Source organism: Mesoplodon mirus (assembly GCF_964341445.2).
Source record: "Mesoplodon mirus genome assembly, chromosome: 18".
NCBI lineage: Eukaryota > Metazoa > Chordata > Mammalia > Artiodactyla > Ziphiidae > Mesoplodon > Mesoplodon mirus.
This window is the reverse complement of record NC_138994.1, coordinates 50,896,365-51,012,209: the sequence shown is the minus strand read 5'-3', so window position 1 is coordinate 51,012,209 and position 115,845 is coordinate 50,896,365. Positions and strand designations below refer to the sequence as shown.

Here is a 115,845-nt window from a genome sequence, read left to right as displayed (position 1 = left end):
CAGGATGAGCAGGAGATCCGTGGGGCTGGAGTGGAGGGGGTGAGGGGGGAGATGTAGGAAGGAATCAGAGAGGAGCTGAGGACAGACCGCTGAGGGATTTAGGGCCACTGTAAAGACTGTTGTTATCTTAGGAGAGGTAAGAGACTACTGGAAAGTTAAATCAGCAAGCCCACCAGCTTAATTTTACCTCCTGAGTTTTTCTCAGCTCTCTCTTCCTCTCCATTTGGGCTCTAGCCACGGTTTGGATCTCGTCATCACTCCCAAGGGTCACGGCTGTCACCTCCCGGGTTCTCCGTGCTGCTGGTCTGGCTGCCTTAACTGCATCCTCTGTCCTGTAAAATACTAGTCAAGTGCTTTCTGTGTGCCCAGCAGCTCCCCAGGCTCTGGGGCTGCAGCAATGAAAAAGACAACAAGACCTCTAACCCCCAGAGCCTAAATCTGGTGGTAGAATGGTCTAGACAATAAACAAGTTAAAATTTGGGGTTGAAGTATAGTATGCCAAGTACACAAGTCATAAATGTACCTAAGCATAATGAATTTGTTTCATGAACAAAGTGAAACCAGTACTCAGATCAACAAACAGTACTCACTCTCCTGGCTTCTGATAACAGACTAGTTTTCTCTGGTTTTGAACTTTATGTAAAGGAATCGTGCAGTCTGTTCTCCTTGGTGCCTGGCTTCTTTCATTCAACCTCCTGTTTGTGAGATTCATCCGTGTCGTTGGGGATGGCAATTATTCATTCACTGTGGAAGGCTTTTTTTTTTTTTAATTTATTTGTTTGGTTGCACGGGATCTTAGTCGTGGCAGGTGGACTCCTTAGTTGCGGCAGATGGACTCCTTATTTGCAGCAGGTGAACTCTTAGTTGCGGCATGCATGTGGGGTCTAGTTCCCTGACCAGGGATCAAACCCTGGCCCCCTGCATTGGGAGCATGAAGTCTTTACCACTGTGCCACCAGGGAAGTCCCTGTGGAAGGCTTTAACTGAGGGGCACCATGGTCTGAGGTAAGCTCTGGAAGGCTCATTTGGCTTCTGTGAGGAGAACAGACTTAGAGGCACAAATGCAGGAGGAGGGAGGCTGGTTAGCCGGCAAGAGACATGGGTGGCTTGGCCCAGGCTGCTGGCTCTGGAAATGCAGGAAAATGGTCAGACTTCAGGTATATTTTGCAGGTAGACGTTATAGAATTTGTGCATAGACTGTATGGCAGATGAGGGAGAGGAAAGAGTCAAGGATGGTGGGGCTCATCATTCAAATTCCCGGATTTTTGTGTTGAGAAAAATGGGTTTTACTGAGATGGGAATCAGAGTGAGGGACAGATTTTAGGATTGCAGATTTTAGGATTGCAGATTGTTTGATTGGAGATTTCCATTTTGAACATGACTGAAATGCCACACTAATATAGGGTGACCATATGTCCCAGTCTTCCCTGGGATGGTTTGAGTTATGTCTGTGGTTCCAGCTTAATTCACAGCACCCGCTTTTGTGCTTAGAAGTGTTTGGATGATGAATTGTATGTTCCTCTTACATGCTGGGCATCCATGTGGCTATGTCAAATTGGGCTGGAAGTATATATTTGGGAGCTCACAGATGCATTGAAAGTTATGGAACTGGCAGAAATCACCTAAGAGGAGATGTAGATGGAGAGAGAAGAAAAGGTGTCCCAGAATCAAGCCAGCAAGGAAGATGGAGAAGATGGGGCTTTTGAGGTGCGAGAAAAATGAGAGGGTGTGGAGAGTCAGGGTTTCAAGGAGGGACAGTTTGCCGCCTGCTGGCGAGGGCAGAGATGTCCATTTGGTGGTCAACACAGACGTCACCCGTGAACTTGGCGACAGCAATTTCAAAGGAGAACTGGGCACAGAAGCAAGTTGGAGAGTGAGGAAGGAAAGGCGCTAAGAGTAAATAGCTCTTTCCCGCATGTCTGGGAGGGAGGAAGGCGAAATGGATGGTAGCTTTAGGGGATGCGGCAATAAAGGAAGAGTCTTTGAAGAAGGGAGTAGCACATGCTGTTTAAAGGCTGTGGAATGGTCCTTCAGAGAAGGATTACATTGATTAGGCAGGAGAGGGGCTGCCTGCAGGAGCCTAGTCCTTGAAAAGCACCAGTGCAGGCCCTCTCCTTTGGCAGGCGTGGGACACACTGCTTTCACGCTACTCGGAAGAAAGAGAAATCTTCTTTCTTTATAAGTAATTATAAATAATTAGGACATACAAAGGGTATAATAAATCATATAAGGCCACTGTCGAGCTTAAAAAATATTCTCAGTATAGTGATAGTCCTACATTCCCTTCCTCAACCCTTCCCCTGCCCCCAAAACCATCATCCTGAATTAGTTTTTTATTATCTTCATGCATTTCTTTTACATTCACCACATGAGTTTTAATCCCTGAGTGGTATATATTAATAGTATCATTCTGTGTGTCTTTAAACCTTCCACAAATGTATCATCCTGCAACTTGGCATCACTTCATATTGTGAGATGAATCTGTGTTAAGTGGCTTCCCTTTAGTATTTCTCATTGCTGTAGGCTTTTTTTTTTTTTTCCACCCCTTATCTAATCTCCCGTTGCTGGACATTGAGGGAGCTTTCTTTTTTTTTTTTTTTTTTTTTGCCATTACACAGTGCTGCTGTAACATTCTTGCTACATCCTTGTGCAGAGTCTTTTCGGCTCACATTTAGGAGTGGAATTGCTGAGCTGTGGGTTTGGGTTTTCCATCTTTCACTGCCAGGGCTGCCACATAAGGTTATGCACAACCTTGCCATTGGTTGCCAGATTGTTCTTCAAAGGGGTTGTATCAATTTATGTTCTCATAAGGAGGGCCTAAGAGATCCTGGCCGTCCACATGCTCACCAATACTTGGTATTGTCAGGTGTTTCAATTTCGCCCATCTGATGAGTGTGAAATACACTTATCAAAGTATTTAATCTGCATTCCCCTGATTACGGGTGAAAAACATCTTTTCGTAAATTTAGTGGCCACTCAGGAGTCTTCATCTGTGAATTACCTGGGCCTATTTTTCTGCTGCATTGTTTTCTTCTTTCTTTTTTTTTAAAATTGATTTGTAGTTCTTTCTGTATTATAGTTAGTAATCTTTTTTTGTCAGTTATCTGTGTTACAAATATTTTCTCTTAGTGTGAGGCTTGTCTTTTCATTTTGTTTTATGGTATCTGTTCATGAAAACAAGTTTTTGATTTTAGTGCCAAATTTATCAATCTTTTATAATTTGTGCTTTCTTTGGTGTCTTGTCTAAAAAAACTTTCCTACTGAGAGATCACAGAGAAATCCATCTATACATTTTTCTAAAATATTTACATTTTTTCCTGTTGTGTATCTGTGTTTACCTTTGTTTTTTAAGCAATTAAAATGATCTCTGAAAGGATACATATGAAAGAGATTAACATCAGCTGTCTCCAGGGAGTGGAATCAGGTGACTGGAGATCAGAGTGAAAAGGAGTCATTCACTGTATATCTTTAGTTGCTTTTGAGTTTTGAACCATATTTAAAAAATACCTATTCAAAAATAAGTGAATAATTTAAATAAAAAGTCATTAAAGGGGCTTCCCTGGTGGTGCAGTGGTTGAGAGTCCGCCTGCCGATGCAGGGGATGCGGGTTCGTGCCCCGGTCCGGGAAGATCCCACTTGCCGCGGAGCAGCTGGGCCCGTGAGCCATGGCCGCTGAGCCTGTGCGTCCGGAGCCTGTGCTCCACAACGGGAGAGGCCACAACAGTGAGAGGCCCGCGTACCGCAAAAAAAAAAAAGTCATTAAAAAGGTTCTGCAGGGAACCTACACTGTTGGTGGGAATGTAAACTGGTACAGCTACTATGGAGAACAGTATGGAGGTTCCTTAAAAAACTAAAAATAGAGCTACTGTATGATCCAGCAACCCCACTCCTGGGCATATATCCAGAGAAAACCATAATTCGAACAGAACTATTATTATAATAATTATTATTATATATAGAATAATTATTATTCCAATATTCATTGCAGCACTATTTACCATAGCCAGGACACGGAAGCAACCTAAATGTCTATCGACAGAGGAATGGATAAAGAAGGTGTGGTACATATATACAATGGAATATTACTCAGCCATAAAAAAAGAATGAAATAATGCCATTTGCAGCAACATGGATGGACCTAGAGATTGTCATACTGAGTGAAGTAAGTCAGACAAAGACAAATATCATATGATATCGCTTATATGTGGAATCTAAAAAAGTGGTACAAATGAACTTATTTACAAAACAGAAATAGAGTCACAGATGTAGAAAACAATCTTATGGTTACCAGGGGGGAAAGGGGGTGAGGGATAAATTGGGAGATTGGGATTGACATATATACACTACCATATATAAAATAGATAACAAATAAGGACCTACTGTATAGCACAGGGAACTCTATTCAGTACTCTGTAATGACCTATATGGGAAAAGAATCTAAAAAAAGTGGATGTATGTATATGTATAACTGATGTACTTTGCTGTACAGCAGAAACTAACACAACATTGTAAATCAACTATACTTGAATAAAAAAAATTAAAAAATTAAAATGTTAAAAAAAAGGTTCTGCAAAAACAGAAGTTGTTTTTCAGAAACATTTAAACCTCGAATGCACCTACAGTTAAACTTTGTGCATGGTGTGAGAAAGGGATCCAGTTTTAAATTGTCCACAGGATAGTCATGCCTTCCCACCTTTCTATGCTTAGCTCATTCTTATTCAAGACTCAGCTTAGATTCATATATTCCAGCTGTGCTGCCATGATACCCTATAGAGCAGTGCTGTTCAGTAGAAATACAATGCAAACTGCATATGTAATTTAAGATTTCCTAGCAGCCACATTAAAAAAGAAATAGGTGAAATTAATTTTAACAATATATTTATTTAACCTAATATATGTAATCAGGGTCAAAATTATTGAGATAGTTCACATTCTTTTTCATACTAAATATTCAAAATCTAGTGTGTACTTTATACTTATAGCAGACCACAACTCAGACTGGCCACATTTCAACTGCTCCATGGCCACATGTGGTTAGTGGCTATCATATTGGATGGCATGGCTGTAGAGACTGCTATCACAGAATGTGCCGAATTATACGATCTGTCCTCACATCATCCTCTGTTATTAGCTAGTGAGCTTCTGAAGGGTGGGCACTGAGTCTTAGTCATCTATGTACTCCTTCTCTGTGTACCTAGTGAGTGCTTTGAGTAGAGGTCCTCAATTTTTGGTTGAATGGATTGAACTCTGGAGACTTCCCAGGTGGTCCAGTGGCTAAGACTCCGAGCTCCCAATGTAGGGGGCCTGGGTTCAATCCCTGGTCAGGGAACTAGATCCCACATACCGCAACTAAGAGCCTGCATGCTGTAACTAAAGATCCCGCAGGCAGCAAGTAAGATCCCTCATGTCACAACTAAATTAATTAATTAATTAATTTTAAAAAAGAAATGATTGAACTCTTTTTTTGGCTGTACCACGCAGCCTGTGGGATCCTAGTTTCCTGACCAGGGGTCGAACCCAGACCCCGTGCAGTGGAAACGTAGAGTTCTAATCACTGGACCGCCAGGGATGAACTCTAGACTGTTGATACACTCTTCCTTATATAAAGCTGAATCTGGTTCACTGGAAATTTCCAGGGGCCCTAGCTCTGCACCCTGAAGCCTCACAGGAGGTGAAGTTCCCCTAAATTTTCTCTTCCTCTAAATATCCCAGAGGCTCTCCCTTCCTTTTCTTTTTTTTTTCTTTTTTTTTTTTGCGGTACGCGGGCCTCTCACTGTTGTGGCCTCTCCCGTTGCGGAGCACAGGCTCCGGATGTGCAGTGGCCACGGCACACGAGCCCAGCCGCTCTGCAGCACGTGGGATCTTCAGCCGCTCTGCAGCACGTGGGATCTTCAGCCGCTCTGCAGCACGTGGGATCTTCCCGGACCGGGGCACGAACCCGTGTCTCCTGTATCGGCAGGGGGACTCTCAACCACTGTGACACCAGGGAAGCCCCTCTCCCTTCCTTTTCTGATCCCTCCTTGTCTGAATGACCACTGGGCTTCTGACCAGGATCCACACATGCCTAGAAAACGTTTTGGTACATTCTCCAATTACTTCCCATGTCAGTGTTTTAGTTTCACAACTGCATTGCAAGTTCCTAAACGCCCCAAGGTGAGCAAGGCCTCAGTGGTCTCCTCCCAGGTGATCTCCGCGGTGCCCAGGTGGGTGGCAGGCATACACGCTCAGCTTCCTCTCAGGACTAATGTTTACAGTTCATCTCATTCTTCCTCTGCTCAGATATGTCCCCACTGCCTTTTCTGATCTTCAGAAATCAGAGCATTTCAGGGCTAAAAAAGCACACAGACATCCCTGTACCAACCCCTCGTTTTCCAGCTGAGGAAAGGTAGGAGCCATGAGTGATGTCTTGCCCCACATCCGAGTGCCAGAACCAAGGACCAGGAAAAACCCAGAGTCCCAGTTCTGGGCCCCTGTTTCCTCTATTCTGGCCTTCTCCTGGGCCTCCTCTTGCGAGACTCTTCCTCAGTCCTGGCTCCCACCCAGGCGGGCCAGGCTGCCCGGTCGGGTGGGAAGGCCAGGACCCCAAAGAAGGTCTGATGGAGCAGTAGGGTGTGTGAATGTGTCTGTCTGGGGGTGTGTGGTGGAAGGGCACCAGCGGGTTAAAGTGAGCACCGGACAATGATGCAATCACAGACTCCAAATTGAGTGCAGGTCGCTTTAAGAAAGGAGTAGCTGTAATCTGAAGCCTGCTGGACGCTGGATTAGGAGGCAGCAGAAGAAGCTCTGGGGCTTAACAGCAGCCCCTCAGTGTGCAGACCTAGGCTGGGGCGCGGAGCTGCGGCGCACTCACAGGTAAAGAGCTCCCTGTCTGGTCTGCATGTGTGTCTGGGGAAGATGGGAGGCTCCTCTGGGCTGGGGGGACGGGGGTGAAGCAGGGTACTTCAGGGAGCAGAAAAGAGGGGTGTAAGGGAGAGGAGGTGGGGAGACATTAGTTCCTGCAGCTTGGGCACCAGGGTGAGTAGGTTAGAGAGGGCAGAGGGAGTTGGGGGCCAGAGCCCACTTATCCCCCAACCCTACTGCACCACTAGGAGAAGAGGCCGGAAAGACTCCTGAATGAAATGGGTGGGAAACAATGGGGGGGGGTGGCGGGGAAGAAGCAGAGAGCTTGGCTGCTGGGTCAGGTCTGAGCATCACTTCAGGGGGCTCTGCAGCCTTGGGGGAAGGAGGCTGTCGGGGAGCTGTACCTCCACTGGGGCAGTCAGGGAAGCAGCCCATCCTGCAGCCCGGCCATGGCTTGGGCTCAGCTCCCCGCTGCCTTTTCAAAGTCAACTGGTGCTGATTTCAAAGGTAACTTCCCGACACTGCCAAGCAGCTGGCCTGTGGGGAGGCTTCCGGGCAGGCCTGGGATGGAGGACAGCTGGGTCCTTCTATCCAGTGCCCACCCTTTTTCTTTGGCCAAATCAGCTGCCAGTAAAAGCTGGGCGACCAGTGGGGGTTTGGCCTCTCCCCAACAATGACCGCTATTTAGCCCAGCCGGTGTATGGGATTTGGGGGCTCAGCGGCCGGAGCTGGAGAGGAGGGCTGCCCGCACCCTTGGTGCTCCCTGGGACAAGCCACAGCAAGGAGCGGGTCTGGGCCAGAGAAAAACTTCAGGCTTCCCAGAAACCCCATCATTGTCTGGCCCAGGCGGGTCCACCAAGAGTTCAGCCCTCAGGCAGCGGGCCAGGCAATTCTGTCCCTAAGGCTGGTCCTTCTGGGGTGTGGGGAGGTGACACTCATGGGCGCCCTGGCCCCGCTCATTCAGGCTCCAAAACTTCAGAAAAAAAGTCGCCTGCGCACTGATGGGGTCACCACGGTGGGGTGGGCCTGGAGGGACCCCTCAGAATCTCCCTCCCAGAGCCAGGGCAGAGGGTGGTGCCCTTCCATGAACTGCCCATGAGGTCCACTGCCATGTAGCTTGGAGGCTGTGCGGTCCTGGGAGGAGGAGGAGGGATGGTGTTCGTCTCACAGCTGGGTTTAATCTGAAACACATGTACTGGCTCAAATTTATCCTCCCAGCTTGAAGGCAAGATCACAAAATCAGTTCCTTGTGTTTCTTGATTTGGGCAATGTGGCCGGAAGGCAGGCCTGAGCTTGGCCCAACTGGGAGGATATCTACCTCCTCTCCCTGCCCTCCCCCGCCTGGTAGGACAGGAATCTGGCTTGGACACTGCCCCTTGGACAGGATGGCACCATTGTCCCTGTGCCCCTGGCCAGGCGATGGAGGCCTGGACAAGCCCACGGAACAGTCATCTTGGACAGGGCACCGAGTGTGCTCAGAGGGGCCCCCGTGCAGACCCTTACTCTCTACCCTCTCACTGCCCTTGCAGGGGGTTTTCGATCATCTCTCTGCTTCCCTCATCCCCAGGGCTTCAGGTGGAGGATTCAAAGAGGGGCCATAAACACTATGCGTCCTGGAGACTGGCTCTGGGCCAGCTGTGGACCCAGGTGCCTTTCCCTGCCAGGGTGGCTCACCTCATCTTTAGTCCTCAGCCCACTCACGTGGTGACAAGTGATCACATGACCTGAGGTTTGGGCTCACACTCTGTAGGGACTCCTACAGAGAAGATCCATCTTCAAGTGCATTTGAACTTGGTTTCCTTAAACACCACGCCAGGATGACATCTCCCACCTCCTCCCTCCTATCTCAGTTCCCTACCCTGGCCCAGGAACTAGAGCTAACAGCTTTCCCTCTAGCCCTGCATCTCACTGAATTTCCAGTCTCCGCTAAGCCAGTCTGCTGAGGCTCAGGCAGGGAAGGCCCCTGCCAGCTCTGGGTGGGGCTGGCCGGGTGGAGAGAGCAGCTGTGAGCCTGGATGGCCTTAAGGGCTCTATCTTGCACTGCAGAAAGCTTTTCCCGTTGTCTCAATGGAAGATTTCTCCCTGAGTGGCAGGGGCAGCCGTGGGGAAGAGCAGCTGGCTGAGAACACAAGGGTCTGTGGAACTCACTGAGAGACATGTGCTTGAGATCAGGGTTTAGAGAGAAAGCCGGGCTGGGGCCCACAGGCCGTCCGGCCGTAAGCCGAGCAAACTCAGAGGCCATCTTTTCTTTTGCGTCCTTTCATGCTCTACAATGTTGTCCAGTGGCTTATTAGACTTAATTTTAAGGACTTTGACCAAAAATCACACACTGCATTCTTAATTTTCCTATTTGTTCTGAGAAGTCAGGAAAGCATGTGTGTGTGTGTGTGTGTGTGTGTGTGTGTGTGTGTGTGTGTGTGTGTGTGTGTGTGTGTGTGTGTGTGTGTGTTATGGGTATATGAAAGGAAGAAAGAGCTTGAGACCCTTGGCCTGTGTGTGTTTGTGCACACAAGGGTGTATTTGTGCTGCAGGGGAGGGGAGGGGCAGGGGAGACAGGTGATAAGTTCTTCTTTTTTTAAAATAAATTTGTTTGTTTATTTATTTATTTTTGGCTGCGTTGGGTCTTTGTTGATGCGCGGGCTTTCTCTAGTTGCGGCGAGCCGGAGCTACTCTTCGCTGCAGTGTGTGGGCTTCCCATTGCAGTGGCTTCTCTTGTTGCAGAGCATGGGCTCTAGGCACACGGGCTTCAGTAGTTGTGGCTTGTGGGCTCTAGAGCACAGGCTCAGTAGTTGTGGCACACAGGCTTAGTTGCTCCGCGGCATGTGGGATCTTCCTGGACCAGGGCTCGAACCTGTGTCCCCTGCATTGGCAGACGGATTCTCAACCACTGCGCCACCAGGGAAGCCCAGGTGATAAGTTCTTGACATGGCAGTATGGATGGAGGGAGAGCAGAGGTCCTGGTTGCTGAGACCTTGTCCCACTTTCTAACCAGAAGGCCTCTCAGAAGATCTTGTTTATGAACACCCCCAGCTGCCTTCATCCCCTCCCACCTCCGCATCCTGATTCCAGGGGTGAGCTCATAGAGGCAATGAGTGTAGGAGGGCAAGGAATGCGGGAGCCCTAGACCCAGAGTTCCCTTTTCCCTTGTGGTCCAGGGGTCAGACCAGAGTCCTGTCCAAAGAGGCTACTGCTCAGGAGGTAAAGGGACTTGGGTGGTCTTACTAAGAAGTGGGGTTACTTAACCTGAAGGAAAGAATTCTTGGAGGTTTCAGAGCTAGATCCGAGCTAGTGGGGGGAAGAGGACATGGCTACCTCCAGGGAGAAGGGGGGTCCTGGGGTTCCAGGAGTAGGGAGACACATTTTGACTCAGGGATCATTGGAGAACTCACCTGTCTCTGGTGTCACTCACTAAGTGCTATGAAGGCATCATCTAATTTAATTCTCATCACAATAGGTAAGTACTATTTGATTTCCATTTTACAAGAGAAGACACTGGGATTTAGAGAGGTATTAAGACACAGAATTGAGGGGAATTCCCTGGCGGTCCAGTGGTTAGGACTCCGCACTTTCACTGCTGGAGCCCGGGTTCGATCCCTTGTCGGGGAACTAAGATCCCGCAAGCCGCACAAAGAAGATACAGAATTGAGATTTAAACCCAGGCTGTCTGACACTAGACCCAGCACTCCTAACCATGAGAGTAAGAGCTTTTTTTTTTTTTTTTTTTTTTTTCGGTACATGGGCCTCTCACTGTTGTGGCCTCTCCAGTTGCGGAGCACAGGCTCTGGACGCGCAGGCTCAGCGGCCATGGCTCACGGGCCCAGCCGCTCTGCGGCATGTGGGATCCTCCCGAACCGGGGCACAAACCCACATCCCCTGCATCAGCAGGTGGAGTCCCAACCACTGCGCCACCAGGGAAGCCCCGAGAGTAAGAGCTTTTGACACAGAGCTGTCCAAGAAGGGAACAAGTTGCTTATGAGGCCACAGGTTCCAGGGCAGAGGAATTCAAGGAGAGACTTTGAGAACTTGGGGGTAGCAGGGGCTGGACCAGATGCCCCCATTCTCTATATTCTGTGATTCTACATCTGAGACCTAGGTTCTGCCCCCACGCTTTTACTAGACATTGACCCAAATCCTGTATCAAGAGCTGGTCAGTGTGCCCGCAGGGAAAAGCCCATGTCCACACAGAGGAGCCCACTGCTGGGTCTTCACTACCCTGGAAGTTTAGGCTCAAAGGTGGGTCTCCTGGCACAGACAATGGATGAAAGCACAAGCTCGCCATAGGACCGTGGGCTGTGAGGCAGGGGGAGGGCTGGGGAGGTGCTGAGAGGGAGGGAACAGCAAGCTGAGGGTCCACTTCCAGCCCGGGGAGGCTGGAGGGAAGGTGCCTAGCCCTGCCAAGACCCTGCTACCTGCCCAGGGTGGCCGGGTGTTGCAGGGTGGTGGGTGAGGGAAGCAGCCTGCCACCTCTTTTGCTTTCTTGCAGGCCCCAGGATGCAGGCCTTTGTGCTACTTCTCTGGACTGGAGCCCTCCTCGGGTACAGCAGCTGCCAGAACCCCGGCCTGGAGGAGGTCAGAGGCGGGGTGTGTGTGGTGGGGGCCTGGCGGGGCATCAGCAATTCCAGCCCCTCCTCAGTAGGCAGCATGGGAGACAGGACAACACCCAGGTTGCAAGCCAGGCTCTGGCCTTTCTGTCTAGACAGGGCCTTGGTTTTTCCATCAGCAAAACATAGTGTCTCACCCTGCCTTTCACAGAACAGAGTGGGGACAAGCGTAAGATCCAACAAGGTGAAAGGCAAAAACGCTCTAACAAGTCCAGGGCTGTCCCTTCAGTGAAGACCTTTTCTCATTACCTTGCATTACTTGTGGGTCTCACTGAGTGGGTGGTGGCCTTGGATATTTGTTCCAGTCCTGACCAGGGTGCAGCAGAGGTGTAAGAGTGTGGAAAGGCCTCTTTCCTGTCCAGAGAGAGCACAGTCGGGTTGCAAAGGCAGATGCTGAGAAGCCTATGCTATGTGACAGTGGGGGTGGGGGAGTGACTGTCACATAAGGGACCAGGGCACTTCTGGACCAGTCCCTTGTCTTTTAAATAATTAATTAATTAATTTTTGGTTGTCTTGGGTTTTCACTGCTGCATGCAGGCTTTCTCTAGTTGGGGCGAGCGGGGGCTACTCTTTGCTGTGGCGCGCGGGCTTCTCATTCGGTGGCTTCTCTTGTTGTGGAGCACAGGCTCTAGGCACGCGGGCTTCAGTAGTCGTGGCATGTGGGCTCAGTAGTTGTGGTTCGTGGGCTCTACAGAGCAGGCTCAGTAGCTGTGGTGCACGTGCTTAGTTGCTCCGCGGCATGTGGGATCTTCCCGGACCAGGACTCAAACCTGTGTCCCCTGCACTGGCAGGCGGATTCTCAACCACTGCGCCACCAGGGAAGTCCCTGGACTTTGTCTTGAGTTCCAAGTTTGAATTCTGGTTCACCCTCTCATTAGCTTTACCATCTTGGACAAGTCACTGTTACTTGAGTCTGTTTTCTCATCTATAAAATGGGATTAAAAATATCCTTACAGGGCCATCACAGACAGTCACTTATTTTTTATCTACTGAACACCTACTCTGTAGGTGTGCTGGGGATGGGTGGAAATATGAAAGACTCAGTTCTGGCCTTCAAGGAACTCAGTGTTTTGAAATAGTAATCTTTGGTGGTATCATCTACATTGACTAGTGTGAAATGAAGTAAGTCAAATAAAAAGAACTAGCACAGAGGCAGGCACGTGGTAGGCAGTTAATACAGAAGTGGTAGTTGACTCTGAACAAATGGTCAGAAAACCAAAAGGTGCCTTCTGGTTGGGGCCATCAGGGAAAGTCTGTGGTGGAGGGGGTGATATCCAATCAGCTCCATGAAAGACAGGAAGGGTTTGATAGGAGGGTCCAGGTGGAGACCTGCGAGCAGTGAGCAAGGGTAAGCAGACAGGGAGCCTGTCTGGCCTGAGAACAGAATTTCTTGGGAAGGGGAACTCCTCTCCTTTTATTTATTTATTTTTAATGTGTTACAGGCCTGAGGCTCACAGGTCACTGGCGCTTAAAGCTGGCCAGCTAACTCCTCCCCAGCAGAGCGCCCCTACAGGAGCAGGGGCACAGACTCATTCCAACGTTAGGCTAAGCGTACCATCCTCAGGCAGGACAGCCCTCAGGGACCAGAAGGACAGTCCCACACAAAGCGATGAGACCAGTCATCCCGTGCTCATTTGCACTGGTCCTTGTGCTCAAATGCAGGGCTCCCTGGCCCCTGAGACCACGGGGCTGCCAGTGGAGGAGGAGGATCCCTTCTTCAAGGTCCCTGTGAACAAGCTGGCGGCCGCCGTCTCCAACTTTGGCTACGACTTGTACCGCGTGAGATCCAGGGAGAGCCCCGCTGCTAACGTGCTCCTGTCTCCGCTCAGCGTGGCCACGGCGCTCTCTGCCCTTTCGCTGGGTGAGTTCCTGGATGCAGAAAGCCCTGCATCCTAGAGCTGCCCTCCGGCCTCTGCACATATCTGACTCTAAGCCCTGGAGACACTTCGTTCAGGGAGGGTGAAGAGTGCCGAGAGGCTGGGCCTGGGGGTCCCGGCGTGTGCAGAGTGGGAGCTCGGGGGGCAGGGCACTGCTGACACAGGTGTGTGGCCTCGGGACCACTTACTGACATTCCTTACGCGAGCTTCTCCTACGTGCCAGCCTCGTCGGTGTGGCTAGGCTCTGGGGACATAACTGCACACAAACAGGCACGGTCTGTGCCCTCGCTTGGGTCACACAGCTGAGCTCTCGGGGGAAACAAATAAACAGGAAACTGCAGAACAGTCTGGTAAGTGTTGTGATGGGAGAAGCACAGGGACTTGAACCCTCACTCCCACCCTTCTATCTCCCTAGGCCTGATGCCTTTAGCCTACCTCCAGGAAAATCTATTTTTCCTCCATTGCCTTCAGATTCCTTTCCACCTAGAACGTCCCCAGTACCAGCAGACGAGAAGACTTAGGGTGCGGTGTCCCTGCCCCGTTCCAGGAGCTGGCCCGACTTGGGCCCCAGTGGGCAGTTACAGAGGTTTACACGCCCATCCCTCTGGCAGGAGCGGAGCAGCGGACAGAATCCAGCATTCACCGGGCTCTCTACTATGACCTGATCAGCAAGCCAGACATTCACAATACCTATAAGGAACTCCTTGCCTCCGTCACCGCCCCGGAGAAGAACCTCAAGAGCGCTTCCCGTATCGTCTTTGAGAGGAGTGAGTCACCCGGGATGCCTGAGGCGCGTGGGGCTCTGTGCTGCACATGGGGGTTTCCTTCTAACCACCAGAGCACGTCTGCTCTGGCCAGGCCTGGCCCTGGGGGGCAGGAAGGGGCCCTGTGAGCCCAGAGAGGATCGGAAAGAGGAAATGGGCTGAGGGAGGCAGCGGGAGGGTCGGGCGAGGGCAGTAGTGTGAAGAGAAACAGTAATGGGTGAGGTCTGTTGTTCCCCGTCCAGTGCCAGGGGAAGCCGGCACAGAGTCCTGGCGTGTCCCGGGAAGATGCCAGGCAGGAAGTCGGGGCCTGCTGAGGGTCAACCAGAACCTCTCAGAGAGGATGCTGGGTTAGCTCTCAGCGCACACTAACCTCTGCCCCGTCTCTTCGCAGAGCTGCGGATAAAAGCCAGCTTTGTCGCACCCCTGGAAAAGTCGTATGGGACCAGGCCCAGAATCTTGACCGGCAACACTCACTTGGACCTTCAGGAGATTAACAACTGGGTGCAGGCCCGGATGAAAGGGAAAATCGCTAGGTCCACGAGGCAAATGCCCAGTGGAATCAGCATTCTCCTTCTTGGTGTGGCTTACTTCAAGGGTGAGGGCTTCTCCACTTGGCTTTTGGCCAAGGGCGGACAATGAGTGTCAGATGGGGCCAGGAAAGAGGGGAAGTCAAAGAAGGCAGAGGAGGACCCAGGAAAGGCACCTGCCTGAGGGCTGCCTGCTTGTCGTCAAACCCAAGGCAAACATTGGATAAGTGCCTACAAAGTGTACGGGCCGTAGAGAAAGACTAGCAGAGATAAGGGGGCACTCCCACTCTTGCACCTGTTTGGGGCAGGCACTGGTAGATTTCTGGCTGGAGCCAGGTGAGGGTCCAGGCCCAGCTCTGCCTGTACTGGCTGGAGAGCCCTGCACAAGCTTCATAGCCTTTTTGGGCCTGTTTTCTCATCTCTCACTTGGGGACGATACACTGACTTCAGGGACACTCTGTCTGTGTCGTCTCCCATCATTTTTTTTTTTAACATCTTTATTGGAGTATAATTGCTTCACAATGGTGTGTTAGTCTCTGCCTTACAACAAAGTGAATCAGCCATACATATACATATAGCCCCAATATCTCCTCCCTCTTGCGTCTCCCTCCCTCCCACCCTCCCTATCCTACACCTCTAGGTGGTCACAAAGCACAGAGCTGATGTACCTGTGCTATGCAGCTGCTTCCCACTAGCTATTTTACATTTGGTAGTGTATATATGTCCATGCCACTCTCTCACTTCATCCCAGCTTCCCCTTCCCCCATCTCCCATCTTCACATGGACCCTAGCATCATGCCCGGGGCACACAGCAGGTCGCTGATAAACCGTTGTTAGTTTTCTAACAACATTCTTTTAGGCTGTGTTGATGTGCCCAAGTCTATTCCACGGGCCCAGTGTGAGGCCAGCCCTATTCATATGAGCCTTGGGTTAGATATGTCTCCCCTTAAAGTGTCTTATCAGGCAGAGTGGACCCCTAAACTCCTAGAGAAAAGTCCTCCCTGAAGCACTGAGCTCCAGGACATGAAAGAAGCTGTCACAGACCAGCACGTTAAAGGCCACGTTAAACTATCGGCTTGCTGTGTGAGCGCTGGCAATTACTTCACCTCTCTGGGGTTCTGGGCTTTTTCAGCTATGAGAGGGTTGATGACATGATGTCGAGGTCCCTTCCAGCTCTAGCCTCCCTGGATTGTCTTCCGGACACAACACTGTAAAAGTGTACACCAGTTTACCTTTCTCCTAGGCTATCACAGAACTTGAATAAACCCCGACAATCAACCTATTTCCTCCTGAGTTTACGTATGGAAGGTATTCAGGACCCTAGAAATTTTGTGGTCCAGACTGCACATTCTGAGATAGAGCTATTCCCTGATGTATCAGGGCCTCTGACGACTAAGATTCCAGGCAATTTTCAGCAATATGCTTTGGCCTCAGCACGGTCCCAATGCCTTTCTGGTCTCCTGGGGCTCAGGGCACTCCATTTGTTTCATTCCAGGGCAGTGGGTAACAAAGTTTGACTCCAGAAAGACTTCCCTAAATGATTTCCACTTGGATGAGGAGAGGACCGTGAAAGTCCCCACGATGTCAGACCCTAAGGCCATTTTACGCTACGGCTTCGATTCTGATCTCAACTGCAAGGTCTGTAGGGGTAGAGTGGGTAGTGGGTGTGGGGACAGGCAGGATGGTGTAGTGGGAATAGAAGGACTTTTCTGTGTGTGTGTGTGGTACGCGGGCTTCTCACTGTTGTGGCCTCTCCTGTTGCGGAGCACAGGCTCCAGATGCGCAGGCTCAGCGGCCATGGCTCATGGGCCCAGCCGCTCCGCGGCATGTGGGATCCTCCCGGACCAGGGCACGAACCCATATCCCCTGCATCGGCAGGCGGACTCTCAACCACTGCGCCACCAGGGAAGCCCTAGAATGATTTTTGAGATGACAGCTGTCTAAATTTTACTTGCTGTGTGACTTTCAGTAAGTTAATAGTTTCTCTGAGGCTTTTTTCCTCAAAATAAAGGGGCATAGTTATCTAAACTTCTCCTCTCACTCAGGGTTTCCTGTAAGGGTTGATAAGGTAATGTGAAATGGGCCCTCAAGATACTTCCCTGCTGGTCCAGCGGTTAAGACTCTGCGCTTCCAATGCAGGGGATGTGGGTTTAGGGAACTAAGATCCCACATGCTGTGCAGCCCAAAAAAAAGTATGCAGGGGAGTGTCATGATCAACGTATACTATACGTCTGAATAAATCTGAAAAAATGTTAATAAGCATGAAATTAAAAAAAAGATTGGGCACTCAAATGCTGGTGTTAATTCTTGTCTTTTCTTTCCTTCTTTTTCTCTTTTTTTGGGGGGAGAACTTGTATTTCTAGAAGTCAAAGTTAAACTTTCAAAAATTGTCACAAACTCCAAACTGCTGGCATACCTGTCTTTCATACCTGACTTTTGAACATTCGAAGTCAGTAGTTCCTCTTTCTTTGGAAATCAGACAAAACACCTGAAGCACTGGAGAGAAATGCCATGTATGCATTTCTGTAGATGATTTCAGGGGCTCTTGGGACCTCTGATGCCATCTGTCCTGTGGACCTGAGGTTAAGGACCGCTGCTCAAAGGACCATTGTATTGCTGCTTCTGTGTGCTCTGCCTGGAGTCCCTATTTCTAGTCCAGGGCTCTGTACATAACAGATGATCAGTAACTGTTGGCAGACAAACCTTGGGAGAAAACACAGACCTGGAATTCAATTCTAGCTCTTTACAGCCACAGGAGAAAATTCTTTCAGCAGATAACTTCAGTTGGTATTAGGCCCAGGTAAGAAAAGACAATGGCCTACTTTTTGAAGAAACATCAGTAGACATCTTGCTGTCGGAAAGCAATAGCTTCGAGGGACAACTGTTACATAGATGAGGGGCTGGGAAAGCGTGGCAGGGCCTGGTTACAGGAGAGGAGAAGGCGGCTTGGGGGTGTGTGCCTATCTCTAGGCTCCTGGGCTCCAAAGGACTAACGCCTGTGCTTCCTCCCTGTTGTTTCAGATTGCCCAGCTGCCCTTGACCGGGAGCATGAGTATCATTTTCTTCCTGCCTCTGAAAGTGACCCAGAACTTGACCATTATAGAAGAGAGCCTCACCTCTGAGTTCATTCACGACATAGACCGAGAACTGAAGACTGTTCAAGCGGTCCTGACCATCCCCAAGCTGAAGCTGAGTTATGAAGGCGAACTCACAAAGTCCGTGCAGGAGATGAGTATGTTTCTGCAAGACCTCTTTGCTCCTGGGGTGGGTGGGGTAGAGTCTTTGAGCCTTCCACCTTGCTAAGCGGAACGCAAAGGCTCCACGGCATTGTACCGAGGCCAGGGATGATTCCTTAATTCTAATAGTGCTGGAGAGGAAGACTGAACTGCCTTCCTTATCAGACTCACTCCTCAGCCCCAAGAGCATACGTCTTGTAACAGCAACTCAGAACACTGCCTCTCAAGATAGGTCTCTTGACCTGGTTTCTAATCTTAACCTCACTTGCTGTGTGCTCCTGGGCAAGTCACTTAACCCTTAACCAGCCCAGAGCTCTACATACCTCACAGAAGGTCAAAAGTGGTGTTCCACTCCCAGCCTGCTTGCCTTCTTGAGAATCAGAATTTAAGAATCAGGACTGTACTCTTCCTTGGGGTGTTGATGAGGTAAGGTTTTAACGGAAATCTCTCTCAATCTTTGCAGAGTTGCAGTCCTTGTTTGATTCACCAGACTTTAGCAAGATCACGGGCAAACCTATCAAACTTACTCAAGTGGAACATCGCACTGGCTTTGAGTGGAATGAAGATGGGGCGGGTACCACCCCCAGCCCAGGGCTCCAGCCTGCCCACCTCACCTTCTCCCTGGACTATCACCTTAACCAACCTTTCATCTTTGTACTGAGGGACACAGACACAGGGGCCCTTCTCTTTATAGGCAAAATTCTGGACCCCAGGGGCACTTAATACTCCAATTTCATGTTCAAATACCCCAGAAGAAGAAAACGCTAGAGGGATGGCAGATTATATATTACATGAAGGCTGCCCCTATGTTTCAATGTATACTTTGCAATAAAAGTGCTTTATCCTTAACTTTTGTTACCCTGTTCCTCCTCCTATTTTGAGCTATGTTAAATTTAACATGAAGATAAATAACCCTTTAGGAATTTGCTGGTCCCGTATTTATAGCCTGGGTCTAACTAAACTCTGCAGAAAGTCACCAGGTGAGATAAGAACTGTAGTGCAAACAACTACAGTTTGCATTCTACAGTTTGCATTGATTCTCTGCTCTGTGGGGTTTACACTCTAGGTCACTAATCCCCCGGGAAGGAATTTCCTGTCTCCACAATCAGTGGACCATGCTCTTAAATACACCGGACTTTAGGTTTTAATGCAAGCACGGATATCCCCCAGTCAAGCTAATGTCACCTGACAACACAGGATAACATGCAGACAGATAAGGGAGGAAGTTTGTAACTTCAGGAAATAATTCTTTATTTTATAGAGCATTTAAAGAAAGCTCTCAAGTTCACATAAAATGAGGTCTGCTATGTAAAATTCTACACATATTCTTTTTAAGGAAGGGGGCCTATTTTACAAAGTACAACAGAACCTCCTTTTTCAGGAACATGAAACATGCCAAGTGTTTGGAAAAGAACTACAGAATTGGTCAAGACTAAATTTTTCTTCCTGAAAGAGTTAGCTCTACCAAAACATCTCACTGGCCACAGCCCTTGCCAAAGTGAGTTAGTGGGAAGGAAGATAAAGGCGATTCTGCCTGCCCTTCATTCAAGTATTTGAGTGTGAACCATGTTCTGAACACTCAGCTTCCTGCAAAGCTACTGCCAGGCAGCGTCAGGGCTATTCAGTTCCTGATTATAATGCCGGGGCAACCACTGGGCACTTCTTGGGCATGGCCGGGGTGGGCAAACTCTCAAAGCAGTGTGTACGCTTTTCCACCAACTCATCTGAACCACTTGGTCCCCAGTGATGATAAAGCACCCAGGGTTCCGGCCTTCTGACTGGGATGGGGTTTAGACTATTGCTATACATCCAGGTAGACAACAGCTATCATTACTACTTTTTGTCTCTTAAGTGTGAAACCGCTAGCAGCAATGCCCACACCCTCAGCATCTTCTGAAGTTGTTGTTTTTTTTTCCCTTCTCAGTAATTATGCAGTCTGTATTTCACTTGCGTGCTTGGGGAGGTAGAAAAAAGCGGTCTCTTTTCAGGCTTGCTAATAAACAGAACTCAGAAACGATGTGTTATAAAGTCATTGCTACAAGCTTGATTTTATTAGTGTTTGGTCAGTGAGTCTGCTTTATTAGTGTTTGGTCAGTGAATCTGCCCAGAGTATAGAATGAAAACCAGAGAATAAGGACTCGAAAACTGGTAGAAAACAAATTTAGAGTTGCCATCCTAGGAAGAAATTCCCCAACAATAAAATGGCCCCATATTTATTTCTCTATTCACAATTTATACTCCACCGGTTTTAACAAAGGATTCAAGGAAGCTAGGTACCATAAATGAAACTATATCTCCAGAGGTAAGGAGCCTCACTAATTTCTTGCTTATAATTATTTTTCAATTACAATACAACTATTAAGAGTTTAAGTTCCCACTGGAGTGGTACACAACATTACTACTAGAAACCAAAGGAATGTTCCAGGGAAACAGACTATCATCATTTAGTGAGGTGGCGTCTAGCCAAAACCCCAGGCTAACATCCAGATGCCTGCAGATCAGCTAAAATCCTTTTAAAGGGCTTAGGCTCTCCCTCCAGATACCAGTTTTAAGTTTTTTCTGGGAACCAGGAGTTTTTGTTGCAGAGCAGTTAACTACTTCAAGAAACATCCATCAAAATAGGTGAGCACGTCTCCAACTGCAAAGCTTTCTAAGCCCTCCCCTCCCCTCATACACTAGGCTTGTGACTGTCGGGCAAGTCCTGTATTGTTTGGCGACAGCTCAGCAGCAACAGACCCTCTTTAACTCCTCCCACACGGGCTCCTTTCCTGTTGGTCAAGGTCCCCTTGGGACCCTATTCGTTGGGTCCCACAGGGATGGGCAGCAAGTCCAACAAACAGGACTTCATCTGTTGTAGCTCCTGGATCTCATCATTCCAAGGGCCACAGTGCACCAGCAGAACCTTTTCTGCCTGTTGTATTGTGTTCAGAGCTTCGGGTATTGCAAACCTGAAGCAAAGGAGGTAAGGGGAGTGAATCCACCCATTCAATCAGGCAAACATTAACTGAGGGCCTACTCATACCCTGTGGAGAATGTAAAGTAGATCTTTTTTTTTTTTTTTTTTTTTTTTTTCTGTACGCGGGCCTCTCACTGTTGTGGCCTCTCCCGTTGCGGAGCACAGGCTCCGGACGCACAGGCTCAGCGGCCATGGCTCACGGGCCCAGCCGCTCTGCGGCATGTGGGATCTTCCCGGACCGGGGCACGAGCCCGTGTCCCCTGCATCGGCAGGCGGACTCTCAACCACTGCGCCACCAGGGAGGCCCAAAGTAGATCATTTTTGTCTTCAAGGATCTTACAATCTAGAAGGGCAGATAAGACTCTCAGAAACACACTGAAAGGCAGAGTTTGAGATGAAAGTTATGAAAAAAAGGTATGAAGATTCCAGGATTCTGAGAAACAGGCAGATCTCAAAGCACTAATCTGATATTTACCCCAAGGTTTACTCAGGAGTCTCTGCCTTAGAGTCACGGAGTCCGCCTATGGCCTGACTCTGCAGCCCTTTCCCTCTCTCTGACGGGGTGGACTGCCTCTGTGTCTTGGGTATCAGGTCCACCCACCTCCTAATCCTAGGACCGAGCTTCAAACACTTTCCCACACAGCAGCTTTACCAAGGTTGGACATATTCCGTCTAGAAAGACTGACAGCAGGGCCTCCTAGTGATCCCAGTTACAAAAGCGGATGAGGCATCAACTCATCAACCCTCTTTTTTCCTTTTAACCTTTAAAGCTGGGTTTCTCAACCCTGACACTGTTGACATCTGGGGCCCGATAATTCTCAGCTGTGTGTGTGCGGGGGCTGGCTCGTGCCTTGTCGGATGTTTAACAGCATCTCTGGCCTCCACCCTGAGTCATGACAATCAAAAATGTCTCCAGACATTGCCAGATGTCCCCAGGGGAGCCAGATGACTCGTGCTTGATTACAGCTGCTTTAAAAGGAATAGGACCGGGGGGGAAGGAAGAGGCCCTGGAGCTGAGAGTGCTGAGAATGAGTGCTGAGGGGGGGAGGTGTGAATAACTGCCGAGGGGGGTGGGGGGGGTGGGGGGCGGGGCAGGGGAGGGGGCTGAGAAGAACCGCTATGACGGTAGTGGTGGCGGGTTGGGGGGGCGGGGGCCTGGGCAAGTTCTCCCTGGGAAACTCCCTTCAGAGCTAAGAGCTTCCCCATATCTCCCAGGAGGAAATTCTAGTTTCAAGTTTGTCAGCAAAACAGAAGGAAGAATCTCTCCTAAACGGGAAATAAAGACGTGTCAACATGCTTAAAAGCACTGTAGAAAAGAAAAGGAATACACAGAAGAGCCTAATAAAAGAACAGTATGTGGCCCGGTGAAGTGCTGGGAAACAAGAGAAAGACTTACCCATTGAAGAAGATTTGGGCCAGTTTGAAGAGTTCATGGCCCATCTCAACACTGGATGGGCCGTGGCGAACCTCAACCACTCGGAGACTCTTCTGTAGATGGGTGGCTGACTTCTCCCAGTCCCCTGCAACGAAAGGAAAATCTGGTTTCAGAAAAGAACCACAGTCAACTGTGGATGAACATTTTCAGGGTAAGGAAAGCTAAATGGAAGGGAGAGCAGCCTCAGTTGAAAGACTCAGAGAGAACCAACCAGACGAGGCCAAGATCATGACCAAACACCCAAGGCAGGCTCATCCTTGGAGCGGAAGGTGAAGACACACCTTACCTAAGGCAGCATAGGCCTGGGCCAGGCCATCCTCGATTTCTCCCACCACGCTGTGTTCCACCAACAGGAAGCTCTCAGCATCATGCCGGCATCCCAACAACAGCTGAATGGCTGGCTCTATCAATTCAAAGGAAAGTGGCCTCATTACAGACACAAACCCCGTCTTAGAAATGAGAACCCAGCCCTTAAATTCTCTATGGGCTGGGCTGAATGTGGAAACCCCACTTTGTCTCCTTGGGCTGTGATCAACCCACAATTTTTGTTCCAATAAAGCTGTTCTCTTATGTTTTCTCTTTCAATAGCAGAAGGTTCTGGGTGAGGCCTCCCCACATTTACTGTGGGTTTTCAACTTCAGTTTGAAGTGGAATGACTACATTCCATTTATGGTCATTATTTCTCTTGACTCAAAAATCTAAGCTAAAGGTCAACTTTCATAAAAATAGGGTAAATAAATTCCCACGATGTCAAACTCTAAGGCAGAGTTTTCCAAGGTAACGAGGGGTTCCATCACTCCCTTTCTGGAAAAAGCAGGATACTTACATCCATTGGGCACATGGCCCAATGCCCTTTATTTTTATTTTTAAAAATATTTATTTATTTATTTATTTTTGGCTGCCTCAGGTCTTAGTTGCCACACGTGGGATCTTTGGCTGTGGTGCGTGGGCTCCAGTGCATGGGCTCAGTAGTTGTGGCGCTCGGGCTCTCTAGTTGTGGCACATGGGCTCCAGAGTGCTTGGGCTCTGTAGCTGTGGTACGTGGGCTCTCTAGTTGTGGTGCGTGGGCTCAGTAGTTGTGGTGCACAGGCTTAGTTGCCCCGCGGCATGTGGGATCTTAGTTCCAGGGATCAAACCTGCCTCCCCTGTGTTGGAAGGCGGATTCTTAACCACTGGACCACCAGGGAAGTCCCCCCGCTGCTCTTTAGAAGAGGGATGATGCTCTGATGAGGGCAGAACAATTTCTCTAGGAAATTAGGTCATGAGGCCCTCGAATTAAAATAAATGACACTGAACTTCTGGATATGCACAAAGATCACGGATGTCAGAGATAACCTGTTAGTCTTTAACTAACTCTCTGATGCCTAAGAGAACAACAGCTTAAATCAGTTGGCCCTTTTTCAAGGACACCATGCAAACTGAGCTGGTAAGGGTTTGGTCTCACTGGCCCACAAAGCCATCTTGTGGCTGGCATGGGGATAATTAAATTCAATTCTTCAGTCTTCACCGAGTATCCCTGAATTCAAGGTGATCTCAAAATAAATAAAAGGGAAGGGGCTGGAGGACCAAAGCAGGGAGCCAGTCTCACCTAGTTTGCCATTTCTGAGAAGCTTCCGGGCCATCCCCACCTGCTGCCGAAGGTCCTGTAGCTGAGAGACTAGGTGATCTCTGCTGACTGATTCCGTACAAGATGTGCTGCCACAGCTCAGAACGTCATCTCCCTGTGGAAGTCAGTTTTGTCTTTTTTCCTGTACCAGACACTGCATGTGCTTACATTATAGGATTGCTCCAGAGCTTCTGACCCTATGGGGGAAGGACTCCTGCAGTAACACGCCATGACCAAGGGCAGACTGAATTTGGTTCGATGGCGGCAACTGCAATGAAAGCAGGAGCCGATCCCTGCTTGAGATTTACTTTTTGCAACCAAATTAAACTGGTACAGACCACAATTTCTTTCCATCTTGATAGCCCCTATCTTATTTCTCTTTGGGGCTGGGACTTTGGATGACAGACACATTTCTAGTGGTTATGAAAAAGCCATAAGGAAACCAATAGAAAAAAAGTGCTGGGTGAGGCCTCCCCACACTTGTCCTCGGGCTTGTGACTTCAGCTTTCCAACACAACCAGCTCCATGTTCTACTTACAGTTCTAAGACATTTGCTGTTTTTCAGATGCCAGAATCTGTGGCCCCATTTGGCAATAGCAACCTGACTTCTCCGGAGGATCCTTTCCCACCCTCCTGAAGTCAGGGCCTGGGGGCTGAGTGGGGAGCATGTGGCTCCGATCTGGCCCATTCCTCTGGCCCAAATGGCTGGGGGGAAACTGTGACTCTGATTTTCCTCCAGACGCAGGTATCAGGTTGATAAAACACAGTAAGATTTTTGCCGAGATCTCTGTTAGAGTACATATGTTTTTATCCTTCTGGACCGGGGGGAGCATCCAGCATCAGCTGGAGCTGCTAGCAGCCATCTGGTCACCACAGGAGGGAAGTCTGTCTGAGGTTGGGCTAAATAATACAGAAAATGGAGCTGAGGGAGGTAGAAAGAAAAATTAGGCCTTGGTGACGTTATCTGAGCCCCTGGATCACGTTGTATTTGAAGTACCCCTACGCTGGGACTTCTTAGTGATTTACTTGAGCAAATAAATTCCCGGTCTCCCTGAACCCCAAATCAGTTTAGGTGGGATTTTCTGTTCTTTGCAAGAAGGAGATCACTAAATCCAACCTTTCCCTGTAGTTCCTGCAGGGGGTAATCAATGTGCGGGGAAGATGGGCAAAAGGGAAGAGGGAGTACTGCTACCAGCACCTCTGAGTCCCAATGGCTTCCTCCTAAAGATTTAAGGCCTTTAGGCTGGATAACTGACCGCCAGGAAAAGCAAAGAGAAGGGAGGGGAGAAAGAGATTCACCTGCAGGAGTGCGCTGCAACGGTGACAACAGAAGGCTTCCCGCCCGGGCCCCTGCGAGGGTCTCTGCTTCTCACGTTCACAAGCGGGACAGGTGCAGTCAAAGAAATACTGAGACCTCAGCTTCTGGCACCTCTCGGCAACACCCATCCTGCTCTCGTGGGGCCCTGCAGAGACACCGTGCTTGGCCAGGATTTAAAGCAAGAGAGCATCAAGCACTACTTAAAAAACTTCAGCTTAGCGGAGGGTCTGATCAATCACTCATCATGCGACAGGTACATTTCACTCAAACATTTGTGGAACTAGATTAGATACAGAAACAGGCTTCCAAGTTGCGGGGACAGGAAGAAAAAGAAACCAAGAAGTTGTTCCTGGCCTATTTTCAGAACAGGACATTTACAGGGATCAAACACGATAGTGCAGATACAACAGGGCCTAGCGAGGAGGCTTTTCTTCCCCGTAAGTATGCACTGCCTCTGCCAGGATGCAGACTCTGCACAGGTGAGGCACCTGCCCTGTGGCTTGCTCAGGCGAATTCACCCCGTCCTCTTCTGCTGGAGAAAAGTGGCCAGGAGGGAGGATGGATGGCTCACCATAGCAGTGGAGAATCTCTTGCCCTTTTCTAATCTGCTGAGATGCCCGAACGGTGGCGACGGTGCTAATAAAGGACACGCTGGTATTGGGGCTGCAGGAATGGTTCAGGAGGCTGATGACGGGGAACAGCCCTGTGGCAAGGCGCACCTGCCTGCTGTCGGTAATGAGGTTCTCTTCAGATCCTGAGAGTGCAAGAGGAAAAAGGGAAAAATGTGTCAGGACACTCGTCCTGGCCTCACCCTCCATTCCTCAGAAGACGAGCTGGGCAATCGGGCCTGAAGCGCGGCTGAGTCAGAGCTCCACAAGCTGGATCCGAGATAAATCAGATGGAGCATGACTCAGAGCAAACTCTGGTTCCTGGGAAGCGAAGCGAACGAGCACATGAAACGTCCACCAGAATCTTGGAACCTAACCACTGTGTCTCAATACCACAAAAAAATCCAAAGATTAGAATTTATAGAGAGTAATAAAAAAAGAATGATCAGTAGGGAGCCTTCCAGATAGACAGTTTCCTCATGTTCATGACAACATGGAAACCAGAGCACCAGATGAGGTTATTTCCTAAAGACTTTTATAGTCCAAGTGCTTCTGTTTAACTGGTCTTTGGTTGGTTAATAGAACAAGTAACCTAATTATACCCTACACTAAATAGGCCTATCATATATTTAAAAAAATCAATATTTCTTATGCTCACCTCTTCATTCTGCCCTTTGTCCCAACTTGACGGGCAATCAGTCAAGCAGTAGTTCTCACTGAAAAAACTCTTTGGACCACTTCTATTCCAGACAGTCTCATGTCCCTAACCATCTCTTCTTTGAAGCACAATTAAACCAGCAAGTTAACCACGTGATTGAAAATGAGGAAGGAAGGAAGAAGAAAAAAGCCTCTAAGCAGTGAGGCTACATCTGCACCAAGGCCCATGCACTTACATTCATATATGAATTCTCTGTATTCTGCTGCAGGCCCACTCCCTCTTATTTTAGCCACTGTTCGAACTGGCGTGGTTATTCAGTTTCTCAGCCCACCACAGTCCAGAAACAGGGGAACTACTAAGAGGCGGGTTTTCTGACAATGGCAAAGGAGATGGGGACAGACTGGAGGAGGAGGCAGAAAACTTATACAAGAATAACAGCCTCAGGCAAACAAAAACACTAGCACAAAAAAAAAAAAAACCCAAACTAGCACTATTCCGAGCTTAACCAGAGGTTCTCAGACTGATACCATACTTGCATGGGTTTTTGTCATATGTCTATGTCTCAGGAGGATGCATGTACAGATAACCTTGGGCATACAGAAAGGCTTGTGTTCAGCAGCCTTGGTGTAAGCATGAGGAGATAGCGTTTCCGACAAAGCTGGTTGAAATATGAAAGATACTGGTACTTAGAGGGGAACGTTCAGTTTTCTGGAAAACTGCTAAGCCATCAGATAATTGTGGTATCACCATATACGCCAGGAATGTCAATGCACCAATCGCCAAATAATGCGGTCTAGGTACATATGAAATGAATAAAGAAAATACAAACCATCATGTGAAAATGTTCTAGAAAGGAAAACATTAACTATCAGGAATAATACTGTCTCTCTGCAGATGATTTGATTGCCTGCTGCCGTGGAAGACAAGAATTAGAACAAGTAAATAAAATTCGCAGGGAATCAAATGACTCAATTTTAGTCAACAATTCTACACATTGTATTGAAATCTTTCATTAGAACTTCTCCTAAAAGCTTAACTGATTTTAGTGTCCCCTCCCCCCACCCTTGTCCAATGCCTACCTTCTGGTACATGTACTAATGAGCAGTAGAAATGCTAAAAGGTAAGGAAGCAGCAGGAAGGAGCAGCGCAGGGCACAAAGAGTTTGTCGTCTGAATAATCAGCCTCTGCGTAATGAACAGTGGACTTGCATTCCCAACTACTGATAACTGGCAATCTATATTGGAACAGCTGCTAAAATTTTCCCAGAGAAAATTATCACAATACACATGAGTAATGTCAGCTTCGTGAATTATTTATGGATTATCCTCTAACAGAAGTAGGCCCAGGAACAGAGTGGGGTGAGTATTTATGTCAGAGTTGAATTCCTCTCTAATTATCTCTACAAAATTAAGTATTGATTTTAAAAATTATTCAATATTTTGCATTAGTCATCTGTTGGCAGAGATCGTAGAAAGTGAGAATGTGTATGTACCTTAACTACCAAATTTAATATGTGACATTTTGTGCACAAAACAAACAAAAAACAGAGGGCCTGAATATTTTACGTAAAGTGTACCTCGCTAATATCCTTAAGTACATTTAGTAAAGAAAAAAAGATTCATTCACAATACTTTCAGAATATACCTATTCTGGTAGATATTTTACAAAACAAGAAATTTTTGTGTCAAAAAAGTAATCAAGGACCCACAGTGAAGGTAGATTCCTCGGTTGCTGAAGAGTTGAAAGCAAATGGCAGTGAACTGATCTGAACCTCCATAGAACCTCATTAAGCCTCCTTACGATGTGAACCTAGATATATCACGAATATGCCATTCCCACCGAGAGAGATCCACACCCACCAAGGTCTGGAATACCATCAGTGGCCAGTTCTATCCCTTAAAATCAGTACCAAAGAGAGATTTCTGAGGAAATTTGATTAAATAGGATTTATACAAAGATAATAACATACATTTTTATAGATTTTTGTCAAAGTCTATCCAAGTTAACACTTTAATCCTTCTTCTGTGCTACTAATGAAACAGCTGCTAATGAAATTCAATGAGAACACTAAACTGGGAGGTGTTGGAACCCCAAAGAAATAATAAAAAGGGATGAAACAAGATTAGAAATATTAGCAGATTGAGACAAAATTAGACTGAATTAAAAAGTGAAAGTGAACATTGCTGGTGGGCATGTAACTGGTACAACTTTCCTAGAGGGCAATTTTGCAATATGTATCAAGTGCCTTAAAAATGTTCATGTAAAAAAATGTTATCATTTGAACTATTTTATTGTTTAAAGAAACTAGTTAAAGAAGAAATACATGGCAGTGAAAAAAAATTAAAAAACTGACAATTATAGAGAAAATAACAGTCATTTATAATCCTCTCAGTCAGCTATAAGATTTTGGTGCATTTTTTTACAGTCTTCTTTCTAGCCTTATATATGGATTTTTAACATAATTGGCAACAAGGTGCACATGGCGATTTGTAAGTTATTTCTTTTTTTTTTTTTTTTTGCGGTATGCGGGCCTCTCACTGTTGTGGCCTCTCCTGTTGCGGAGCACAGGCTCCGGACGCGCAGGCTCAACGGCCATGGCTCACGGGCCCAGCCGCTCTGCGGCATGTGGGATCCTCCCGGACCGGGGCACAAACCCGTGTCCCCTGCATCGGCAGGCGGACTCCCAACCACTGCACCACCAGGGAAGCCCATCTTTTTAAAAATTATTATTTTTAAAATACATTTATTTATTTATTTATTTATTTATTTATGGCTGTGTTGGGTCTTCGTTGCTGTGCGTGGGCTTTCTGTAGTTGCGGCGAGCGGGGGCTACTCTTCATTGTAGTGTGCTGGCTTCTCATTGCGGTGGCTTCTCTTGGTGTGGAGCACAGGCTCTAGGCGCGTGGGCTTCAGTAGCTGCAGCATGTGGGCTCAGTAGCTGTGGCTCACGGGCTCTAGAGCACAGGCTCATGTGGCGCACAGGTTTAGTTGCTCCGCGGCATGTGGGATCTTTCTGGACCAGGGCCCGAACCCGTGTCCCCTGCATTGCCAGGCAGATTCTTAACCACTGCGCCACCAGGGAAGCCCTGTAAGTTATTTCTTTTTCACTTAATATATCATGGCCCTTTCTTTATACCCTAACCTGAAATGTATATTAAAATTTAAAAAAGGACTTCCCTGGTGGTGCAGTGGTTAAGAATCTGCCTGCCAATGCAAGGGGCAAGAGTTCGATCCCTGCTCTGGGAAGATCCCAAATGCCCTGGAGCAACTAAGCAGCGAGCCACAACTACTGAGCACACATGCCACAACTACTGAAGTCCACACACCTAGAGCCTGTGTTCTGCGAAGAGAAGCCACTGCAATGAGAAGCCTGCGCACCACAACGAAGAGTAGCCCCCGTTCGCCACAACTAGAGAAAGCCCGTGTGCAGCAACGAAGACCCAACACAGTCAAAAATTTAAAAAAAATTAAAAAAATGAGCTGCATAGTTGCTAGAAATGTTCTCTCATTTTGTCACTCACATTTTAATTTTTGTTTATGGGTGTTTGGAGGTGGGGAGTGTTAAAACAACAACTATTTCAATTGCTTACAATGCTGTGTGCCAGCAACTTTGCTTGGGCTCAGCTGAACATTTTTTCTGCTAGTCTTGCCTGGGATTACCCATATGATTGCAGTCATCTGGCACGTGGTCTTTTGTCCTCAGGGAGGCTAGCCCAGGCTTGTTCACAGTCCACACCATCGTTTTAAGAAGGTAACAATGGCAGCTGCAAGGTCTCTTTTAAGGCTTAGATTCATTAAGTCACATAACATCACTTGTACTGCATTCCATTGGTCAAAGCAAGATTCAGCAGGGGAAATAAGACTCTACCCCTTGATGGGAGAAAAATCAATGTCAAGTTGCAAAGGGGCAAACATACAGGGATGGGAGGAACTGTTGTGGTCATTTTTGCAAAGAGTCTTCCCTAGAGGCCTGGAGGTTCATCTAGTCCTCTTATTATCCATATGAGAATACTGACCCACACAAAGGTTCAGTACCCTGAGCTAAGAGTAAGTGGTTAGACTGAGTGGAACAGGAACTCAGGTCTGTTGCCTCCTAGTCCAATGTTTTCATTCCTTCAAGGACCTCTTTCACCCACATTCTCTGTCTTCTTTTCTGATTATAGTGTTTTTGAAATTTGGTATTTAAGTTAAATCTAGCTATCTTCTAATTACCTAAATTCGGTATTATATACTTTAGAAAGCTTCTCTTACCACCTTAAAACTACATAAAAGTTCACTTATCTTTTTCTAGATATTTTATGGTTTAATTTTAATTTATTAATTATTATTATTATTATTTGGCTGAGCTGCGTGGCTTGTGGGATCTTAGTTCCCCAACCAGAGATTGAACCTGGGCCCTTGGCAGTGAAACCTCGGAGAACCACCACTGGACTGCCAGGGAATTTCCTGAATTTTTAAATATGTAACTTTTTAATGGCTTGAAGAAAGAATCTAATACTTTTGGGGGGCTATCATATTAGTGCCATACTGTTTTTAATTACTGTAGCTCAATGCTGATATGAAATCTGATAGTACCAAGCCCCTTCAGTACTCTTTAAAACAAAAAGGCTACTTTTTTTTTTTAATGTTTATTTATTTACTTACTTACTGATTTTGGCTGTACCAGGTCTTAGCTGCGGCATGTGGGATCTTTAGTTGTGGCATGTAGGCTCTTAGTTGTGGCAGGCGGGCTTCTCAGTTGCAGCATGCAAACTCAGCTGTGGCATGCATGTGGGATCTAGTTCCCCGACCAGGGATCGAACCTGGGGCCCCTGCACTGGGAGTGCAGAGTCTTGCCCACTGGACCACCAGGGAAGTCTCACAAAAAGGCTATTCTTACACATTTATTCAAGATGAACTTTAGAATCATTGTCAAATTTTAAGAAAAATACAACTGTGATTTTGTTGGAAACTGCATTAGACTGATTAGATTAATGTGGGGAAACTGCCATTTTTACAGTGTTCCGTGTTTCCTTCTAAGGATCTGGCATGTCTCTGCATTTATCCAAGCCTTCTTTTATATCCCTCCAAATTAAAATATCCTTGCATTTCTGGAAGAAATCCTACTTGGTCATGTATGATTGTTTCTTTAATAAACTGCTGGATGTGACATAGCAGTGATTTTTTTTTCAGGGTTTCTACATCCACATTCACATGTGAGACTGGTCTATAGCTTTTCCTCTGGGCTTTGTAAAATGAGTGGGAAAGGGTTCTCGGTTCCTCCATGCCCTGGAACAGTTTATACTGTATAAAAACGATCTGTTCCTTGATATTTTTTCCTTTTATCTTTAAAAAAATGTGGCTGAATATGTTCCTTAAAAGTTTTAAAGAACTCACATGAAAAACAGTGGGTCTGGCTTTTTTTATGGAACTATTTTGATAACTTTTTCAATTTCTTCCACAATTACTAGATTTTTAAAGTATTTTCCTCCTTCTGGAAAAATTTAGGCAATTTATATTTTTCCACAAAGTTGTTTATTTACTGTTTTCAAATTCAATAATCTAAAATTGTACTAAATATTTGCTATAAATTTTAGAATGAATTTATATTATTGGCTATATCCCCTTTATAATTTTGTGGCGTTTTCCCCTAGATTTCTTAATTAGATTTGCCAAATCTTTGTCTCTATCAGGAGTCTGTAAACTGTAGCCTGTGTGCCAAATCCTGCCTGGTGCCTCTTTTTGTACTTATGTGGTCTAAGAATGGTTTTTACTTTTTTTTTTGGCCACACCATGAGGCTTGTGGAATCTTAGTTCCCCAATCAGGGACTGAACCTGGGCCCTTGGCAGTGAGAGCGTGGAATCCTAACCACTGGACCACCAGGGAATTCCCGTTTTTACGTGTTTAAGTTGTTGACAAAAGGTGAAAGGAATAATTCTCATGACATGAAAAATTTTAGGAAATTCAACTTTCAGTGTCAATAATAAATTTCTTTTGGAGTCCAACCAGGCTCATTCATATGTATACTTTCTATGGTCGCTTTCATGCTACAAGGGCAGTTGAGTAGTTGCAAAAGAGACCATACGGCCTGCAAAGCCCCAAATATTTACTCTGTGGTGCTTTACAGAAAAAGTTGGCCAAACCCTGGTCTATAGGACACAAGCTTTGGTGGATATACCTCTGAATCCCCTATTTTATTATGTTATCTTGGTTTCCAGATCCTTATTATTAATATATTTGATCAGAGTAGTATATTAAAGTTTCTTATAACTATGGAGTTTTTGCCAGTTTCTCCTTGTATACTCGGTCATTTTTGTTTTATAGACACAATCTCTATGTTCCTGAGAGCTAAGGTTGATGATATATTGCAGAAGAGTCTCCTTTACAAAAATAAAATGCCTTCTTTGTTTTACTATATATCGTACCTTGAGCCCTACTGTTTCATATTAATATTAATACCCTGATTTACTTGTGATTCCTGACATGTCTTGCCCACTTTGTGTTAAGTGTCACTTTTGTAAACAGAATATACTTGGATTTTAATCTTTTTGACCCATTCTGAAAGATGAATTTAAGAGTTTAGCTCATTTTTATTTACTATTATAGACTCATTTTTATCATCTCCCTATCTTTTGCTCTGTGAACTATTTTTTTTAATGTTCTTTGTTTTTTCCTTAGAATGAAGAGAAAGGTTTACAACCAATTTAAAATTTACTAAAGTTACCACCATGTGAATAACTGTTTTTAATTTTTAAAATATAGAACAGTTCAAAGAAAAAAGTAGCAATCACCCATATTTCCACTATCAGAATTCATCACTGTTAATTAAGATTTTGGTATTTTTACTTCTAGTGTTATTTTTTTCTATGTGTGTATATATATATATATATATATAATATATATATATATATATTTAAAACATCATATAAATAAGAATAAATCATGCATAAAATATTAGAACCTCATAGATGAAGACAGAGTCTCCAATCCTCTTTCCGTCACTCCAGGTCTCCAGTATTATGCTACGTATCTATTTTTCTAGTCCTTTTTAGCCACAGAAAATACACGTATTTCTGGCTATACACAGTCTTCCTACCAAAATTCACTCTTAACAACTTGTGAAAAATTTTACTCAACACCTGCTATGCAAATAAAAATTGACTGTAATGAAATCTCAAGCACAGGGAGCAACAAATTTTAGGCTAAGATTCTCTGACTGTAAGAGGGAGGCCAATGAAGGAAGGTGGATGGAAAACACTTTCGTTTGTCCCTAGCGCTCTGCCATCCTGCCTCAGGGATTCAGCCTGAGTTAGTGGTCACTGCTATTGTTTACCCAGAAAACAGTTCCCATAGTTTTTAGAGCTACTGACATTTACATCTTTTTTGTATGTTCTACTAAGTATTTTAGAGGCAAGACACAACAGAATCAAGAGTTGGCAGCTTTCTGCCATATTATCTGGAAGCTCCATATACTATTTTTTATATTCAGAAAAACAAAAAATGAAAACAGTAGTTTTTAAAATGCCAGTGAATGTACCCTAGGGGAAACATAATTCTGGAAAAACACTCAACAGATACATATTTTAGAAGGTAGCAATGGCTCAAAGCAGCAAAAGCAGAGAAGAAAATGGAGACTAGCTTGCAGTATGATTTTGTTGTATCATGGGATGAGGCCAGTGCTATTTTTGGATGTTCCATGCACTTCAGGATGCGGAATTGAGTCCTGCCCCAAAATACCTCTAGTGAAATACTATACACTATATAACTTGGCAGCTGAATTAAAATTAAAGATAAAAATATATAAACAAAAGGTTGACAGAATTCTAGATTACCTAATATGACACGATCAGAAGAGTTAAGCATGTATATAGTTTAGTGAAGCCACATTTAATATTAATCTGCCTATAAATCCTAGGTGTAGATATGACCTAATTCCTCCCCTCCACAGGGTTAATTAGGAAATTGAGAAAAGTATAATGAGCTGATTGAATTGAAACACATTATCCGCTAAAATGGAGATCACACAATAGAAATACTGGAAACACCATTTCTTTTCTAATAATAGTACCCATTGTCAGTACAGTCGTATTAGAGATGGCACTCATGATGCTGGGCACGTGCAACCTCCCCATCTACCTTAACAGCCTCTTCTATAGGGTCTGGTTCAGGAAAGCAGGGCTAGGGCTGGTCTGTGTCTAGAGGTGGCCTCCAGATTGCTGGCCCCCTGACCAGAAGCCTGCCCAAACACAGGCTGGCCAACAGCTTACAGCAGCATTGTGTGAAAAGCTGTGATGGGCCAGATTCCTCTCTCGGAAAGTTAAAACAGAAGAATGGGAGAAAACCTGGCAATAGAAAACAGAAGATAGTAGTTGAGTCAAAGGAGTGAGTTAAGATTCTGATACCTTAACTACAGACCCTGCTCCTTCTGCAGTCTTGTTTATCCATTGTTTCAGCTTTCCTCCACAATCAGAAATTAATAGTGTAATAGGTTTTTTTTTAAACAATGTAGTTTTTTTTTTTAAGATTTTTTTAAAGTCTTTATTGAATTTGTTACAATATTGTTTCTGTTTTATGTTTTGGTTCCTTGGTCATGAGGCCCGTGGGGTCTTAGCTCCCCGACCAGGGATTGAACTTGCACCCCCTGCATTGGAAGGCGAAGTCTCAACTGCTGGACTGCCAGGGAAGTCCCCCCCAACGTTTTTTTTTTTTTGGTAATAGGGTTTTAAAGTATTTTTACAAACAAACACATCAGCTTCACAACTCTGTAAAGTTAGGTGCGATTAAACTATCCATTTTACAAATGAGAAAGCTGAGGCAGGGTAGGATCAAAATAAGTTGAGGTCACATAGCTTCTCAATGGCATAATCATAAAACAGCTGTATTTTCCTTTAGGCCACTGATCTGTTTGAATGCTACTGTTCTCCTTTACAGTCCTTTCTCCGCAAACATTAGCTACATCAAGAAGAATATTGTAAGGCAGAAAAAAGAGTTTCCCTCTTACCTGTTTGCTGTATGGTTGTTATTGCCTGAGCATTACACTGTAGCTGTAACATGTGTCTCAGCATGGCCACTCCCCAAATATTCAACTCTGGATACAACACAGGAACCGCTGCTGCTTTCAGCTTAGACGATTTCAGACCTGTTGTGAAGGCCTGTAAACTGACTGCTTCGAGCTGCCTGCATAGTGCAGAAACACTCAGAGCACAGAGGAATTTGTGCACAGGGCTATGGTTTCCTGTATGGGGTAAAAGGCTGAAGACAGCATTATAATTACTTTCATACTTCCCATTCATATCACACCCAGGAATCGGGGTCTCAACTGTTTTGCCCTTGTTTTTACTCTCCCCTCCCAAGTCATAACTGAGTATTTGTGCCAGATTCTTGCTTTCAGGTAAACAGATATCCCTGTTAGTAATCTCACCACAAAGCTTATTTATGACTTTGCCAGCCTCCTCAAATCTAGCTAAAAGAGTCGACCTCAGGGCAATGTGGCAAAAAACACCCAGTGTGAGAAGCAGCCCCCCTAGAGAACACTCTATACTATGGTAGAGATCCCAGGCCTGCTGCGAACACTCTTGGCTGCAATACTTGGCATAGCTGCATCCATCACAGGGAACTGGGGCCAAAGTGTGCTTCAAACATCGGTGACAGTAGAGGTCCCCGTTGGTAGCTCTGGTATCCCACTTGCTCTCGAGGCCATGATGCCATGGTGGCATTTCTCCTGGGTTAAGGACACTCACAAAAGCATCCTCTTTCACCAGAAGCTCTCCTGGGAGAATATCTTTTGTGGCAACCAGATAGCGGCCTTTTAAAGGGTCCATACATAAGCCGACAGATGATGATGTGTTGGAAATTTGTTCATTCTCTTCCCTTAGGTCCATATCCTCAAAGGCTTTGGTTAGAGCTGCTGGGGAGGTTTCTGTGAGATTCTCCTTTTCTTGTACCTTTACTTTCAGACGACAGAGGGTTCTCTGCAGAATCTGAAATTGGGAAGCTGCTAGGGTTGGTTTGGCAGCAAAGTTACTTTCAAGATCACTGATGGTCTGGCTTGCCTCATGTGGCCTCCCCAGGGTCACCAGACACTCCGCCTTACGCAACAGCAACTTGGGTTGCAACCTTTCTGGATATCCATGCGTCTGTGCTCTGACGATGTCTTTAAGGCATGTCTGCAAACAGAAAGAAAATCCCAAAATGACCCTTGGTCCCTACTCTTAAATGTCCATTTGAAAGTCTTAACAAAAATCTACAAGTTAAAGATTATTAAAAATGGAGCAGGGCTTCCCTGGTGGCACAGTGGTTGAAAGTCTGCCTGCCGATGCAGGGGTCACGGGTTCGTGCCCCAGTCCGGGAAGATCCCACATGCCGTGGAGCAGCTAGGCCTGTGAGCCATGTCCAATAAGCCTGCACGTCCGGAGGCTGTGCTCCACAGCGGGAGAGGCCACAACAGTGAGAGGCCCGTGTACCGCCAAAAAAAAAAAAAAAAAAAAAAAAAGGAGCAACTACAATCATGTGCTTATTTCTTTAAATCATATTCTACTGTGATCTTTTAATTAAATGATTAGAAACAGATGCTGAAGATATTATGTTTAACTGTCATTAAATATTTCTGATTCTAAGGAAAAAAGTCTTACAGATAGAAGCATAGTATGATGATTAAGAGGGCATCCCAGTACGGACTCTGCCTCTTGCTAGCTGTATGGCCTTGTGCAAATGAATTAATTTCTCAGTGTCTTAGTTTTCTCATCTGAAAAACAGGGATAATAATACCTCACAGGATAGAAATAAAAATGAAAATAAGGTAATATATCTAAAGTGTTAAAAAGATGCCTGGAACATAGTATGTGCTCAATACATGGGAATTATTATTGTAAGAAGTAACAATATAGGGAAGTTAAAAAGGGCTAAATGTTTCACAAGGTCTTCCCAATGCTGTCTATAGTAGCCCAGGCCTTTCTTGCTTAGGGCCGTGCCTTAGATTCTTGCTCTTCTCTCTTAGTCCAAAGGGCTTAAGTGTGAACTTGCGGTGACTCAAATAGTTCTTAACTCTAGGGTATACTTTAAATTTTTGTAGAATTCCAAAATGGATGTGCCCAAGTGGCATTTTAGAGTTTGTCCTTAGACTTCAATTTGGGGATGAGGAGGAAGCCACTCATCTGAAGTCCCCCCACCCAACAGGCATTTCAGTGCAACTTTTACTTTCCCACTCAAAATTTATATTGAGGGTGAGACTTATTATTGCAGGGATATTCTTTTTTTTTTTTTTTTTTTTTGCGGTATGCAGGCCTCTCACTGTTGTGGCCTCTCCCATTGTGGAGCATAGGCTCCAGACGCGCAGGCTCAGCAGCCGTGGCTCACGGGCCCAGCCGCTCTGCGGCATGTGGGATCTTCCTAGACTGGGGCACGAACCCGTGTCCCCTGCATTGGCAGGGGGACTCTCAACCACTGCGCCACCAGGGAAGCCCTGCAGGGATATTCTTGAGCATGCTCACCTACTTATTAAAAAAAAAAAAACCACCCTGAGCAAGTAACTAGTTTGCAAACACTTGGAACCTGAAGTATTATTAGCAACGTATCTCATAGCTGATCTTGACACTGAGCACTGCTGACCCACTGGATAGAGTCCACGGCCCTGGGGAATGTGCATGTCTCTTTCCTGCCAACCCACACTACCCCATGTAATCACCTGAGACAGGTGAAGTGAATCAGGAGAAAGAAAAAGTTCGGGAGGTATCAATTTGCTTCCAATTCAACCAGTTCCAATTTTAGCTTTCTAATGTAGAAGCAGGGATGAAGGTCTAGTCCTCCAGGGAACCCCCCTGCCGATCCTCTCCAATCACACCAGGCATCCTGATACTCACCTCATACTGACCCAGGTGGAAGAGGGCTGCAGAGCGATTGGCGTAACACAGTGAAATGTCCTCAGAGTTGGGGCTTGAATGCGATACTCCCTGCAGAACAATGAACCGGTTAAAGGTATACATGGAAACTAGCATCTTTAGAGTTTTTTTTTTTTTCCAGATAATAGGGGCTCTGCTACTAAAGACTATATGAAATTGGTTAAGTTACTGGATCTCTTTGTGCTTCATCTGCTTCATTTTTAACTACCTTAGAGCAGAGGTGTGAAGATCAAGTGAGGAAATAAATAGGTAAAGCACTTTGAAGACAGTAGCTTCAGACACGCAGCTTCAGACACAGCTTCAGCCACAAACAGTATTAAAGGTAAATGAAAACTGAGGAGCATAATCCGGCACATAACGAAGTGTGAGTGGAACAAATAGAAACTCACAAATGAAGAAACATGAATGATACGTGGGAAACAGTTCATATACAGATAGTCAAATACATGAAAATGAAAGCAGAAAAGGGCTACTTTTTTCTACCACCAAATTGGCAAGGATTAATAATAATCATAAAGGTGGGACTTCCCTGGTGGCCCAGTGGTTAAGAATCCGCCTGCCAATGCAGGGGACACGGGTTTGAGCCCTGGTCCAGGAAGATCCCACATGCTATGGAGCAACTAAGCCCGTGCACCACAACTACTGAGCCTGCACTCTAGAGCCCACGAGCCACAACTACTGAAGCCCGCACGCCTAGAACCCATGCTCTGGAACAAGAGAAGCCACTACAATGAGAAGCCTGTGCACCCACCGAACAGTAGCCCCCACTCGCTGCAGCTAGAGAAAGCCCGGGCGTAGCAACGAAGACCCAAACACAGCCAAAAAAAATTAAAAAAAATAAAAATAAAGGTGGCATCTCCAATCACTGGAGAAAAGACAGGGATTATTCAATAAAAGTATTGGGACAAGTAGCCACTGAGGAAAAATAAAGTTGGTTCTCGATATATGATAATAAAACTTTCATTAGGATAAATAACAAATGGATCAAAATCTTAATATAAAAATTGAAACTAGGGCTTCCCTGGTGGCGCAGTGGTTGAGAGTCCACCTGCTGATGCAGGGGACACGGGTTCGTGCCCCAGTCCGGGAAGATCCCACATGCCGCGGAGCGGCTAGGCCCGTGAGCCATGGCCGCTGAGCCTGCGCGTCCAGAGCCTGTGCTCCGCAACTGGAGAGGCCACAACAGTGAGAGGCCCGCGTACCGCAAAAAAAAAAAAAAAAAAAAAAAAAAAAAAATTGAAACTATAAGAGCACCAGAAGAAACTATATACATAATCTAAAGTGATGTTGGAGTCAGAAATACCTTTCTAATTATGACACAAAACCCAGAAGTCATAAAAGGTTAATGAATTTGACCACATAAAAATAAAAAATCTATTTGTAGCAACAAACCAATAAAAGCAATATCAAAAGACAAACGAACTGGAAAAAATATTTGCAACTCCTATTACAGGCAAAGGGCTCATTTCTTTACTTTATGAACAGTTCCTACAGATCAATACGATGGCAACCAATAATTCAGTAGGAAAATAAGCAAATGATATGAACGATTCTAATGGGAAATATAAATGGCTCTTAAACAAATGAAAAGATGCTCAACCTCGTTCATAATCAGCAAAATGCAAATTAAAACTCTACTGAGACGCTAGTTTTTACTTAGCAGATTTGCAAAGAAGTAAAATTGATAGCATACTGAGTGGGATAATGGTCATTCTCATACATTACTAGTGGGAGTGTAAAGGGAGTGTAAACTGGTCTCACAATTACGGAGGCATCTCCTAATACATATATCTATATCTCCATTGACCCAGCAATTCCTCTTCTAGGGATTTATCCTACAGATATAATCCTTTATCCTATAGATATGTGCAAAATAACATACATGCAAAGTTTCTTATCACAGAATTGTCTGAAGTAACAAAAGATAGGAAAAAAGGTAAATAGTGATCTAAAGGACTCTAATTAAATAAGTTACTACTATATCCATATAACAGAATATAAGTGGAAAACACAGTGCTGAACTGTGTGTATAGAATGTTATTTATATAAAAAGAGTGTGTGTGTGCAGGAGTGGGAGATTATTTGTATTTATTTATATACGCTGGAGTACCTTTGGAAAGATAGCTTTAACTGTGCTAGCTTCTGAGGATGGGAAATGAGTGGCTGGAGGACAGAGGAAGTAGACTGCACTCTATACTCTTGCACCTTAAAAATTCTAACTATGTAAACACATTTCCTATTCCAAAATAAAAAGATAAAATAATGTTAATAATACCAAATAACCAATATTGCTTAGGATATAGAGAAATGAACATTCCCATACTCTGCTAGAAGGGATGTAACTAGTTTTTTCCTGGAGAATGATTCAGCAACAAGTGCCAAAGGCCTTAAAAAAAAATACATTCAGTTGACCAAGCAATTGCCTTCTAGGAATTTATCCTTGGGAAATAGTCAGGTGTGTACAAATATTTACATAGAAAGATGCTCCTTGCAGCTTTATGATACCAAACACTCTGCGAACACTAGGTGTTAAATCAAGTATAGTTCTCTGTAATGGAACACTAAGCCAGCTGTACAAAAATCATGTTTTAGTGGAAAATTTAATAACATGAGAAAATGGTCACAATAAATTGTTGAGGGGAAAAAAAGCAGGTTATAAAACAGTAAGTACAGTATTATCGCCATTTTGTACAAGAAAAACATATTTTCAGAGGAAAAAGTGGCTGGCTGGATATAAGCAAAAATGTTAACAGTGCTTATCACTGGTTATGGGATTTTTTCTTACTTTTTTATGCTTCTCTATATTTTCCAAGTAAACATATATTACATTTACAATCAGACAAAAACAAATATTATTTTAAAAAAGAAAGAAAATAGCAGCTCTATGGAAAACTGCAAAGTACCACAATCAACAAAATACTAGTTTCATGAAATAGGAAGGTTCAATTTTTTTGTCTGATTTCACTTTTTAGTTTACTTAGTTTCCTTGAACAGCTTCCCCTGTGATCACATTTATGACACACATGCATACAGTTGAAAAAAGATTAGCTCTGAAAAAGAACTACTATTAAGCCATTTACCAGTGATCATTACATCTAATGGATTTTAGTTCTTCAGCAATCACTAATGCTTACATTTTTCAGCATTACAAAGCAGGGCTTTTATCAATTTTAGAAGATGCTGTTGTAGGTCTGATAGTTTTTGGAAAACTAATTCCAAACTTTAAGCATAGGCCTGTTAAAGATGCAGAGTAGGGGGTACACTCTTCAAATTCACACTAATTCTTTCAATATACAGGATTCACAGACCTGGTTTAAGAGGTTGATATATTCTTGCTTTAAACCCATATTTATCTCTAAAAAATTATGGAAGGAAATCTCTCAGGGATCTTGTTCCAGTTTCTACTCTGGAAGCAGGACAAGAGCAAAAGATTGTTAAAAGCCACTATTCCTCCTTGAAACCTAGTTCACTGATGGTTAGTGTAATAATTTTAAATATTTGTTGACAACCTTCAAAATGCAGTTCAACTGGGCTGTGGCAATTGAGCTTATTTTCCTTCGTAACTTTACCTAAGTCATACTGGCTATAAGCTAACATGGTGGCCAACCAAAAATCCAGCTGTTCTCTAAATTGGGACTATCACAGCAACAGCCTCATCAGTTATTCAGACAAAAAAGGCACACAATTCAGTAAGAGCTGACAGACATGGAGGAGGGAGGCCAAGGCATCCAACGAGACTTGCTACACTGTGTCTGAAGGAATATGAGAATAGAAGTTTCTTGATGGAATTCAGGACGTATAATACAAACTACCCTTTGTTTCAGAATATGACCAAAAGCTGAGTTGTGCCAGTTTTCTTTTTCAAATCCAATCCAAAATTAATAGGCAAAGCTACTAGTGGCTACACAATACACAATTCACAATTCAGCAGTAACGGTTCTCTCTTTTGAAGAAATATGAATTGTTAAATTGTTGAGACAGCCCCTCCTGCTGAGCTGGGCCGGGTGTTGGGGGGTGGCCCGGTCCTCTTACCTTAGAGTACAGCACTGTGGCTCCCATATAATCCTTCTTCTGAAATTTTTTGTTTCCTTCTTCTCTGTAGAAAAGGGGAGCGTTGGGGTCCTTTCCAACAAGGTAACCTCTAGAAAGCCTTTTTAAAAACATCTCATCCTCTGGTCTTCATGAAGAAAGAACAACCACAACAACAAAAAAGCAAAAATTTGTTATTTCTAGGAAAACTCCTAACCATTGCACTTGAAACAGGAGTGACTGCCTACAAAATACTGGGACAAAAGAGGTTGGATGTGTTATGTAATGTGACTGGGGGGAAAAATCTTTGGTCTCAGAGACATAGGGACTGGAATTTCTACTGGGACAGAATATAAGTTTTTTATTCAGTTACTGGCCAATAAACCATTCCTTGGATAATGCATTATACAGAAGTTTGGGTGTGGAGAAGGACACAATACACAAGTCTTTGCACCAAGGTATACTCGCCACCTAAACTTTGTTGAAAATACCTGAGTGAATGGCTGACAGAGGGGAGGGAGGGAGAGAAGGGGGAGGGAGAGACAAGAGGGAGGGGGAGGGAAGGAGGAGGAGGAAGAGGAGGAGGAGAAGGAAGAAGAGGAAGAGACAGGATGAATCATAAAGTAAATGTAGTGAAATGTTAACATTTGGGGAATCTGAAAGGGCATTGCACAACAATATCCTATTTTTGCAAGTAAATCTGAAATTATTTCAACCTGCAAAGTTTTTAAAAACAAGTATACGAATTCTCTAATGTATAAATACACAAACATACACCTTTTTTTTCTTTTTTTCCAATAAAAAGAAATAGTATAGAATAACCTAGACTATACTCTTTGACTATACAATGCAATGAAGCAAAATATGAATAACATGGGAACTAAAAATTCTCTTAAGCAACTCCTGGGTCAAAGTGGAAATCAAAGACAAAACTGCAGAATGTTTAGAAAAGTGTTTTTCAAATTTTTGTTTACAAAGACCCACAATAAGAAACACCTTTCATGGGCTTCCCTGGTGGCGCAGTGGTTAAGAATCCGCCTGCCAATGCAGGGGACATGGGTTCGAGCCCTGGTCCGGGAAGATCCCACATGCCGCAGAGCAACTAAGCCTGTGTGCCACAACTACTGAAGCCCACGCACCTAGAGCCCGTGCTCGGCAACAAGAGAAGCCACCGCGATGAGAAACCGGCGTGCCACAAGGAAGAGTAGCCCCAGCTCGCAGCAAATAGAGAAAGCCCGCGCGCAGCAACAAAGATCCAACGCAGTTAAAAATAAAAAATTAAAAACAAAAAAACCAGAAAGGCAGTAATGGAACAACAACAACAACCAAAAAAAGAAATACCTTTCACATTGTGATTCAGTAAGCTGCATCTGTGCATGTATATATGGAAATTTCACAAAACACTATTGATCTTTAAGTTAATATCAAATATTTTATTAATATTTAAACACAATACAGAAAAAAATCTCAAAGTAAATAACACAAAAAGAAAAATAAGGAAAGATTTAATTCAGAAGGTGTGCTTGCCTGTTCAAAATTTATTCCAGTCCAGAAAATATGAGGACAATACCCCATGAATATCTGGTACACCACAGATCCTATTCTTTGTTCTGTTTGTTTTTATGTTGTTGTAAATTAGGTTAAACCTGAAAACCCTATTCAAACAAAGAAGTTGTGGTGAACAGTAATAATAGTAAAATTCTTTTTGCCTAACAATGGATATTCCTTAATCTTAATCCAAAATGATGACAAACTCAATGTTTTTGTAATTGTTCTTCAGTGTAATTAAGAACTAAGCTGCAATAATTCATTCTTCTAGTACCAGGTTTAACTCAGTAATTAAAGTTTTGAAAAGCTTTCTTTTTTTAATATTTCAAATTTTCTTCTGGAATGTTATGATAAAAAATTTGTGGAAGTGAGATGGAACAATTTTCTAATTAATTTTTTTTATTGTGCTAAAATATTTAAAAACTTTTCATTTTAACTAAAGTATATAGTTCAGTGGCATTAAGTACATTCACAATATTGTGCGATTGTCACCGCTATCCATTTCCAGAACTTTTTCACCAGCCCAAACTAGAACTCTGTGCTCATTAAATGATAACTCTCTATTCCTCCCTCTCCCCAGCCCCTGATAACCTCTATTTCACTTCCTGTTTCTATGAATTTGTCTACTCTAGGTACTTCATGTAAGTGGAATGGTAAAGTAGTCATCCTTTTATGTCTGGCTTGTTTCACTTAACATAATGTTTCCGAGGTTCATTCCTTTTTATAGCTGAGTAATATTCCATTATATGTATATATCACAGTTTATCCATTCATCTGTTAATGGACATTTGGGCTATTTTCACTCTTGGCTATTATGAATACTGCTCTGAACATTGGTGTGCAAATAAATCTGTTCAAGTCCCGTTTTCAATTCTTTTGAGTATAAACCCAGAAGTAGGATTGCTGGATTATATAGTAATTCTATTTTTTTTTAAATTGGTGCCTTACTTGTCTTTTTAAAAAATTAATTAATTAAATTTTTGGCAGCACTGGGTCTTTGTTGCTGCGTGCAGGCTTTCTCTGGTTGCAGCGAGCAGGGGCTACTCTTCGTTCCAGTGCTCGGGCTTCTCATTGCAGTGGCTTCTCTTGTTGCAGAGCATGGGCTTTAGGCTCGCAGGCTTCAGTAGTTGCAGCACACAGGCTCAGTAGTTGCAGCACACAGGCTCAGTAGTTGTGGCTAACAGGCTCTAGAGCTCAGGCTCAGTAGTTGTGGCACACAGGCTTAGGTGCTCCGCTGCATGTGGGATCTTCCTGGACCAGGGCTCGAATCTCTGTCCCCTGCCTTGGCAGACGGATTCTCAACCACTGCGCCACCAGGGCAGCCCCAGTAATTCTATTTCTAATTATTTGAAGAACTGCCATACTGTTTTTCATAGTGGCTATACCATTTTACGTTCCCAACAACAGTGCACAAGGGCTCCAATTTCTCCACATCCTCATCAACACTTTGTTATTTTCTGTTTTATTTTTTTGGATAGTAGCCATCTAATAAGTATGAGGATAATAAGGTATCTTGTAGTTTGATTTGCATCTCCCTAATGATTAGTGATGTTAAGAGCATCTTTTCATATGCTTATTTCATGTGCTTATCTTCTTTGAAGAAGTATCTATGTAAGTCCTTTGCCCATTTTTAAAGAAAATTTACTTATTTATTTTGAGCTGTGTTGGGTCTTTGTTGCTACCCATGGGCTTTCTCTAGTTGCGGTGAGTGGGGGCTCTTTGCCCATTTTTTTTGTTTTGTTTTGTTTTTTGTTTTTTGCGGTATGCAGGCCTCTCACTGTTGTGGCCTCTCCCATTGCGGAGCACAGGCCCCGGATGCGCAGGCTCAGCGGCCATGGCTCACGGGCCCAGCCGCTCCGCGGCATGTGGGATATTCCCGGACCGGGACACGAACCCGTGTCCCCTGCATCGGCAGGCAGACTCTCAACCACTGCGCCACCAGGGAAGCCCTCTTTGCCCATTTTTAAACTGGGTTTTTTGTTGTCGTTGAGTCTTAGGAGTTGTTTATATGGTCTGGATATTAATTCCTTAGCAGATGTATGATTTGCAATATTTTCTCCCACTCTGTGGGTTGCCTATTTAACTCTGCTGACAGTCACTTGATGCACTAAATAGTTTACTTTTCCTGAAGGCTGATTTGCCTATTTTTGTTGTTGTTGTTGCCTGAGCCTTTGGTATCACAGCCAAGAAAAAGATGCCAAATCCAATGTCATAAGCTTTTGGCTTATGTTTTCTTCTAAGAGTTTTATGGTTTTAGCTCTTAAGTTTAGGTCTTTGAGTTATTTTGAGTTAGCTTTTGCATATGGTGTAAGTTAAAGGTCCAACTTCATTCTTTGGCATGTAGAGTCTAACTAGGAAGCAGATAGAAGGAACCAAGTTCCTTCTTCTAGCCGTGCCTTCTCTTTCTAGAGCCCTAGAGAGGTAAAGCCTCTTATAAGGTCAATTGGCAAAGCAGAAAGTCCCAGCCCCAGCAAAGAGTACAGAAGATCAGAGCTGAGAAACTGCAGCTTAATAACTCGCACACATTCACACATACACATTTTTTTTCCTGAAAGTAAGTGCACTCATCATGGAAGTTCACCTCTAAATATTTCAGCATGCCTCTGCTAAGAATAAGGACATTCTCCTGTATCTTGATATCACAATATCATTATCATGCCTAAAAAATTAACACTAGGGACTTCCCTGGTGGCACAGTGGTTGAGAATCCGTCTGCCAAGGCAGGGGACACAGGTTCGATCCCTGGTCCAGGAAGATCCCACATGCAGTGGAGCAGCTAAGCCTGTGCGCCACAACTACTGAGCCTGAGCTCTAGAGCCCGCGAGCCACAACTACTGAGCCCACGTGCCAAAACTACTGGAGCCCACGTGCCTAAAGCCCGAGCTCCGTAACAAGAGAAACCACTGCAGTGAGAAGTCCGAGCACTGCAAAAAAGAGTAGCCCCCGCTCGATGCAACTAGAGAAAGCCCACATGCAGCAACGAAGACCCGATGCAACCAAATAAATAAATTAAATTAAAAAAAAACACTAATTCAAATATCATTTAAAATTTCTCCATTATTCCTAAAATGTCTTTTCTTTCTTTTTCCTACCCCAACCTGATGCCAGATCAAAGTTCTAATATACTGCATTTAGTTATTTCTCATTAGTTTCTTTTGAGACAGTCCCATAATTTTTTTGTTTTTCATGATTAAGTTTTTTTGAAGACTCAAGACCAGGAAAACGTTACACATTCTGGTTTTGTCTCATTGTTTCCTCATGATTAGATTCAGATCAAACAGTTTTTGTCAAGAATATTAGTCCATCATTAAATCTGTATACTTCTTGTTGTTTCAAACCAGGAGACACATGTCAGGCAGTCCCATCACTACTGGTGATGTTGTTTGGTCACCTGGTTAAAGTGGTGACTGTTAGATTTCTCTAATATAAAGATAACTTTCCCCTTGTAATAAGTAACATTAATAAGTAGTCTATGGGGCCAACTTTGAGACCATGTGAATAACCTGTTTCTCAGTGATCTTTCTTCTAATGTTTTGAGCATCCATTGACGATTATTGCCAGAATCACTTATTACACTGGGAGTTACAAAATGGTGATTTTCTAATTCTATCATTATTTCTAAACTTATTAATTAGCATTCTTCTGTAAAGACAAATGTTTCCCCCTTTTCTTCTTTTACTTATTTATGTATTTTTTTGAGTATCACCATGGGCTTAAAAAAATTCATTCTTATAAACCATTATCATCATTATACTTTTTTATTATTTAAAAAAATTTTTTTTTGTTTTTGCGGTCCGCGGGCCTCTCACTGCCATGGCCTCTCGCGTTGCGGAGCACAGGCTCCGGACGCGCAGGCTCAGCGGCCATGGCTCACGGGCCCAGCTGCTCCGCGACATGTGGGATCTTCCCGGACCGGGGCACAAACCCGTGTCCCCTGCATCGGCAGGCAGACTCTCAACCACTGCGCCACCAGGGAAGCCCTCATCATTATACTTTTTGATGCTCAGATTGTTCTAAATTTGGCCAATGGAAACCTCTTCAGACTGGCTCCTATGTTCTTTTTTTACTTAAATCCGTTAGTCTTTGAGCATTTCCTTGATTGCTGGCAAAACAAAGTATTCCATTTGAATCAGTGTAAAATCAAAACAAATAGGAAGGCAGTGAGTGCGGATAGTGAGTCTGTTAAGGATTCCCTAGGACACTAGATTATCAATGCGAGAGGTCCATGTGTCTCAAAAGGTCTTTGATACTGACAAAACGCATCTAATTTGGTAAAACATTCCTCAAAGACTGTAAATGGCAAGAAAGAAGAGTGTATGCCTGGCTTTAAGCTTTGAAGGCCCAATTCATACTTTCATTTACTGGGCAAACATATGGAGATTAGAAATTTAAATCTTTTTTGGTCATTTTAGATTATGATTGAATAGTTTTACAAACAGCTCTTTGGAACTAACTTGTTAAGTAGAGAAGATTGGGGATGAAGCAGTGAGAGATACACAGAACAAATAAAAATAGAGGCAATTTTTAACTTCAGGGAAAATAAGAGTTGTACAAGAAAGGAAATGTAATTCAAAGTATACTTTGTGGTTCATATGATATTTACATAGACATAATGATATACACGTTGAAAACTGATTTAACCAGTATCATATTCTACTGGTTATATACTATAATATAGTTATGATGATAGAATGAGGGAAAAACAAAGTATATACATGTGAGTTGGGGGTAAGAGAGCTAGATTTGGCATCTAAAACTGAAAATTCAAAAATAGCAATATTAGCATACTGTTTAGTAATATGAAATTAAATTCTGGAAGAAACAGAATGATTTTAAATATCAGTCTTTGCAGAATAGAAATGGGGAAGAGTAAGCGAGAGTTGCTGTTTTTCTTTATAAGTTTTGAAGTACTATTTGACTTCTTATACTATGTGCATATTATTCTGATAAAAAATAAACTAAAAAAGGAAAATATTTCCATGTAATAAGGTACCAGGTCTAGGGACTTCCCTGGTGGTCCAGTGGGTAAGACTCTGTGCTCCCAATGCAAGGGGGCCCGGGTTCGATCCCTGGTCAGGGAACTAGATCCCACATGCATGATGGAACTAAGAGTTCGCATGCCACAACTAAGACCTGGTGCAGCCAAAATAAATAAATAAATAAAATATAAATAAATATTTTTTAAAAAATAAGGGGGGCTTCCCTGGTGGCACAGTGGTTGAGAGTCCGCCTGCTGATGCTGGGGACACGGGTTCGTGCCCCGGTCCGGGAGGATCCCACATGCCACAGAGTGGCTGGGCCCGTGAGCCATGGCCGCTGGGCCTGCGCGTCCGGAGCCTGTGCTCAGCAATGGGAGAGGCCACAGCAGTGAGAGGCCCGCGTACCGCCAAAAATAAATAAATAAAAATAAGATACCAGGTCTACATAGTTTTACAGGATTTTCTACCAGCTTTAAAGAATCAAATAATCCTTACATTATATAAATTATTTCAGAGCATAGAGAAATATGGGAAGTTCTCCAATTCATGCCATGAGGCTATCATAACCCTGATACCAAGAGTTGATGAACAGAGCACATACACACAAAAATATATAGTCTAATACCATTTAAGAATATAGATATAAAAATCCTAAAAATAACCTCAGCAAATTGAATCTAGCCCTGTGTTAAAAAAAAAAAGTTAGATGATAACCAGAGTTATTCTCCAAAACAGTTCAACTTCAGTAAATCTACTGATGTCAATTCTGCCTTAACAGATTAAAGTAGAATAAGAAAATGATCATTCCTCCCAAAATATATTAAAAAAAAGGACTGATAAAATTCAACACTTATTTATGATACAAGATAGCACAACTTCCTTAAACTGATAAAGGGTATATACTACAAACCTACAGCAATGTCCTAAATGCCTCTTACTATTCAACATTGCACCAGAGGTCTAAATAATGCTATAATTAAAAAGTAAAAGAAGAGGTACAAATATTTGAAAGGAGGATTGCTGTTTGCAGATATACTTACTAAAAATTCTAAGTGGATTGGCATAAAAAATGATGAAATAATGTGAAAGTACAGTGAGGTGGCCTATTATAAGATGATTCCTAGCTTATATTTATACCACCAATCATCGGTCAGAGAATGTAATTGGGGGGAAAAAGTCTTATTCACGAGAACAACAAAAACCTTGTAAGAAGTAGAATAAATCTAAGAGGAAATGTGCAAGACCTATATAAAGAAAATGATAAAACTTTATTTAAGGACATAAAAGAAGCCCTAAACAAGTGGCAAGACATACCCTTTACATGAAAGAGGAAATTTAATATTGTAAAGGTGTCAAGTCTCCCTAAATGAATCTATAAATTCCCAATCAAAAACCCAACGATACTTTTTATTGAACGTGACAGTCAATTCTGAAGTTCACATGGGGGAAATATACACAGAATAGCCAAGATATTCTTGAAAAAGAATAATGACTGTGCATATGTGTGTGGGAACTTGGCTTAACAGATAGCAAAGACACATTTGTACCAGACTTCCCTGCTTTCAACTGCTCCTTCTCACCACGTCTGGTAACAAAATCTCAGTGCGGAAACCATTCCTTGTGGTTGAAGTAGGAGTGACCCCAATTTTGCAAGACGGTTGGGCATGTGTTACAGGCCTGGCCAATCAGAGGAGCCCACATCTTTGGTTAAAGGGGTGTGCATGCCATCAAAGTTAGGTTGATCAGAGTCCAACCCAGACCTTTTTTGCCAAAACTCTTAGGAAAGATGACCTCTTTTCTTGTGGTTATTAAGCTATTATCAGCATGTGCTCAAGGTTACCAATGGTTATACTGCCCACCAGGTGGAGACAGTCTGTCTGACAGATGAAGAGATAGAGTCTGATGACATCTTCTGAGCTCCTGGATACAACTCTGCTTAAAAATAGATCTGCCTTTGCACATCCTAGTTTCCATAGCCTATAGATTTCCTAATTTGAGCTGGGTTTCTGTCACTTGAAACTGAAAAAATTCTAGTATGATACTATAAAGTCACAGTAATTAAAACTCTTTGGTTTTGGCACAGACGTAGAGTCTAGAAACTCATTTATAGAAAAGTGGGAATTTAATTTTAATAAATGTGGCATTTTGAAGAACTGAGGAAAGGATGGACTATTCAATAACTGACGTGGGAAAACTATCTGGAATAAAACTTAGACTATTCCCTCACATCACACACAAAAATAAATTCCAGATGGATTAGAGAGCTAAAACTAAAAGACAAAACTACCAAAAAAGTCAGAAGAAAATAAAGAATATTTTTATAATATTGGGGAAGAGTAGACTATCCTAAGACACATAACCCAGAAACCATAAAAGAAAAAGACAGAAATGGCTGTAAAAAAGTTAAAATATATGCATGCAATTTATATACAATGAGACACAATAAGTAAAATAAAAACAGATAAATAATAGACTAGGAGAAAAATTAGTAACATATATAGCAAAGAAATATATAGTCAGATTCATGAAGACCCCTTAAAAATTATTAAGAGAAAGATAGACAACCCTCTAGAGAAATGGGGAAAGGACACAAACAAAAATTCACAGAACAAATATTAATGAGTAACATCAGAAATGGTGCATTACTTCACTAGCAATCAGAAAAATGCAAATTAAAACAAGACTATTTTGTCCTTAAGGTTGCCAAAATTAAAGACTGTTGCCTTCTGGGACTTCCCTGGTGGCGCACTGGTTAAGAATCCGCCTGCCGGGGCTTCCCTGGTGGCGCAGTGGTTGAGAATCTGCCCGCTAATGCAGGGGACACGGGTTCGAGCCCTGGTCTGGGAGGATCCCACGTGCTGTGGAGCAACTGGGCCCGTGAGCCCAGAAGCCACCTCAATTAGAAGCCCGCGCTCCACAAAGAAGAGTATCCCCCACTTGCTGCAACTAGAGAAAGCCTGTGCGCAGCAATGAAGACCCAATGTAGCCAAAAATAAATAAATAAATATATAAATTAAAAAAAAAAAAAAAAAAGACTCCGTGCTTCTACCGTAGGGGGCGCAGGTTCAACCCCTGGTAGGGGAACTAAGATCCCTCATGTGGTGCGGTGTGGCGAAAAAAAAAAAAAAAAAGACTGTTGTTTTCTAATGTTGGCGAGGATATGTTCATGGTAAGCGGGTAAAGCCTTCTTGGAAGACAATTTGGCAGTATTTATTAAATTTAAATTGCTCACAACCACTGATGCAACAAATCCTCTTCTAAGAATCTATCTTAAATTCTAAACATATGTACAACATATATAAAAGTTGTTCATTGCAGCATTGTTTGTAACAGTAAAAAAACAAAAACAACCACCTGGAAAGAACATAACTGCCCATCAATAGGGAAACAAATAAGTAAGTTGCGGCAATAATATACTAGCAATCTCCTTTGGTTGCTAAAAAGATTAAGGTGTGATGCTGCAAAAAACTTCGAAGAACAAAACACATAATATAATCTAATAGAGGAGAAAAAGATACGCACACATTTATGTATGAATGTACGAGAATACATAAAAAAGAAATAGAAAGTTCCAATAACTTGTGGTAATCTCTGAAAGAGAATGAGAAGGCTAAGGGGGAAATTTTCATGTTTTAGTTTATTAAATATTGTATCAATCTTTTGCGATGAGAATGTACTTGTATCTTACTAACATTAATAAAAAAGAAAAACAACAAGCCAAAGAAAAAAAAAAGTATAACCCTAATGGTACCTAGTACCTGAAATGGCAAGGCTCCCATGAGGCAAACAGGCTTTAAATTTGGGCCTTGAGTTTGGCCATCTTGTAGTTTCCAATCCATCACATCAGCCCCAAATGACCGCCAAAAGGTCTGCTGGTTTCAGTTTCCCCCAGGACAGTCCCTGTGCTTGGGGCCAGCCTGATCCTCAGCCTTTAATTACCCCCAGGAAAGACCATGGATAGTGAACGCCTAGGAAGGAGTCTTCGCTCTCTGGAATTTTAGTCCATCTGGTCCTTGTTGCTCTCTGGTGTCTTTAAAAATATGATTATTGTAGTATCAATATTTTTTAGTTTCAAAAGTACTGCCTGTTGTGACCTATTATATCCTATCCAGAAGCAGAAGTCTTATTTGCCAAATTTGAAAGAAATTTAGCGTTCACAGTCCTACAATGGACAAAATTTGGCAATGGATTTAATACGGGGTATGAGGAAGAAGGAAAAATCAGGCATGACTCCTAGGTTTCTGGGTAGCAACTGGATGGATGGTGGTGTAATTCACTAAGGGATCATGATGATCTGAAGTAAAAAGGGGGAATGATCATGAGTTATTTTAAAATATAAAATGGGGGACTTCCCTGTTGGCACAGTGGTTAAGAATCCGCCTGCCAATGCAGGGAACATGAGTTCAAGCCCTGGTCCGGGAAGATTCCACGTGCCACAGAGCAACTAAGCTTGTGCACCACAACTACTGAGCCTGCGCTCTAGAGCCTGCAAGCCACAACTACCGAAGCCCATGCACCTAGAGCCCATGCTCTGCAACAAGAGGAGCCACCTCAATAAGAAACCCATGCACCGCAATGAGGAGTAGCCCCCACTTGCCGTAACTAGAGAAAGCCCGCACGCAGTGAAGACCCAATGCAGCCAAAAATAAATAAATAAATATACATATATATATATATATATATATATACACATATACACACATACATAAATACATACATACATATATATATATATATAATGGTTCACAGGTTTCTAGTTTTAGGGACTGAAATAAGGCAGTGCAGTTCATTAAGATAGACACCACTGGAAGGTAATCTAATTTCGAAGACAAGATGGTGAGTTTGGTTTTGGATATGTTGAATTTTAAGTATCTTTGAGGCTTTAAGTAGTCATCTGGATTAGACATTTGTGTCTCAGAGAAGAAGTGAGGGCTGGAGATATAATTTTAAGGGTAATCGGCATATATAGGAGGTAATTGATGTCATGGGTGTGAATGAGGCTGAACTGGTTGAGAATAGACAGTGACTAGGAAAGAGAGCCTAGGCAGGAGTCTTGAGGAACTCCAACATTAAACAATCAGACAAATCCTCTTCTTTGATTTATATTCCTTTCAGTGCTCCAAAACTTCAAATTTGGATTCTTACTGATACTCCTTTTTGCTGTTGGTAAGCTATACCAATTTATCTTGGTATCAACCAGAGTTTTCATCAGCAGTTCTCCATCATTTTTGGAAACTTTTTAAAGGGAATCCACAAATCCCATAGAGTTTTAACATTATTTTTCAAACTGTAGGTCATGACTCAGTAGGTCACGAAATCAGTTTAGAGGGTCCTGATTAGTACTTTAAAAATTAGATCAATAGAAGGGAAAATATCAAGAAGTACATCACATGCAGTAAGCATCTACACTTTCTTCCTTGGTGAAATTTTCCAGTCTCATGGCTCAAAATGCCATGTAATTCCCAAATATGTATCTCTAGCCCAAGCCTCATAAATTCCATGCTCATTAAGACATCTCCACTTGAATGTCTACTAGACATTTCCAACTGAAATACGAACCCCTAAATTTCTTTCCCAAGACACCTCCACCTGCAGCTTTCCCAGGTGATGGCAATTTCATCCTTCTACCTTTGGCCCTGTAGGTCTACATCCCAGGAGTCACTTTTTACTTCTCTCATTCTCTAACATACCATATCCCATCTGTCAGGAAATGCTATTAAGTACACCATCAGAATCCAACCACTTCTCATCATCCCCACTACTACCACCCTGGCCCAAATTACTATCACTTCCTCTCTCACCTGGACTAAAGCAACAGCCTTCCAACAATTCTATTTCCACTCTTACTCCTGCTATACTCAACACAGTGGTCAGAGCAATCCTTTAAAACAGGGATCAGGGCTTCCCTGGTGGCGCAGTGGTTGAGAGTCCGCCTGCCGATGCAGGGGACACGGGTTCATGCCCCGGTCCGGGAAGATCCCACATGCCGCAGAGCGGCTAGGCCCGTGAGCCATGGCCGCTGAGCCTGCACGTCTGGAGCCTGTGCTCCGCAACGGGAGAGGCCACAACAGTGAGAGGACCGCGTACCGCAAAAAAAAAAAAACCAAAGAAAAACAGGGATCAGCAAACTTTCTCTAGAAAACCAGAGACATTTAGCCTGCTTGGGCCAAGAGGTAAAATCGAGGCTATTACATAGGTGCTTATATAACAAAAGAAAAAACACGCTTGTAAAAATCATTTACTGACAAAATTCAAGGTATAATAATTGAGTACAATTCTTTTGTAACACAGGTCTACTAATGAGAAGAATGAAAGAAAATTTTTTTAATGGATACAATTTTGCTAAACTGGAGTTCAAAGCTAATGTTCCCCATCATCAAATCGACTACAAATATTTATCTGTAAAAACCATTCTTAGCTGATGGCCACACAAACAGGCAGTGGGATGGATGTACCCTGTGGGTTGTTGTTTGCTGACATCTGTTTAAAATATAATCAGATTGTATCACTCTTATCTCAAAACCCTGTGAATTAGTTTTCTATTGTAGTGTAAAAACTACCACACATTCAGCAGGTTAAAACAATACCCATTTATTATTCTCAGTTCTGTAGATCAGAAGTCCAGGTGGGCTTGCCTGGGCTCTCTGCTTAGGGTCTCACAAGGCTGAAATCAAGGTGACCTCTTATAGAGAGGATCTGGGAAAGAATCTATATCTAAACTCATCCAGGATTTTGAGTTTAGAACTGACAGAAGCCAGTTCCTTGCAATTGTAGGTCTGAGGTCCCCATTTCCTTGCTGGCTGTTAGCCAGGAAGCACTCTCAGCTTCTAGAAGCTTCCTGCATTCCTTGTCATGTGTCATGTAGCTCCATCTTCAAAGTCAGCCAAATCGCATTCAAACCTCATGCTTTGAATCTCTCTGATTTCCCTTTCTGCTACCAGCTGGGAAGAACTCTGCTTTTAAAGGTCTGGTCTGATTGGGTTACACCCACCCAGTAATTATATCTCAGAGTCAGGGGGCTTGGGACTTTCATTACATCAGCCAAGTCCCTTCCCAGCAGTGCTTAGGTTAATGTTAGATTGAGTAACGAGGGGACCAGGATTGAGTAACCAGGGGACCAGAATGCTGGCGTGGGGGCAGGGGGAGCATCTTTAGAATTCTGCCTACTATACCCTGCAATAACTTCCTACTCAGGGTAAAAAGATAAGGCACTAAGAAAGGGTCAACTCGATTTGTGCCACCTGCTCTTCCCCAACTCCCATGCGTGTCCCATTACCTCTCTGATGGTACTTCCTACCACTCTCCCTCTGGCTTACTCTGTTCATCCACCACTAGCTGTTCATCCAACTTGCTGTTGCTTAAACATGCCAGACACTCTCCCACCTTAGGATCTCTGCCTGGAATGCTCTTCTCTCAGATATCTCTTTAGTTAACTCCTGTATCTCCAAGACTTTGCTCCACTTTCACTCTTTCAATGAGGCATATCTGATTATACTACTTAATACTACAATCTGTACTCTCGCTTCTGGCACTGCCTATTTCCCCTACCCTGTTCAATTTTTCCTTTTTTTCTACTGTATTTCTCACCTTTAACATACTATATATTTTAACTTATTTATGATGTTTATTGTCTGTCCTTCCTTGCTAGAATTAAGCTCCTCAAAGGTAAGGATCTTTGTCTATTTTTTTTCAAATGATGTATTTTTTGCTTACTAAGCACTTAGCACAGTGGCTGGCACAAAATAGATGTTCAATAAAAATTCACTGAACGAAGTTTGGGAAACTCCTGCTTCAGTTTTTTATTTACTTAATTTTTATTTTTTTGGCCACGCCGCAGCATGTAGGATCTTGGTTTCCCAACCAAGGATGGATGCCATGCACCCCGCGGTGGAAGCAGAGTCTTAACCACTGGACCACCAGGGAAGTCCCCTGTTTCAGTTTTTTATATACGTATAAAAAACTAGTATACGTACTAGGTTGTGATGTAAAATATATTTCTTATTGAAGAGTGTAGTCAAGAGTGTTTGAAAACTACTGGGGTTAGACTGTATGACCTCTATGGTTCTTTCCAAATATGAGCATTTATGAATTTCTATGTGCAGCTAGTAAATGTCCACTGTATCCTTTGGGATACAGCAAGGTGGACAGCCTAGTGACAACAGCAAGGCACTGATTACTGAAACATAATATTGACACCGAAAAAGCTAAATAGCATCCCTACCTGTTGTATAATAATAGGTTAGAAAGAACTGTGGAAACAGCAATTAGTGTTGAATGCCCCAAAATATAAAAACCTAAAGGTAACTCTTCCATCAAAAAGAGGTATAATTTGACGGGCTTCCCTGGTGGCATAGTAGTTAAGAATCCACGTACCAACACAAGGGACACGGGTTCGAGCCCTGGTCCGGGAAGATCCCACATGCCACAGAGCAGCTAAGCCTGTGTGCCACAACTACTGAGCCTGCGCTCTAGAGCCCGTGTGCCACAAATAATAAGCCAGTGTGCTGCAACTACTGAAGCCTGCGTGCCTAGAGCCCGTGCCCCACAACAGGAGGAAGCACTGCAATGAGAAGCCCGCACACTGCAAGGAAGAGTAACCCCAACTCGACGCAACTAAAGAAAGCCTGGGCGCAGCAACGAAGACCCAACGCAGAAAATAAATAAATAAATTTATATTTTAAAAAAAGAGATATAATTTGAGAGCAAATCACAAAAGACAACGTTTTCTGCATCAAAATTTCCCTGGTTAAAGCTTCCATTCACTTACTGAAGAAGCGAAGATGAGAAAAGAAAGATATCGCTTAAAGTCTCTGCTGTAGAAATTGTAACCTGAATGGACTTGGGGAGCAAAGACCACTTCTGAAGTATGTACGATTTCCACTCATCCACGGGCAGATCCATGCTACTTTAAATCTAAAAAATGAATAAGAAAATAAGGAATTCGGATTTCTACAAATGCACAATTCTAGAAAGTCAAGATTCCATTCAAGCATGCATGAAGCAACAAAATCAATTCTTGTGGTCTCTTCCTATAGTTGTTTACACGCTGAGGAAGCATCTATTGTTTCTCACCCCAATTCACTCAACATCCCTTCATTCAGAAATATTTATTGAAAGCTTACTTTGTTCCAGGCATCATACTAGGTACTGGTTATACAATGATGAATCAGAACTCTTACCCAGTTCAGTTTTTTCTTTTCAATCCCCAGGTCACTCCTTTAGTTCAAGCCCGCACCATTTCCTGTCCGGCATTCTTTCTGGAGTGTTATAACTAGTCTCCACACCCTCAGACCCCCCACTTCCCCATTCCAAATTCAGCCCATCTTCCACATTGAGACAGATGTCAGTACTCCGCCTTAAATTCATCAATGCTCCTCCTAGCATTTAGGGAAGTCCAGTACAAACCCTTCATTATTTGACTCTTGGCTTACTTTCTAATGCTCAAGTCTCACTTCTTCCTCTGTACCCTACTATTCTAGCTACTCAAAGCTATCCCCAGTTTGCCAGGCTATTCATCTCCCTAGGTGTTACAAAGACTATTCATTGGCCCTACCCTCACTTGGAGTCCACCTGGCAAATTTCCAAACATTCTTCAAGGCCCAGTTCAAATGGTACCTCCTCCGGGAAGCCTTCCCTGATTTTTCCACCTGTGATAGCAGCACACTTTGTGTCTCTCCTGGGGCCCAAACCATGTCTACCTTGAGTTAGTGCTCCTCACAGCAGCAATTCCCTCGACAGACTGTGCTCTCCTCTGAGGGTAGGGACCAGGTCTTATTTACCTTGAGAGATCCCCACTGTGCCAAGCTCAGGGTCTGGAACCTGCGGGAGCTCAGCTCTGGGTTGCTGAAGGAAGCAAGCCAATGCTTTGACTATATCCAGTAGCAGAGTTACTAGGGCAACAGCTCTACCACTCCTCTGGGCTACCAGTCAGTGTCTGCCCACCAAAGGCCGAGTTGGGTACGTTTCCGAGAGTTTGCTCGGAATGCTAACGTAACTCGTCCACTCCGCGCCCTTCGCTGCGTCCGCGTCACGCTTCGCGCATCACGCATCACGCTTCGCGCGCTCCGCGGTTCCGCGCCCCGCCCCCAGGCCAGGCAATCCAGCGACTAGGCCCCGGACCTGGGCTCCGGTGAGTCATGTGGGCCACCCGCCGCGCTTCGGCCAATGAGGTGGCTGCTCGGCTCCTAAACCCGCCCCCGTGCCGTGCGCGCGTCGGGAGGCCTTCGCGGTGCACGCAGGTCCTCGGGCCAATCGCTTTGGAGCGCGCGGGTTCCCTGGAGTAAAGCCAGGGCTGCGGGGGAGCGGGAGCGTTGGAGCTGTTGCGGCGGAACCATGGTGGGCCACCTGAGCGAGGGGGCCATTGCGGTGAGGAGACGCCTGCGAGCCGGGCGCGGGCCGGGGTGGCTGTGGGCCTTGGGGCTGTGCGGGGTGGAGAAGGGGGAGAGGACACGGGAGGAGGAGACAGCGGGGGCCGGGGAGGAACCGCCGGGTGACTCCCTAGAATCATCACTCCTCAAAGCATTTTTCCCATCGTCTTTTAAACACGTTCATGTTTTTCCTGCTTAAGGAAATGAAACAAAATAAACTGTTGATTTTCGCCCATCTCTCTCCCGCAGCCACTCTCTTTCTCCTCCCCTTCCCCCATCCGCAGCCTAACTTTCCTAGAGTTGTCAGTTTTCAGTTCTTTTTCTCCCCTCCCATTAACCCTTCAACAGACTCCAATCAGTCACTCCCCTGATCACTATAGAAGTAACCCTGGCTGAAGTCAGCAGTGCCTCCAGGTCGTTAAATCCAACAGACCCTTTTGAGAGTTAAATTTACCCGAGTTCTCAGCAGCGTTTGACTATTGAGCCTCGCTTTCTTTTGGTAACACCCTCTTCTTTCGGTTTCTGTGGCTCAGCTTGGCTTGTCTTTCCCCGTCTTATTTGGAGATCTCTCTGTAAATTTTTGTTGACTCTTCTCGCGAGACAAATTACCATCTGTATGTCAATTGCTCATAAATTTCTGTGTCCGGAGCCACCTTTACACTCAAAGACAAACCTCTATCAGCTGCGTACTTGATATCTCAAAAACATTTTAAATTCAGCATGTCCCAAAGCAAATCCATTATCTTTCTAAATTTGGGCCTCTACCGTTCCCTGTCTGGATGAATGGCACCATTATTCATTGAGTTATAACAGCCAGAAATTGTGGAATCATTCTTGCTACACATTCCGTCACCCTGGATGTCCAGTCCCTCCCCAAGTCTGGTGTGTTTTACCTCCACATATATCTCTTAAATGCATCTACTTCTCTCCATCCACACTGGCACCATTGTTTCTGCCTGGCCTTCTCACTTCTACCCAGCATAACCCTCCTCCCGCCATTCCCATCATAGCGTATTCCCACCAGTTCTTTCCTCCTTTCCAGCCTTTCCTTTTTTTTTTTTTTAATTTAAATCCGGGTATATTTCATACTCCTGCCTTCCACAGGGGCTTTGAACATTCTTTAACCTGTGCCTACTGCCTGGGTGGTTCTTCATTCTCCCCTGGCTGACTAATGTAACCTTCAAGTCTCTGCTCAGTTACTTCCTCAGAGAAGCCTTCCTTGACTCCCCTTGCTAGGCTAAATCCCTTTATTTTCAGCCCCTAATTCCTGTTTGTTCACGATATTAAACTCTGCCTTTCCTCTCTGTCAAATGAGGTTAATCATACCTAGTACCTATTGCCTAAGGTTAGTGGGACGATTAAATGAGCTATTAATTTAAAGTGCTTAGTCCATGCCTGATACATAATAAATGCTCATTATATGTTACCTATTATTAATAATCACAGATGTGATCTTACATTTATATGTTGTTTATTTGATTCATATCAGTTACTTTCTGTCTCCCTCCACTGGATTGTAAATTCTTTGAGGCCTGAAATTATGTCTGTTTTTTTGCTCAACATAGTCTCCCCAATACCGGAAGGACTGCTGGCAAGTTTTAGGTGCCCAGTAAATGTTTGCTAATTGCGCGTGAGGCAGGGAAAAGAAAGGGACAGAGATGGATGGGGAAGAACAGTTGGCAGAGTTGAGTGAATATTTTAATAAATTAGAAATAACCCCGAGAAGTGATTGCAAATTGTAGTCCTTGTTTACTTTATAGCTGCTACCTTGCATCCTTAAGACAAATTAGAATTGTTCTTCACTTTCAAGGAAAGTGACTGGTATTTTTCAAGTAATTTGAGTTAGTTTTTGCCATATTCAAAATTTAGGAAACATATTTCCAGTGTTAGGTGAAGTATTACTTAGGTTTTGTTCATAAATGATAAGGAAAATTTGTGTGTGTGTGTGTTTGTGGTGATGGAGTGTAGAGTACCTTTGTCAAGTTTGTTTATCAGCTAAAGCAGGTAATATCATTTTAGTTTAAAAGACATAGACCCCAAAGAGTAAGCACTAACACACAAATAGTGCATTTTCGGCAAGAGCTAACATAAAATAAGAGATTATGCGTGGAACTATTGTGGTGATTAGAACTAATAGCATTTGTATCTTGAGTAATTAGGTAATACAAAGAAAGGGGAAGGGAATGAATACTTTTGATCTTTTCCAATGTGCCAGTTACTTTATTATAGTCAGTAGTTACAGTAACCCTGTAAAGTAGATTTTTATCATTAACCCCATCTTACAGATGAAGTAATTGAAGTCCAGAGAAGTTAAGTAATTTGTGCATGGGGTGAGGATTTGAACATGTGCTCTGAACCATTCCATTCTGTTGTTTTGTATTTTTTTCCTTCCAGTTTTATTGAGATATAATTGACATACAACACTGTATAAGTTTAAGGTGTACAGCATAATGATTTGACTTACATACATCATGAAACAATTACCACAGTAAGTTTAGTGAATGCCCATCACCTCATATAGATACAAAATAAAAAGAAAAAAGTATTTTTTTCCTTGTGATGAGAACTCTTAGGATTTACTCTCTTAATAACTTTCATATATAACATTGTTAATTAAATTTCATATATAGCATTGTTAATTAGATTAATCATGTTGTATGTTATTTATCTTATAACTGGAAATTTGTACCTTTTGACCACGTTTGTCCGGTTCCTCCTCCCTCTACTTCCTGCCTCTGGTAACCACAAATCGGATCTCTTTTTTCTATAAGTTTGTTCATTTGTTTGTTTTTGAAGTATAATTGGCTTACAATACTGTGTAAGTTCTTGGTGCACAACATAGTAATTTGATATTTCTGTACATTACAAAATGATCACCACTGTTGCTTTGTATTTTTATTAGCAATGTTAATTCGGAAAATTTAAGTCAGTTCTGTCTTAAGTGTATATATCATGCTATATATCCCAGAAGAGTAAGTCTTATATTCACTATTTATGATGACACAAATAAATTAAAAAGAATGATAAAGTACTACATGTATTTGGTTTTAGAATCAAATAAAACAGAAAGGTGCTTGATGAAATTACTGACCTGTCTCTTCCCCCGGTTCTGTTCCTTTAAAAAAAAAAAAAACCACCTTTACTGAAGTTCAATTTGATTTACGTATAACAAAAACTATAATACATATTGTTTACAAACTATATCAGTCGGTAATACATCAAACTATATGCAGTAATACATCAAACTATATGCAGTTTGATGAGTTTTGACAAATGTATACATCACCCCAATCTGCTCCTTTCCCATCCCCTGCCCCTACCCTAGGCAACCACTGTTCTGAGTTCTGGTTTCTATCACTATAGGTTAGTTTTGACTGTTCTAAAACTTCATATAAATGGAATCAATTAATATGTACCCTTTGTGTCTGGCTTCTTTCAGCAAAATGATTTTTGAGATTTATCCATGTTGTTTCAGTAGTTTGCACCTTTTTATTGCCCAGTAGTATTCCATGGTATGAATAAACAATTGTTTATTTACCTGTTGAACATTTGGGTTATTTTCCTTTTTGGCTATTATGAATGAAGATGTAATGAACTTTTATGTACAAGTCTTCTTATGGAAATATATTTTAATTCCTCTGAGATAAATATTGGGGAGTGCAGTTGCTGGGTCATGTGATAACTGAACATTTAACTTTATAAGAAATTGCTAAACTATTTCCAAAGTGTTTATGAGAATTCTGTTTGCTCCATTTCCTCACGAACACTTAGTTTTGTCAGTCTTTTTAGGTTTACCTATTCTAGTGAATGTGTAGTGGTATCTCACTGTGATTTTAATTTGATTTTTGCTGATGACTAATGATCTTGAGCATCTTTTCTGTGCTTATTGGCTGTTTGTATTCCTTCTTTTGGGAAGTGTATGTTAATATCTTTTGCCTGTTTAAAAAATTGGGACATGTTCTTATTAGTTAGTTGTAAGAATTCTTTATTTAATCTGGACACGTCTTTTGTTAGATGAAAGCATTATATATATTTTCTCCCAATCAGGCTTTTCATTCTTTTAATGCTGTTTTTTGTTTTTAATAAATTTATTTTATTTATTTATTTTCAGCTGTGTTGGGTCTTCGTTGCTGTGCACGGGTTTCTCTAGCTGCGGCGAGCGGGGGCTATGCTACTCTTCGTTGCGGTGCGTGGGCTTCTCATCACAGTGGCTTATCTTGTTGCAGAGCACGGGCTCTGGGTGCGCAGGCTTCAGCAGTTGTGACACATGGGCTCAGTAGTTGTGGCTCGCGGGCTCTAGAGCACGGGCTCAGTAATTGTGGCGCACGGGCTTAGTTGCTCCGCAGCATGTGGGATCTTCCCGGACCAGGGCTTTAACCCGTGTCCCCTGCATTGGCAGGCATATTCTTAACCACCAGGCCACCAGGGAAACTCAATGGTGTTTAGTTATTTATTTATTTATTATTTTTTTTGCGGTATGCGGGCCTCTCACTGTTGTGGCCTCTCCCGTTGTGGAGCACAGGCTCTGGACGCGCAGGCTCAGCGGCCATGGCTCACGGGCCCAGCCGTTCCGCGGCATGTGGGATCTTCCCGGACCGGGGCACGAACCCATGTCCCCTGCATCGGCAGGCAGACTCTCAACCACTGCGCCACCAGGGAAGCCCTTCCTTTTCAATCTTTATGCCTTTATTTCTTTTAAAAAAAAAAAAAAATATATATATATATATATATATTTTTTTTTTTTTCTTTTATGGTACGCGGGCCTCTCACTGCTGTGGCGTCTCCCGCTGCTGAGCACAGGCTCCGGACGCGCAGGCTCAGCGGCCATGGCCCACGGGCCCAGCCGCCCCGCGGCACGTGGGATCCCCCCAGACCGGGGCACGAACCCGTGTCCCCCGCATCAGCAGGCGGACTCCCAACCACTGCGCCACCAGGGAAGCCCCTAAAATATATTTTAAAAAAATATTTATTTATCTGTTTATTTAGGCTGTGCCAGGCCTTAGTTGTGGCACATGGGATCTTCATTGTGGTATGTGGACTCTTAGTTGCGGCATGCGGGCTCTTAGTTGTGGCATGCAGGTGGGATCTAGTTCCCCAACCAGGGATCAAACCCGGGCCCCCTTCATTGGGAGCTCAGAATCTCACCCACTGGACCACCAGGCAAGTCCCTATGCCCTTATTTCTTTTTCTCATCTTGTTGCATTAGTTAGGAGCTCTACTGCCATATTTAATAAAAGTGATGAGAGTTATATCCTTGCCTTGTTCCTGATCTTAGGGGAGGTCATTTAGTCTTTTGCCATTAAGTGTGATTGGTAATTAGATTTTTTGGTAGATGCCTATCAGTTTAACCCTATCTTCTATTCCTAATTTGCTGAGACTTTTTATAATGAGTAAGTGTTGAATTTTGTCAAATGCTTTTTCTGCATCTATTGAGATGGTTGTGGTTTTTCCTCTTTATTCTGTTAATGTGACAGACTACAATAATAGATTTTTGAATGTTGAGTAAACCTTGCCTTCTTGGAATAAACCTCACATGGTCATGACATATTATATACATTTTATATAGTGCTATATTTGATTTACTGACATTTTGTTGAGGATTTTTACATCTTTATTGATGAGTGATGTATAGATCTGTAATTTTTCTTTCTTACAATGACTTTGTTTTTTCTATCAGAGTAAAGCTAACATCATACAATGAGTTGTAAAGTGTTCTCTTCTATCTCCTGAAATAATTTATGCAGGATTGGTGTTTTTTGTCATTCAGTGTTAGATAGAATTTACCAGTAAAGCCATCTGGACCTAGAGTTTTGTCTTTTGGAATATTCTAAATTATAAATTTAATTTCTTTAATAGATATAGAATTATCTAGATTTTCTGTATTTTTATGTAGTTTTGATAATTTTTGTTTTTTTTAAGGGACTTATCCATTTAATCTAAGTTGTTTCATAAAGTTCCTAATATTCCCTTATTTTATATATATAAATATATATAAAATTTTATATATGTATGATTTATATTGATGCCTTTTTCATTCCTGGTATTGAGAATGTGTGTTTTCTTTTTCTTGACCAGACTAGTTAGAAGTTTATCAATTTTATTGATCTTTTCAAAGAACCAGCTTTTGGTTCAATTGTGTTTTTCCTATTATTTATCAATTTTCTATTTCATTGATTTTTGCTCTTTTATTATTTCTTTCCTTCTGTGTACTTGGGTTTAATTTATTCTTTTTCTGGCTCCTTATGGTGTAATATTAGATGATTGACTTTGGAGCTTTTTTCTTCTCTGATGAGAGCATTTAAAGCTGTATTTTCCCCTCTAAGCATTGCTCTAGGTGTATCCCACAAATTTAGATAGATTGTATTTTAATTTTCATTCTGTTAATAACTTTCTAATTTCTCTTGTGATTTCTTCTTCAACAAATGGGTTATTTAGAAGGTTGTTGTTTAACTTCCAAGTATTTGAGATTTTCTAGATATCATATTGTTATTGATTTCTAGTTTAATTCTAGTGTGGTCAAATTTAACGTACTCTGTATGAATTCAACTTTTCAACGTTTATTGAGATTTGTTTTACTGCCCAGTATATGGACTGTCTTGATGAAAATGTTCCAGGTACACTTAAAAGAATGTGTATTTTGCAGTTGTTAGATGATCTAATTAGGTCAAGTTTATTGATAGTTTAAGTTTTCTATATTCTTATTTCTATATTTTTTGGTCTATTTGCCCTGTCAATTACTGAGAGAAGAATGTTGAAACCACCAATTATAATAGTGGATTTGTCTATTTCTCCTTTTCATTTTGTCAGTTTTTCCTTCATGTATTTTGAAACTCTGTTGTTAGGTTACCACATTTATCATTGTGTCTTTTTTTTTTTTTTTTTTTTTTTGGCCATGCTGTGCAGCATGTGGATCTTAGTTCCCTGACTGGGGATTGTACCCGTGCCCCCTGCAGTGGAAGTGTGGAGTCTTAAGCACTGGACCGCCAGGGAAGTCCCCACTGTGTCTCCTTTAGGAATCAACCCTATTATTATTATGAAATGTCCTTTCTTATCCCGGGTAATATTCCTTGTCCTGAAGTCTACTTTGCCTGCTTTTAATGATACATCTTTTTCCAGTATTTTATTTTTAATTTGCCTTTTTATATTTGAAGTGCGTTTCTTGTACAGAGTAAATAGTTGGGTCTTTCTTATTCATTACAATAATTTCTTCCATTTAATTGGAGTACTTGAACCATTTACACTTAATATAATTACAAGTTTGGGTTTAAGTTTTTCATTTTGCTGCTTTTTTTGTGTGTGTGTATGTGTGTGTGTGTGTGGTACGCGGACCTCTCACTGTTGTGGCCTCTCCCATTGAGGAGCACAGGCTCCGGACGCGCAGGCTCAGCGGCCATGGCTCACGGGCCCAGCCGCTCCGCGGCATGTGGGATCTTCTCGGACCGGGGCACGAACCCGTGTCGCCTGCATCGGCAGGCAGACTCTCAACCACTGCGCCACCAGGGAAGCCTGCTGCTTGTTTTTTTATTTGTCCCATCTATTCTTTTTCTATTTTTTAACTTTTCCCAACTTTTGGATTATTTGAGTATTTTTTATGATTAAAATTTATTTCCACTGTTGGCTTATTAGCGATGCTTTATGTTTTTAATGATTGTTTTAGGGCAACGCATCCTAGCTTGGACTACTATAACAAAATACCGTAGACTAGGTGATGTAAACAGCAGATTTATTTCTCACAATTCTAGAGGCTGAGAAATCCATCAAGGCACCAGCAGATTTAGTTCTGGGTGAGGGCTGTCTTCCTGGCTTGCAGCTACCATCTCACTGTGCTCACATGACCTCTTCTTTGTGTGGAGAGAGTGAGTTCTGGTGTCTCTTCCTCTTTTCTTTTTTTTTTTTTTTTTTTTTTTCTGGCCGCACCTCGTGGCATTCAGGATCTTAGTTGCATGACCAGGGATCGAGCCGTGGCCCCTGAAGTGGAAGCGCAGCATCTCAACCACTGGACTGCCAGGGAAGTCCCTCTTTTTATAAGGACAGTAATCTCATTATGGGGGCTCCACCCTCGTGACCTCATCTGAAAGTATTTGCTTCCAAAGACCCCATCTCTTGATACTCTCACACTGAGGGTTAGAGCGTCAACATATGAATTGGGAGGTGGGGTCAGGACACAAATGTTTGGTCCAAAACACAGTGGTTCTCAAATGTTTTGATTTTAGAATGCCTTTCATTTGTATAAAATCACTGAGTGCCCCCACAAAAGCTTTTTTTTGTGTGGGTTATATCTCCCTTACCATATTTGAAATTATAACAGATATTTTAAAAATACTTATTCATTTAAAATAGTAATAAACTCATCTGTTAACATAAATAACATGTTTTAGGAAAAACAGTTATATAGTTCAAAACAAATAGAAAAGTGACATTGTTTTACATTTTTGCACATTGCTTTAATATCTGGCTTACTAGAAGACGTGACAGCTAGATATTCATACCAGCTTCTGCGTTCAGTATATGGATATATGGTTTTTTCGGTCGAACTATATGGAGGAAATCTGGCTTCAAATATGTAGTTGGAAGAAGGAGGAGTATTTTAATAGCCTTTTTCAGGCTTCTTTTCTGATCTTTGTGATCTTGTAATATAATAAGAAATATATGTTTGGTCTTTGTCCAGTTTTTGGTACACAGAACTCCTGAAACCCTTGGAATTTCCTGAGTGATAGGGTTGGAGGAGCTTTTTTTGTTACTTAGGATAAACCCCTTTCAACCATACCTGAAGTTTAATGAGGTAACTCTTTGTGGGCTCCGGGGTAGCTTCAGGATAGGGGTTGATTGCCAGGAACCAATCGTGTGATTAAAGGGTTGGAACCTTCTGCTCTACACCTCACCCCACAGGATAAAGGCTGGAGATTGAGCTAATCACCAGTAGCCAACGATCTAATCAATCATGCCTATGTAATGGGGCCTTCAGAAAAATCCCTAAACAACAAAATTCAGAGGGCTTCTAGTTTGGTGAACACATCTACATGCTGGGAGGGGGCACACCCCCAGACTCCACAGGAACAGAATCTCCTGTGCTTGGGACCCATCCAGACCTTGTCTTATGTGCCTCTCCATCTGATTTTCATTTGTATCCTTTTAACTATCTCTTATAATGTACCAGTAATACTAAGTCAAGTGTTTCCCTGAGTTCTGTGAGGGACTCCAAGGAAGTCCCCACAATTTGTAGCCAAGTCAAACAAGTGTAAAGTGGGTCACCTGGGGACCCACTACTTGAGATTAGTGTATGAAGTGGGCACTTGGACAGTCTTGTGGGACTGAGCCCTTAACCTGTGGGGTCTACACTAATTCTGGGTAGTTAGTGTCAAACTTAAGTTGACTTGTGAGACGCCCAGTTGGTGTCTGCAGAGAATTGCTTCATGGGGAAAACCCACACATTTGGTGTCAGAAGTGTTTTGAATAGAAAATCAGGTTTCCTTTAACACTGTGTCAAAACTCAACAAATGGTAGTTTCTTAAAGGTTAGTTGGAATGTAGATTTGGCCTGTCTTCCATTTTGAATGGATCTTTTACCTATGCATTATTTGTAACGCCATGTTTCGGTCATTTGGAAAATATTGGTTCGTTGCATTTTACAGATCTTCCAAATGTTGATATATTTTGTTACATGACAAAAATTCATGCTTATTAACATCATTACTGATTTAATTAAGGAAAGTCAGTAAGAATTAGGAAGCCGGTGAATACAAGTTTTCAAAAGTCCTGATTTTCATTAGAAAACTCTTCTGTCATTGGCAACAAATACAGTTAATTGTCTCACTTTATTTTTGAGGAGAGATCCACTAAATTCCCAAGTCTGAATAACCACAGTTTGTCGTTTGCCCTTTCAAGTTAAAATGACTGTTCCATGAGAAACAAACGGCCGGTTCAGCTTGCAGCTGGATCAGTTGTAGCGGTGCTTTTCCTCAAGGCCGCGGCCATACTTCAGCAGAAGGACTTCGGCATGCTTTCTGTATGGTTGCGCAGAATATTAAAATTTTGTTGTCCTCAAGGTTAAGGTTTAATGTAATAATTTTATTTCTTCAAGTTTTTTTTTTTTTTTTTTTTAGTGAAACTCCCCTCCCCGGTGTGTTCAGGGCAGTGAAGAATACAGTGGCTACGGCTATACCACCTCCGCTAAGGCATCAGTAGTTTTACCTGCCACCGCTCTGCACCGTCGGTGCAGATGTCAACACAGCTGTTTCAGGATAAACCATGAGTTTTGAAAGTGATTCAGCACTTGGAATATTCCAGCATAGTCTGTGTTTGTTCTCAAGCATTCACACGAAAGATGATCTTACTAGATGGTTAGTTGGTGCTGATACGAGATGAACACAAGCAAAGCAGCCGGTCCGGCCACATCTATCTATTCGTCCATTCATAAGGCAAAAGTAGAATTCTGCGGAAGAGATATTAACTCAGTCTTCATGACGTATCTTGTTCGTTAATGCAACAAGTTGCTTTCTTCTTAGCAAGTGGAACTGCTGTGATTTCTATTACTGATTTTTCATCCAGTAGACATTCATAAGTGGTAACAGTATAAAGCTTTATTAGTCCTTCAGCCAGTTTTTCATTGTATTGAATGAACGAGAGTGAGAAGGACAAAAGCTTGTTTATTATGATGAAAATAGTTTTCAATTCATGTACCCTCTGCAAAGGTCTTGGGACCCCAGATGGCAATGGACATTATGAACAATACGTTGTTCAGTGTCTAGAATATGTGTCTAGAGAATATTGAGTTGTTCTGGCAGCAGACTGTTAACTTACTTGCAGATCAGCTGAGCCCTCTGAGACTGTAGTGGGTCTAGAGTAGCTTTTACTTTGGGGATAGTTTAGTCTATTTCTAAAGCATGGCCTTCCTGGGGTTTCTACTGAATGCACCAGGTGTTTATTGAGTTCTCTCCACTCAAATGGCTAATTGGAACTCACACGTGCTCTAGCCTGGGTGAGCGCCAGTAATTTTTCAGCTTGTAGCTCTCTAATCTTTACTTGGTCTGTGGCACCTCATTCTGTGTATGCACAACTTAGAATTCAGCCAAAAACTCAAGGGAACCCCTGCCTAGGTTATTGAAGCTCTTTCTCTGTGTAGCTCCCTCCTCTCGGGTACTCTGCATCCAGGAAGTCCAGATGACTCACCTCCCCAAACTGATCTGTGCTCAGCAGGACTGCCATATTCTTCTTGGGTTCCCTTCCCTATGCTATGGTCCAAAAGTGCCTCTGTGCAGAAACTCATTTGTTTTCCTTTCAGGGACCACAGTCTTGTTCTACCTGTTGCCTGGTATTTGAAAACAGTTTATATATTTTTGTCCAGTTTTTAGTTTATGTTTGGAAGAGCTAGTCTGGTATCACTTATTTCAGCATGGGCAAAAGCAGACGTCAGACAACGAGTTTTAGCTAGCTAGTTTTTCTGATGGTTACCTTTAAATGATGCCTTTTAAAAAACGAACTAAAAGCCTGATTAATAGTTATTTTGCTTTTGTTAGAAATTACTTTTATAATTGCTAATAGAGTCATGAGATTTAACATTCAAAAAGTATAAAAGAGGATGTAGTGCAAGGTCTGCCTCCCACACACGTCCCCCATCACCCAATTCCTCTCACAAAGGCAACCAGTGGTATAGAAACATCTTTTTTTTCTTTTTTGGGCTGCGTTGGGTCTTTGTTGCAGTGCGCAGGCTTTCTTTAGTTGGGGCAAGCTGGGGCTACTCTTCATTGCGGTGCATGGGCTTCTCATTGCAGTGGCTTCTCTTCTTCTCTTGTTGCGGAGCATGGGCTCTAGGCGCGCGGGCTTCAGTAGTTGTAGCACGCGGGCTTCAGTTGTTGTGGCGTGCAGGCTCAGTAGTTGTGGCTTGCAGCCTTAGTTGCTCCGCAGCATGTGGGATCTTCCTGGACCAGGGCTCAAACCCGTGTCCCCTGCATTGGCAGGTGGATTCTTAACCACTGCGCCGCCAGGGAAGTCCCTAGAAACATCTTCTTAAGGCTGCATAATATTCTGTTTTAAGGATTGGCTGTACTTATTTGTTTGATTCCCTATTAATGGGCAGTGTAGGAAAATAAATGTGCTATTATGAATAATGAGTACATACGCGATGCCAGCTTTTTAGATGTAGTATCCTTGTCGGTAAGTATGAATCCCACTTTTATGATTTTATGATTTGTCCAGAGTGATAAAGCTTAAAGTAGATTTTCAAATGATAAGCTCGGAAAAGGGTCTCTTAATAATGTCATCTGTGGGTTATTCCAGACACCAAATTAAAAATATGTCAAGTTTTAATCATGATTTGAGTGCCTATCTCATAAGCATCTGTTTTTACTTTTTCAGGCCATAATGCAACAGGGAGATACATCCATAAAACCCGTTCTCCAAGTCATTGTGAGTACCTACATATTTTTATGTCAAACGTTTTTTAAACTTACATATAATTATAAATTACATTTGATAGAGGACATACAATCCACTTCAGGAAGTGTGTCCACTTTACAAAATTCTCTTCATCATCACAGAAATAGTCCAGTCCATGTTGTAACTCTGAGAGAGGAACCAGGCTTTATTTTTAATGTCGTGTTAGCCAGAGTTTGACCTTTGGAGGTTCACATTTGAGGCTTTGCCTTTCTGTCTTTCCACAGTTGGTGGATACTGTCGCGCTACACACCAGTACTTCTGCCTCCTTGGTTGTCTTTCTGCCCTGGGGTTTGTCTTGCTCAAATCTGCCTTACATATGGCCTCTGGAGAGATCTACCTGAAAGCAACTTGTCTGCTTAAAATTCTTCATTAACCCTATCATTCATTTAAGGAGTTCTCAAATTTTAGTGAGAATTTTAAAAATCAATAGGAGCAGAATCCTGGATCATACTTGCAGATTGTGACTCAGTAAGCCTGAGGGTCTGTCTCCCTGTTACTCCCAAACTCCCTGCCAGTCATCTTTTTTTTTTTTAAAGGCAAATATTCCCAGTTTTATTATTTTATTTTATTTTATTTTTAAAATTTTTATTTACTTTTGGCTGCGATGGGTCTTCGTTGCTGCGTGCGGGCTTTCTCTAGTTGCAGTGCACGGGCTTCTCATTGCGGTGGCTTCTCTTGTTGTGGAGCATGGGCTCTAGGCGTGTGGGCTTCAGTAGTTGTGGCACACAGGCTCAATAGTTGTGGCTCATGGGCTCTAGAGCGCAGGCTCAGTAGTTGTGGCGCACGGGCTTAGTTGCTTCCCAGCATGTGGGATCCTCCCGGACCAGCTCTTGAACCCGCGTCCGCTGCATTGGCAGGCGGATTCTTAACCACTGTGCCACCAGGGAATCCCTCCCTGCCAGTCATCTTAAGGCTGTTTTCGTATTTCATTTTCTTCAGAAAGCTGCCTCTGATTTCCTTTAAGCTGGAATAAATGTCTTGTCATTATGTGCACACCTCTGCTATGTCTCTCTGCCTCTGTCTCCACCCCAGTTATAAGTCTCTTCAGGGCAAGGATTTTTTCTTCCGTTTTGTATTTTTATCATGTTTCCTACATAGTACCATACATATATTAGGTGCCTTATTGGATGTTTTTTTAAATTAATTTTCAATCAAGTTTGAGTTAAGGGAGAGAGAACAGAAGAGTATTGGCAACCTATTTTATTCTTGTTTATGTTATGTTTAATAACGTTAGTAGAGAGAGGTTGGTGGGAGAATCATCAAATCCAATTTTCTTTTACTTGGATTTAGGTGTCGAGAATGGGCAAGCAGTTCAATTGTGTTGAACTAATGGCGAAGGCACTCTCCTGCCACTTAAGTTTACTGATCCCTGGGGACTGAGCAGACAACCTGGCTAATGAATCATGTTTTCTTTCCTAGAATATCCGTCCCATTGCTACAGGGAATAATCCACCCCGTTATCGACTGCTTATGAGTGATGGATTGAATACTCTGTCTTGTACGTATGATGTATAAATCTAGGAATTTGTATTTAAATAATAGAAGCGCACCCAACACTTTGGTTGCAGTAATTGGAGCATTCCAGAAGTCTACATTGGCTTGGCTCTGCCTTCGTAAAGACAGAATTGCAGCTGGCAGAGTGCATTCTAACAATAGACTGGGTCGAGTGGAAAGCTGCCACTTGGCTTAATTTTGTCTAACTGGTGCTCTGTGCTTTCTTTGATTAATTTCCCTTAGGATGATATTGACATTTAGTGAATATGATTGGTTAGCTGTCCGATACTTGTCTTTTGGGGGTTTTATTTCTGTGTTGGAAGCTTTACAGGGAGAAAGGAGAGAATTTGCAGAGTATATACTTACTGTTTCTAGTCACAAGGTGAAGGACCTAGAAAAGATTTTTTAGTCTTTGTCATGAAACCTGAGTGATGGAAAGGATGATTTGGGGCACCTTAAGAAATACTTAATTTCAGAGTAGCAGCAGATGTTTAATGCCCAGCAAATTACTACTGTTTTTCACTATGCAGAGTCTGAGTAGTTTTAATATTTAAGGCATAATGTTTTTCTTTGCTGGTACAGGTATGATCAGCTTTTAGATTGTCATGACTGAAATGTTTTAGAGACTGAAGTAATCTCTGTGCTTTTCAGCTTTCATGTTGGCAACACAGTTGAACCCTCTTGTTGAGGAAGAACGATTGTCTAGCAACTGTATTTGCCAGATTAACCGATTTATTGTGAACACTCTGAAAGATGGAAGGTATGTGGTATCTTTTTTTCTGTTCTATTGTGTTGTATAATGAGACTAATTTTTGAACAGACAAGTTCATTGGATGCCAAAATTCAATTAGAAGTCGAAAAGCTTTCAGCTAAGAATTTACAACTATTGAGTTCTGAACTCAGGCAACTAAAATGTGGCACCAAAAGGAGAAAAATATGGAACCGAACTGGAAATTTCACAGCAGGAAATTAAAGCCGAATGCAGAGCTCTTATTTCTAATCTGTTCAGCAGCACTGATTTTAGGATTCTCTTTTTAAATATCTTTTAATGAAATGGGATCACTTATTAGGGCAAAAGAAGATATAATTAATTATGTAACACTGCCCTTTTTGCAGTCTTGACTTTCATAGTAAACGCTTTCTTCAGCCAACAGAGTATGCTAAGTACGTACAAGATGCTACATGCTAGAGATACAGTGGTGAACAGAACTGTTATTCACACCTGATTAACCACAGCTGAAATATGACGTTTTTTGTTGGCTAGCAGAGTCATATTTGCCAAATCTAGGGCAATTTAAAAGTCGAAATAAAAATAGGGACTCCCCAGTGGTCCACTGGTTAAGACTTTGCACTCCCAATGCAGGGGGCCTGGGTTCGATCCCTGGTCAGGGAACTAGATGCCGCATGCTGCAACTAAAAGATCCTCATGCCGAAACAAAGATCCTGCACACGGCAACGAAGATCCCGCCTGCCACAACTAAGACCCTGCGCAGCCATATAAATAAATAAATAAATAAATAATTAAAAGTAAGTAAATAAATGAATAGTAACAGACTGCAACCTACTGAATAAAATAAGAATTCATAAGTCCATACTGAATAAATGAATACGGGGTGGGGGACAGAAAGCTTTTTCTCTTTTTTTTTTTTTTTTGCTGTACGCGGGCCTCTCACTGTTGTGGCCTCTCCCGTTGCGGAGCACAGGCTCCGGACGCGCAGGCTCAGCGGCCATGGCTGACGGGCCCAGCCGCTCTGCGGCATATGGGATCCTCCCGGATCGGGGCACGAACCGGCGTCCACTGCATCGGCAGGCGGAGTCTCAACCACTGCGCCACCAGGGAAGCCCAGAAAGCTTTTTCTTACAATAGAATGCCATCTAAAAATGTAAATGGATTGATGGAATTAGAAAATCACCATTTGGCAACCGTCATAGTATTAATTCAGGCAGGAAACATTGATAGGTGCTATATAAGTTTCCTGTGGCTGCCGTAACAAATTACTGCAAATTTGGTGGTTTAGAACAACAGAAATTATTTTCCCTGGAAGTTAGAAGTTGAAGTCAGTTCACCGCGCTGAGATCATGGTGTCGGCAGGGCGCAGCTCCTTCTGGGAGCTCTCTGGGAGAATCCATTTCTTGCCTCTTCCAGTTTCTGGTGGTTGCTAGCATTCCTTGGCTTACGGCTGCATCACTCCAATCCCTCCCTCCATGGTCACGTTACCTCTTCTTCTGTCTGTGCCAGGTCTGCCTCTGCCTCCTTTGAAGGATATGTGGTTGCTTTTAAGGCCCCTCGGATAATCTGGGATAAAATTGCCACTTCAATCCTTAGTTTAATCACATCTACAGAGTCCCTTTTTGCCATATAAGGTAACATTCATAGGTTCCAGGGATTAGGACTTGAATATCTATTGGTTGGGGGTGGTCATCTAGCCTACCACAGATGCTGAAACAAGTGGTAAAAATTTGATGGAGGAACAAGTTATTCATAGGGTAAAAGTACCTCCCCAGAGCATAATTATTAATTGTAAAAGGAAAAGAAGCAACTTCACAGTGGAGAAAGCTGGCAGACAGCACCTTATTCCAATGACTGACGTTAACGTTACCAGTAATGGGACAAACAGAAGTCATGTATTACCTGGTAGGATGCAGTGAGAAGAACATCGCATCAGTACTACTGTATTCTTGCCAAAGATGCATAATCTATATCTAATCATGAGGAAGCCTCAGGTAAATTGAGGGACATTCTGTAAAATAACTGATTTTCAAATTTCAAGCATGAAAGTAAAAGAATCCTTCCAGATTCAGGGAGTCTAAAGTGATATAATTAAATATAACAAGTGATCCTGAACTGGATCCTATTGCTATTAAAGCATATCATAAGACAATTTATGAAACTTGAATGGATTCTGTGGATTAGATGGAAGAATTCTTTATGTTTCAAGTTCAGTAACTTAACCAGGCTATGTCTCAAATGTCAGTGGTTCCTTTTTTCCCCCCACTGGTGCATGGTGCCCTTTCAGTCTGCAGTTAGGAGTTAGGTCTTTCTTTTTGATGAGATTGTTCTGTTATTCCTTAATGATCTTTTCTGTTTCATTTGAGTTCCAGTTTTTACTTATGTTTCTGTTTCATTTGAGTTCCAGGGTAACTTTGTTCTCCATGTATGTTTTCAGTTTGCTCTAGTCTTTTTTCTAATGCATGCGTTGGATTCAGTTAAGATTTTCCAACATATTATATATTATAGTTCAGTTTTTAGCTTTCTCTGTTCTGTTCCTTGATGTTTATAGTTTAAGTATTAGATGTATAATGATACTGCTTTTGTTCTGTTTTTTCCTTAACTTTTCAAGCGCCCTTTTCTTCTCAATCTCTTGTTTCATCTCATCTTTTGACTTTTATTGAAATCTTAGTCTTATTTTGCACACCACACTTGGGAAGTATTCCCTTTCTTGGCTTATGCTTTCCTCTAGATGGGATTGTTAATTGTCTCTGCCTCTTCTGTTCCTTTTATTTTTATACACTGTGTGTGTTACATTGTTTCCTTTTATCTTGTTCATGCTTAACGTGGACAGTTCTGTCCAGACTTCATTTGCTCTGACATAGTCTAGTCCAGGTACATCCCCTTGCCAACCTTCCCACTTGGGACCTGTTATCTTCCACTCCAGGCTACCTGAGTGCTTGAGTGGTGCTTTCTAGCCACTTTTCTTTCCTCTAGGGTATGGTATAGGGGAGGGTGGAGAGCTTTGCTGTGGTTGAGTACTAAACCTCGAGCTCCATTCACTCCAGTCTAGGGTGGAGTTCCACTCCCGTGAGCTTTGCCTTATTTCACCGCTTCAGCATGGCTGCATGCCGTGTGTTCCTTCCTGCCTCTGCTGAGAACCTGTGTGTGTACGACCAAGTTTATTCCTTACCTTGATGGTCAGTTAGATTTTTTTTTTTTTTAATTTATATTGGCTGTGTTGGGTCTTCATTTCTGTGCGTGGGCTTTCTCTAGTTGCAGCGAGCAGGGGCCACTCTTCATCGCGGTGTGCGGGCCTCTCACTGTCACAGCCTCTCGTTGTGGAGCACAAGCTTCAGACGCACAGGTTCAGTAGTTGTGTCTCACGGGCCTAGTTGCTCCACGGCATGTGGGATCTTCCCAGACCAGGGCTCGAACCCGTGTCCCCTGCATTGGCAGGCAGATTCTCAACCACTGCGCCACCAGGGAAGCCCTAGTCAGTTAGGTTTGATGGTCATTTAGGTTTATTCCCAACAGGGCTTTAGCAGTCATCCTTGTACATTTATCTTTACATGCTCATGCTGTTATTTCTTAGGAGTTGTGGGGATCAAAGGACGTCTGTTGTAGAAAGTATACCAATTAACATACTCTTGAGCCTTGTGTAAGAGTACCTGTTTCTGAATAGGCAAATACACAGACAGAAATTAGATTCATGGTTTCCAGTGGTGGGGGAATGGAGAGTGACTGCCATGGAGCACAGGGTTTCTTTTTTGGGGTGATAGAAATGTTCTGAAGGTAGGTAGTGGTGATGCTTGCACAGCTCTGTAAATATACTACAAACCACTGAATTATACTTTTAAAGGATAACTTTTATGGTATGTGTTCAATAAACCTGTTTTTAGGGGGAAAAAATACTTGTTTCCCCTTAACCTTGTCAACATAGCAGATATTACTGATTTTTAAAAAATAATTGCCAGTCATCATTATTTTAACTTAAATTTCTGTATTATAAAAGGAAAACAATAGATATATAAAATAATAAATTCCCCTGTTAGTGAGGTCAAGTGTCTTTTCATATACTTACTGTTTGTACTTTTTCTCTGAATAGCTTTTGATGATATACTTTGTCTTTTGCGTGTGTGTGTTCAGGGAGACGTGGAGGATGCACTTTGTAAATCGGGGATATTAATTAATTCTTTGTTAGCTAATTCTTTATTAGACCTTGTAGTCTACTTTTATCGACTGTTTATGGTGTCTTGTGATGTGGAATTAAAGAATTTTTTAAAAATTTAGTCAATTTTGTCCATTTTTTTCTTTATGGCTTCTGAATTTTGTATTTTCCTTAGGAAGCTTCCTGACTGGGTTATTTAAAAATACTTCTTAGTTCTTCAGACATTCTGTGGATTTTTTAAAGTAGATTTTGGTTCATCTGAGGTTTTGTTTTTTAGTTTTAAAAGCAGTGGGATTATTTTAAGTTATTTAAGGTTTTGATTTTTGTTTTTTATTGAAGTATAGTTGATTTACAGTATTGTATTAGTTTCAGGTGTACAATGTAGTGATTTGATATGAGGTTTACTTTTATATAGGGTATGAAGGAGGAATTTAGCTTAATTTTTCCCTAATGGATAGTCCATATCATGGAAGACTTACAGTAAGGAGTTTATTTTATTCTAAGTGTGATGGGAAGCTATAGGCTTTCGAGCAGGGGAGTACTGGTACAATTTGATTTAAGTTTTTTAAAGTTTCCAAGAGATTATTTTGATAGCTGTGTGGAGGATTGATGGTTGGTGACAAAAACAGATAAAGAGAGACTAGTATTCTTTTTATCTGACTCTGTTCTGTTTGCCATCTTTTCCTTTGATCTGCTTGTCTAGTCTCGTGTCAGTGCCAGAGTTTGTTTTTTCTTTCTTTCTTTTTTTTTTTTTTTTTTTTGGTGACATCTTCTTGAGATATAGTTCATATACCATACAGTTCATCTATTTAAAGTGTAAAATAGTTTTTACTATATTCAGAGTTGTGCAGCCATTACCACAATTAATTTTAGAATATTTTATTGCCCTCCAAATAAACCCTGTACCCTTTAGATATCACCCCCAAACTCCCTATCCTCCCCAGCCCTAGACAACCACTAATCTACTTTCTGTCTCTATAGGATGTGCTTATTCTGGACATTTCTTATAAATGAAGTCATATAATATGTGGTCTCTTGTGGCTGGCCTCTTTTACTAAGCATGATATTTTCAAGGTTCATTCATGTTGTACCACATGGTCAGTACGTCATTCCTTTTTATGGCCAAATAGTATTCCATTGTATAGATATGTCACATTTTGTTTATCTAGTCGTTTGGACGTTAGGGTTGTTTCCACCTTTTCGCTATTATGAATAATGCTGTAGATGTTTGTGTACAAGTTTTTGTGTGGACATGTTTCTGTTTATTTTATATATATCTAGGAGTAGAATTGTGTGTCAAATGGTAACTTTATGATTAAATTTTTGAGGAACTGCCAGACTATTTTCCAGAGTGGCTACAGTAATTTACATTCCCTCTAGCAATGTATGAGGGTTCCAGTTTCTCCACATCTATATCAACACAGATAATTACTTCTGCCATAGTGTTTCCAGGTAAAGTATCATCTGTAGAATATTTTAGTAACTTACAGATGATGTCTTCCTTTACTTTTTTCTCCCCCCAAATTTTCTTCGTAGTTTTTCTTTCTTTTTTTTTCTTCTTTTAGTTTATTTATTTTTGGCTGTGTTGGGTCTTTGTTGCTGTGTGCAGGCTTTCTCTAGTTGCTGCGAGTGGAGGCTACTCTTAGTTGTGGTGCTCAGGTTTCTCATTGCAGTGGCTTCTCTTGTTGTGGAGCACAGGCTCTAGGTGCACGGTAGTTGCAGCATGCAGGCTAAGTAGTTGTGGCTCGCGGGTTCTAGAACACAGGCTCAGTAGTTGTGGTACACGGGCTTAGTTGCTCCGCAGCATGTGGGATCTTCCCACACCAGGGCTCGAACGTGTGTCCCCTGCATTGGCAGGCAGATTCTTAACCACTGCACCACCAGGGAAGCCCACCTGGTAGTTTTTCTATATTTATTCTTCCATATTTATTCTTCTTCTTCCATGTTTATTCTTTCAAGTATCAAAAAAACCCACAAAAGTCCTGTTGGAATACAAAGAACTGCAGTAATTTACATAGTATTTGATACTAAGTCCATTCAAGAATATGGTATGTGAATCCCTATATATCCTGTTATCCATCTTCAGATTATCACTTGATATCCAATCTTGTTTTATCTAAATGCCTTCCACATCTACCCTCCTCTATGATTTTGAAGCAAATCTCAGACATATTTCCTCCACAAATATTTTAGTATATATCTTTAAAAGATAGTAATTCTTTCTTTAAAATTCCATTTTTGCACCTAAAATATCAAATATTCTGTCACTGTTCAGTTTCCAGCTATTCGTGTGTGTGTCTAATTAATTTGTCTGTATCAGAGTCCAAAGTAATGTTCTCACTGCAGTAGGTTGATAGTTCTTTTAAGTCTCTATGAATCTAGGTTCCTCCTCCATATCTTTTTTCCTCCCTTAGTGTTTATTTGTTGAAGAAACCAGGTCATTTGTACTTTATCCTCATGCACCGTTTCCCACAGTCTGGATTTTGCTGATTGTATCTTTATAAAGTTGTAATGTGTCCTTGTCATCTGTGTTTTCTGTAAGTTGATATTGGTGTATTCTTTTGATGTGCTGCTGGATTCATCTTGCTGATATTTTAGTTAGGATGTATGTATATTACAAAATAAAATTAGTGGGGTTTTTTAGTGTGTTTTTTCTTAGGTTTTGATATTAGGGTAATGCTAAATGATAATAAGCCTTCCATTTTTCTATGTTAATCCAAAATTTGGATACTTTTGGAAGGTAGTTAAAATACCACTAAATATCTATCCGAGTTTTTATAGTGAATCTGTATGTAATATTCAGAAACAGATAGTTTCAAGCTTATTTATTGAAGTAATATAACCTTGATATGAAAACTTGATAAAGGTAGCACAAACTGATCAATTGCATGTGAAAATCCAAAATACAGCAGTCAGACCATTTAAAGAATCCATCACAATGAGGTTGGGCTTATTATTGCTTAAATAATTGCTCCAGACCATCTACTCTTTTTTTTTTTTTTCCTTTTGACTGTGCTGTGCGGCATGCAGGATCTTAGTTCCCTGACCAGGAATCAAACCTGTCCTCCCTCCAGTGGAAACATGGAGTCCTAACCACTGGACTACCAGGGAATTGAATTTCCCATCTACTATATTTAATGTCCATCTCAACTATGCTAATTCAGGCCCCGTCAGTTCTTCCTGCTGTTGTTCCCCCTGCCTCCAGTTGTGTTCCCCTCAGATTCCTTCATATTGCAGTCCTCTTTAAAATACGAATGTGATCGTGACATTCTTGTTCAAGCACGTATTGAGCAATGACTGTGGACCAGTTGCTACAGTAAACACTGGAGGATACCTGCCATTACTGAAAGTGCAGTTTAGTAAGAGAAACAGGTAATAAATAATGAATATACAACTAAAATATATCATATGTGAGTAAATAATCAAATAATGAACATAATTAACCCAAATATTAATCATTATATGTCAATATATATTAATTAAACCTGAGAGAAGTGACCTGAAGGAAAGAAATGATGGCTGTAGAAAGGAGTATAACAGAAAACTGATCTAAACCAAAGATTAAGGAAGCGTCTGAATATTAGATGAGGCAGAATGAGAGACCATCACAATCAGAAAGCGGCGTGTACAGAGGCCTTGTGGCAGGAGAGAGCGGAATGTACACCAAGAGCTGGAAGGAAACAGATGGTGGAGAGCAGTGCACCACGGGGAAACGGCGCGAGGTGAGCCGGAGAGGTTAGTGCGAGGCCAGACCTTACAGAGCCTTGTAGGCTGTGTGAAAAGGTTTTTAACTTTTGGCCGAAGGTCCTTGAGAAGTTATTGAAAGGTTTTAGTCAGAATTAAAGATGGACAAAGAATTGGAAGTTCTTGGTTAATAGTAATCACAATTAAAAAATATCTATAGTCATGGTTTTCACTGGGAAAAGGTAATTGTTCAGCTAAGTGTATGTTTCTGAAAACAGATCATCTCTTGTGCCACATATTCTTGGGTTTAGTAATCTAAATTCTTACCATGTCATTTGCTCCTTGAAGATACAATATGTAGTAAGGACACTGCATTTTAATTAAGGAACTAGCTGGGAAATGAAAACCCTGCAATCATAAAAGCCCTTGATAATGATACAATGAAAGATTAAGGGAAATGTTTATGTAGGAATTGATATCATATGTTTCTCAAGTTATTCAGTAATGAAAAACAATTGACAAAGGGAAATAGTTTTATCGCAGTGATTATTGGGGGAAGCTTTTTAAGTAGCTTGTCATTTGAAGGGCTTCTGAATTTATTTTTTCTAACATGTTTCTATTTCTTTGCCTTTGTAGGAGAGTGGTTATTTTGATGGAGTTAGAAGTTTTGAAATCAGCTGAAGAAGTTGGATTAAAGATTGGCAATCCAGTGCCCTATAATGAAGGTAAAATGTTTTTTATGGGTTGTAGCACTCAGTTGAATACCTCTTCATAGATTTGGAATTCTTCCTTTTGATATAGTTTGATTTGTTACTCTTACTAAAACTAGTGATTTGGGAGTCTAGCAACCAGGTTATTCTTTCATTGTTTTTTTTTTTCAATACTGAAGAAATGATGGTAGGACTCTGTAAAGGAAAACCTCTCCTCTGTTTTTCTCTACAAACAACAGTCATACATACTTCTGGCTCTTCTGTGACCAGATGTATGGGTTTTTTTTCTTCCCCCTGATAAGCAATTCTCCATTTCTCTGTGGACACCAGCTGGGTCTCCTACAATTCAATTTAGTTCTGACACTAGCTACCTGGAGTTAGCCTCAGATTTCACAGGGTAAGGGCTCAGTTCCACTGGACGGCCTCCACCCCTCACCCCGCTCCCCTTCAGTCCAGAGTCCAGGCTGGGACTTCCCTGGTGGCACAGTAGTTAAGAATCTGCCTGCCAATGCAGGGACGTGGGTTCGAGCCCTGGTCCGGGAAGATCCCACATGCTGCAGCGCAGCTAAGCCCATGCGCCACAACTGCTGAGCCTGTGCTCTAGAGCCCGCAAGCCACACCTACTGAGCCCACGCTCCGCAACTACTGATGCCTATGTCTCTAGAGCCCGTACTCCACAACAAGAGAAGCCACCGCAGTGAGAAGCCCGTGCACCGCAATGAAGAGTAGCCCCCGTGCGCCGCAGCTAGAGAAAGCCCGCGTGCAGCAACGAAGACCCAACGCAGCCAAAAATAAATAAATAAAATTAAAAAAATAAAAGAGTAAGTCCAGGTTGTTATCTGTGCTTCTGACCAACTAGCTATAAATTGTAGCTTCCTACAACTCCCTCCTCAGGTTCAATTAGAGTGATTTCCTAGAGTGGCTCACAGAACTCAGAGAAACAATTTACTTACTAGATTACCAATTTATTACAAAGGCTATAACTCAGGAACAGTGAGGTAGAAGGGTAGGCATAAGGCGAGGTATGGGGAAAGGGGTGCAGAGCTTCCATGCCCTCAGGGTGTGCCATCTGCCCCGGACCTTCATGTGTTCACCAACAGAGGCTCCCCAAATCCTGCCCTTTGGGGTTTTTATGGAGGCCTCCTTACTTGGGCATGATTGATTGAATTATTGGTGATTAGTTCGACCTCCAGCCCCTCTAGCAGTTATTTTGAATATCTTAGTCTTTAATGTCAGTCTCCCAAAAGGGGAAGAAGAGAAAAATGAAGTGGGAAGAAAGAGTGCCAGCCCTTTAAACCCCTGGAAGGCACTTCATCAAGAGGGCTTAGGGCTTGCAACACTGGAGGGAGCAACAGCAATGGTCACTGTCTCTTTGCACCTCTGTGATCAGAAGCAGCATTCACAGCACAGATCCCCAATTATGGAGGACAGGATCCTTTCTGCCCACCTCAGTTCCAGAAATGGTGTGCAGGCTGCTCCAGGAACAGGTCCACTGCTGTGTGCCACACGGCTGAGGGGTGGGGAATGGGCAGCTGTTACTGTGCTAAGGGCTGGTATTGGTGGAAATTCACCAACCAAGCCTTCCCCTGAAGTTGCAAGCCTTCTATAGACTTCTGAATTCAAAGTAGTTATAACAGATGAATTTTGCCAGTGCAGTTGTAGTCTAGGTTGAGAGATAGATTGCTTGTGCTTCCTACTCTGCTGTCTTTCCAGAATCCTTTCAACAGTGATTATCTCTTGATAATAACTTTTATCTTCTTGTGAAAATATATAGGAAAGCCCACTGAAATCAGAAAAATTTAATTACTTTAAACAAGAGAGACAATAATAGTTTAGAAAAAAAGTCAAAGAATCATCAAATCACTGACTCGAGAAGGCTTGTCTGCCCCTCCATCAAGTCAAATAAACATAAAATTAGAGGGAATTCCCTGGTGGTCCAGTGGTTAGGACTCCGTGCACTCACTGCTGAGGGCCCGGGTTCAACCTCTGGTCTGGGAACTAGGATCCCACAAGCCGTGTAGCACAGCCAAAAAAAAAAAAATTAGAGCCTCATTGTTCACCAGGATAAATTCCAGATTTGTTTAAAAAGTTAAAAAATGAAACCATTAAAAATAATAAAAATAGGGACCTCCCTGGTGGTGCAGTGGTTAAGAATCCATCTGCCAATGCTGGGGACACGGGTTCGATCCCTGGTCCAGCAACATCCCATATGCCGTGGAGCAACTAAGCCCGTGCTCCACAACTACTGAGCCTGCACTCTAGAGCCCACGAGCCACAACTACTGAAGCCTGCGTGCTTAGAGCCCGTGCTCTGCAACAAGAGAAGCCACCACAATGAGAAGCCTGCACGCAGCAATGAAGACCCAGCGGAGCCAAAAATAAATTTTAAAAATAAAGAAATAAAGAGAATGGGGGCTTCACTGGTGGTCCAGCCGGTAAGACTGCGCTCCCAATGCAGGGGGCCCAGGTTCGATCCCTGGTCGGGGAACTAGATCTCACATGCATGCCGCAACTAAGGCATCCACATGCTGCAACTAAGGAGTCCACATGCTGCAATGAAGATCCTGCATGCCGCAACTAAGACCTGGCACAGCCAAAATAAATAAATAAAAATAAAATAAATATTTTAAAGAAATAAAAGAGAATGGGGCTCTTTAAATGGATTGGAATAATTCACAATGAATATTTGATTACATTAAAATTTTGAAATTTGCATGTTAGAAAGGTGTGCAAACATAAACTAGGATAAAATAGTTACAAAAGATAAGTCTGACGAAGTGTTAATCTTTAATATTTACTAAATTTTTTACAAGGGAAAATTTTTTTATATTTATTATTATTGATATTATTTTTTTCAAGGAAAAGTTCTCCGGTAGGAAAGCAGGCATTGGATGAGAAGAAACACTTCACAGTAGAAGGAAAACAAATGGCCAATACATAAGAAAAAATATTAACCCTTACTGGTCATTTTTGTCTTGTTCTTTTAACTATTATATCTTGTTCCTTTAAGTATTATCACCTTTAAGTGTTTTATTATGTTAGCTGTAGGTTTTTCATAGATTCTTTTTATCACTATGAGGAAGTTTACTTCTGTTCCTCGGCTGAGAGTTTTTATCAGGAATAAAAGGTGAATTTTGTCAAATTTTTTTCTGTGTCTGCTGATGATCATATCATTTTTCTTTTTTCATTGGTTAATTACATTCATTTTTGAATGCTAAACCAATCTGATTTCTGGGGTACATATTATGTCATGATCTCTTTCTACTTTTTATGTATTGTTGGATTTGATTTGCTAAATCAAGCAAATCCACTTGATGTGATGTGATTTTGTTTAGTTTTTTTTTTTTTTTAAAGATGATGTTGGGGATAGGAGTTAATTAATTAATTTATTTATTTTTGCTGTGTTGGATCTTCGTTTCTTTGTGAGGGCTTTCTCTAGTTGTGGCAAGCAGGGGCCACTCTTCATCGCGGTGCGCGGGCCTCTCACTATCGCGGCCTCTCTTGTTGCGGAGCACAGGCTCAGTAGTTATGGCTCATGGGCCTAGTTGCTCCGTGGCATGTGGGATCCTCCCAGACCAGGGCTAGAACCCGTGTCCCCTGCATTAGCAGGCAGACTCCCAACCACTGTGCCACCAGGGAAGCCCTGTTTAGAATTTTTACATCTATATTATGAGGGGTATTGGTCTGTAATTTTGTCATACCTTGTCTAACTTTGGTATCATAGTAATCTTGGCCTCAGAGAATGAGTTAGAAAGTGTTCCCTCTTAAATTTTATGCAAGAGTTTATTTGGAATTGGTATTAATTCTTTCTTAAATATTTCGTAGAGTTTACCAGTGAAACCATCTGGCCCTGATACATATATATTTTTTTATGGAACGGCTTTAAACTACAAATGCAGTTTCTGTAACAGATACATAGTCATTCACTTTGATTGTGTGTTGCAAGAAATCTGACCATGTTATTTAAGTTGTTGAATTTATTGGCCTATATCAAAGTAAATAGAATAAATGTTCCAATTAAAAGGCAGAAACTATCAGATTGGATAAAATAAATGTAGTCCCTTATTGTCCTTTCAGTGTCTGTATAAACTGTGGTGATGTCACCTCTTTTAGACCTGATATTGGTGATTTGTGTCTCTTTTTTTTCCTGATAAGTCTGACTAGGGGTTTATCAATTTTGTGGACCTTTTCAAAGAATGAAGCTTTTGCTTTCCATTGTGTATATAGACCACATCTTTTTTTTTTCTTTTTGCGCTATGCGGGCCTCTCACTGTTGTGGCCTCTCCCGTTGCGGAGCACAGGCTCTGGACGCGCAGGCCCAGCGGCCATGGCTCACGGGCCCAGCCGCTCCGCGGCATATGGGATCCCCCCAGACTGGGGCACGAACCCGTATCCCCTGCATCGGCAGGCGGACTCTCAACCACTGCGCCACCAGGGAGGCCCTAGACCACATCTTTTTATTTTTTTATTTTTGGCTGTGTTGGTTCTTCATTGCTGTGCGCGGGCTTTCTCTAGTTGCGGCGAGCAGGGGCTACTCTTTGTTGTGGTGCGCAGGCTTCTCATTGCAGTGGCTTCTCTTGTTGCAGAGCACAAGCTCTAGGCATGCAGGCTTCAGTACTTGTGACACATGGGCTCAGTAGTTGTGGCTTGTGGGCTCTGGAGCGTAGGCTCAGTAGTTGTGGCGCATGGGCTTAGTTGCTCCATGGCATATGGGATCTTCCCAGACCAGGGCTCGAACCCATGTCCCCTGAATTGGCAGGTGGATTCTTAACCACTGTGCCACCAGGGAAGTCCCTTCAGGTGGTTTTTTGTTTTGTTTGTTTGTTTGTTTGTTTTGTGGCCATGCCATGCAGCTGCAGGATCTTAGTTCCCCGACCAGGGATTGAACCTGGGCCCCCTACAGTGGAAGCCTGGAGTCCTAACCACTGGACCACCAGGGAATTCCCCCTTCAGGTGTTTCTTAATGAAAATATAACCAAATACATAAATTATATATTTTCATTCATAATCCACTTTGCTTACACCAAAGGCAGGATACTGTGTACACTATCCTGTCTCTTTTTTTTATCCTGTTGTGTTTTTTTTTAATTTCGGCCTAGAGATATTTTCATACATATACTTAGAGATCTTCCTTATTTTTATTTATTTTTTTAACAGTATAGAGTATTCTGTTGTGTGACTATTCCATAGTTTAAGCAGCCCTTTATTGATGGGCACTTGGGTGTTTCCATACTCTGGCTACTAAAACAGTGCTGCAGCAGATAACTTTATACATATGCAGGTACATGGTCAGAGGGGGTTTGATTGCCAGAGGTGAGATTGTTGGATCAATGGATAAATGCCTTTGTGGTAGGTAGATATGCTTGGGTTCCCTCCATAGGATAGTATCATTTTGCATTCCAGCAGTATGTGAAAATACTGGTTTCTTCACAGCTATGCCAACAGAGTATGTTGTTAATCTTTTGATTTTTTTACCAATCTGATAGATGAAAACTCACGTCTCAGTGTAGTGTTTAATTTGTATTCTGAGCAAGGTTAGCATCCTTTTAAATGTTTAAGGGCTTTTTATTCTCTGTGAACTGTTGTGTTGCCCATTTTTCATGTGGGTTGTGTATCTTTTTCTTCTCAATTTTTAAGAGAGTTCTTTAAAAAAAATAGAGGAATTAGTCCTTTGTCTCTGATATGAATTACAACGTCTTTCTGACTTTGCTTATGGTGTTTTCTTTGCTATGCAGCAGTTTACTTTTGTTTTTATGAAGTTGAATTTTCCAGTTCTTTTTTTTTTTTTTTTTATGACTTTGGGGTTTTGAGCCATAGTTAGAAAGGTCTTCGTCACTGAGTTATAAAGGTATTCACCCATGTTTTATTCTAGTACTTGTGCAGTTTCATTGTATTTAAATCATCCATGCTGCTTCTCTCTTACAGTTGTGACGTCTTGATTTGTGGTGTTTTGGGCTTCACTTTCACATACTTTGCAATTTGTCTTTTTCCCCTAGTTTCACTAAAGATGCAGTCTGTATGTGGGATGTTTGTTTATGGGACGGGTATTCATGCTTCTTGTTGCTCTCTATGATTTTTAGAAGTGGGAAGGTTTTGGACTAGGTCATCACCATGCTTCTTCCAGAAATGAAATGTTCTAGATTTAATTTTTACCTACACCAAACATAATAATTTGGTGCTTTAAATTAGAAAGGGAAAGCTGGAGCCTATTCAGGTAGAATTCTAAAATATTAAATTGGAACATCACAGTTGTTTTGCATTAGTAAACTTTTGTTAAAATGAGCACATTGGTTATCTTATTCTTAGCTTTTAGGAAGGAGAGTCAAGACAAAGTGATACTTAGCATCTCTATGAAATCTTTGGATGCCGTAGGGGTGAGGGAGAGATGATTATGCCCAACTTATCACCTTTGGCCAGATTTCTTACATTTCTTATGTTGCATTTAATTGAATGGTTGCTTTGGACATTTTGCCTTTCAGGGGCAAAAGTATTTGAGGTAAAGATGGAGATGAAAGGGTTAAAAGATGATTACCACTTGAGGTCAGAACTATACAAGTATGGAAAACACTCCTTTGTGTCAATACCCAGTTCCTCTGGCTCTTCCCTTTCTTCAGGGTCTGTTAAAGTGCAGAGGGATGAGACAGAATTTTGCTGTTAAAGAGTATTTGCTATTGAATTTCATTGTAACCGGATCAGTAACACACTGTTACTTGGGCCATCATGAAAATAGTTTTGTTATAGTGACTACTACCTTATGGGTGTATTTGACAGAAATGGTTTCTAATTGTCTATTGGAAAGCAAGGAGACTGTTATTAGTGGATAGAGAGCTAAGGTTAGATTTGTATCCTCCTAGCACCTAACCCAGACCTGTGACGTATCAGATGACCTAACTCACTAGACCCAGCCCAGAAATAAGCAGAGGAATTCCAAAATGTGCATTGAAATTGTCTCATGGTACTAGTACCACATTAAGTAAAGATACTTACAGAATTTTCAAAATGTGAGAAGTAAAATTTCAAACACAGTTCTTTTTTTGTGTGTGTGTGTGCGGTACACGGGCCTCTCCCCGTTGTGGCCTCTCCCGTTGCGGAGCACAGGCTCCGGACACGCAGGCTCAGCGGCCATGGCTCACGGGCCCAGGCGCTCCGCGGCATGTGGGATCTTCCTGGACCGGGGCACAAACCCATGTCCCTTGCCTCGGCAAGCGGACTCTCAACCACTGCGCCACCAGGGAAGCCCCCCACAGTTCATTTTTCATACAATATTGGGTTGGATGGCTTTAAATCTCCCATGTTTACCATTATATATTTTTTAATCAGTATGTATATTAATTCTATGAACCTACACTATTTCTAGCCACAGTATTATACTTAGACTTAAATTTCTTAACTTGCTGCTTAGTTATTAGTATCACTCATTATTGAAAGATACTAGCTGGAATTTTTTTCAGCCTGACTCTGTCCATTTTCTGCCAATAAGAAATTGTACTTATTGGATTGACTCTACCTTAAATTCTTTGTGGTGATTGTTAAGAAAGTACTTGTTGGTAGAAATTGAGTTATTTGTTACTCTGTATACTCTGTTGTCTGTTGGCTGATTTTTCTCAGCTGGTGGCACATTTACTATTATAATGATAATAAAAATGATAGGCGTGGGGCTTCCCTGGTGGCGCAGTGGTTGAGGGTCCGCCTGCCGGTGCAGGGGACGTGGGTTCGTGCCCCGGTCCGGGAGGATCCCACATGCCGCGGAGCGGCTGGGCCCGTGAGCCATGGCCACTGAGCCTGCGCGTCCGGAGCCTGTGCTCCGCAATGGGAGAGGCCACAGCAGTGAGAGGCCCGCGTACTGCAAAAAAAAAAAAAAAAAATTAAAAAAAAAAGATAGGTGTGAGTGCAAGTGACTTGAGGAGCTCGAGTCTGCTTTTAAATATCCTATATCCCTCCTGGGTCAGAGCCGGCGATAAGAAGCTAGCATACAGCAAAAAGGTCTAAGAATTATGACCTTGATCCACCTTATTGGAATGATTTGGTTTGCAGGTGACATAAAACTGAAGATTATCAGAAGTTGAATATCTGTGTTACTGCTTTGGGGTATAATTTTAATTTTTAGGAAGATTATTATTTAGTTGTGTACTGATTTCTTTTACGTCTTATGGTTATTGGTTGTATTGCAGTGCATTAAATTGAGGGGCAGTTGTTGCTATTTAGAGTGCACCAACATTCTTGCTATCCATTTGGCTTGGGAATGTCTCTTGTCTTTTGTGCCAGATTTACAAATGTGGTCCAAAGCAGGAATTAAGGATTGCTCTAATAAATAGATTAGTAGCTTTTCCTAACTACCAGATATTGTGGTTATTAGTTATGTTCTATATAATTAGAGTTCTGGCTTCCAGAATTGGTTGCTTAGGATTAAAAATTAACTAGATGGTGGTGAAGTTGAATAGATCTAGTCAGACAAACCTGGGTTCAAGACTAGGTTCTGTCTCTTCCTGGGTGACTCTGGGCAAGTTCCTTGACCTCTTAAACCCACTTTTCTCATCTGTTAAATGAGTGCAATAATACTATCTATATATATTTTATAGAGAGAGCTAAAGAGTAATCGGAATAATGCACTTAACCTTGTACCTGGTACATAGTAAGCATTCAGAAAATTGTAGCTATTATGAACATGTCTATTACAGGGCCTAATTGGAGTCTTGTTAAATATACTATTTTCATTGACTCTAAGAGAATCCAGCGATGATAAAACGATACCATTATATTATGTACTACTAAAAAGAAATTATAGCATTACTTTTTTTTTTTTTTTTTTTTTTGCGGTATGCGGGCCTCTCACTGTTGTGGCCTCTCCCGTTGCGGAGCACAGGCTCCGGATGCGCAGGCCCAGCGGCCATGGCTCACGGGCCCAGCCGCTCCGCGTATAGCATTACTTTTAATCCATATGTTAAAATGTTTAAAAATGCTGATCTTGCAATAGGTAAACAGGTAAGTTACATTTTTAAAAATTGTGGTAAAATACACATAACATAAAATTTACATCTTAGTCATTTTTTAAGTGTTGTATTGTTCAGTGATGTTCAGTACAGTCATTGTCGTGCAACCGCCACCACCATCCACCTCCAGAGCTCTTTCATCACCCCAAACTGAAACTCTGCACCCATTGAACAGTCGCTCCCCACTCCCACCAGTCCCTGGTAACCACCATTCTACTATAGATAGCTCATAAAGGTTAGTTACATTTTGATGGAAATGAGTGTAAGAGATCAGCAAGATGCTGTGACCATGTCCTGTTCAGCAAGATACTTGGAGAAGCAGGCGTAGAGAGGAGGAAGGGACTTGAGAGTGTAGGTGTGTTTGAGACAGTGGGAGGGAGAGGAACTAGGGTGGAGTACAGCAGGGATTTGTGTATCTTCATGGTTCCATCTTCGAATGTTTAAATCTTTTGGTTCATTTGAATAAAATTTCATGAAGCAGGTAGAAATACAGGTTAAGGGACTTCCCTGGTGACACAGTGGTGAAGAATCCGCCTGCCAATGCAGGGGACACGGGTTCAAGCCCTGGTCGGGGAAGATCCCACATGCCGTGGAGCAGCTAAGCCCGTGTGCCACAGCTACTGAGCCTGCGTTCTAGAGCCTGCGAGCCATAACTCCTGAGCCCACGTGCCGCAACTGCTGAAGCCCACGCCCTCTAGGGCCTGCGTGCCTCAACTGCTGAGCCCCTGTACTGCAACTACTGAAGCCCATGTGCCTAGAGAGCCTGTGCTCCGCAACAAGAGAAGCCACCGCAATGAGAAGCCCGCACAGTGCAACAAAGAGTAGCCCCTGCTCGCTGCAACTAGAGAAAGCCTGCGTGCAGCAATGAAGACCCAATGCAGCCAAAAAAAAAAAAAAAAAATTACAGATTAATTTTTTTCCAACCACTTGGCCCCAATACTGTTTACTGAGCAACTCATCTTTTCCCTACTGATTTAAAAAAAGGTTCACTGTAGAATTTCACAATGTTCCTTCATAAGACACATTGTCAAAGGAGAACAGTCCTCCCAAGCAATCTCATATGACACTCTGTAAATTCAGAGGTGATGGAAAAGCTAAAACATAAACACAGAAATTCATTGTCAATAATCTTGGCTCTTTTTTCCCTGTAAATGGTGCCTCTCAGTTTTTCTCTCTAGAGGAAGAACTAAATAATCAGTTCTGTTTAACCCTTTTAATTTGATGCTAACTTAATTTTACTGTAATGGCACTGTTAACTCCCATTTAGTTGTACCAGTTAAGAGTAACTTTGGCAGGAGGAAAGGGAATCAGTGTGCAGTGTGCCCATGTGAGTTAGGGCCTTGGAAAACCCAGCAGGAATAAACTCAGTGGTGGAAGAAGCAGGGGCAAGGCGGCAGGCAGGGAGCTTTTCCAGGGGTGCTCACCATGTCTGTTCTTAGGGCTCTCTAGGATATGTTTTGAGCTGCACTTGCGTGCTGCAAGCACTCTTAGTGAACAGCCCAGATCGGGTTGACTTCTACTTTTAGTGCCAATCACAAAGGCAACATCAAATTCCATAAATCTATTATTTTTTAAAATTAAGTGTATTTTTGCAATTTTAACATTCTTCAGTGTCCTAAACATTTGCAGAAGGGGTGAGGGGCAAATAAATACTCTGATGGTGTGGCATTTCTTATTTTCTGCTTGAGAGACATGTTCGTTTCCCCTCCTTTTCCTTTTAATCTTACCGTCTCCCTGCCACAGCTGCTTCTGAACTCCATCCTCATCTCTCCTGCTGTGACAGTTCACTAGCCTTCACAGTACCGAAGGCGCTTTCAACTCTTATTTTCCACCAACTGTCAGTTGCAAAATAAGGTTGCTTTGTTTGGGAAGGAAAGGGTAGAATCCTTTCTGAATGTCTTCTTTCCCTTTGAAGCAGGAGCACTTCAGAGACAATTGAACTGCTTTTAGGTTTTTGTTACCACCCAGCTTTTTCTTCTGATAGATCCTGCCGTGAACACAGTTCTGTTGATAACATCGATTTGTTGCTATGGAAATAGTGGTAATGTCACAGATTCAGCTCAGTGACTTTATTTCAGGTTCACGTGGGAGAAATGGGCAAGGCTTTAGGGGAGAACCTCATTAAAACCAAAAGCTATCAATTATAAGCAGGTGAAAGGTAAATGGAGCCAACCTTTTAGGTAATGAAAACATTAGTGTGAACCCCTAGCACATTCGCTGCATGCAGTTGAGTGCCCCAGCATGAATTCCAACCCACAAGAGTCCTTGACAATATCACAAATTTACACTTTCTCAGAGAATTTCTTCCACTTAAGTTTAAGTCTCTTAACCCAAATTACTTGCACTAAAATGGTCTTTCTCTTTTGATCACCAGGACATGGACAACAGCCAGTAGTTCCTCCTCCAGTCTCAGCAGCCAGTCCACCAGCCAGCAGGCCCCAGCAACAGAATGGGAGCTCGGGAGTGGGTAAGGCTGCCATATGAGGATGCCTGCTGATTGTGTGTGGCAGGCTTTCGAATGATGGTTTGAAATTTAATCTGAGACTAAAGGGAGTTTTCAAAATGCTGTTCATGACAGTTGCTTCTTGCAAAGAATAATTCCAGTTCTTCTTGGAATTATTGTAAAGTGTGTGATTGAAAAAATGATTAAAGACTATCTTTTAAAGATACTTAATATGCTTTTTAAAAAAAATCAGAATTACACACTGTTCTTTGTTAACAGTTTATCTGGTGGTTTCTCACTTAGACCCTCCTGACTTTGTGAAATACATACCTTTTAAATTCTCGCCTTTTAACTCTTTAGGATCCGCTTATTAAATTTGGCTTGTCTGTCTCCAGGTTTCCCATCTGGGGCTCTTGTGGGTATTTATCTTAGCTTGAAGACAGTATCATTTATGTTGGTCATAGGTCCTGCTTCTCTGTCTCACGGATGAGAAATAGTTTCTTTTTAACTTTCTCTTCAGCAGGTCCTGAGAGGCTGTAATGGAATCATCTTGTTTACTTTCTGGCCTTTGCTTTAGGAACCTCCTCATGTGGGATGTCGCCACTGAAAATTATGATCTGTAGAGTTTGGTTGGAATTTACTTTTAGAGTTTCTTTTTTCTGTCCCAGCTTCACATACATCACCTATTCCCCTCCCCTCAACTATTAGTTTCTATTTCTCAGTGCTAAGATTCTAAGAAAAGCAGGGTTAAGACGTCACTAATGTTTCTGTGAAACTTGCAGGACATAAGTCTTTTTCCCCATTAGTCTTTGATGTTTTTATCTACCTTGCAAGAGCTAGCTATCTTCTATCCATCTCCCTTTCTAAGTGGATCTATTTATACAGAACTCTCAAATTATGTACTGTCGAAGGGGGGTGGTAGAATAGATTATCTAAAATGGTAAAGACCCTAAAAGTTACTTCCTTAGGCTAAAATACAAATAGTATGTTATTCTTCTTTCCACCCCCCACCCGTACAGATTTATCTTTCCAGTTGTCTATCTTTGGCTTATATTGAGATTGATTTTAAAAAATCAGTTAACATTCCCTAAACACATAACTGGGTGCTGAAAGAAAAAGGACTGGAAGTGTATGGAGGGGAGGCTGCCTGCCAGCATGAAAACTGGATGTGTGTGTGTTTTATATAATTATGTATTGTATACTAGGTATGTATATACACACACACATAAATATTCTGTAGAGTATGTGTGCTTCCTTGTGTCACCTTGAGGTAATTGTCACTGTTGTGTGTGTAGTCGTTTCTTGACTCCCCAGTTAGAAGAGAAAATTTGAAGATCTGGGACCGTGTATGTATCTTTTTTACTAAGTGCTACAAATGCCTAGAATAGTGCAATACGGGCTGTGGAAACAATAAATAAATGCCAAGTGATGGAAGATTTACATTTCTAGCCAGATGCCATTCTGAAGAAATGTTTTGATATAGAATATGTGAAATCATTGGACTAAATTATCTTTTCTGAATTTGGAGGTTGAAGCTTTATAGAAACAGCGTGCATGTAAAAGATTTCATCTGCTTATAGGCTTTACGTAATTACGTATCCTTCCCAAGTGCAAGACAGCTTCTTAGGCTTGGCTAAAGGAGTCAAGAAGGGGTCACGAAAGCCAGCCACCTACGTGTCTTGAACCGAAAACTGATGCTTGCCCTTTGCTCCCAACTAAACCCAGTCCCCTAAACTTTATTCTAGACTTTCCGTGACTGTAAGACCAGTTGAGAACTGGGAGTTTTCTGGGGATGTTTTGAGGCGATACATTTGTGATAGGTATCCTTCACCTCGGATGGCTCACCCACTGTGTCCCTTAATTCCAAGCATTTTCTTTTGCTTTTTCTCTTATGCAACTAGTGACTTGTCATCAGTTTTACCAGTCAAGAAGGTTGATTTTCTTTCTCTGACCCATTATCCTGCCTGTTGATACACGGGAAAAGTTTAAGAGGGTTGACCTCCGAAATAGCAGTGTCTGGATTCATTACCATTATTATCTTGACCTCAGGGCGTAAGTCAGCAGATACAGTCGTGAACATCTGTGTGCCCAGCCTTCTTCCTAGATCTGCCTCTAGCCTCCTGTTTCAGTCTCTGATGTCCAAATCTCTTGATTATTTAAAAGGAAAAACTTTGTCTCTCATCTTGTATGATGTCACTAGTAATTGAGAGTTCTTGCAAAACTTACTATAAAATTTAAATAAAATAATGATTGTCCTTCTTTGTGTTTGTTTTTAAAGGTTCCACTGTATCTAAGACTTTTGGTGCCTCAAAGACATTTGGAAAACCTGGAGGTACCAGCCTAGGGAGCAGCTCCGGGGGAACACAGGCCAAAGTGGTACCCATTGCCAGCCTCACCCCTTACCAGTCCAAGTGAGTTATTTCATGGAATAAGTTTAGAAGGGACTTAGAAACGATATAAGAGGTTATTATGGGCTCTTGAGTTACTTATATGTGAACTTCAGGATTACCACACATAAAATAGGTTTCCTCCTTTTTTCTTTCTCTAGAGGGGGAGGAGATAACAAATTGTGGCAACCTTTAACTCTCAATAAAAGAAGGGCAAAAAGAGCAGTCATCCATAGCCTGTGGAATTTCATTCGTTTTAAAAGAATTTGAAATTTAAAAGATTTAATGTTTCAAGAATCAGTTGGTAGTCCTATGAGTAAGAATAAATTTTCTAATTCAGAAGGTATTTCATCTTATCATATAAATAGGTGACTTTTAGTCTAAAAATTATTACTCTGATTTAGCTGGCTAAAAGAATCTGTGCTGTTTGTATTAACCATAGTAATATAACCTGAACAGATATTTCTTTTATGTGACTTCTTCCCATTCAAAATTAATTTAAGCTGTGGAAAATTAGTGAGTACTCGTTTCAGAATTCTTTCAGCTATGTTTTTGTTTGTTTTTCAATTCTTTGCAATATAGCGAAGATCCGTTCCCCTGTGAAATTATGAGTAAGGTAGCTAATGTGCCCAGCACCTGCATTCAGGATGGGCACTAGGACTGGATGTCAGACCTTGTGCCTCCTTTTTTAGTGGCCTCTGTCTGAGGTCATAGTGCTTGAGGGTGTTTTCTTTTGGTGCCTGAACCAACACCGCGTCCCATATCCTTATATTCAGTGTGTCTTGGAAACGAGACAGAAGTTTGACATCAGTTATATCAGTTCCCGTGATTGAAAATAGTGACAAAATATAATTGCTGGTATTACTGCATTTTCTAGCTTAGAACCTTTCATTAAGGGGATAGTGTTGCCTTGGTGATGCTTTTTGGAGAAGGGAGAGCGTTCATAAATTTACTTATTTGACAGGAGAATGAGTCAGTGTTAAATCACCTTGTGTGTTTTACTATTTGCTTATTCTACAAACCGTCAAACCTGGATGTCATCGTGGGGTTTTAATTAGCTGGATTAAAATACAGTTTACACTGAAAAATGGAATATGCATAAGAGAAGAAAGGCTATAAGAAGATGATAGGGAACCTTTCAGATCTTCCCCAAGTACGGCTCCAAACACTAATGTAATGTATTTGGTTTTTAGGTGGACCGTTTGTGCTCGTGTTACCAACAAAAGTCAGATCCGTACCTGGAGCAATTCCCGAGGGGAAGGGAAGCTTTTCTCTATAGAACTAGTTGATGAGAGTGTGAGTATTTGTCAGGTGGGGAGAGGGGAGTCTTCTTCTCTGAGAAACAGAGGGCTACTCTCTGTGCAGGCCTGTGAGGTGAACAACAATAGTAAGCCAAGAAGAAACACGATTGTTCTTGTTTTTCTTCTATTGTAGTCTTCTGATGCTGTCTGGGGGCAAAGGGTTAAAGTCATAAATAAAATCCTTGATCTCAAACGAAAGCATTTGTAGCAGTAGAAATTAGTTTTCTAAAGGTAAGTAGCCTCACGGGCAGGAGAAACCAGAGACACTGTCTGACTTGCTGGCAGGCTTAGTCGAAGCCCCAGGGGGTTATGTCTGCTTAGGAGCCAAGTGGAGCTTTGGGCCACAGCAGAAGGTATGCAGCAGCCTTGATATGTGATAAGTGATCGGTTTTGTGGGAGATGGATTCTGGCTGTGCAGACACTATGTGCTTTTCTGTTTTTTTTTAAATAAATTTATTTATTTATTTTTGGCTGCGTTGGGTCTTCACTGCTGCACACAGGCTTTCTCTAATTGCGGCCAGCAGGGGCTACTCTTTGTTGTGGTGCACAGGCTTCTCATCGCGGTTGCTTCTCTTGTTGCGGAGCCTGGGCGCGCGGGCTTCAGTAGATGTGCCTCGCAGGCTCTAGAGCGCAGGCTCAGTAGTTGTGGCACACGGGCTTAGTTGCTCCGCAGCATGTGGGATCTTCCCAGACCAGGGATCGAACCCTTGTCCCCTGCATTGGCAGGCTGATTCTCATCCACTGCGCCACCAGGGAAGTCCCTCTATATGCTTTTCTTAAACAAGACCAAACCGTGATGAAGAGACGAAAAATCCATGTTGTGGAGTCTCCACAAAGTCTTGTCATGCTATTTCTCTGTCCATTGTTTTTTTTGTTTGGTTTTTTTTTTTGTGGTACACGGGCCTCTCACTGCTGTGGCCTCTCCCGTTGCGGAGCACAGGCTCTGGATGCGCAGGCTCAGTGGTCATGGCTCACAGGCCCACCGCTCCGTGGCATGTGGGACCCTCCCGGACCGGGGAACGAACCTGTGTCCCCTGCATCGGCAGGCGGACTCCCAACCACTGCACCACCAGGGAAGCCCCATTAGTTTTGTTTATAACTCCTAATGTATACTTCAAGCATTCTTTTCAAACTGCTGCATATTTCCTATTTGTTCAAACCTCTAACAGGGCCGAAAAAAACAGTTGGTTTGTTTTTATTTTTTTGTTTGTTTTTCGAAGATGGGATAATACCCTAAAATGTATTGACTGTGAGGGTAGAATCGGTGTCAGAACCTAATTTTTTTTTTTACCAAATTATTGGTCTCATCTGTCATTTGGCTAAAAATTCAGCTGTTAATTTAAGTTTCTTCTCCCTCTGTAGCATTTTGACTGATGGAAAAGTAAAAGTGAAAATCCAATCACAAGCAACTTGAAAGTATGACTTGTTTTTAACATTTTTGGCAGTGACTCCTGAGTATGAAGTAATTCCTCGCTGGGTGCAAACATGTGGCTCAGCACACTTCCCTGGGGGCTTCAGTCATGTCGCTCAGTGTTCGAAAATTTTTATTTATTTATTTATTTAGGTTTCTAACTTGAGGTTAATGAAGCACAGTAACGGGATCAACCGGTTAAACTTGGGTTGTTTCAGGGTTACTAACTTGAATATGTGACTGTGAACTGTGTGTTTCTGGGGTGACTGTGCTACTGCTTTAAAGATGTCCTTTTGACACTAAGATGTCCTGTTTTTCACTGGTAAAACTTGAACTCCCCAATTCTAACCTGTTCTCGCATGCTTTTGCAGGGCGAAATCAGAGCGACTGCTTTCAATGAGCAAGTGGACAAGTTCTTTCCTCTTATTGATGTGAACAAGGTACAGTAGCATGGAGTCGAGAACGGGAACAGCCGAGCGGTGGGGTGAGGGGATGCTGTCTGTTGGAGAGCTGTGTGATCTGTAAAGGGTTTTTATATCCGATTTGATGGCCTGTCCCATGTTCCATAGCTTGGCCTCTTTTACAGGTCTATTACTTCTCTAAAGGCACCCTGAAGATCGCCAACAAACAGTTCACAGCCGTCAAAAATGACTATGAGATGACCTTCAATAATGAGACTTCTGTCATGCCCTGTGAAGATGGTCGTCATTTACCCACAGTTCAGTTTGATTTCACAGGGATTGATGACCTAGAGAACAAGTCTAAAGACTCACTTGTAGGTAAGTATGTGTGTGAGAATGAAGAGAGTGGTGGTTATTAGTTCTGTTTCCAACATATAGGGGAGGCATGAGACTTCAGTGCTTGCTGTCCAACCTCTGGTCATGCTGTAATGGGAGTCTTGACCATCTCTTGCTAAAACGTTGTGCCTGTGTTTCAGACATAATCGGAATCTGCAAGAGCTATGAAGATGTCACTAAAATCACAGTGAAGTCTAACAACAGAGAAGTCTCTAAGAGGACTATCTATTTGATGGACATGTCAGGGAAAGTGGTGAATGCTGCTCTGTGGGGAGAAGATGTGAGTACCCACGTTGAGTGGTCAGGGCACATGCAGAGAGGCGAAGACCTAAAGAGCTTCCAGGGTGGTGGTCTTGCCCTGGAAGCTGTGGGGCTTTGGCCATGTCGGCTGTGTAGACCCTTCCTAATGAAGGGTTGGACTGTCTGGGGAGTATTTGAAAACCTTTATTTGATTTACTTCTGTGAGATTTGCTATGATTTAGATTTTACATAGTGAAACGCTCTTTCCTCTAATTCTCGATTAGTTTTGATGTGTCTCCGAGCAGATTCTATATTCTTGTATAGATTCCATGTGCCATTTATTGCATTCACTCTACTGTTGGCTGTTTCCCTTGTTTTTTGTAAAAATGTTTTGTGCGTTCTTCTTGCTAGTGACAACTGTTTGTGTTTGTTCGGTGTCTTTGTTGTTATGCAGGCTGATAGATTTGACGGTTCTAGACAACCCGTGATGGCTATCAAAGGAGCCAGAGTTTCTGATTTTGGTGGACGGAGCCTCTCTGTACTGTCTTCAAGTACCGTCATTGTGAACCCTGACATCCCAGAGGCCTACAAGCTTCGTGGATGGTAGGTTTTATGGGGCTAAACACAAGGGTTATTTGAGCCTTAGTTTGGAGAAGAGCTGGTTCTTTTGGTTCCCACGATCGGTATATGAGCTGTCTGCCAAGCAGAGAGCTTCGTTTCTGGGTGGAGCAGTGCCTGTATTTCTTGGAGACATTGTGCCTTCTGAAAGGATGGCTCTAAATGCCCTTCAACTGACAGACCTGTAATCCCATGACAAACCTGGAGAGTCGCAGGGAGCATTTAGGATGGGAATGCTGCCTGCCGACCTTGATCCTGCGAAGCAGGTGAGGCCGGCGGTAGCAGCTGTGTGGTGAAGGCGTCTGTGAGCGGAGGCGTCTTTCTTTTCATGACTCAAAGCTGTGGGCTTCTGCGGCGTCGGGGGAGAGAGTGCTTCTTGTTCCGTCCAGTCTCTGGTGCCGATTGCATCGTCTAGCATGTATTCACTGGACCCTGATCAAGTGCGGTGGGCACAATGGGCCTTTGTGGGCATTGTGTTGTTATTCATGAAGCACTCGGGGGATGAGGAGAAGCTACTGAAATCTCCTCACTATGTCTAGCTGTTTAGGGTGTTTAAACTCTGCCTTAAAAGAGCACTTCAAACTGAAGCATGGTGTGCAAGCATTGATGTGGTCAGGGAAAGCCCTGGAACTAGCTTGAGCTTAAATAATTTGTGTAGCTGTGGTCACAGGGGGGAGTGTGTTGGTTTCCAACCATGTCTTAGGGTTTGAGTGACTAAGGAATTAGCTCATATTACATACTCCCCACTTTTGTTTGAGCCTAATGTGAACCAGTTGCACTAGTATTTGAATAGTTTCATGAAATATCTACTGGCGTGATCATGTCACTTAAGCCAGCCTTGTGCATGTGGTCCCTGTGGATCTGTATTTAACTCTTCTGGTAGCTAGCATTGCATTATAAGGGAAGGCCCATTCATTAATAACCTGACCAGACGTAATCACAGCTTCGGTTTGTTCTTATTGCTTGATTTTCGTACAGGCTCTGGAGCTCGAGCCCAGTTCAATTGCATGCCCACATTAAGGTCTTCATATTTTTCTTGATAACTGTGATCCCAGTCAACATAAAAAGACATGGCTGCCTCTAGAATAAAAGAACTTGGCATTGATCAAAGAGAAGCTCAGTGTACACGTCCCACTAAGCAAGGACTGGAGATGTTTAGATCTTGGTTGCAACGATGTGGAGTTTTTACTGTAAGAAGGGCTGCCTCTCTCCTTGCTCTGTTGACTCCGGATAGCTGTCTTCGGTGGCAAATGTCTCCTTGGAGTTTTTGAAACCGTAAACTCATGTAGCTAGTTGTGGTGAAACAGATTTGTGGACCTTGCTGTGCCTCTGTGACAGATTTAGCCGCTGATCAGACAGAACAAAAAGGCAATTGTCTGCAGCTTAGGGCAGCATCCGTTCTGTTCCATGCTCTCTTTTTAAGGAGCCTGTTCTGTATGTGGTTAATCTCAGACTGACTCTTCCCTGCCACAAGTATGTTTCTGAGACACTTCCTCTCGGGCCCCCTTTCCTTCATATTAGCTGATATGTGATCAAGAAATGTAATCAATTTTATAATAATTTAACATAAATTAATTTCACCTTTAATAACAGCATAAATGGGACTTCCCTGGTGGCGCGCCCAGTGGTTAAGAATCCACCTTCCAATGCAGGGGACGTGGGTTCGACCCCTGGTCCAGGAAGATCCCACATGCCGCGGAGCAACTAAGCCTGTGCACCACAACTACTGAGCCCGCATGCCACAACTACTGAAGCCCGCGCACCTAAAGCCTGTGCTCCGCAAAAAGAGAAGCCACAGCAATGAGAAGCCCGCGCACCACAACAAAGAGTAGCCCTTGCTCACCGCAACTAGAGAAAGCCCCCATGCAGCAATGAAGACCCAACACAGCCAAAAATAAAATTAAAAAAAGAAAATAACTTAAAATATATATATATATTGGCATGAGTAAAATCTCACTAAGATGGTAAATCTACAAGGAAACAGATAAATACCTTCTAAGAAATTACTTTGAATCATATAATCTTTTGAAATTATACCAGGCTTAAAAGATCTTTCACCATGGGAACACTTTTTGCTACCCTCTTAAAATATGTCAACTGTCCCTTTCTATCCTGATACATTTCAGTGATGATAAAAATGCAGCTGCTAAGCAAAAATGAGCATCAGTAGCCCAAAGAACTATACCACAGCTCTCCATTGTTGCTTTTTTTGTTGTTGACTTTCCGGGTTACTGTTTTTAGGCCTTGGGCCCTCCAGCCAGTGTTGATATGCAAGGCTAATTTAATAAAAGGTTCTGTGGTAGTTGGGCACTGTCTTTCTTGACCACTGGGGGGCATCAAAGCAATTGAGATAAAAAAGAGGTCATTCCGTTTCTTCAGTAGACTTAAGATACAATGAGGAAGATACTACCATCAGCTCACTTGGCCCTGACCTATGCAAGTTGGGGGGGCGGCTTCCCTGGAGGCGCAGTGGTTAAGAATCCGCCTGCTAATATAGGGGACGCGGGTTTGAGCCCTGGTCCAGGAAGATCCCACATGCCGTGGAGCAACTAAGCCCATGCGCCGCAACTACTGAGGCTGCTCTAGAGACCACGAGCCACAACTACTGAGCCTGCATGCCACAACTACTGAAGCCCGTGTGCCACAACTACTGAAGCCCGCATACCTAGAACCCGTGCTCTGCAACAAGAGAAGCCACCGCAATGAGAAGCCCACGTACTGCAACGAAGAGTAGCCTGCGCTCGCCGCAACTAGAGAAAGCCCACGCAACGAAGACCCAACGCAGCCACAAAAAAAAAAAAAAAAAAAAAGAAGTTGGGTGGGGAGTGGATAGCCCGTATATAGCATGTAGGAACAAGTATCGTATTCAATAAGCATACATAGTGCCTGTTATTCTTTGTTTTTCAGGTTTGACTCGGAAGGACAAGCCTTAGCTGGCGTTTCCATCTCTGATCTAAAGAGTGGAGGAATCGGAGGGACCAACACCAACTGGAAAACTTTATATGAGGTTAAATCAGAGAACTTGGGCCAAGGTGACAAGGTATCTGCATTCCTAACTTTCTTCACAAAAGCATGTAAAATGTGCGAGACAATGGTTTTCAGATTCCATTTCTGCTACCAGCTGTTAGACCTTAATTCAGAGCTATGAGTCTTAACCTGGGGCTCTGCCCAGGGCATGGCGTATTGGTTGAGGATCCCAGCCAGACTGAAGGAGCTGTGCTTTCTAATAGGAGTGTGTTACATCCCTCAGGTAGGTTGAGGCAGAAAGATGTTCAAGCTTTGACTTAGAGAGTTGTGTAGTTCTCAGAGGGAACTTAGCCAAGTGGTAGTAATCAGGTTGTGTATTTTATGAACTGCCTTCAGGTCCATATTTCTTTTCTCTGATTGTTCCTGCAAACTGAAATGCCCGTATACCAAGAAGGTGGCTTTTGAGATTATAGCTCACACCGAGCATTAGTCAGTCTCAGCATCAGACATCGGGCAGTTCACATGTGCCCTCACTGGCTGTAGAATATTAACGTCTCGCGGGCTGAGCGCTGCTGGTATTCTCTGACAAGAATGGCTCTGGTATTTGACTTTAGTTGCAACTCTCCTTTCGATGTTTGTATCTAATGACCCTCCTCCCGTCTTAATCTAAACCTGTATTCTGTCAGCAGTTCAATATTTTTTTTTTTTTTTTTTTTTTTTTTTTTTTTTTGCGGTATGCGGGCCTCTCACTGCTGCGGCCTCTCCCATTGCGGAGCACAGGCTCTGGATGCGCAGGCCCAGCGGCCATGGCTCACGGGCCCAGCCGCTCCGCGGCATATGGGATCCTCCCAGACCGGGGCACGAACCCGCATCCCCTGCATCGGCAGGCGGACTCTCAACCACTGCGCCACCAGGGGGGCCCAGCAGTTCAATATTTAAATCATTTATTTCTCCTCTATGCTCCCCAAACCAGTACTTCCTGCTTTATTATTTTCATGTGATACAATATGGTTTTTATTCCGTACTGTCTCATTTCGCTCTACTCTCTTACTCATCATTGTCAATGACTGCAATTCATAATGCTGTCATACAGCATCCTGAGAATGAAACATTGGACAGGTCTGTGTCTCTTGTCAACCAGTTTCCTTCTTAGATCTAGGGGTAGACAGTATGTAACAAGAAATCAGGCCTAGAGAGTACCTGTTCGCACCCAAACTTTCAAGTCACACTTTGAATCTGGACCTTACCTGGAAATATAGAAACATCCTTCAGGCATTCTCCTCAGAGACTCCCCTGCTCTAGGGCCTTTTGGAGTGAGGATTTGCCCAAGCTCTTTAAACATCCACCGTATTGTTTTGCCTCTTCTGTTCTGAAACATCAGGAAGCCCCAGAGGCTGCTGACCTGGCCCTGAATTGAGTACACCCAGAGGGAACTGCTTGCCCCCCAAAATTATTCATCCCGTATCCTTTCCATGAGAGTTAAAAGGCAAAGCAAATAGCAACATAAAGCCCATGCACATGACTTGGCCCTTGCTACACTTACTTATCAGTGACGTCTCCACTTTGAAGACACTTGTTCAGTGTTTTTGCATTCTGAATTTGATGACTTAGACCAGGGATTCACAAACAGGCCCCCGGGCCATATCCAGCCTGCTGCCTGTTGTAAATACAAGCGCATTGAAACCAGCCACCCGCTCTCATCTCCATACTGTCTGTGGACCATCTTGCACCACAGCAGCAGGGTGAGTGGCTGCAACAAAGACTGTGACCCAATGGCTTATAAAGCCTGAATTAGTTACTGTCTAGCTTTTTACAGAAAAAGCTTGCTGACACCTGACCAAATAGAGATAAAGTTGAATCTAGACGCTAGAAATCATTGCTGTTGTTTTTAATGTGGGAGGAATGGTTGAACATAACTGTGCTAGATTTTACTGCATTCCTCAGTGTTTCCTGGTTCTGTTACCTTTGGAGGGTCAGAGGAACAGGAGGAACAAGTCTTTGTCTCTTGAAGTCTTTGTCTTTCATATAATCTGTTCAGTTTTCATTAATTTAGTCTAATTTAGAATTCTTTTATTGTTAAGGAATAATATGCTTTATAACTTGGTTTATTACCTTCATGGCTTTTATAATCAGCACAAGTGACTTCTAAAACTATAGAATGAACTATTCCCAGTAATCACACTGTGATCATGAGAACTAGAATATGTAAACACTTACCCCTCATGTGTAAGGGCAAGTCCAGTCCTGAACACAGGCCTGTGCTCTGTGTCTCATGTCACTGTTTTCTCCTGAAGCCCGACTATTTTAGCTCTGTGGCGACAGTGGTGTATCTTCGCAAAGAGAACTGTATGTACCAGGCCTGCCCAACTCAGGACTGCAATAAGAAAGTGATTGATCAACAGAATGGATTGTACCGCTGCGAGAAGTGTGACAGTGAATTTCCCAATTTCAAGTACCGCATGATCCTGTCAGTAAGTAGAATGGGTGGATGAGGACCACTGTGGTGTTTCTCGAGTCCCTACCAAGTGCCTGGCACTGTCTTTAGTTCAGGCTTTCCAATTGTCTGGGATGCCAGCAGTGACTGAGAGCTGTCTTATGGAGTGCCTCCTGGTGACTGAAGGATATACAGTTTAAAATGCAGAGGACTTTGGTGGCTTGTTCAAAACCTTTAGTCCAAAGGCCATTGTGGCTGGAGGGCCACTGAGTCCATTGTGCCCAGATTCTGTGTCTGAAGGAGAGTTTAGTTGGGCTGTATCTCCACTGAGATCTGAAATCACACATACACACCACATCTTGTTCCTGCTGTGATCCAGACTTAGATTTCGAACTTCTTTCTTGGATACTTTTTACATTCTTTGGAAAGAATATGGCATATATAGTGGAAATGGGTTTTTTCCCTAGAAATTACTTTAATGAGTAGAAAAAGTTAATCTTCCAGTCTCCTTAGTGTGTCTTCCTTTTATTATTTCTTTGCTGAAATAACGTAAAGTTGTGTTTTTTAGGTAAATATTGCTGATTTTCAAGAGAATCAGTGGGTCACATGTTTCCAGGAGTCTGCAGAGGCCATCCTTGGACAAAGCACTGCTTATCTTGGGGAGTTAAAAGAGAAGGTCAGCCGCGTCTTGTATTATTACTGTAATAGTTCCCATGCTATAACACTTGCCCATTTTTTGCTCTTTAATATTTTTTGGTTTGTTGCTTTTGGGTGTTGTATAGTTTCTCACTGATGATTATTTGAGAGCTTATCCGATTCTGTCTAATTGTGTCTACCTTGGACGTGCTAACAATGAGGCATGAAGTAATGTATAGAAAATGCTTTAAAAACAGCACTTTCCAGCATTTTTTTCTCCTGTTACTGTTAGCACACCAAGAGTTGGTGTGCCTGCAGTCACTTGAGATCTGGAAGGTGTCTTCTGAAATAAGCTGAAGTACAGATGTGCCTTTTTTTTTTTTGAGTCTTTGTTGGACTTTAAGTCCATTATGGTTTATCCATCATGGTTTATCCTGGGACATTGAATAGTTCCTTGTGCTACAGTAAGACCTTGTTATCCAATCTAAATGTAATAGTTTACATCTACTAACCCCAAACTCCCAGTCCATCCCTCTCCCCCTACCTGTCCCCACCTTGGTAACCACAAGTCTGTTCTCTATGTCTGTGAGTCTGTTTCTGCTTTGTAGATAGGTTCATTTGTGTGATATTTTAGATTCCACATGTATGGTATTTGTCTTTCTTTTTCTGACTTATTTAGTATGATAATCTCTAGTTGCATCCGTGTTGCTGCAAGTGGCATTATTTCATTCTATTTTATGGCTGAGTAGTATTCCATTGTGTATATGTGCCACATCTTTATCCATTCCAGATGTGCCTTTTTAATGTAACGAACAGTTTTCTGAAAAGTTGAATCAATCCTGGTTTAAATTCACGTATAAGGTACTTGCTTATTTCATGTTGTCAGATGGAATTCTTACGAAGTAACTTTCTTTCATAAGATAACTTTCTCCATTTCATTTTTATAAATTAGTATTTTCACATATTAGTTTTATTTAATTCAGGGAATAGATTACTAATTATCCTAAACTTAAGAAAGGTACTTGCTCAGATAAAACATGTAAAGACCAATAAAAGCTATATTTTCTGGGCCACACAAATTAGCATCTATCTGTAGATTTTTTTCCCCCGTTTTCCTCCAAATCGGTTAGGATACTTATAAAAGCCACTAACAAAAAAAAGGGTTTGTCATTTGTTTTGGTGTGTGTGTGTTTTTCTTTTCTGTCTTCTATTCTGTCCGTTTAGCTCTGCCCCTGTGTCTCTTTGAAATTGTCCATGAGCTCTCTAAAAATAATCCCAACAAGCCCTTTTACAGAAATAACTGGAATTGACTTTAAAGTATGATGGTATCTTTTATCTGTTTTGCCTGGTCCTCTATTTTCATATCAGATTTTAAGGCTTGAGGCAGCCTTTCAGGATTTTTTATGAGCTTATTACATTTGGCTGGTTTCACTGCCAGTGAATGAGGACATATAGAAACTCTTCCCTCAGGAACCATGATATTCTTGGAGTAGGCGCTCCATGCTTTCACTGATCTTGAAAGAATCATGGCAGCTGGTGTGATTTTCTGAAGGTTTAACACATTGTTTTATTTACATACCCGAAAGCCTGAGGACTTCGTGTGTGTGTGTAGTAACCTTTACACAAAACAGTTCTATATATAATAAAGCTATTTTCATGTTTCAAGTGGCTGGCAAAGATAATACTTGACTGATATGAACTGTTTTTTAAAAAGTTCTTGTACATTTATTTTATGCATATTTATATAAAATGCTTTCTCTGATCCCTGTTTACCAGACATTTTTTTTTAATTCAGCAGCTTAATCAAATAGTATTTGAGGGGCCAGAGAAAGAGGGAGAGAGGAGTATCGTTTTTAAACTTTTTCCCTAACCTTTGCCTACTTTTCCTGTCTTCCTCACTTCCTCACCAAATCCATAGCTGTAAATCCAGAGGCTGAAATAATGCATATGACAACTTGAACTTTTTTCTGAGTGTGTCCTCCCATCCTTAATTTGTGATGAAGATGCTGAGCCTCAGATCTATTCCATCACAGACTTTTAAAGTTTAGAAATGTGTTTCATAAGAGTGTTTCAGTTTTTTTTTTATTGTGGTAAAATATACATAAAACTTACCATTTTAACCATTTTTAAGTGTAAGTTCAGTGGCATTAAATACGTTCACGTTGCTGTGCAACCATCACCGTCATCAAGCTCGAGAACTTTTTCATCCTCCTAAGCTGGAACGCTGGACCCATTAAACACTAACTCTCCACTGCCCCTGGCAGCCATCATTCCACTTTCTGCCCCTATGAATTTGAGCACTCTAGGTAGAGTATTTTAATTTTTAATAAAATTCTACCTGAACAGTTTTATGTGGTGAAATGTCACCTTAGTCATTCCTAAGAAATTTTAAACCACTGGGGGTGATCATTTTCTCAAGGATTTTCCTCAAAGTCTTTTCAGAAATCTCACGGACATTTTCAGATGGTCTGGTAGTTTCCATGCCTACAGTTTTACATTTTTTTTTGCAGAACGAACAAGCATTTGAGGAAGTTTTCCAGAATGCCAACTTTAGATCTTTTACATTCAGGATCAGGGTCAAATTGGAGACCTACAATGTAAGTAACATCACCCAAGGTGCAGGAGGGTTAGCAGTGGGGAACTGCTGTTTGTCACCCCCCGCAACATTATAGTGTTAACTGTCAGTTCCTTGCTTACTGTGTTCCAGACCCAACGCTAAGCACCCTGCATTTATTACTCATTGAATCTTCCCAGCACTGGGGTACCAAGCATCATCCTGTTTTCAGATGAGGAAACAGACTTAAAGAGAGGTTAAGGGTCTTGTCCAGTGTCAACATCCAGAGAAAAAGTGCTATGTGGCCTTTTTTTTTTTTTTTTCGGCTGTGCCTTGCGGCAAGCCAGATCTTAGTTTCATCAGGGATCAGACCTGTGCCCCCTGCATTGGGAGTGCGGAGTCTTAACCACTGGACCTCCAAGGAAGTCCCGCTGTATGGCCTTTTCAGTTAAAACCTGGGGGTTTTTGGTTTGTGTCCCGACAAAATGGACTCACATCTTCCACATGGTTTGGGTTTTAAAGTCAGTATGTGAAACAAAGACCATATGTAGTTAAAATTACCTTGAAAATTCCTTAAATAGCTCATAACATCATACGGTTGTAAAGTCATGATAAAACAGCCTTTATTGAGTACTTACTATCTGCCAGATACTGTTCTACACCCTTTACATACATTGTCTCGCTTCATCCTGGCAGTAACCCTATGTGTAGAAACTATTGTTAGCCCCGTTTTTACCAGCAAAAAAAGGTAGGCATACGGAGAATGAGTAACTTGCCTAAATTCATACGCTAACAAGTGGCAGAGCTCATAATGGCACACAGGCAGTCCAGCCTCAGAGCTTTGCTCTCAACCATGCTTAGAAATACGACTGGGTTTAGTCAGTACAGAGCACACTGTAGCGTGTGAGCCCCTGAGCTGGCCTCACCCGGTTCTGCCTCTGCAGGCAACATCCAACCTAGTGAACCGGTGAGGGGAGAGAATTCAGAAAACTTCTCTGCTTGCCTCAGGGTTTACTCGTCCTGTTTTATTGTCAGACCTTAACCCTAATACCTGCTGATAGCTGTGCTCGGGTTTTTGAGCGTTAAGTGAGACAGGGACTCCAGAGGTCAGTGATACGATGTCAGGGTGGTGTCAGGAAGGGGAGGGATGGAAGGGTTGCTCGGCCCCAGAGTGGTGTGGACAGGGGAGGTGAAGGAGAGCGAGGTCGCCTCTCTCGGGGCCGAGGTGGGCCCACGGCAGGCCTCCCTCCCCTGCCACGTGTGCTTCTCCTCTCCCCACGGCGCCTACTTTCAGAGCCAGCTGTGTGGCTTTAGGAAGTCACTGTCTCCTCTGGGCTCCTGTTTCCCCCTCTGTAAAGAGAATACATTGAACTTCATGAGCCCTCCAAGGTTCATCGCGCTTGGAGTCTAGGTTCCTGAGCGTTTGGGAGCGCGAGGGACAGGTGAGAGGGGTCTGTATCGAAGGGAGGCCTTTGTCCACTCTCCCGGCCCCAGAAAGTCTGCCCTGGGCTCTCACCATCATTGTTTCCTTATCGGAATGACAGAACTCTGAACCCAGCGTGTCTTTGTGATTTCTCCTGCTGGGATCATTGAAACCATTGCCCCGTGGCCACAGGCTTTCCTTCGTTCACAAATCGCTTTTCTCTTTTCAAAGGATGAGTCTCGAATTAAGGCCACTGTGATGGACGTGAAGCCCGTGGACTACAGAGAGTATGGCAGAAGGTTGATCGTGAGCATCAGGAGAAACGCTGCGGCGATGTGAGCCGAGCCTGCTAACGGGGCAGGAGTCTGTAGACAGAGGGCTAAGGTGAACTGACACCCGACCCCCGACCCCCGCCCCGCCCCGCCCCGCCTGAGGAGTGCCTCTCTGTGGGGGACTAAGCCGTTGCCTCTTGTGCGTCTGGGAACCCACTGGCAGCAAAGGGAAATCTGCTCGGAGGACTGTGGTGTAAACCATGTGAGACCTCGGGGTCAGCTGGCGGGGAGTGTAGTACCAGTCACTCCCTCTGTCTTTAGGCTTTTGTCAGTTTTATTAAGATTTCATTGTCTTCAACCGAGAATTATGTCACAAGTAATTGACCCTAAATCTGCAGACAGTGAAATAAATTATGTAAGTAGGGTTTCCACTTCTCCAGTGGTGACACCTCCACGATTTGGGTCCCTTCTTGGGAGGGAGAGCCGAGAAGTGATTGTGCACAGGAACCTGGGTGTTGTAGTGGGCGTGTCTTCCTAGAATTCAAAGGCTCTCTTTCTAGAGGTGCCACATAGTTGTTAATGCTTGGAATGGCAATAGGGTAGAATTATTAATCAAAGTCATATCTTTTTTATCTGAAAATATCCTTCCTTCAGGGTCTAATAGACTGAGTCAGATGGGTCTGATACTAATCAAAATTGTCTCTTCTGAGGAAGGCTGATAAGCAGTGACTTGCCGTCCCTTAGGGACATCCAGGCAACTACAGAGCATTGCTTTAGTTTTCCCTTCAGTTAATGTTGCATTTTGGTTGGAATGCCTTTTCTACCTGTACATATTTCTTGCATTTGTATGTTTCTTTTCTTGATTAAAGCTATGTTAAATAGAAGGGATTTTGAAAGGAGAAGCCCTTTGTTTCCGTTGCTTTGTTTAATAAACAGTATAGTCTCTGCTTGTGAATCCTACTTTCTTTGAATGCAAAGGGCTCTTGTAGCTGGAAAGCAATTAATTAGCCTTCATAATAAATGTTCACTGGGGGGAGATGTTAACTCATTACAAACTCGAAGATTAGTCCAAAGCATGGAGATGATTCTTCCTAATGTTTGCAACTCTGAAATGCATCTTTAAAGGAATGAATATACCAAAAACAAAAAGCCATTGTGCCCTGGAAGCCTGATGATCTGGCACTTTTGGATTTTATTGATGTTTACACAGCAGTCTTAACACCAACCAGGCTTTGAAATGTGAACAGACAGTGAGCTGGTAAGAAAACAGTAATTATGCTCCTGGGCTTTTCAGTCGGCAAGAGCATGCTTCCTCTCTGTGTTCCTAATCACATTAATTACCTATCTGGTTGCTGCAGCCCACCGCTTGGCATTTGCTGCGCACCTCTCTCCAAGCATCTAGGCAGTGTCGCAGTCTTCCTGCAGCCCCAGGCCCTGGTTTTTAATCTGGGCAAGTGGGGCACGTGGAGGCCCTTGGTGGAGCTGGGGAGTGATCACGTCCTGTCTGTGTCATCCTTAGATGTCCTCTTTCGGGAGGAACCGGCCCGCGCTAGGCAGGGTGACTCCCATTTCCCAGAACATAGAGCGGCCTTTTCTCAGGCCCACTAATTGAGCACGTTCTAGTCTCAGAAGATGGCCACTGGGCTGCACTTGATTCTTTGGCCAAGGCCTCAACGATTTTTATGGAAGCTCCTTTCTGTCTGACCTTGCGTCTAAAGCACTGACTAGAAAATTATACTCTTCAGCACTCTGGTGGATTGACAAATTGGGGGTTAGAAGTGGCAATCTAGCTTTCAGTCCGGTAATGAGTCTTTTACATCCGCTGCTCCCAGCATTCCCTTCTTTCCCTATCAAGGCTTCCACCCCGTGAAGAGCACTGACCAACAGTGCGACGCTGACGTGGTACCAGCCACCACGCGTTCTCGATGTCCACGCGGTGACACAAGTACGTCTACGCAGATGAGATTAGAAGTCCACAGGGGATGTTCTGAGATAGGGCGGCTCCCTCAAGGGAGGATGTTTAGCAGATTTCCCTACTAAAAATCAAATCACCAGTAGTGGAGCATCAGAAATTGGCTCCACTGTTATGCTTTTAAGAGCTTCAGGTCCCTAAGGGTTGCCTAAGTAGATTCTGGCCCACAGTTCTTAGAATTCTCTTGGAGATAGTTTACCTTGAAAGGCCGTTCGTGTTCTATTTCTCATCTTTCACTTAGAGATCAATGTTTATTTTGCGTACACCATGACATCAGCGTTAGGCAATTAGGAAAAATCTAATCATTTCACCTTTATTTTAAATGGCTCTTGGATTCCCTCCAGTCTCATTGTGAAGGAGGCAGGGGGGAAAAAAAGGGTAATAATCTGATTTCTGTCCATATTTTCAGTGTTTTATGCTTTCCATTAAAGTCTTGCTTATCTCCAGTGTGCTTGTTCTGACTTTTTGAACTGCAGGGTCGAAAACTTCCCCTCCCCGACATTTTTTTCCTGAGTGGCCTGTCTTCGAAAAGTATAAATAACATCGATCGTGGTGTTTAATACACTAATGAAACCCATGGTTACTGACTATATAATTAATATACTGTCTAAAAGTGAAGTTTGGTAGCCCAGTATATAAAGGTTTATATATATATATATATATATATATATATATATATATATATATATTCTTTTTTTTTAAGGTTTATATATTGACATGTTTCTTTGGCAATGTGCCTTCTAAGGTTTTATTTATAGAAAATGACACTGTTTGTTCCATCTCCTTTCCTTGTCACTTGTTAGAAAGCCACTTCTCCCCCCAGTAAATTGATTGTTTCCTTATCTCAAAGAGAGGATTTCCCCCCTCGTATTCCCCCTCCCTTTTTTATGCGGTTTGTTAGCTCTTAGTTTTATAATCCACTCTGCTGGTAGAGTTCTGACTTTCAGAAACACTTTTGGGAATAGTCATTTTTTTCCTCAAAAAAGAGAGACTTTAGGTGTTTAATTTTCATTGTTTTGGAAAAAAACCTCAACTGAGCATGTTTTATTATTAAGGTGATAAGTATTGTTAATGTCAAGGAAAAAAAGGAAAAAGAATGGGTACTGTTAGGACCATTGATTATTTCTTAACACAAGTAATCCATGTTCATCGTAGAAAAGTAACCTGCAGACAAGAAAAAACAAAAAACAAAATTGTCCCACCAATCAGCAATAACTGCTTGTATAGCTGACTACTTTTCTCTATACTTGTATGTGTATATAGTTTTAACTTAAAAATGGGATGGTATTAATGCCCATTATTCTGTAACACTTTGTTCCTAGCACTAAAGGATGGACCTCTTTCCTACTTCAATAAAAATAGATCTGTGGGGCTTCCCTGGTGGTGCAGTGGTTGAGAGTCCACCTGCCGATGCAGGGGACACGGGTTCGTGCCCCCGTCGGGGAAGATCCCACATGCCGCGGAGCGGCTGTGCCCGTGAGCCATGGCCGCTGAGCCTGCGCGTCCGGAGCCTGTGCTCCGCAAAGGGAGAGACCACAACAGTGAGAGGCCCGCGTACCGAAAAAAAAAAAAAAAAAATAGATCTGTGTTTTTTGTTTTTTGTTTTTTTTGCGGTACGCGGGCCTCTCACTGTTGTGGCCTCTCCCGTTGCGGAGCACAGGCTCCGGACGCGCAGGCTCAGCGGCCATGGCTCACGGGCCCAGCCGCTCCGCGGCATGTGGGATCCTCCCGGACCGGGGCACGAACCCGTGTCCCCTGCATCGGCAGGCGGACTCTCAACCACTGCGCCACCAGGGAAGCCCCTGTGTTATTTTTTTTAGATCTGCATAATTTTAATTAGTATTTGCCTATATGAATGTATAAATTTATTGAGCCCATTCACCTACTGGATATGTATATTTTCTAGCTTTTTAAATTTTATTTTTATTGAGATATAATTGGCATATAACATTGTATTAGTTTAGACGTACACATACTTTCTAATTGTTATCATAAACTCAGATTTTGATAGGCAGAAGCATTATCCTTTGTTGCACTGTGAACATGTGTGCCTTCTCTTCTTGTTCTGTACGTTTTTCTGTGCTTTCTTTGCCTCAGTCCAGTGAGAGCTCCTCTGACCCTCACGGGCTGGCAGGTGATTTGAGCAGGCACTAGAATCCTCTGGAGCAACAGCAGGTAGAAGACCAGGCAGGAGAGGTGCAAGGAAGGCTCAGAGCCACCGGTGGCTTCATCCTACCATGTGGACGGGGTCGTGGCTGCGAGAGGAGGCTTGGATCCTCTTGTTCTCTGCTAGAAATGGCCTCTTGAACACATCTGACTTGCTTTATAAATCAACCTGATTCTTTATCTAAAGCTATTAATGAATGATTATTAAAAATCTTTTCATTACATTTGCGATGGAGGTTTCAAGTCATTGAGAAAAGTATGTAACACCTGTCTTCATTGACCACCTGTGCCACCCTCTCCTTCTAGGTGACTAATTTTGTTGGTTTGTTTGTTTGTTGGCCACACCGCACAGCTTGGGGGATCCTAGTTCCACAACCAGGTATTGAACTCATGCCCTCAGCAGTGAAAGTACGGAGTCCTAACCACTGGACCGCCAGGGAATTCCCCTAGATGACTTTAAATCAAGACAACTGGGACTTCCCTGATGGCGCAGTGGTTAAGAATCCTCCTGCCAATGCAGGGGACATGGGTTCAATCCCTGGTCCGGGAAGATACCACATGCCACAGAACAACTAAGCCCGTGCGCCACAACTACTGAGCCTGCGCTCTAGAGCTCGCGAGCCACGACTACTGAGCCCGTGTGCCGACAGCCCGTGCTCCGCAACAAGAGAAGCCACCGCGGTGAGAAGCCCGCGCACCGCAATAAAGAGTAGCCCCCGCTCCCCGCAGCTAGAGAAAACCCACGTGTAGCAACGACGACCCAGTGCAGCCAAGGAAAAAAAATCAAGATAACCTTGTGCCCAAGAAC

General features: G+C 42.7%; 3 protein-coding genes across 8 annotated transcripts; 2 read left to right on the top strand and 1 right to left on the bottom strand.

Annotated features, from left to right (window-relative positions):
• Positions 1-6,713: 6,713 nt before the first annotated feature.
• Positions 6,714-18,693, top strand: SERPINF1 (serpin family F member 1). Of its 2 annotated transcripts, none has more exons than XM_082602851.1 (8): positions 6,714-6,851; positions 11,323-11,420; positions 13,103-13,301; positions 13,929-14,084; positions 14,473-14,676; positions 16,104-16,246; positions 17,630-17,840; positions 18,308-18,693. In XM_082602851.1, the coding sequence occupies exons 2-8, from the start codon at positions 11,331-11,333 to the stop codon at positions 18,565-18,567; spliced, it is 1,263 nt and encodes a 420-aa protein (XP_082458977.1). In that variant the 5' UTR covers positions 6,714-6,851; positions 11,323-11,330; the 3' UTR covers positions 18,568-18,693. The 2 variants fall into 2 exon arrangements, with proteins under 2 accessions (XP_082458977.1, XP_082458978.1); XM_082602852.1 differs by having other exon boundaries at positions 6,715-6,851; positions 11,323-11,408.
• Positions 18,694-19,920: 1,227 nt separating this feature from the next.
• Positions 19,921-59,765, bottom strand: SMYD4 (SET and MYND domain containing 4). Of its 5 annotated transcripts, XM_082605300.1 has the most exons (12): positions 59,680-59,765; positions 57,626-57,771; positions 42,335-42,479; positions 38,264-38,353; positions 35,994-36,571; positions 35,407-35,657; positions 25,731-25,913; positions 25,141-25,304; positions 23,824-23,956; positions 22,522-22,638; positions 22,197-22,320; positions 19,921-20,792 (listed from the first exon to the last, which is right to left on the bottom strand). In XM_082605300.1, the coding sequence occupies exons 2-12, from the start codon at positions 57,757-57,759 to the stop codon at positions 20,639-20,641; spliced, it is 2,073 nt and encodes a 690-aa protein (XP_082461426.1). In that variant the 5' UTR covers positions 57,760-57,771; positions 59,680-59,765; the 3' UTR covers positions 19,921-20,638. The 5 variants fall into 5 exon arrangements, with proteins under 5 accessions (XP_082461426.1, XP_082461422.1, XP_082461423.1 ...); XM_082605296.1 differs by having other exon boundaries at positions 35,407-36,571; XM_082605297.1 differs by lacking the exon at positions 59,680-59,765 and adding an exon at positions 58,638-58,888 and having other exon boundaries at positions 35,407-36,571.
• RPA1 (replication protein A1) lies at positions 59,066-111,854 on the top strand. The gene is made up of 17 exons (XM_082605301.1): positions 59,066-59,223; positions 71,579-71,629; positions 73,079-73,157; positions 73,805-73,913; positions 82,354-82,442; positions 93,791-93,883; positions 96,138-96,270; positions 97,440-97,542; positions 99,330-99,398; positions 99,545-99,737; positions 99,896-100,035; positions 100,450-100,598; positions 103,521-103,653; positions 105,875-106,051; positions 106,583-106,690; positions 109,161-109,247; positions 110,859-111,854. The coding sequence occupies exons 1-17, from the start codon at positions 59,191-59,193 to the stop codon at positions 110,964-110,966; spliced, it is 1,854 nt and encodes a 617-aa protein (XP_082461427.1). The 5' UTR covers positions 59,066-59,190; the 3' UTR covers positions 110,967-111,854.
• Positions 111,855-115,845: the final 3,991 nt, after the last annotated feature.

Bases quoted from the DNA above. Each gene is read 5' to 3' on its own strand.
- SERPINF1 (XM_082602851.1), top strand. From the start codon at position 11,331: ATGCAGGCCTTTGTGCTACTTCTCTGGACTGGAGCCCTCCTCGGGTAC. The intron at 14,085-14,472 runs GTGAGTCACCCG...GTCTCTTCGCAG, and splicing joins CCGTATCGTCTTTGAGAGGA to AGCTGCGGATAAAAGCCAGC. The intron at 14,677-16,103 runs GTGAGGGCTTCT...GTTTCATTCCAG, and splicing joins TGGTGTGGCTTACTTCAAGG to GGCAGTGGGTAACAAAGTTT.
- SMYD4 (XM_082605296.1), bottom strand. From the start codon at position 57,759: ATGGATCTGCCCGTGGATGAGTGGAAATCGTACATACTTCAGAAGTGG. The intron at 36,572-38,263 runs GTGAGTATCAGG...TTCTGTTTGCAG, and splicing joins TCCACCTGGGTCAGTATGAG to ACATGCCTTAAAGACATCGT. The intron at 25,914-35,406 runs GTAAGAGGGAAA...TTGCACTCTCAG, and splicing joins AACAACCATACAGCAAACAG to GATCTGAAGAGAACCTCATT.
- RPA1 (XM_082605301.1), top strand. From the start codon at position 59,191: ATGGTGGGCCACCTGAGCGAGGGGGCCATTGCG. The intron at 97,543-99,329 runs GTGAGTATTTGT...ATGCTTTTGCAG, and splicing joins TAGAACTAGTTGATGAGAGT to GGCGAAATCAGAGCGACTGC. The intron at 100,599-103,520 runs GTAGGTTTTATG...TTTGTTTTTCAG, and splicing joins GCCTACAAGCTTCGTGGATG to GTTTGACTCGGAAGGACAAG.